Source organism: Carassius auratus, chromosome 25 (genome assembly GCF_003368295.1).
Source record: "Carassius auratus strain Wakin chromosome 25, ASM336829v1, whole genome shotgun sequence".
In the NCBI taxonomy this organism is placed as follows: domain Eukaryota; kingdom Metazoa; phylum Chordata; class Actinopteri; order Cypriniformes; family Cyprinidae; genus Carassius; species Carassius auratus.
The window spans coordinates 2,388,428-2,493,496 of record NC_039267.1 but is presented as its reverse complement, the minus strand read 5'-3'; the positions used below and the strand labels follow the sequence as shown (position 1 = coordinate 2,493,496).

Below are 105,069 nucleotides of genomic sequence, written 5' to 3'. Positions count from 1 at the left end.
CAGCTTGACACAACACATCATTACACTTCAGGAGTCTGAGAGAAACGAGAGATTTAATGAGAAAACTGGGAGCTGGATGGAGGAATTAATTGGATGGTGAAAAAAAAATGGTAAAACATGACATTGAAAATGTGTAAAATCTTGGATGAGCTGCCAGTGATGTCAAAACTGATTTCATGTTGACTACAGCTATCATCATCCATCTCTCATCAGGAAGACGTCTGGACTTCACACAGGCAAAGCAGGGTTATTATAGGGTTAACTAAAACTATTTGGGGTCAAACAATATATATATATACAAGATGCCAAGGCACCATTTCTCATTTTTATTTGGTCTAAAGTACTAAAATTAACTAAAACTCAACTGACAATCAATAATAAAAACTATATATATATATATATATATATATATATATATATATACTCTATACCACTAAAATCTACCTTTTTTAACTTACATTTGTTAATTTTTAATTAAAATTTAATTTTTATTTTTACTATTACTTAAATGTAGAATCCTGAAAATTTAAAAACAAATCTGTAAATAACATTTCAGGGTTTCCTTTTCCACATTTTCACATTTAATTCATCGTGTTACTTGCATTTTGTAATGATTTAGTGAAGTTTAACCGCAGTTTGTATGTTCTTCTTTCTACAGCATTATTTCCCAGCATACTCATTGTGTTGAGGTCTAACTCTGACTGATGAAGAATTCCTCAGCTCTTCCTCAGTTGAGCTGTAGTTTGTGATTCCTCTGGAGGACAGATGTGATCTTCTATAAGAGCTGCTCATCTATAACACAGTGTTATGTAACGCATACCCCTCCAAACCTCATTTACCTGTGTGTCTGGGGCTTCGTCTGACCCTCCGTGTGTTTAATCCACGCAGAGCACTTTAACATCTTCACGTCTGGATGCGTTTGTCCTCTGGGAGGAGAGCATCAGATGCTGAGAGAGCATCCTCACACACAGCTGCTGTGGGGGCCGTTGCCATGGAAACCCCTCTGTTTGATGATGCGGATGTCAAAGGACACTCACGAGACATTAGATTTAAGACTTTTACTGGAGAAGAAGAAGAAACAGGAAGTCAAGCCACTCAAGAAATAGACCATAACGAATAAACAGTGCATTTACGAAAGATGCTCCTAAAAGATGGATGCTGCGCAGGGCACGCCAAATTAACCTCTCACTCAGAAACCACATCTGGTGACTACATGTTTAAAATACTGGCCAACATCTATCAAACATATACAATGTCATAGATTAGACTTAAATATATTAATTATGAAATCAGTTGATCATGCCATAAAATATCATTATTTATGTTTTATATTATGTATATATTACTTACTTAAATTAATTGTAGTAATGTATTGAACATAAATCATTTGTATTTTTTTAAAGTTGCTAAACATTAATTAATACATACACACACACACACACACACACACACACACAGATACTGTATATATATTTCAATAAATAATAATAAAAAAAAAAAATTTGCTTTTTGTCAAGTGTTTCCCAACTGTATGTAGTTTGTGTTAAGTGCTGTTTTTTGTATGGAATGTTTAAACACACAATTGTACACACAATTGAAAGCAGAATAAAGAGTTGAACTGGTCTGTCCTGTGTGAAGGTTACTGGATGAGTGATGCTGGTGGAGTGTGTCTACTCTTCATTTGGTCTCTGTTCTGGTGACACAGTGATACTGATGAACCAGTTCCTGGTGAAAGGGTTTCTGGGAGAGTTTCAGCTCGATGCGTTCAGCAGACTCCAGCGTCGAGCTGCTTTGTTCCCCATCAGCCCTTGCTAACGAGAGCATGAGAGACTATAATTCATCTCAGACGAGGTTAAAGTCCAAGAGCTCTCGGAGAAACAGTCACAGTCCAGCAGACGAGATTCAACGCTACAAATAACCCAGACGCTACAGCACAAAGTCATGAAGACTCTACAAACACTGACTGACTCTGCCCATTTATTTGATGCTTTCTGCATTGCTGGACTGCTACACCAAGGTCACGGGTTCAATTCCCAAGCAATGCATGAACTAATCACACGTGCAGCTTGAATGCTCTGGATAAAAGCATCTGTCAAATGCATGAATGTAAATGTGTTCATGCTGTGAGCCGCTGATCATGATGAATACACTGTATTATGGCCCTGCTTAAACACCAAAGATTAAACATTAAAAAGGAATTAGGCTTTTAAAAGGTTTTTGTGCACTTTACAGCTAAATAAACCAGTTTAACTCCAGCTGATATGTGTAAAGTCAAAACTTTAAACAAATGATGATCGCTGAACTTCCTCACCGACACCGGTGTTTCATAAAAAAAAAAAAAATAATCAAAAATTATTTTCATTAATTGAAATAAAATTTAACTAAAATGAAAAAAGATGAAAACCTTTAAAAACTAAAAAAAAAGTGAATTAGAAATGTTGCCTGGAATGTACTAAAATACTTAATGTAATAAAAAATTGAAAAAAAAACACCATTTAAAGCGCAAGGTTGTGGGGTCGATTCCCCGGGAACACATGATAGGTAAAAATGCACTGTAAGTCGCTTTGATAAAAGCGTCTGCTAAATGCATAAATAATAATAATTACAAAACCCATGAAAATGACTTAATGTAAAATTTTAAACTATATAAAAATTTGAAAAATTATGAAATATCATAAAATGACTAAAACTTAACATGAAACTTATCTAATATTTCGATTTTATTTCAGCTTTATTTCAATCACAGAAAATAATTTTAAAAGTTATTTTCTAAGTCTTATATAAAGTAAAATAAGTTTGATGAAGTACTAAAATTTCTAACACTAAAACAGATAAAGATAAAAATGAAACACACACACACACACTTACACGCACGCGCACGCGCACACACACACACACACACACACACACACACATGGTAAAGCGCTCCTCTTCTCGGTCGTGTCTGGCTGCTCTAGATTTAGTGCTGCTGGTTTTGTCAGTTAATTGCGGGTGCGGAGCGGCCGGGGTCAGAGGTCACGCTCGCAGCGGCGGGGTCTCTGTGAAACACAGCTAATCGCTCATAAAATGTGTCAGCATCCAGATATAGCGCTCGCCGGCGATACGGAGGTCACCTCTGCAGCCGGACACAGGGCTGATGGGAAATCACACACGGTCTGTTTACAGCCTGCTATCACACTGAGAAACACTCCTGTCACAGATCACACACACGCACACACACACACAAACACGCACGCACACACACTCACACTCTCACAGACACACTCTATCTCACACACACACACACGCACATACACATGCACATGCACACACACACACACACACATGCACGCACGCACGCACATGCACATGCACATGCACATGCACATGCACACGCACACACACACACACACACACACTCACACAAGCACACACACTAGAGGTGGGCGATACTGCAAAATTTGGTATCGATCAGATACCAAATACATATAGGGTCAGTATTGCCGATACCGATACCAATATGATACTTTTTACTTAAAAAAATAAAATAAAATACTTTTGTAGGGGAGTGTAGTAGGTCTGTCATTATTTCTGAGGTGGATGAATGATCAATTATTTAGGCAATATTTTTTATTCATGTATTGAAGTCCACAAAATTATTAGTTATTAGGCACTGTAGAATTAATTCTTTACATCCATCAGTAGAAGTAGTAGCAAAGTGGGCCAGGATGTGAAAGCAGCGTTTGCTCAGGATTGTAGAGGTAGAAGACACGAGCAAAGTATAATGAACGTAGATGAGATTTAAATTAAAATATCGATACAATTGTAGCGATCCGATACAAATACCAGTGTTGGCATCGATACTATCGATATTTAGATCGATCCGCCCACCCCTAACACACACACACACAGCTCTGAGTTCAAGCAGGATCATCCTGAAACTCAAAGGATAGCCTTGTGTTCCTACACATTATTATTATCTTGTGCTCTTGATTTAGTGTTTCTCTAAAGCAGCACATCATTTTTTTTTATTATTATTTATTTATAAAGGTACAATGCACAATTTTTAACATAAAATTCACATTTCATGCATTGCACCGGATTTAGCCAAAAGGCTCATTTTCATCTGTAGTCCCCGGGCAGGTCAACACTTACAAAGCACAGAAAATACCCATATGTTAACATACAATAAATACATAGACACATACTGTCAGGGCCATAAATGGCTGTAAAATAAATAAATCAGTGAGTTTATCTACAACAGTATTAGTGGTTACATAGTTGGTTTGATTTTAAAAAAGATTTTAACTTAAATGTAAAAAGACCATGAATTTTACACCCTTTTATGTCCTCTGGTAGGGCATTCCACTGATTCGTGGCTTTGACTGTAAAAGATTACAGCCCAAATGCAGAACGACGAAGGGGAACTACACAATTACTCATATGAGATAGTCTGGTTGATCTCAATACAGAAGGAGGCAGACCGTTTACAATTTAGTGAACAATACACATGCTTGAATAAAGTCTAAAATTGTCAACGTTTAAAAAATTAATTATATGTCTCTATGATCCTACACAGGGGCGGATCTAGAAAAATATTGATGGGGTGGCGAGAAGGGGGCAGGAATTTCTGAGGGGTGGCAACATATGGCAGACGTATATATACTGAATTTAGTCACAGTTATCACAGTTTGATGATAAATATATGTGCACACTACAAAAGGACACAGCTATCATTTACAAACTTAATCTCATGCAATCAATGTCTTGCATTTGAAACAGTTCATATAAGGAATAAGTGACCATACCCCATAAGCCCCTCACACTCACTAATGCATACAGTATGCATCCACATGTCATTAAGAGCATTATAAAAGATTCAGTCTTATCAATATGTCAATTTATTATAAGAAACACAAGATTTTAACAGCCATTTCCAGCTGGGGAGACTCAACTGATTTTCTACACTTTAGTGTTAATCATCATCTAACTCAACCAGTCAAGAGCTACATTTAGCCTTAGATGTTATATGAATATGATCCTGAAGCATAGCTTTTATTAGCTGACAATAATAATAAATGAATAAACATTATAGGCACACATATACAAATGTACTTTTAGAAATTGTTTCTGAAAAATATGGTGTTATTGTTTTGGCAAGTTTCAAATAAAACATCTGTGAAAACTTGTGTGATATTCCTTTAAAATAATGTTTTAGTAGATCTTTTGTTAAGTATATTTTACTAAGCAATTTCTTACATAATTTCTTTGAGTTAGACCAAACTTTTACTTTGGTGGGTTATAACCAGAGTTTCTGTGTTTTTTAATTCACTATTATTATTAGCTAATAGGCCTACTTGAAGTATAGCATACTCTACTGTGCAATAGTACTATATTTCTATTTGAGTTTCTTCAAGTTATACCGAAATTTATTTTGACAGGTTGTCATAAAGACATTGCCGTTTCTGTCAGTTTGTGTATACGATACGAATGAATGACGATAGTTTTATCAAATGAAATGGTGAAATCCTCTCATAGCGCGCTGACGTGCACATGTGTAGCATACATCATGTGTTAATATAGTGAAGAGCTGAAAACACCACGCGTGCTTCAGTGTGTGTGTGTGTGTGTGTGTGTGTGTGTGTGTGTGTGTGTAGAGCACACATTCCCAGAGACGTGTAACAACACCTTCAGGGCCGCTGCTGTCCAAATGTGTGTCCTGAGCAGGAGTGTACTGTTGTGCCCCCCTTCCTCAAATATGATTATGGAAAAAAAAAAAAAACGACTATAGTGGTGAAAAAAATAACTTTAATCAAATGATGTAAATGTAAATGAAATAAATGAATAAATTGTATTTTTACAAATCACAATTGTAGCTCTCGACATTTACCTGTGGCTATAACTTTATTATGACTCTAATTTATTTTATAGTCTCAAGCATTCAGAAATCATGCAAAAGGAAACTAAGCAGTTTTACTATGATAAAACCATGGTTTATTTTTGTAAGGGTTGTGATATGCATGTTTTTGTTGTTTAAGAAATTATAAAGCCTGTGTCATCTATAGCAAAAAGGTGTCCAAAAATGAAAGATTTAGTGAATATTTGAATGCAATGTTTGGTCAGTATCCTAAACAAGGATTTGATTGTCCTGTAAGTGTAACAGCAGCAATCACATGACATTTGTAATAACATGTACATCATTTGTTTATTTTGTATTTGCCTACATTATGTATTTTAACAGTGTTATTATTAACCAATCATTATTGCCTCATTTTTTTATATAATGCATTTTAAGTCATTTTAAAGGCTATTGATGGCTTAAGCCTTTCTTTATAGCAACAACAACAAAAATATTACAGTATATTAATACTTTGTAAATTATTAGAATTTGGGGATCGCAAATCATTTGAGTCAGTTCGGGAGTTCAAAGCTATCACGAATCATTTGAGTAAGTTTGGAGATTGCGAATCATTTGAATCAGTTCGGAAGTTCGTAGCGGGATCGTGAATCATTTGAGTCAGTTTGGGAGTTCGGAGCGGGATCGCGAATCATTTGAGTCAGTTCGGGAGTTCAAAGTGGTTTCGCGAATCATTTGAGTCAGTTTGGGGATGCAAACCATTTGAGTCAGTTCGGGAGTTCAAAGCGGGTTCGCGAATCATTTGAGTCAGTTTGGGGATCGCGAATCATTTGAATCAGTTCGGGAGTTCAAAGCGATCGCAAATCATTTCAGTAAGTTTGGGGATTGCGAATCATTTGAATCCGTTCGGGAGTTCGTAGCGGGTGCGCGAATCATTTGAGTCAGTTTGGAGATCGCGAATCATTTGAATCAGTTCGGGAGTTCGTAGCGGGATCGCGAATCATTTGAGTCAGTTATGGGGATCGCGAATCATTTGAGTCAGTTTGTGAGTTCGGAGCGGGATCGCGAATCATTTGAATCAGTTCGAGAGTTCGGAGCGGCTTCGCGGATCATTTGAATCAGTTCGGGAGTTCAGAGCGGGATCACGAATCACAAAAGAAAGATTCGCGCTCGTAAATTTTCAAATTGGCCATAACCTTTAATTTGTTTTTGCCAAGTGGTGTGGCAGTAGGGGTGGCAAGGCTTTCTTTTAGGGTGGCGTCTGCGATTTCAAGGGTTCACCAGCATTACAGTCATTTACTATGTTTTCCAGTTTAAAAATGCTTCAAACAAGATGCATTTAAAAAAATAATATATATATATATATATATATATATATATATATATATATATATATATATAGCAAAATTGATATATATTTTTTCTTATGTCATCAACTAGTTTCTTTCATATTTCAAGCAAAATATTTTTTTAATGGGTTTCCAGTTAAAGAAAATTAAAATTAAAACAAGATGCATTTATTTATTTTGCTACATTCATTTATATATTTTATCCTGATTCCATCATCAAATTGTTTCAAGCATAAACCTTGCAAAAACTGTATATTATTTTCCAGTTAATAAATGCTTCAAATAAGATGCATTTATGAATTTACTGCAAAAGTTGTTATATATGTCATTGGCAAATTGTTTCTGTCTATAAATCTGGTTTTCCTGTTAAAAACTAAAGCCACACAAGGTGCATTTGTTTTAAATAATAAAATTAATTGTACATATTTTTCTTATGCCATTGGCCTTACAAAATAGTAAAATCTTGTTTTCAGGTTTATAAAAAAAAAAACAAAAAAAACTAGATTTGCATTTATTTTAAATTCATTGCAAAATTTATTTATTGTACATTTTCTTATTATTAACCTTGCAAAATAGTTGTATTTAAATCTAGTTTTCTATCTAAAAAAATGAAAGATATTTAAAGAATTTTATTACTTTTTTGTATTTATTAATTTTGATGTCTTTTTTTTTGCCATTGTCAAACTGTTCCTTTCTTGTTTCAAGCATAAACCTTGAAAAATCGTTTTTATTTAATTTTAATTTAATAAAAAGATGTTTAAAACAAGACACATCTAGTTGAAAGTTATTGCAAAATCAATTATATATATATATATATATATATATATATATATATATATATATATATATATATATATATATATATATATATATATATATCTTTCTTGTTTCATGCATAATCCTTGAATATTTGTGTTGGATTTGTGCTCAAACACTAATTATGTTCACTCAATCTATTTTTCTGTTCTGTAATGTAAGAATGGAGTCGTATTAGCCATCTCTTGACCTGTGACCCCTTCCTTCATCATCTGCTGGGCTCTGAAGGACCTGAGCACCATTGCTGTGTGTTTCTAGAAGCACGCAGGTATCTGTGGTCTCTCCTGGAGCATTACACAGGTTACCCATGAGCATCCATAACCAAACTGGGCTGTAATTGTGTTCCAGGGGTCAGGCAGGGGTTGACCGCCTCATTTCTCACTCGCTGTCTCCTAAAGAGTGAAAAACTCAATCCCAGGGTTCAGTGCTTCTGCGGTGCCCTCTGAAAGCAGAGGAGAAACCCCAAACTAAGGCCAGGAGACACACTAATGAGCGCGGTCAGATCTTCAACATCCGCTATCAGTCGCTCTCGGCCCAACAAATGAGTCTGATATGAGTCTGATGGCTCCAGAACATCCTGAACACACATATATCATCACGCGTGGATGGGAAACTCAAATAAACAGACACTGTATGAACCTTAAAGAGAGAAGATCAGTCAGCGTGAGGAAGCTCATCAGAAACAAGAGACAGACAACAAACTGATAAATACATACGATATGGGGTTTCTGTTTATTATATCAAGTGCTGAAAAGTGTCAACGGAAGCTACTGAATATTTACTTTACTCATTATTATGTTTACAATATTTTAGAATTTTTATTAAATATGTGATTAATGTTTTTTGGCCTGAAGCATGCATCTGACGAAATGAGTCTGAGAAATTCATAACCTTTTCACAAAATGTGAATATTAAAAAGACACTTACCATATATTTGTGTGTAATTAGGACTGAATAATGAGTTTAAAAGAGAGAAGAAAATGCTTAATCAATGACTGAATTAATCACAAATAATAAATAAATAAATACAAATACAAAATAAAACGGAGAAATAACAGACACAAATGTTTCTGTATTGAAAAACATCAACAGAACCTGCTAAATATTTTATAATAATATGTTTTTATATAATATATTTATAAAATATTATTAATATTTTCCAATTTCTTACATAATGAAGATTTTGTACATTTGAAGATTGAACACTTCAGTTATATTTATAATAAAAATGACTATAATGGATATCTTATTAACTGAAGCATGTGTGTGGTTTGCTGCGTCTGTATTTGATCACTTCTCTCAGTCTCGGCTCAGACAGCACACAGTCTGAATAAACCTGGTCTATGAGTCTGTTAGTTATGAGTCTTTATGAGTTTGTGGATGAAACACACGTACATGAGTCGAAGCAGAGCAGAGTATCTACAGCAGACTCAGTGTGATCCAGACTCTGAGAGAACAGCATGTGTTTGTGACTGCACACATGTAAATGTGCTGTTCTATTTCCAGAATGATTATCACACGAGCACAGATAACACTCAGAAACGTTTACTTAAACACACCTTTCTAGCATTTATAAAACTGCATTTTTCCATCTCAAAATAAATCTAAATCACAGCCAATGCCCCCAATGTCAAATGAAACAATGTGTATTTTGACCATTTGTACATTTTAAAACACAATAAAAACTCATTTTAAACATAAATATTGGGTTGAGTATTTAGCCTGTGTCAGTTTTAGCTTTATATCTCTCTCACACACACAAACACACACACACACACACACACACTCTCTCTCTCTCTCACACGCTCTCTCACACACACACACACATGTTTGTTTTTGTGTAAAGTGTGTTCATCCCATAGGTGTAATGGTTTTTATACTGTAGAAACTGTATATTCTATCGTCCTTCACCAACCCTACACCTAACCCTAACCCTCACAGGAAACTTTCTGCATTTTTACTTTCTCAAAAAAACTCATTCTGTATGATTTATAAGTGTTTTGAAAAATGGGGACATGGGTTATGTCCTCATAAGTCACCCTCTCCTTGTAATACCTGTGTTATACCCATGTTATTATACACACATACACACACACACACACACACACACATACACACATACACACACTCTCTCTCACACACACACACACACACACACACACACACACACACACTCTCTCTCTCTCTCTCTCACACACACACACACACACTCAGCGGTGTTCACTGGTCAGTCACTGTGGCGGTGCAGGATGTAATTGGTTATTTCACAGATGTAAGGACTGGTCTAAGGGACACACAACAAACCTGTCATCAGCTACCGGCCGTCATCAATCAATTACTATCAGCCCACCTCATCACACACTACTGTGTGTGTGTGTGTGTGAGAGAGAGAGAGAACAGAGGAAACACTAGAGTGCTGTAAACTGTAGACAGACTGCAGACTCCTGCTACAGGAATCATGTGAGGACACTTTCCTGCTAGGACTACAAAACAACGGGACACTTACATTTATAACACGGAGAAGAAAACACATCACAGCATCATCTCATCTGTCAGCTGATAGAACATGATCATCAAACACCTTCAACTAAACTAAAAGAGCTATTTCAAATTAGGGGAAATGTAAATTGTTTATAAATAATACTACAAATCATTATAATTATTCATATTTTTATATAAAATATTACAATGACAAAAACCACACACTGTACGGTTACATTAAAATTAAAAGTCAAGATAAAAAGTAATGATATACACTGTATGATCATACCTTGGCTTAAATACATAAATGTAATGTAATATGCACTGATAGTGTTTGGTGATGTTATCAGAATATTCATAAAACTAGATATGTTGGCTATGGGAGATGCAAAATTACTAAAGATATAAAGCCTTATTTTATGTCAAATGCATCAACAAGATAATTCTTCTGACAAAAGTGGCAGATATTTTATTTATTAAAGAATAAATAGGTAAAAATATAAATTAATATTATTAATGAAAGGATCTTTTCATCATAAACTCCTAATTTTGATCAATTTTAGCATCTCATGTAAATGTTTCCTGGTTTAGCAGTGTTTAGATATCTGCGCTGGAAAACCAGAAGAATACGGAGTAAGAACATTACTTTTCATCAATATCAACTACATGGAAACATCAGAACTACTAAAGCTGAAGTGTGTGTGTGTGTGTGTGTGTGTGTGTGTGTGTGTGGTGTTACTGTGTGCTGCTGCAGTTTGTTCTAAGAAAAAAAACAAGAAGTTATAGTTATAATGAGTCTTAGCAAGCAAACGTTGTGCTTTCTGACTGCAGGAAAACAATGTGAAATCACACAGTGACACACACACACACACACTCGTCAGACGGGCTCGAGTGTGTCCTGTCGTCTGCATGCACGGATTCCTGCCAATTAACACAGAGCTGAGGAACACACAGCTCTCCATCAGTCAGATTCAACTCATCTCTGAGATCCACCGCCAGAGACACAGCTATTATACACTTCAGCTCACACTCACACACACACTTAAACACACACTTACATCATGATCACACACACACACACACACAGCTAGGTAGTTACATTTAACCAGTGGTGGACGAAGTAAACAAATCAAGTACTTGAGTAAAAGTACAGATACGTATAGTAAAATATTACTCCAGTAAAAGTAAAAGTACTCCTTTTTCAATTTTACTCAAGTGAAAGTACAAAAGTACTCAATTTGTTATGTACTTAAGTAAAAAAGTACTGAAATATAGATGTTCAAAATACCTGGGATTTTTTCCAAAATAACCACTATATGGAGTCAAGATATATTTTTGTTGTTGATATGGACTACACTGATGAGAGTAATGTTCACTGTGAAGCTTACACTGTGATGTACCTGAGAGAAAACAGAGATGACCATCTGATCTTCTCCAGTAAGAACAAAGTATTTTAAAGTTTGTTGTTTTACAGAACATCACAGTTATATATGACATGATAATAAGGCCTGAAGATTTTAAGGAAAATATAATTATATTTTCATAATGATGTTTTCCTTCTCAAACCTTGTCTGTGGTGTAAAAACACCCCTGGCCAAACGGGGTGCATCTCTTCCCCTCTTTGATAATTACTGTAGTTACCATGTTCTGAACATCACATCCATTCTTTTGTCCCCATGTAATCTATATAAATATATATATATAGGTGGTTGAATAAAAATATTTGGACATTATTTATAAAAATTACCTCAAGTTAGCACCAGCAAGCTTGTTAGCTAGACAGTTAGCATCAGCTAACAATATTTACTTATTTTCAGTATGGTTATGAATAACGTCCTTAATAACAATGGACGAAAAGTTTAGATCCCTACTGATGATTAAGTCTAGAGTGTGTCCACCTTTGTGTGTGGGTCCATGTACATGCTGAATCGACAGGTAAAAAAAAGCCTCAAGTCCAAATATTCATTTATCACCAATTAACTGTTTGACAAACACTTCCTGCTCAGATGTCCTGATCTGAATTAAAAAAAAAATCTCAAACATGCTCCGCTGTCCCGATCTGAATCAACCGAGTCGCGAACAGGCTCCGAAGTGCCGATCTGAATCAACCGAGTCGCGAACAGGCTCCGAAGTGCCGATCTGAATCAATGGAGTCGCGAACAGGCTCCGAAGTGCCGATCTGAATCAACCGAGTCGCGAACAGGCTCCGAAGTGCCGATCTGAATCAATGGAGTCGCAAACAGGATCCGAAGTCCCGATCTGAATCAACCGAGTCGCGAACAGGCTCCGAAGTGCCGATCTGAATCAATGGAGTCGCAAACAGGATCCGAAGTGCCGATCTGAATCAACCGAGTCGCGAACAGGCTCCGAAGTCCCGATCTGAATCAACCGAGTCGCGAACAGGCTCCGAAGTGCCGATCTGAATCAATGGAGTCGCAAACAGGATCCGAAGTGCCGATCTGAATCAATGGAGTCGCGAACAGGCTCCGAAGTGCCGATCTGAAAACTTCGACCAAAGAATGTGAAAAATAACTCCATTTCTCTAATAACTAAAGACTAATAACCCTAAAAATCTATGAAAGACTCAGATCACGTATCTAAAAATAAATCGCTATAGTAAAAGAGAAATAATAAGAGGAGTGAAGTTTCCTTCCGTTCTGCTGTGTTTGGTCCTCAGGCGCGTCTGACGCTCCGCGGCGCGTCTCCGCCCCTCACACGCGCGTTTACAGCGCTAAATTAATCATCTTTGCTAATTATTATACATTTACTTCATTGTCAGCTTCAGGTACTTCATTTATTATTGTTCAATGAACTGTTTGAAATAAAAAAAAGGTTGTATTTCAGTAATAATTCAAAATTATCAAAATAAAATATATAAAATAATGATTTCTATTTTAATATCCTTTAAAATATAATCTATTTCTGTGATGTGCAGCTGTATTTTCACCATCATTCCTCCAGTCTTCAGTATCACATGATCTTTAGAAATCATGAAAATATGATGATTTATTATTAGAACTATTAATAGTTGTGCTACCAAATATTATTTTGGAATCTGTGATACTTTTTTCAGGATTCTTTGATGAATAAAAAGTTAAAATTAAATAAATAAACGTGAGTAAAAGTACAGATACGTATAGTAAAATATTACTCCAGTAAAAGTAAAAGTACTCCTTTTTCAATTTTACTCAAATGAAAGTACAAAAGTACTCAATTTGTTATGTACTTAAGTAAAAAAAGTACTGAAATATAGATGTTTGCTATTTTATATAGGCTAATTAAATTTTATATTAGCACTATTTTTTTTTTATAATCCTACTGCTCAAAATACCTGGGATTTTTTCCAAAATAACCACTATATGGAGTCAAGATATATTTTTGTTGTTGATATGGACTGTTGTTTTAAAGTGTTTTAAAGTTTGTGGTTTTACAGAACATCACAGTTATATATGACATGATAATAAGGCCTGAAGTTAGGAAGAACATTTTAAGGAAAATATAATTATATTTTCATAATGATGTTTTCCTTCTCAAACCTTGTCTGTGGTGTAAAACACCCCTGGCCAAACGGGGTGCATGTCTTCCCCTCTTTGATAATTACTGTAGTTACCATGTTCTGAACATCACATCCGTTCTTTTGTCCCCATGTAATCTATATAAATATATATATATATATATAGGTGGTTGAATAAAAATATTTGGACATTATTTATAAAAAATTACCTCAAGTTAGCACCAGCAAGTTTGTTAGCTAGACATTTAGCATCAGCTAACAATATTTACTTATTCTCAGTATGGTTATGAATAAACATTCATGTCTGTCTAACGTTACTCGTCCAGTTAATCCAAACAATATGTATAACGTTACTGTTAATACACAATATAAAAACAGTCATGGTAGCATTTTAGTAAAACTGTTAATATTACGGCAGCGGGGAATTTGGACATGCATGAGTCATTTTATTTAATCTGTGTTAGTTTAAGGTTATTTTATTTTATTTTTTAACCTAAAACCCAGAGACGCTGATTGATGTGTCTGAATCGTCTGCACTCGAGCATTTCAGTGGGCTTAAACAGATCACTCTTTACAGCGGATTTAGTTCCCAAAACAACTGACAATTTTGACCTAAATATGATTTTCAGTTACAATAATTAATCCTAAATTTCGACATTAATAACTTACTTTTAGCAACATCAGACGCACGCGCGCTCACAAGATCTGCCGGTTCTTACTGACTCGCACTAAACGGTTCATTTGAATCAGTGAGTGGTCGACTCCAGAACAGCTGCAATCGGATCATTCTAATTCGTAAACGAATCGTTTGGTGTGATTTGCGATCCAGTCCCTCCAGAAAAACGCGATTATGCGATCGCTTGATTTAATGCATAATCAGCCAAAGGCCGTATATTTATGCGGGGTCGCATTTTTTCAAATACGCCGCTCTTTTGCCGCATAAATTACCGATTTCAGAAAGCAAAGAAAATGTGCCGCAAAATCAAGGATTTTTGCCTGCAACAATCACAAAAAAAAATTCTGGAGGGACTGGCGATCCGATTAAAGTTTATTTTAAAAAGACGTTCATGATGAATCAGACACCGCTTCTGCGTGTCGGAGCACGTGATATAGGGAGTAACGATATGTTTTATGAAATGTAGTGAAGTTAAAAGAACGATCTTATGCTTTGGAATGTAGTGAAGTAAAAGTTGCTCAAAATAAAACTACTCCAGTAAAGTACAGATACTTGAAAAATGTACTTAAGTACAGTAACGAAGTAAAGCTACTCCGTTACTGTCCACCACTGCATTTAAATAAAAGGCAAACATCCATCTAAGATTAATGTTCTATGTAGAAGGTATAAATGTTGTTGTGCTAACATCTTGATAATGTAATTAACCCCAGATGAGTGACCAGACGCTCTGGTACTGCTGCTGGTGGAACCACTGTTAGCTGGGCAGATATTCAGGTCCGACCCTCAAGGTGACACCAGAAACAGACATAAATGCCTCAAATGGTACATGCAACATTAATGAAGAGCGCAGACCTTTCCTCTGAACCCTGGACGCATGCAGCGGATGAATGAGACGAGAGAGAGTGTGTGTGTGTGTGTGTGTGTGTGAGAGAGAGACCTCGGCCCTCAGTGCGCTCGTCTCATGGCCTGAAGCTAATCTGCTCTTAATTGCAAACGTAGCTCATTTAACATCTGAAGTGGTGCCAGAGAGCCATGCATCACTATTGGATTCACATCAATCTCACACAGGAACCTTTCCAGGAGTTTATTGCGTGTCGATGGATTGTTTGGGGTCAGTTAATTCAAGCTGCAACACCGGACAATAGAAACAGCCTCTAAATGTCAGAGTATCTTCCAGGAAGATGATGGACCGAGCCAATGACTAAAAGCAGAGTTAAATGAGTCCGTGTGGAGACATTAACATCGATCAGTCCACAGGAGCTTCATCCATCACACGCCACGCATTTGAGTTCATCAGTGAAACAGTCCTGCTGACGCCACACATCTGCTTTACATCGCACTACATATATACATATATACATCATATCTAAGGGTTTTTACAGAAACATATCAAAACACTTATGAATTCAAAACACTTTCAGATCAGAAAGACAGGAGAGAGCCCATGGGTCCAAACAAACACAACACACAGAAGACTGTGACAATAACGTTCCCAGGAGCCCAAATTCAGACCCAGAACAATAAAACCCACAGAAGAGGTGGGAGTTCAAAGGAGGAATCTTTATATTACCAAACTGCAGGGAGAGGAAGAGTAGATATAAGTCATGATCTGCAAGATTAACCACAATCTGATGTGATCTGACCACCTCAGATTAAACCAGTGTTGAGCTGCTGCAGGAGCTTTAGAAGCACAGCAGCTGTGGTCAGAGAGTTCTCGTGTGTTCTGATTGGTGGATGATGATGATGATGAGTGGATAAAGACTAGAGCAATCAAACAGTTAGAGAGTGATCTGCTCACCTGGTTATGTTCGTGGATGTTTCGACGTGGAAATATTGATATTTTATCTGTTAACAACATACTTTTCTTACCTTAATTTCAGTAAATGTTATGAAATTGGAGAACTAATATTCGACTCAGTTCAGGAGTTGGGAGCGTGAATCATTTGAGTCAGTTTGGGAGTTCGGAGTGGGATCGCGAATCATTTCAATCAGTTCGGGAGTTCGGAGTGGGATCGCGAATCATTTGAGTCAGTTTGGGAGTTCGGAGTGGGATAGCGAATCATTTGAGTCAGTTTGGGAGTTCAAAGCGGGTTCGCGAATCATTTGAGTCAGTTTGGGGTTCGGGAATCATAGCTGTATATGGATAGGCATTTTTAACAAATTTAGGAGCTAGTTCTAATTATGTTTTCCACCCGTGTTTAGGTGTGAAATGTGATCTCGTATTTTTTGTTTTAATGATGTGCCTTTTAACAGTATCAAGTATATTAAAAAACTAAACAAATCGTGCCTAAAAAGTGCAGCATCTAGACTAATGTAAAGTTACATGAAGTCATACTAGTGCGTGTGCATTTTGAGTGCGTTCTTTCACTGCATTATTCGGTGTATTCAAATGCATTTATGAATGCATGTTCAAGATATGGGAGTTTGAAAATATTTCAATATTTTTTTTATTTCATTTTATGTAGTTAATCAATATCACAAAAAGAGTGCCATTTCAGTTTTTCTCTAAAAATCAGCATGATTAAAATGTGATATTAAGTTACCAATAATTTAATTACATATACAAAATGTTGCAGAATAATGTAATTTATGAATGAATAAGAGCCTAAAGAACCTTTGTGTTCTTTCTTGTTATTATGGAACCTTTTTAGCATAAAGGTTGAGTAAAGAGTTTTAATTACTGCTTTCCTGCAAAATATATACACATTCTTAAATCAGCATATTTACTAGACAAGCAAAATTACATAAGATATTAATCTTATAATAATAATAATAATAATAATAATAATAATAATAATGATAATAATATGAGGGGATTTTACATTTACAGAAAAACAAGAAGAACAAATGCACTAGCACTGGAGGAAGTGTTATTATGGACATAAATGCTATTCTTGCCAGAAGCACAGTTTGAAGTTAAAATCATCTTAATGCTGGATGTGTTTCAGGTTTTGTCTTCTCCAGATGTTCACTGATGGACTGGAGTGCTGTGGATTATTGGGATGTTTTTATCAGACTCTCATTCTGACGGCACCCATTCACTTCCATTGGTGATCAAGTGATGCAATGCTACATTTCTCCAAACCTGAAACAGAGAAACACACTCATCCTAATGTTGGATGGCCTGAGCACATTTCTTGCTGAGCTGCTCCCGTGCTGTGGACCGTGTGAGATCTGGGTTCCTCTCGTGGAGTTGACACGCTCACATTACTCTGAGCAGTAATGACTGTGGTGTTTGAGTGTGTGTGAGCTGCTCTAATGAGTGTTCATCTCCTCAGCACTTACAGAGCTCACTTACTCTCCACATAATGTGTGAGGACCTTCATGAAGGTTGAGCAGCTCTTAACTGCAGGTACTTCATCAAACCCGCTTCTGAAGAGTCAGATATGAGTTCATGAGTTCAGTTTAACAGCACAGACGCTGAACAAAGAGCCGAATCACTGCAACGTTCACACACTGATACAAGACCAGAATCTGTCTTATTCATGATGGGTTTCATTCAGCTTACACTCAATTATAAAGCATATATCTACTCTATATCTTCATTTAGCTGTATTTTGTACAACATACCAAATGATTCTCACAAAACTCCCACTAAAGTAATTAAAACATGAATGTTGAACAAAGCATATAAGCATTATGTGTATAGAATTCTTAATATAATTCACATGATTCCTCATCTAATTATGTGAAGAAAATTAAGCATTTGTTTTATTGACAATAAAGCACATTCTCATTTCCATGCATTTTATTTTATGGCAATCAATTATTCACAAAGGTGATTCTATTTATTACTGTAACAAATCAACTGTAATACAATCATTTTATTACTTTTATAGTAATAAAAATATTTACCTATATATATATATATATATATATATATATATATATATATATATGTATATATATATATATACAAAAGTTGTTAAAAACATGTATACGTAAATATGTATTATGTATATTTATTTATATGCAGTAGATAGTGGTCTTAAAAATGTGCTTTATATTCCTAATAAATATTTTAAAGGCATTTATTCATAAATATTTTTTTTAATTTAACTTCATTTATTTATTTAGCTAAATTTATCCTCAAATTTGCATGACCATAATTAATTGATTGATTCAATTATCCCCATCATTAATATGTATAGGGATGTAATTTCCTCCGCAGAATTACCATAAAACATTTGATCTATTTCTTTAGCTCATTATTCACAATGGTGATTCTATTTATTAAAAGTCACTAATTACAGTAATTTTATGTTTTACGGCAATAAGAATATTTCCTTATAAAAGTAAGGCAACAATGCAATCAGAATGTTTGATAAAACTGGCTTTTTAAAATAAATATGTCCAATATTGAATAGTAATTAATTATCTGAGAGTGTTGTGTGTTTGTTTGATCAGTATGGTGTGGCAGTAGGTCATCAGCTCATCTTTTCTCATGTTTTCAGCCTCCTCGTCTATCTTCTGTCAGACTGTGTGAGATGACGCTCAGTCTCCTGACTCACACACAGCATCGCTCATGTTCACCAGAGTTTAACAGTGCCATCAGATCAAGATCAGCCTGGGTAATAGCCATGTCAACTACCAATCCTATTAACCCCTGACTGACTAATAGAACTAGTCAAGGCCTGGAAGGAGAACAGGGAGCAACATGATAAATGAGATCAAGCATCATGACCCCTGTGACCTGCTGGACACATCTGGGATCCCTGGTCACATGACACGCAGCTAAACACAGAAAATAATGTACTGTGTCACTAAACCATTGATTTGCTTTCTTTTAATTCTGAACTGTACATTAACATGTATGCATTTATCCAAAGCAAATTACAAGAGCCAACAATATGAGTAATATATAATGCAGATTTATTTGACAACTATATAGCAAAAAAAGCCAGAGAAGAGCGGAATGTGAATAATAATACATATATTTTATTACTAGTATTTCAATTTGACATTCACACCAATTATATAAAATTATATATTTATAAAAAAAATATTATATTAGTTTATGTATTTTAAATTGACATTATAATCTATGTAATATTATATAATTATTTTTAAATAAAATATATTAACAGTAATACACAATAAAGCACTATATAAATGGCTAATTAATTCAGTCATTGTATCATAATATTTATATATGTTATTATTTATTCATTTTAATTTATCATTTATTCTTACACAAAAAACAAATGTATGTTTAAAATGTAAAAATAATTATAAAATTGTTATATTAAAGGTATTTATTAATTTATATTTTAATTATATTATAATCTATTTTAATTAACATTTCAATCAGGCATTTATTCATTGTATTGTATCACACTTTATATTATTATATTAATGCACATATTATATCATTGTATTAATGATTATCTTCTGAACAGGAGTATCTAAGCACCTGCTATTTAACATGGGAGACGTGTTTCTGTTCATGTATTGTCTATGTGAACAGCATACACCATGTGATATGTGTGTCAGCTACAGATGAATATATTTCAGGAGTTGGTTCGGGGTCCAACAGGGATCCAGCACAAACACAGAGCTCACAGATCGAGTCTGTCTCTCTCATCAGAACAAGCGTCCAGCAGGAGCGGTGTTAAACACTCCTTCATCACCTGGCTCTGTGAATGCACGCTCAGTGTTTTCTGATTCAAGCGGCCCGTAAACGCTGCTCAGATGAGAGCGATTAGCTGGATTAAACAGGACGCCTGTGACTCGTGGAAACTGAAACATGCACGAGATCATCTGCGTAATGCACACTGACAGAAGAAAGAATAAACCTGCCCTCCATCATGAAGCAAACACCCTCCAGCGTCACAAAGCACACACACACACACACGAGAGTAAAACACACACACAGTCAGATCTGATCCTGCTGAACGCTACAAACACATCAGCATTTAGAGCATTTTCACACACTGTTTTCTTCTGCACAGACTGTGTTCAGTGCACTACACACTAATAAAAGCATTTACACAATGAAACATAAGTATCAGCTGTATACAAAGTGATCTACAGTCATAAGAGTCTTTTTTCTTTTTATACGGAGATTTCTACATCACCTGAAGCTGAATAAATGATCTCTCCAGTGATGTGTGGTTTGTTCGGAGGACAATATCTGTCTGAGATACAACTATTATAAATCTGGAATCTGAGGGAGCAAAACAATCTAAATATTGAGAAAATCATCTTTGAAGTTGTTCATATGAAGAGCTTAGCAATGCATATTACTAATCAAACATTAAGTTCTAATATATTTACAGTAGGACATTTACTAAATATCTTCATGAACATGATCTTTACTTTATATCCTAATGATTTCTGGCATGAAATAAAAATGTATAATTTTGACCCACACAATGAATTGTTGTCTATTTCTACAAATACAGTATACCACAGAGACTTTTGAGCTTCAGGGTTATATTTGGTTTTTGACTGTTGAAAATCAGAGAAAGAATTCCACATTTTGCACACATTGAGATCCATGCATCTGTGTGACTGAACCATATGTGTCCTTAAACACTGAAATACTGAATTAAAAAGATTGTCAAGAACCTGGATATAAAATCATAATGATAAAACTTTAATTCTTAGATACTTTAATACTTAAAAACACAAGTTACAGGCATGCAAACACTTTGGCACTAAGACAGGTGTGTTTCGCACTGGTTTGGATGAGGGGGAACAAGATGGATTTCTAGTTTCATCACTATTTATTCTATACTATCTATACCCACGTTTGGACTTTGACCACTGAAAATCAGTGAAAACATGAAGCTGCTCTGACCTCCACGTGTCTGTGGAACTGTAGAATGAAGATACCAAACGCAGACTTGAAGAAGCAGAATCTGAAAGGATATGAAGACATCTTTAACATGTCTTGAGCTAGAGGCATGTGAACTGGAACAGGAGTGTTTTAGGCATCGCTCAGATGTGTTTGATAGAGCGAAACAATAAAGACTTTATTATCAACATTATCTGTTCTTCAGACATTCCTCTCTAAATGCAGTAACTATCAGCCCAGCTGTTTAGTGTCCATGACTGAACTATTTGTATATGGAGCCATGAGATGCCCATATCTCTGGGAATGAGCATTTTGGGGTCTTAAAAATGAAGATATCAAAATAAATATTTGTTAAAACCCATATCCTAAAAGGATATTAAGATATCTTTAATACTTCTTGAGTCACAGGCATGCCAACAATGTGTTAATATTGTGCCACAAATATGTCTAAAATCTACAGATTTTACTAAGAGACCTAGCAATCTCTGTGAAAAGAACATCATGATGCTGCCTTCTTTCTCAAGTCAGTTTAGCCCTATTTAATTGGCTCTGAATCAAGTGAAAATGGTCGTTTTGACCCGTCTCCACAAAATAGTAATTACTTAATTACATGCATGACATTTAATATTTTGGCTTTCTTCTCCATTTCATCAAAACTCAGATTTGTATAATGGGTCTGAGTCAGCAGGGAATGACCCTTGACTCTTTGCAGTCGGATTTAAAAAGCCAATAAAAGACGGAAAAATAAAGATAACATTAATATCACTTCCTGTTTATTCACCATACTTTAAGAAGATAGTCAAATGAAATGCATTGCATTATGGGATACAGTATTTCTTTGCATACTGTACACTGTATACAATACAGACAATTCCCTTTGCAGTAACAGTAAGAGCATGCGCATTCAGAGGAACATCTAGGCTTTTAAATTGAGCTGCTGGGGTGTCAATATTACTCTCACTGACAACAAATAGAATCCTTCACTAAATAATGTGATGCATCATCAAGAGTGAAATATGAACGGCAAAGTGACGGGTTCAGCTCTCTCAGGAAAGACACTAACAGAATAGAAAAGCAATTCACTTTGGATTAAAGCACCTGTCGAATGTAAAACTCTACTTTGATCGAGCTCTGCATGCACAGTATTTGATTCTTCCAGTTGTCTTGGTGAATTATCCGTGGTCTCTGCTGAAACGGCTGTGTGTTCCTCCTTTAGAGAGTTTATGAGCAAATACTATACAGTGAAGCTGAGCTGACCAGCCGTCTCACACACTGCTCATATCAGTGAGATTCAACACTTACAAACATCAAACTCAAAGGAATAGAAAGTTCCACAGAGGTCTTCTTTCTGTTGCATTTGCTGCTGGATTTATGCAAACTAGAACTACTGGAATCAGCAAACACATGGCTAAAGAATTTCTCTTTTCTTTAATCTTACAGTTCATGCTTTTTTCCTCATAGGATTCTGAAAAATTATATATATATATATATATTATTTATTTTTCTATCATTTTTGAGTTTACATCTCATAATTATGACTTTTTGTTTCTGACACAGAATAAAAATTGCAACTCAATTGCAAGGTTATATCACACAATTCTCTGAGTTTATATTTCACAATTTGGAGACCAAAAATCTGAATTGTAAGATATAAACTAATATTCATGTCTGAACTGCAATATTTAAACTTTTTATTAAAAAAATAAATAAATAAATATGAAAACAAGACTAAATATATTTATTCATATTGTGTATCAAAAATAACCCTTAATTTGAGAATCTGAAAAACCAAACAAAAATACTGAGAAAGAAAGAAATCTTTTTTCATAACATTTTTCCTGTGTTTGTGCACAATTGCACTTTAAAATTACGTATCAAAACCCCAAAAAACTGATTCTAGCTTCTTGTTTCTAACACAGACTTAATAAATAGAATATACATTTTAATTAGTTATATCTTTTCTTGCAATTGCAGACTTCTCTTCTAACAGTTTGGTCTTTTCCCCAGAAGTATGTGTATATCTCTAGTTAAAGAGACGATTCTTAGAAACCAGAAACTAAGGTTAGAGGATTGTATGGATCTCCAGCAATAAAGCAATGGATAGCAAACAGAACGAGCATTAATTCAGAAATATTAGACATGAACCATGAATTACACACACAATAAAGCATGACAATATAGTTGTAATATGTTTTCATTGAATCTGGTCAGTCCTGTCATTGAGTTTGTGTCTCTGATTACAGCTGATAAGGAGTCGAATCATTAAATGTCCCCATGATCACAGCGAACAGTAAATCAATGAGAAACGCTGAATTATCACGTCTCTAAACAAGCATGTTCAACACTCACAGCTCGTGTCTCACTCAGTCTTTACATGAACATCAGTCAAACATGTGTGTAACAGTGTGTTTTTATGCAATACAAACATATATTGCATGTATGATATACTGCTTTATTTATCCGAGTGCATAACTTTAAGACTTGTGTTCTCCGCTGCGGTCAGACCTGAACTCTCTCTAGCTCTTGTCACTCCGCTGGAATCACAATCTCCGGCCAGTGTGGTCACCTCCATCATCCTAATGTCAAGACACTGAACAACATTAATAACTCAATCTGGGGATTGTTCAGATCGATCCCTGGTCCATTCTGCAGGAGCTGAAGGGAAGCGATGTGTTTATCTGCTGGACACGAGGACACAGATACGGCTGACGTCCGGAGAGACATAAGACCACAGCATCCGGACTGACCCGGAGCGATGGGCCGATAAGAGCATCATGAGCTGACAGAGGTCACACACACAGTTATCAGCTCCTGAATCAATATCTGTGTTCAACATCTGCCATAAACACCGTGAAAACAGAAGCAGATCAGCACAATTAGACCAGATCAACCACTGAGCTAAAAACCTGCTGAGATGCTGATTACTGCATGATTTAATAAACCAGAAAGACGTCATAACACACCATTACACTCAATGAAAAGATGGATGTGAAGACAGACCGAGTTAAATCCAGATGAGTCAAACTCTTAAAGGTCATTTATATTAATAATGCCTCATATTCTGAAGGAAAGAGTATATGTGTAATAAAGATATAAAGATATCAGCACAATCTTTCAGAACAGACCAAGACTTTCATAAATATATTAGAGTACAAGACATCATCGCTCTGTTTCTGTTTCCAATACAAACTCCTTAATACGATTAAATCAGAATACAGTCAAACAGAATATACAAAGATAAAAAGAGTAGAATGGAGTATATAGAGTAATACTTCCATGTGGTATAGAGGGTAAAAAAGAGAGTAGAATATAGTAAGATGAAGTATATTATAGCATACAAAAATAGAACAGAGTATGAAAAATAAGAGTTAAGTTCAGTAGAATAGAGTATATTAGAGCTGAATAGAGTATAAAAGAGAATAACAGAGAAGAATTAAGTAGAATGGAGTATAAAAGTGAGGTACACAGTAGAATTGGTATATTATATTAGAGCTGAATAGAGTAGAATGGAGTACATTTGACTTGAATATAGTAGGATGGAGTGTAAGTATGTAGAATATAGTAATGTAGAATATACTGGCATAAAAGAGTAGAAAAGTAGAATGGAGTTTACAAACAGAAGATACACTTAGGATTAAATAGAGTAGAATGGAATATATTAGAGTTGAATTTAGTAGAATGGAGTGTAAAAGGGTAGAATAAAGTAGAATAGAGTAAAATGTAGAATATGTAAATGTAAAAGAGTAGAATAGAATGGCAGGTTAAATAGTGTAGAATTTAGTTAAATTGAATAAATTAGATTTGAATATAGTAGAACAGAGTATAAAAGAGAGAAGAATAAAGTATAGTAGAATGAAATAGAATTTAACAGAGTAGAATGTAGTATGAAAGAGAATAACATAAAATAGCATAGAATAGAGTATAAAATGGTAAAATAGAGTAGAACGTAGTATATCAGAGTAGAATATTGAAAATAAGAGTGTATAAGAGTTGAATAGAGTAGAAATTTGTAAAAAAGACAAGATCAGAACAGATAAGGAATAAAAGGATAGAATAGTGTAGAATCTAGCACACAGAATAATACTGAAGAATGGAGCATCGAGTAGATTATAGAAATAAATGAAGTATATTAGAGCTGAATAGAGTAGAAAAGTGTATATACGCAGGTTGAAGAGCAGAATAGAGTGCAGTAGATTAGAGTAGAATAAAGCGCATTAGAGTTAAATATAGTAGAATGCAATATTAATTATACTGGAACAAATGATTTTTTGGTAAGTGGTTGCAATCAATTTATTTTATCTACATTTAAATAAACTAATTTAATTGATTAACTTTCAGCAAAAAATGTTTATTTTAATGTAGCTAAAATAAATTGATTGCAAACAATTACCATAAAAAATAAAATAAAATAAAATAAATTGTAAATTCAATAAATCATTTTTTTGGAGAGAGACCTTTCTCCCTGCTTCTCCAGTACATGGATCTGACTAAATCTGCTGTTGTTTCAGCATCAGAACAGTGATCTGACTCAGTAAACATGACTAAATAAGTTCAGGTTTTAAAGCTGATGTATTACGGTCCACAGTAATGAGCTGTCTCACATAATTCACAGACTCCCGGCTCTAATTGCTAATTAGAAAATGTGGAGGAGCTCTAAATGAGCTCAATCCTAGCGGGCCGTTTGTCACACGCATTCACGTCCTCTGATTAACTTCAATTAGTTAAAGAACACGAGATGAGCAGTGATGCTATCAGTGTCATGAGCTCAGATCTGCATGTGACACAGGAAGTGATGATATCCTGCGTTTCCTGCTTCAGCGAGGACATGAGATCTGATCTCATCGCTCAGAGGATCAGGACGAACACACACACATCTCAACAGGGTCCGGACACTGTCCAGCTCAAGGAGAGAGTAAACTGATCTTAATAACCATACTAAATAAAGAGTCAAACTTCTAAAATACTGCTCTACAAATACACATGCATGTCACAATCAAGTCCCTTAACTTCTTACACAAAACAGGGTTACTATTGATAACTAAAAACATATTACTTCAAATAGAATAAACATTAACTGAAATAAAATGAGAAATAAAAACATTCAACATTTTATTTCAGCTAGCTGCAAAGGCAATATTTCTCAGTTTTGTTTAATTAATTACTAAAATAAATAAAACTAGAACATTATAAAAAAAACAATAAAAATGACAAGCACAACAAAATTCCAACTTTAAAATTCTATTCAAAACAGTAAATATATATATAAAAAAATAACTCAAAATGTGAACAAACACTGTATATCAGTGATTATAAAATAACACTTGTGCAGAAATATTGCTCTCAAGATGTCAACCAAAGATCCTTCAGTAATAAACACATTTCTAGCAGAAAAACCCAGCGTGTGTCTCACAGTCCTGCGTTCGTCCTGGACTCCTCCGAGATAAACCCACAGAAGTGACTCAGTCCCATCCCTGCATCATCTGTACTGAGTCACACAGTATTAGAGGTTTTACTAGAGTAACATCTACCCAGGATCCTGCTCTCTGCTACTTCCTTAAAAGTCCCCTGCACTTCCTGCGGTGGAGGAAACAGAAACAACCTCATTTACTCTCTATAACTTCACATTCTGCAGCACATACAGGGAGACAGACATACACACTTTATAGTTTCAATTTTATTTTGTTTCTGTTTATTTAAAAAAAATGGGCTCATTTATTTTGATTTGATCTCATTCTATTTTTCTTTTTTCTTTTATTTATGTTTTAAATCAAATTTGATTTAGTTTCCATGTCTAATTTATTTACTTTTTATCTAATTTGTTTTTTTTTCTTCTCTTTCTATTTTATGCAGTAATTTTCTAGTGCTTCTTTGATGTCTGAAGTGACTGAAGATGAATATAAATCGTAACGCTTCTTTCTGGGTCATTTACACTTCTAGCTATATTTTATTCAGGAAGCATAATGTGGAGCAGCGGCTGAGTTTTCACGTGTGGAGTGAGCTGAAGGCATTTCTGAACCTCCACATCTGAGAGCAATGAACACTTTCAGTTCCACAGTTTCAAATGCAGTAAATTACACAAATAGAAAATGCAAGTGACACACTAAACTGGGAAATGTTTAAGTAGAAAGACAATGATCTTTTAACAATCATTTATGTTTCCTCATCTTTTAGCTTGCAGCTTTTTCACATAATGTTTGTTTGTGAACAGTAACTGAATGCTTCATTGATGAGGGGCGGAGCCTGACCTTTGACTGGCACCTGAACAGCCAATCAGCAGCCAGTATTACAAACAGCAGCTCATTATGACCTGAAAGGAGTCTTAAAGAGTGTGATGATGGGGCATGAAGTCATAGCTTCTTCATTTATTCTGAACCTCCTCTCATATCAAACTATTCATGAAATCAGGAGGAGCCGTCCAGTCTCACTGTCCTGCCACTGCAGCCCGAAGCAATTACCTCCACGTCTAATGAGCTTCCATCCATCTCACTGTCCTATTGCTATGGCAACCCTTGGCAATGAAACTCATAAGTTAAGCAGATATTTGGTCTGTGACGGGGCTTATGGCACTTATGATTCCAGCGTGACCACAACAAACGGAAATTATGTTGAATTACATTTTCTGAAGCTGGAGTCTCTTGATGCAGAAGAGCACATGAAATATGAAAAATCATTGCACTTTACATTGATTTTATTAAATGGACATTTTAATTCAGTTTAAAGATTAACATTTATACTGTAAAAAAGATGATATGATCAGTAAGTCAAGGAAACTTGGTATTATTTCACATTAGACTGTAGATGAAGTCAGCTCACTGTATTACACTGGGCAAAGGGGCGGAGCTTCTGCTAGATGCTCTAATCTGATTGGTCAGCCAGAGTTTCTGAACATATGATCACATAAATGTTCAACTTAAATATATATTAAATATTATGTATATACTCACAATATGTTATGTATATACTCTCTGTGTCACTGACGTGATTTCTTCAGAAACACTGCTGTACTGTACAGACAATCACACGCCGCTCAGTCAGATCTTCTGTTTTATGGCCGGACCGCCGAGAGATTGATTCGTTTTCTCTGTTAACCTTGATAAGGACGAGCGGCGTCTCTGTACAGTTTATTGGGTATTTCGTCATATTGCTGTTGCTGGCAACTTATGAAATCAATAATGCACTGTTTCGACAGTATGAAGCACTTCACATAATGCAGAAGTCATAAAAACACTCCTCTGTGTGTTTGCTTTATTCTATCAATCAGATTCACCAATAAACCAATACTGAAGCATTCTCTCTTAATTGGGATCGTTCTGTCGTCACATAGCAGGCTTTTCAAGAATTACACCATTATTCTCCATACAGTAGCATTAGACTCTGACTTGCTTACTTGGGTTTACAGACTATTTAAACATTTGAAATAGATTTGATTTAATGCAGAAACATTACCAGAAGATAAAAACAAGAATAAGCTGAACTGATCTGAATAATGGCATTATTATCTCTGTTTGGTTCATAACTGATGAATTTCACACCATTAACTCTTTTATTTTCTGTCTATTTCTGTGAAGCTGCTTTGAGATGACGCTCTATAGAAATAAATGTGTCCTTGTTGATTTATTTTGCACATTGTCAATATTATTGCAGTTATTAAAATGAAAAGAATGCTACTGTATGGTTCGTCTATTGAGGTAAATAGAATTTAACAAAAACATTAAATTAGAATCAGTTCTTCATATTAGTTATTGGACATTTACACATATACAAATAATCAGCATCAGTAATGTCCCAACATGAAGAAATCATAACTAATCATCACATGTTTTCTAAGACAAGATAAGAGTGTTTAGAGTAGGACAAAGTGAGCCTAGCAAACCAAAATAAAAATAACAAAAACGTTACCATTTAGTTGTGCAAATGTTATTTAAATGTTTTAAAAACGTTATTTTTCTTGGTGATGTTCTGCAGTCGTTATGGAAACGTTACATTTGAATATTCCCTAAACGTTCTGGAACAAGGAAAAAAAAAAGCCTCTTAAAAAAGTTTGAGAAATTAACTTTGAATAAATGTTATGATAATTTTTTAATAACAAAAAATAAAACACAGTAAAATTCTATAAAATAATCAAGGTATGTTCATTATTATATATAATATTTTCCATTTACATGCATGCATGCGTTAATAAAACAAGTTCCATCTATTTAATCATTTCACTAACATTTTGGGAATAAACGAGAGTTCTACTGATGTTTGTTCATAACGCTGAGAGAACGTTTCATCTCTGTTGGTGGTGTAATGATTTTTCAGCGATCAAACTGAATAAACGGATCCAGAAAGCATCCGGACCAGCACTAAAGCAAACACTGTACTCTGTGAAGCAGTCTCTGTCCTAATAAAATGTGTTTCAGAAACCTCCTCGCTGAATGTTAGCGCTGGGACTCGAGTCAAGCTCACAATAAAGCCTCACTTTGCATGAAATCGTTCCTTAATAGCTGCAATTAATTCAGTATAGAGTGCTTTACACCGCAACTTCAATCTAATTAGTGACTCTTAAATAACAGCTTCATATGAGAGCGTCACACACAGAGATGCTCGTTCACCACTGCTGCTGCTGAAGAAGACTTTAAAGACAATCACTTTACATTCCAAGCATCTCACTGTTTGTCTAGAGATTATTTGTCAATTTCATATAAACCAAGATTAAAGTATATTTATTTAGCAAATGCATATTCTAACAAACTGATATTTAAGCTGAACAACAATGTAATTTACAAGCAGAGCTTCTGATATATATGCACTGAACAATATTAAAATGCAACACATTAGTTTTTGTCCCCATTCTTCATGAGCTGAACTCAAAGATATAAGACTTTTTCTATGTACACTAAATGCTTATTTCTCTCAAATATTGTTCACAAATGTGTTAGGAACGGTTTGAGTTAAATTCATCTTAATACTGGATGTGTTTCATCTTTTGTCTTCTCCAGATGTTCACTGATGGACTGGAGCGCTGTGGATTATTGGGATGTTTTTATCAGACTCTCATTCTGACGGCACCCATTCACTTCCATTCATTCTCTTGGATGGTCTGAGAGTCACAGATATCTTTGTGGGTGTACGGTTCCTTTCAAACGTCTCAAAGCCCATTGATTCTGGGATCTGATGATTTCACGAGGACAAGCAGCTAAAGGTGAAGCGTTTGTGCTAAAAGCTCTTTCCACAGCCTCCTGTTTTATCTCTGAGAGCAGATGCTAACATGCTAATCTCCCGAGCGCTGCGGTCTTTAAACGGCCGTAAAGCCATGTCTCCAATCTCGCAGCGCAGGCACGGCACATAAAAACTCACCCGGAGAGTAAATCATAAGAGCTATCAATAAATAATTACCTTTAAATGTCTCTTAATGACTGAACTTTGCTGATGCTGCTGTAGTTTATGGATCTGAGGAGGGCTGGCCAGCGCCGTGGTCGTAAAGAGAGGACTAATGACACGCCGGCTTCACCATAAAAGCACAATAACAGCAGAAAATATCACTGCTGCATCTCCATTAGATGGGAAAATAGTGCACTTTAGTCCCATGAAGACAAAACGGGTGTTTTTCAACCGAGGGAGAAGAGAGAGTGCATCAGAAACAAAGAAATAGCTCATTAAAGCAGGAGTCAGGGTTTGCAAGACCTCCTGTTAAAAACAAATCACTTTCCAGGGGTAAAATAGGCCTACATGTTTTCCAGTGTGCTGTGATTGGCCGAATACCTCAAGTGTGTGACGGTGTTTCCCTGCACCATTCCCTCTTTGGGTTAGAGACTTTAGTCTTTGCAACTTTAGGGATCTTCTCTATTCACAAACAGCTTGTAACACTCCAAAGAGAAAGAGAAACTTTAAATCTCATCACATGACTCCTTTAATATCCAGCGATGTCCTGGACGTGGTAACACAGATAGTATTTAAACTGAACTGAGCTGGACGATGACATCACTGAATTCAATGATGAACTGCCTTTAACTGAAAATTGAGTGTTTACTGTTGTCCTTCTGCATTACTGACACACTATTTTACTATTTCATACTGTAAAGCTGCTTTGACACAATCTGTATTGTTAAGAGCACTTTAAAATAAAGGTGACTCGACGCAGTGGTTAGGGTTTAAGGGTGTGGGGTAGATGGGTATTGTATGCATGCTAAAGTCTGTTTCTGCATATAAATACCACACACACACACACACACACACAAGTGCATCATGTTTGTTTAAAGCACAGTGAAAGGTTATAAAAGCTCACGCAGAACTACTATTGCTCATTTCTGCATGCAAGGTAAAAGTGTTGGACAGTTATTGGAGGCACATAAACGAGGGCTAATCGAGCCCGTTACGACCCTATAAACCCATCAGCAGGAGCTGCACTTTTATTAGCAGATCTTTAATACGAGTGTGTGTGGATCCTCTGTGTGTTTCCCGCTGAAACATGTACGATTAATTATTCATGACCGCTTCAGTTTAACGACTGTCAAAACACACTCTCTCTCGAGTCTCTGTGAGAGAAAGACACCCGTGATCCTAAACTCCAGCAGAACCTCCATTCATTTGTTTGTTTATTCATTATCTGAGGTTTCACTTCTTTTTATTCTATTTATTTTATTACTTATTTTTTATTAAATCTATTTATTTATTCACTTAATTTATTTATTCATTACACCTTGATTTAACTTAATTCCATTCAGTTTTTAAAAAAATTATCCACTTCACTTTATTATTTATTTTACTTAGTTATTTTTTAAATTATTTTTAAATCAATACATTACTTATTTTATTAAATATATTTATTCACTTAATTTAATACATTTGTTACTTTATTTATTTTATATTAAAATGATTAATTTTCTTTTAATTGTTGTTTTTCTTTTTACTATTCTGCTTGTTTATGCACGTTATTAATGTATTGATTTTATTTAGTAATTTCATAATTTAATAATTACAATCGCTCATTTATTCACTTCATTATTTGTTTTATTTATTCTTTTCATGATGTGATCATTGTATTTGTCTCTAGCCATACCAATACAGATTATTATTTTCATGTCAAGATGCAACAAACATTCATGTTCCTGCTGTTCTTGTGAATGAGCATGACTCTTAAGAAGGAAAACACACTCACACACACACTTATGAATGTATGATTAATCAAAGTGTTTACAACTCTTGAACTGGATATCAAATGATTTTTCCAATCATTAAAACAGCAATGAGACTAATTTACTAAAACATCTAATTCTGTTCCTTCCTCATCAGATACTATCCAGACCAGATTGTCCCCCTGGACACAATAATGTGCTCAACTTTAAACTTACCCTCACTCAAAGTCCTTCTGTGAACTAAAAACATGTAGAGAGCGGCACACACACACACACACACACACACACACACACACACACACACACGCTGTTTTAGTTCAGACACTGACCTCCAGACTCAGACACATCGGGCGCGTCTTCTCTGTGATGACGTCATCGGCTGCGCGCGCTCTGAGGTCCTGTGACGTCACCACACACACTCTAGAGGTCGCCAATGACGGTAAAGCCCTTTTCATTAGTTATGAGATTTGTGTAACAACACACTAGAGCATATCATAAAATCATCCTCATTATTTAGCTATTTAATTCAAGAGACTGGATCTGCCGATTCTCGAATCGAAGCAGTCTTGAACACAAACACGTGAAATAACCTCCGGAGGGATTCCTTCTGTCTGTGTCTGTGAGTTAACAATCAGCTCTTGTAGAGATTCGGGAGCTTCTCACTTTTCTGTCAGAAGTGAAGTCTGAGGAATGAACTGAATCATATCTGAGAGAAAGAGACACACTGACATCTGCTGCTGAGACTCTAACAGCACAGTCTGAACATTACTCTCGAAGAGAAAGACAAGCTCATTCTCTTGTTTTCTGCAGAACAAACAGTCATACAGGTCTGAAACAACCCCGAGGGTCAGCATCGTCTGAAATATGATCATAGGATATAATATTGCATGAACGAAACGTGTGTGTGTAAAAACAGTCCAGAACTCAACTCAGAGGACTTTTGGTTTTCTAGACACAAGCAGGAGATTTAAGAAAAAATAAAAAAATAAAATTAAAATGATGAGTCTGGTTTAAACCACTCAGAATAAAAATATAGCAAGACAATGAACCAATCAAACCATATAGCAGAACATGGTCACAAAACTACTATTTATCATGAGATTCTAATGATTACATGAAATTAAACACATGATAATTTCCCAATCCTCTGATAATATTTCCCAATCCATGGCAAAATCCCAGTCGTCCCATCTTCTGAAAGTGTAAAACAATTGGTTTGGAATTAATAACCCAGCTTTTGTGATCATGTCCTTGACCCACAATAACAGTTAACTTACAGTCGGTATAAATATTGGACTACAATGATGAGAAACACAGACACTAAACTGCTTTCTGTATGTGCTGAAATCCAGCCAATCAACCATCATGAAAACCCCAGGGTTCCTGCTCTTTCTCAGGGATCATGTTCCAGGACAGTTTTAAACTCCTCGTGAAATCAGAATTGACTTTATATACTTTGTTAGCATGTATTGCTAGTCTAAAGTTGTGTTGTTGTTCAGGTACCAGACTAAACTGATATTTTCTGGCAGGATCTGGTGTTCAGGGCTTGATCTTAATTGTAGCATGAGCTCATTTGCATTTAAAGACACAGGCGCAAAAACCAGCGTGTTTCTGCTTCAACTCAAAATAGGCCTTTTCTAAATGATGTAATGAATGATCTGTGTAGTGTTTTAAGCTGAAACTTCACAGACACATTCTGGGGACACCTCAGACATATATTACATATTGTAAAAAAGTGGCATAATATGTCTTCTTTAAATAAATATGTTATGTACAGCTGTGTAGACTGTCTTCATGTTTTATCAAGCATAAATATATATTAAAATATGATTATAGAGATTTGGCGTAATCTCAGTAAAAAACAGAGAACAGTTGAATGCACTTAAATTAAAATGCTACTTTGAGATGTAATTTTTTTATTTCTAAAAATTCTTGTTAAATTATTTTAATGTATGTAATATTTTCAACAATGCTGTAGCCTATTCACCCAAATAAATTCAGTTTGTCTTGTATTTTTTATGTGATTTTGCTTAATAATTCAATTCATGTTTATTTGTATAGCGCTTTTTACAATACAAATCGTTCCAAAGCAACTTTAAAGAGAATTACGTTTCTACAATATTTAGTAGTAGCTTATAAGTGGTGACTGTCAGTTTGTGCACGAATCAGTTCGGGAGTTCGGAGTGGGATCGCGAATCATTTGAGTCAGTTTGGGGATCGCGAATCATTTGAGTCTTTTCGGGAGTTCGGAGCGGGATCGCGAATCATTTGAGTCAGTTTGGGGATCGCGAATCATTTGAGTCTTTTCGGGAGTTCGGAGCGGGATCGCGAATCATTTGAGTCAGTTCGGGAGTTGGGAGCGTCCCACACAGCAAAAGGATGGCTTGGAGCGAGGTATCGCGGCTTCCGGAACGGGCCCGCGAAACTGACCCGTATCGGCGTCCACGTGCGTGCAATGACAGATCCGAAACGAAGGCAGATCGCGGACCCACCGTTGCTCCTCATCCGCGATTAAAAGCTTACCTCCACGGCGGGTCCGTTTGGGACCCGCAAATTGAAATATATATCCGCCACGGACCCGCAATGGACTAAAAATACTGTCTCATCTGGCCCGGGTCCGTTTATCTCATTTTCAAAATCCCTTCTGTTCTTGCTGTAGGATAATATAGTATAAACTAAATTGTAAGATAAACTATCACTATGTCTAGCCTAGGCTACTACAGCAATATAGACCTAAGCTTAAATCTGCATTGCCTTGTAATTTTAACCAAATATTGTAAATAAGCCTAACAGAAAAGTTCCAATCCAAGACATACATTTACTGTACAAAAGGAATCACTACTCAATGAAAATATAAAATTGACATTTGCATTTATGGAGTTTTAGGTTATAGCCTATTCAGTATTTGTTAAGTAGCCTAGCCTGGCTAGGCTAATCTACATTCATTTTATGGTCAGAACCTAATTTAATGCTTTATACTGTAGGCCTAGGTACATAAAAATATTTGATCTATTAGACCACAACTTCAATGAAATGTTGCACTGCACAGCATCAGAAAATGAATAACTGGTGAAAGACAAGAGGTTCAATAAAAAGATGGTTTATTGTTTAAACATTTCTTTTCCTCTGTTTGTGTGGATGGAGGCGGGACACGTCTCCTCCTTGCCAGATCTGCTGCCAGCAGGGCCGTGCACAGACCTTTTGAGGGGCATGTGCTGAAACTGAAAAAGGGCACCCCCCTCCCTTTTTTTATATCAAGATTATTTAGTAAGTTTTTTTGTCCGTATTATTTGTGGTCCTGTGTTTGTGAATTGCTCTTGTGTACTCCCTCTTTTTTTAAATTGCATTTATAGAGAAAAAAAATACTTGACTCATACATAAACATACAAATTAGCTTATAAAACCAAACAGAAACCAAAATCTTTTTTTATTGAACTTTATGCACTTTTTTTTAATTAACTTTGCAAAGAAAAGAATTACATATATATTGACTTTTTTGGCTATTCTGTATGGTTTTATAAGCTAATTTGTATTATTTGGTTAACATGATTATGAATGACATTGAGATGAGGGGAAGGTGAGCAATGAGTCAAGTATTTTTGACAAACTTTTTTAAAATATAATTTAAGTAATTATGTCCAACTCAATTCCAGATTATAAGAAACTATAGCCATACCGTTACTATAACATATCCAACATGCATCCGCCTACCTGGCAAAAATTTGATACTGTGGTGGACCAGGGATGTTGGTCTCTTGAAGGTCTCTTACTCACTACACTTTCCCTAAAATAAGTCAGCAATGAAAAAATAAATAAAAATGGTGTGAAAAGTACAGTTGCAGTGAAAAGCATTTCTGAAGGATCACGTGACACTGAAGAGTACTGAACTGGAGTAATGATGCTGAAAATTCAGCTTTGATCACAAAAATAAACTACATTTTAAAATATATTAAAATAGAAAACAGTTATTTGAAATTGTAAAAATATTACACAATATAACTGTTTTTGCTGTATTTTGGATCAAATAAATGAAGCCTTGGAATGAATCATGAATTACATTCTGCATGATAAAATATAAAGCTTTCACAGTGATCTTCTGTAAAAAAAGAAAAAAAAAGAAAAAACATTTAGTTACTACTACATTAAAAGTGAGTGAAGTGACATTGAGCCAAGTATGGTGACCCATACTCAGAATTTGTGCTCTGCATTTAACCCATCCGAAATGCACACACACAGAGCAGTGAACACACACACACTGTGAGCACACACCCGGAGCAGTGGGCAGCCATTTATGCTGCGGCGCCCGGGGAGCAGTTGGGGGTTCGATGCCTTGCTCAAGGGCACCTAAGTCGTGGTATTGAAGGTGGAGAGAGAACTGTACATGCACTCCCCCCACCCACAATTCCGTCCGGCCCGAGACTAGAACTCACAACCCTTCGATTGGGAGTCCAACCCTCTAACCATTAGGCCACGACTTCCCATTACTATGGTAAAACCATGTTTTACTACATTTTATACATGTGAGGATGAGCGGAGAGTATACAATAACATGATTAGCCTGAATGTAAATAAATTAAGTGTATCAGCAATCATAAATCAAAGAAGAAATTTCTTAGAAATTTATGTTATCTAGGTGACGAGGATCACTCATCGCTTTGTGTAAGTTCCAGCACGAAACAGCGAGGGGGCGCACCTGTTATGATTTTCCGATGGTAAAAACAAATTATATGTTGTTGTATTACTTATCAATATATAGTTTTTGTCCGTCATTAGAACGGCGACGGCGCCTGCTACTGTATGCACAGGCTATTTAAGTGTTGGCTATTGGCGATGACTAGATGGCAAATGCTAGCCCTCTCTCTCAGGCGACGTCCCACATTTTTCAGTGAGTCAGTCAGACATCCAATTAATAAAATATGAGCCTTTATAGACATAGTGTTTAGTAGTACTTATTCAGACAACAAGATATTTATTTACCCTTCGCAAAACTTTGTTCAGCTCAGCTGGTGTCTACTGTGCGGCTGATGTGGAACTTTAGTTGATTCAATGAATATAGAGGGGGCGGAGTTATCAGCTTACTGACAGCTTGAGGATCCAATAAGATTTACACAAGCTCGTTTTAAGAACTTTCATTTGGTAAATATTTGTAAAACAGACAGACAGACGTAAAGGGTGACCAATAGCATTGATTTAAAAAAAACACCGCCAAAAAAAGGGCACTTCGGAGTGTAAGGGCAAAAAGGGCATGTGCTCTGCACAGGTTGAGCCCTACCTGTGCACGTGCCTGGCTGCCAGGTTGAACACCTGATTGTGTGCTTGGAGACCTCTGCATCCGTGGCTGACCGGGTCAGTGTTTTTCCTCACAGCACCTGGAATCTAACACACAGATATGTTTATGATATGGAGCGTCCAAAGCCAAGGATGCTTACACAATACAATATTTGAGATAGGTATGAAGGAGATTCAATTAAAAAGAAACGTGACTTACAAAGTTATATACAGGGTTGTGTAGGTTAAAATAAAGAGGTGGGTAAACTATGAATTCCTGATCAGGGTAAGGTGTGCCGAGCCTTTCACTATCGATCATTAAAAAAGATCCAAAATGTTCAAACAATATCAGTGGTATTAAATGGTCCCTTGATCAGAGCACATATTGTATGTGGATAAATCAATCTGGTTTTGTAATATTTTAAGTTTGTTAAGGTCCTATAACAATCTATTTGGAGGTAAACTCTTAACATTACATTACATAAACCGGTGGATAAACTATTTTTGACATTTGAGCAGTGGGTAAACTCCATTTACTTGCATTTAGTCCTGGTTTACATTACATTACGTCATTTAGCTGATGCTTTTAATCAAATCCACTTAACATTCAAGCAGAGTACAGAGTACAAGTACATCATTTATGAAACGCAAAGTCACGTTTAGTAAAAGATTATTTAATCAATTGTCTAAAATAAAAGGCTACACGGTCATATTGGTGAGATGGTTGCCCTAACATTTACAAACTATTGACTTTGAATGCAGTTAATATTACTTTGAATGATATATTTACTGAAAAGCAAGGTCTTGGTTGCCATCCTACTGAAGGGCTTTTTGTTATTAACCCCTTCAGTTGATCTGATGACACACCTCATCTGTGAAGAGCCGGCCCAGAATGCACCGGGTCACCCTCTTCACATCCTGGTCCTCCAGTGGTGCCCAAAGAAGAAATCTAAAAGACAAAGACATCTTTTAACAATTTGTATTGTAAAAAAATAAAATAAAAGCGTACTCTGTCCATGCACACAATTAGAGGGGGAACAGGTTAATGTGTATAAGTGTGAACTCCTGAAATTTTCTGAACTATAAGGCGCACTTAAAAGCCTTTCAATTTATCAAAAAATGACTTCAAATCCGGAGCGCCTTATATATGGATCGAGGCGCTCTGTCAAAATGTTGACGTTCCCTTTAGCACAGCTCCATCTAGTGGATGCATAACCAGTCAAACGTTTACTGCAGTATCTTCTGTTCTATGTGCTTTATAATCCAGTGCGCCCTATAGAGCGGAAAATACGGTACTTGGATCACACCCTCATGGACCTGTGCCACCTTTTCAATAATAATGATGGACAATCAATGAACCTAATGGCACCATCCAGTAAGAGAACTCACCAATCTCTGTGGAGTTGGGCCTTTGACGGTTCCTTTAGAAACATCTCAGATGCCTCCACTTCCTCCAGTTGTTCCAGGGGAAACTGGATGTTTTCAGGCATCTCAACATCTGTTCCCTGACGTGCTGTTCAGCTGCTGACGTACTTCACCTCTGACACAAGCTGCTCTTGATGCTGTTTAATGGTTTCCAGCAGACTAAAGATGTGGACCTCAGCCGCTGCTGACAAACATCAAATATAGCTCAAATGTAGAGTATTAAATATATCAGGTGTTTCAGTGTTTATCCTCATTACTCATCATACTCACATTAGTTAATGACAAAAGTTATTGTCAAAGTTTGAAGAAAATGTGATGGTTGTGGGTAGTGCTGCAACGACACGTGTGTGTGAAATACGTTGACACTGTTTACATCTCGTGTAATGGCATGGAGAAAGTTGCATTCTATCACAAAAACAGAGACCACTGTTATCAAAAGTATGGGAATACTTTAAACAGAGGCCATTTGTTCCCTTTGAAAAACAGGTATGGTGTACCCCGTCAGCACAACTGTGATGCACGAGCACCTCAGAGGAACACATCCTGGCGCTCTCCGGTGTTACGGTTTAACTGGTTACCGTGTGATCTGGTGACCAACTTCCTGCTTCAGGTCTCCGCTGCAGATGTGATGAACGACTGCAGCAGATTCGGCGATTCTAAAAGAACTGATGTGATATTAAGTGTCTAATAAATGAGACTTGCTCATTGCATGATTCTGATATTCTTGTAAAGATTACAAGTTATTGGTATGATCACCTGTAGCGGCTGAAGTGAGGATGAAATAAAAAATAGAGTAAGTCTGTGTTGGCGCGGGTTTCGAACACGCTTTAGGGGTTTCTCCTTCTTTCCACCCTGACTACATTCTATGGTTTGTGATGGTAAAGAACATTTCATGACGTCTCAGACAGCTGTACATTTGTGGCTACTGTGGTTTAATTATAAATATTATTATTATTATTAATTATAATATCTTTGCCTCTTGATTATTTTATACTGTAAAAACTTCAACCACATTGGTTGAAAATGAATAATGGTTGAAATATTATATTAGAAGATGTACTTATCTCTCTCTCTCTCTCTCTCTCTCTCTCTCTCTCTCTCTCTCTCTCTCTCTCTCTCTCTCTCTCTCTCTCTCTCTCTCTCTCACACACACTGCACTGGCTACCTATTAAGTTCCGTATCAGTTACAAATTATCATTACTTCCCTATAAGGCCCTAAATGGTTTAGCTCCTGCGTACCTAACTAGCCTTCTACCACGTTACAACCCATCACGCACCCTAAGGTCACAAAACACTGGACTTTTGGTCGTTCCTAGGATAGCAAAGTCCACTAAAGGAGGTACAGCTTTCTCACATTTGGCTCCCAAACTCTGGAATAGCCTTCCTGATAATGTTCAGGGTTCAGACACACTCTCTCTGTTTAAATCTAGATTAAAAACACATCTCTTTCACCAAGCATTCAAATAATGCATCTCTTAAATTGTGAGTGTAGTTTCATCTGATCAAATGTGCATTCTTATTCTTTAGCTTGGGTTAAAATAATTAATTTAACTCTGTTGGATCAGCAGCTATGCTAATGATGTCTCTATGTGTTTCTCTGTTTCTGCTGGATCTTCATCCCGTGGTAACTAGGATTTACACAAGCTCCAGTCTGGATCCAGAACACCTGAGAAGAGATGATGCTGACCCTCAGAGGACCCCAGATGATGCTAACCCTGAATCAACAACAGAACTAACAAATATTGCTACAAGTGTGACTGCATCATATAATAATTATTAATTAATAATATTAATAATGTTCATCGTCTGGCTGACTACGTCTTAATTTTCTATAATTCTGTCAAACGTGCACAAACTGACAGTCACCACCATAAGCTACTACTAAATATTGTAGAAACATAATTTTCTGTAAAGTTGCTTTGTAACGATTTGTATAGTAAAAAGCGCTATACAAATAAACTAGAATTGAATTGAATTTTAATTGCATTTTCATTTGAACTTTAATTAGAATGAGTAATTTTTACATATGTATGGAATACATTTACTTTGGTTGAATTTTGTTTTATGATGGTTTAGTAGTTTTGTGGCGTTTTCTCATTTTTTTGTCATTTTTGTTTTTTAAGTTTATATAGGTTTTATTATTATTATTATTATTATTTTTATTATTATTATTAAGTAGATCAAGTAAAACTGACTGAAACTGAGAAATTTTTTTTTTTTTAAACTAGCTGAAATAAAATGTGATTTTGAACACTTTATTTCGGTTCAACTTTGGTTTTTATTTTTTATTAACCGTCCTGGAAACTAGCTGAAATAAATATAGAAATATAATATACACAGGTGCTGGTCATATAATTATAATATCATTAAAAAGTTGATTTATTTCACTAATTCCATTCAAAAAGTGAAACTTGTATATAATATTAATTTATTACACACAGACTGATATATTTCAAATGTTTATTTCTTTAAATATTGATGATTATTACTGACAACTAAGGAAAATCACAAATTCAGTATCTCAGAAAATTAGAATATTGTGAAAAGGTTCAGTATTGAAGACACCTGGAGCCACACTCTAATCAGCTAATTAACTCAAAACACCTGCAAAGTCTTTAAATGGTCTCTCAGTCTAGTTCTGTAGGACACACAATCATGGAGAAGACTGCTGACCTGACAGTTGTCCAAAACATGTGTGTGTGTGTGTGTGTGTGTGTGTGTGTGTAGATTTTAGGATAAAATGTACATGGTTGCGTATAAGAAATTCCAATTTTATTTTTAATTTTAATGAAAAACATTTATACAATGTAAAAATATTCTTCCTTTTTTGTTTTAAACGTTTTATTATTATAATAATAATAATATAATATAAGGTTAATATTTTTATATTTATATAACACTGAGATGCAAGAGATGCAGGATATAATATTTTCATATTTCTTTATCATTTTATTAGATCAAAGTAACAATAGTCCGGTTAACCCTTGAGTGAATTAAACTGAAACATGATCAAATATATTAAATGCACTGAAATGTTAACATGACTATTATTACTTACATCTAATAAAATGATTTTAAAATGTATACTCTTACAAATGATGTTAGTCATCAAATTATTAAATATTTTTTAACTATTCTGGCCTGTATCTATTGCATCTCAATGCAAACACTTTATCTTTTAACTTTACAAATATTTTAAAGAGAAAGTGAAAGTATTGAAATGTAATATACACCGGCCATCATGTCTTCAATATTTTATAATATTTTCTTTAACTCCTCCGTGTCCATTAAAGACAGTCTCAGATGGGATAACTATCAGCTGAGCCGAAATATCCATCTGGTGTTAACAGGTTCACAGATGCAGAGCTGAAATACACACACTTCAGGAGAAAAGCATGTGTATGGTGTGTGTCCTCATGCGTGTGTATCCCGGAGGACTGTACCTTGAAGAGTCTGTGTCGGATGCGGGTCATGTTCATGAGCATGACTCCTGAGTTGACGCCGGTCTGGCCGTAGTACGGGTGTCGAGCGAAGCGGTTGTACCAGCCGATGCGTGGCTCCTCGTGCTCCGGGGACATGGCTGCCACCTGACTGCTGTTGAACCGGGACAGAAAGCTCCAGACGTCCTCCAGCGGCCGCAGGAACAGCACATCTGTGTCCACGTACAGCACAGAGTCCACCTGCTTCAGAAGCAGCTGACACACCAGCACTCCGTCACTGACACCACCCGCCTCCTCAAACACCACCAAACACTGCACTCCATTCTGTGCTACACAGAGCTGCACCGTTCACTTGATTCATTACTGGAGGAATCAGTGTGTAACTCACTGCGGTTTCACTTCTGTAAAGTGAGATATTTCCAACAGAAAAGATACTCACGGGGAGGAAGAGTCTCTGAGAAGCGCAGGGTTTGAACAGTCTCTTCCACTCTCTGGCGTTCTCACTGGGGAAGACTATGGGATAAACGCTGTAGCTGAACGTCGAGCGAAACCTCTGCGGCCACGACTCCAGCTGCACGACACACACAGGATTTCAGGAAGATCAGTGTGTGCTGCTTCTCTCAGATTTAACATCAAGCTGTAATATATCCACCATATATCTCCATCTACCCAGACCACACACACATGCTAATGTTTGCTTTAAATTATTAAACCTTTACTATTGTGTTTCTCTGAACATTCTAATCTCGGTTATTTGAACGTTTCATTTGATCATTTTTCAAACATGTGAATGTTACTCTTGAGTGTTCTCTGAAGTGCAACATTTAAAAACATCAAACAAATAGAACTATTTTATTAAATCTGTTCCATGAATGTAGACATTCCATGTTCTGATCTAACATTTTGAGAAAACTATTAAAAGATCAGTAAACCCTGAACAAACATTATATGTTACTGTTTTGTTCATAACTCTTCCAGAACGATCTGAGATGTTTTAGTGCAAGAAGTAAAACAGAGTAAAGGTTTAATCATGTAAGAAGTACAGCCTCTTTAATCATTTTTATTTACACGCATCAGTAAAATAGCAATATTTACCTGCTCACATTGATCCTAAAACATCTGAATCCATTTCAAAAGCCTCTCTGTGAACATTCTTGACTCCGAGGTCTTAAACCTAACAGTTTACTCTAAAATACTTCAAATCTGAACAACTATGAATACATCTCTGTTGTTTCTTTGTTATTATTATTATTATTATAATATTGTCTGGTTTCCTGCATTTACAGTCTTGTATCATGTTTGTCACGTCTGTATTTTACATCGGGTCTGAGAAATCCTCTAAAAGTGTTGTTTAATTCAGTTTTACCCTAACACCACCGTGTATAAACAGTGAATACTCCTCATATGCGTGCTCACCTCCTGTCTGAATCCGGCGTGGAGGTGGTCTTCTGAGAAGATGTGAAAGCACAAGTGTCTGTGGCTGAAGAGGACAGCAGATTTCAGCATGACGAGTGTTTCCTCCAGTCTGGAGCCACAGGCCACCACGGCCAGCTGGACCGGGTCCTGAGGAGCAGACCTGCACCAGACACACACACAGATCAGTGTCATCAGCAGAACACACTCAACACTAGAGCCGTGTCACACACACGAACAGTGAACGCTCACAGACAGACCCATCTAGATCTAGAGCCGACGGTCTGTACCTAGGAGCCGAGTCCGTAACGCAGTGGTTTGGGCAAACATCACGGCTGATTCTCCAGTACGGCTCCCAGTGAGTGACAGAGTCTGAACCACACCTGACAGGAGACACACACACACACACACACACCAGCACGTCTCAGTCACACACACTCTCAGCTGTGCAGAACAACCAGCCTTCTCATCCAGATACAAACCTGTTTACTAAAGAGTTGGGACAAGGCCATGTTTACCACTGTGTGACATCTCCTCTTCTCTTTATAACAGTCTGCAAACGTCTGGGGACTGAGGAGACAAGCGTCTCAAGTTTAGGAAGAGGAATGTTGTCCCATTCTTGTCTAATACAGGCTTCTAGTTGCTCAACTGTCTTAGGTCTTCTGTGTCACATCTTCCTCTTTATGATGCGGCAAATGTTTTCTATGGGTGAAAGATCTGGACTGCAGGCTGGTCATTTCAGTCCCTGGATCCTTCTTCTACACAGCCATGATGTTGTAATTGATGCAGTGTGTGGTCTGGCATTGTCATGATGGAAAATGTAAGGTCTTCCCTGAAAGAGACGAGGTCTGGATGGGAGCATATGTTGTTCTAGAACTTGGATATATCTTTCAGCATTGATGGAGCTCATCTTTCCAGATGTGCAAGCTGCTCACGCCACACACACTCATGAAACCTCATACCATCAGAGATGCAGCTTCTGAACTGAGCGCTGATAACAACTTGGGTTGTGCTTGTCCTCTTTAGTCCGGATGACATGGTGTCCCAGTTTTAGAGTTTACTGACGACCGAACAGTGAGCCTTGTCCCAGAGAAAACACCTGCGCTTCTGGATCATGTTTAGATATGGCTTCTTTTTTGACCTATAGAGTTTTAGCCGGTAACAGTGAATGGCACGGTGGATTGTGTTCACTGACAATGTTTTCTGGAAGTATTCCTGAGCCCATGTTGTGATCTCCATTACAGTATCATTCCTGTATGTGATGCAGTGCCGTCTAAGAGCTGAAGATCACGGGCTCACTTTCAACATTTGATATGTTATCTATATTCTATTGTGAATAAAATAAAAAAGTTTATGAGATTTGTAAATGAATCCATTCCTTTTTTACTCACAATTTGTAGTGTACTAACTTTTTTGGAGTCGGGTTTGTAAATAAATATATTATAGATATATAAAAATATGTAATAATGCATTAATTTAGAGAAAAACTGTCAATGTAAAAAAAAAAAAGTTTTTACTTATTTTATTTTTTTTATACAAATATTAAATTAATATAAAAATAACAGTAATAATACAATTATATCCAACTAAATAAAGAAAATTATATTTTCAATGTGTACAGTATTTACAGTGGGGAAATGGGTCCTTATACATGCTTTTTTAAAATCATATTTAGTGGTTCCTGAAATCTAAAGTATTGAGTATTAATATTGACTGTACGAACAAGAAAAAGTCAAAAGTCAATCGGTGAATACAATAAAAACGCATAATAACAATAATAAAACTAATAATAAAACAATAAAATGCAAACCATTCATTTGCAAAATTGAACTCGAGATGACCTGACTCATGGATATTAATTATGTAACATAACGTAAGCCCAGTAGGAGTCGCTGATTGGCTGAAAGCCTGGCCGAAGACTAACAGCGTGCAGACGAACAAAACTCCAAGATATCGCCGCATTTTCTGACTGAAAGAGCAGCCATGAAGATCAATCACGCTCTGGCGGAAGCGCGCTCATGAATATTAATCAGCTGCGACGAAGCTTCCTGGAGACGCAAGGTCACGTGACCGCATAGCCCGCCTTTCGGCCGAACGTCACGTTATCAGTCATTTTATAATATTTTCATTTGGGAAAACATACCAGTAATTTCAAATGAGTTTAAAACGGTTTGTGAAAAGGACCTTAGTGTAACTGAACTAACTAACGCAAAGGCAAATCCCCTGGCTCAGATGGCCTAACCATTGAGTTTTATTCACACTTTTGGGAAACTATCAAGATGCCACTGCTTAGAATGTATAAAGATTGTATTATTAATGAAGACTTAAGTACTTCTATGAAACAAGGGCTCATCACCCTAATACCAAAACCAGATAAAGATCTTCTCTCACTTGACAATTGGAGGCCAATCACATTACTACATTTAGATTATAAAATTATGTCATTAGTTTTTGCCAGAAGACTAAAAACTGGTTTGTCTGAAATAATTAATGAAACATAAACAGGTTTTATGCCTAAAGGACATATAAGCTGTAATATAAGACTAATTTTAGATCTCATAGATTATTCACATCATATTAATTCGCATTGCAATCATACTATTTCTAGACTTCTACAAAGCGTTCGACACTATTGAACATACATTTCTTTTCTTGACATTAGAGTTGTTTGGCTTTGGAGATAACTTTATCAAATTTGTTAAAATGATATATAAGGACATCAATAGCTCGGTTCTTTTACAATTTGATACTTCTAATAGATTTCCTGTTAGTAGGGGAGTGAGGCAAGGTTGTGGAATCTCTCCTTTTTTGTTTGTGTTGGTTGTGGAACTACTCTCTCTGAGTATTCGCAATAATCCTGATATTAAAGGGGTGTCCATTTTTGGCCGTGAGATAAAATTTTCACAACTTGCGGATGATACAACCCTGTTTTTAGAGGATACAAATCAGGTTGGTAAGGCTCTTGAAACAATTAATGCATTTTCAGAGGCTTCTGGTCTAACTTTAAATATTCCTAAATGCGAAATTCTTTGTTTATCTGACTCTCTTGAAACTTCTGTGAATAATATACCCATTAAAGATAATGTTACATTTCTTGGTATTCATATCTCAAAAAAAATATTTCTTAGACAAGATTTGAATTTTCTTCCTAAAATTAAAAAAGCTAAAACAATATTTAACAATTGGCTTCAAAGAGATTTATCTTTTCTTGGTAGTGTTCTTGGTAAATTTCTCTCCTTCTAAGCTCCCTATAAAACTTTCTAAATTCCACGAACAGGCGCTGTTGGCATGGAAACTTTGCTTCGTCCACAATTTTTCCCCACATAAAGTAAAGCTATGGAATAATGAAACTATTCTTGCAAAGAACAAGTCAATATTTTTTAATAATTGGCATGAAAAGGGAATTGATTATCTTTGTGATTTGTTAGACCCACAAGGGAATTTTTATTCTTATAATGATTTCATGTCTAAACATAATTTCCCTGTCATTCATAAAGAAATTTCTTACAATGGTAAAAGCTATACCAAATGGTCTTGTTCATCTAATGAAATGTCATTTATCATTTGAAGAGATTGTAAAGAGTGAACAGAAATTTCTGATTGAAGACAAGAGTATTTACGACCCAAAATGTAGTAATAAAATTATAAGAAATGTGTTTCAGTCAAGAAAACGAATTACCCCGAGGGGGACATTTTTTTGGAATTCTCTGATAGAAAATATTAATTGGAAAAAGCATGGCTCTTGCCTTACAAATTTTGTAATTTGGGAAAAATGTTTTCGAGTGAAAAAAAATAGAACTACAAAACATTTAGAAATGTAACGTTACATATTTAGGCCTATTTCTGTCCTCTTTGTTCTCTCTAGTTTTGAGGTTAATGATGTTACGGTAAATATAAATCAGAAAAATGGATGGGAAAAAAAAACTTTAAATCAATCTACAGACATCAAATAACAAGGAAAGGTGAAAAAAACTAAATAAAAAAGGGCTGATAAATGTGCATATGTGATCTCATAAATGTTAGCAAAAGATGTATTTTCACTATATAAAAGTTATGTCCAATATTTGCATATTAGGTTACAGAGACACAGTAAAAATAAAAATAAAACCCTGCAGTAAGTTGCTTTGGATAAAAAAACATCTGTTAATTTAATAAATAGTATTACTAATAAAATGTGTGGCTTTTTAAATGGACCATGGGATGAAATGGATGGAGGGATGCATGGATAGATAGATATTCCAGTCAGCAACCCTGCTGATGAATTTGGTGATTAAAAATCAGTTTTATTGATTGATAATATAATGAAAACACAACACACATCAATTGTTGGCAGGTACAAACTTAAAGTATTTGTAGTTTTTGTACAGTGTAATAACACTAAGCACATGGGAGAATTTCTGGGCATTCTGTTGTTATACGGCTCAGAAGATAAGAGTGTAAACGTCTCACTGAACAAATATACAGCATATTTCTCATAGCAGCATGTTGTCACACTGAATGTGGTGAATATAAACTATTAAACAATAATGAAGCACAAAACTAAAATAAACAAAGCAATGTTTTGACCAACATTCTATAAACCATATATAATCACATGTACAGTAAAACATGTGAGAACACAGAAGCTACCCTAAAAACATTGTTTAACCGTGATATAATGCAAATAGTGATAGAAGCTCTTTACACCAGAGAAATATCCTGACTGCAAGTAAAAATAGATTATATTTAAACTCTGTAAAAAATAGCAGCATTTTCTTTGCAAAGAGTAAATGGTAGTTAGTTGCTGTATATAGCTTATTGCAAATTGTGGCAGATATTTGCACCTCATTATTGTAGTAAAACTGTATGCTATAATAACATACTGAGCGTAAATTACCAATTTTGTTACAATTATTAATGAATGCTTTTCGTACAGGCGAGCAGTTGATTGTGACTGTTTATATTTGTGTTATGAACTATTTTACTCTAAGAGGCTGAAATCAGAATAGAATGTATGACAGTGTATTTTATGCTAGTAAATGATATTACACTCATGAGTGTATGGATTTATATGAGATTGAACTGAACTACAGAATCAGACATAATGTGTTGGGTTCTGGCTCAGTCTGCTGCATTTCAGCTAATCTGTCCATTGATGCAGTCCTGGGTATTCCTTTATCTTCAGCTTCAGGTGGAGGTGGACCTGTGAGAAATAATGTGAAACAACAACAAAAGATCTGTCAGTGAGATCCTGAATAGTCCGTCTGTACCTTTAACATTAATTGTATGAAGGATCAATAGTCTAAAATGTTTTACACGTTCACATTAGTAGTTGTTTCATATCCTTTGTGTCAGACTGATCATTTATGGCCTGAATTATGAGTCCTGTCAGCGTTGATTGACAGTTTGTCATATGTCAAATGTGTATCTGGTCAGATTTATGAGCTGATTTATGGCTATATGGCCTGTCTGTCACAATGGATGTCATGTCACCGGGATCCTGTCACCCCTGACTGACATGACAGAGGTGTGTGCAAATCAAAAGATCAAACAGATGTCAGATTTGGATTTATTATGTATTTATTACTGGATTTATGATGGTTGTATCTCTAACCTGAGCAGCAGGGGTTTCTGTGGAGGTCCTTCCTGAACGGTTACTCACTTCCAGTCAGGAGGTGTTTGGGCTCTTCCTGGAAAAATAAAAATGGCTGAGCAAAAGTGAGTGTACACAGTAAAAAACGTTGGGTTGTTTTTTTAACCCAACCGTTGGGTTACACATATTGGGTCAATGTGTTGGGTTATCTTAAAATTTGTTGGGTAATTTTTTTTCGTCGTTGGGTTAGGTTGGGTTAGGTCACTTCGATGCTGCGATGACGTCACCGGTATGGGAAACACCTTCGGTGTGATGAATGTCTGAAGCCCTACACCATCTCGCCATTCCTATTACCCAAATAGTGCTTGGCACCACCCTTACCCATGCGCACACATCATATACCTGGGTGCCGCGCCATTTCGCTCAGATTTCATTCCTTCAGGGAAGCGAATCATTTGTGCCCTAGGAATCATCTCGCGTTCTCAGAGTTTTTTTCTACGAGCGGTGCCAACTCCTCTTCGCGGACGCGATGAATTTTTCGGAAGTGCAAAGAACCGTGTACCAGGTTCATCACAAAGGGAGACTCACATGACAGGTGCGTAGTATGTCTGGGTTTACATCACGCACAGGCGGCGCTTAGCGGCCTTTCTTCCTGTCCCCATTGTGATGGCCTGCGGTTCAGAGTACTGCGCTCGAGGGAGGTTGAGAAGGCCGAGGCCCAACCTTCATCTAAGCTGGACGACCGTTTTCTAACCAGTCGTACACCTGTACAGCCCCGAAGGCACTTGCCCTTTTTCCTGGACCTCCACCAGGAGGTTTCGAGGTCCTGGAAACAGCCGTACTTGGCACGTATTACCAACACTGCAGCTGCGGATTTTGCCACAATTTCGGATATGGCGAACCAGGGCTATGCGCCGATGCCTCCTTTGGAAGAGACTCTCGCCGAACACCTTGTGCCTAATTAGGCCGCGGCATGGAAGTCTCGCCCCCTTCTTCCCTCTAAGGCGTGTTGAGTCACGTCCAGCCTCGTGGGGAAATCCTACATGGCCGCTGGCCAGGCGGCTGCTTCGCTCCACTCTATGGTGGTCCTTCAGGCCTGCCAAGTGGAGCTCTTAAAGGAGCTTGATGAAGGGAAGGGTATCACACCCGAAGGCGACAGGTCAGGGGTCTGGCAAAAACGACCCGTTTATGACAGCTCACACAGCCGCTGCTTTTTCGCTGGTGACAGAGCCCGATGTTCATCCTGTTGGACTAATTCCTGCCGTGGACACGTTTTAGGATTATACACAAAAAAATGCAACGATGTCTGCGCATGTACTCCCCCTGTGCACGAACGCCACAAGCTATTCGTGCCAGGACATTTTAACGCATGTGATAGCGTTGCAAGATGCAGAAATCTTGAAACCGCTAATGTTGTGTCGGGCCGCGTGGGAACGCTTGCCCAATATTTCTCAATGGGTGTTACGCACAATTTGTCACGGATACACCATTCAGTTTCGAAAAGGCCCACCTCTTTTCCACGGAACTCTTCCCACGGTCGTGAAACCGATGGAAATAGCGGTGCTGCGACAGGAAGTGTCAACTCTGCTGAGCAAAGGGGCTATAGAAGAAGTACACCCCTCTCAGATGGAGTCAGGGTTTTACAGCCGTTATTTTGTGATACCCAAAAAAGACAGCGGGTTGCGGCCTATTCTGGATTTACGCCGTTTGAATCTTGCACTCAGGCCGAGCAAATTCAAGATGTTAACGGTAAAGTCTATTTTGTCTCAGATTCAACCAAACGACTGGTTTGTCACGATCGATCTGAAGGATGCATATTTTCATATTCAGATCATCAAGAGACACATGAAATTCCTCAGATTTGCTTTGGAGGGCAAAGCGTATCAGTACCGCGTTCTTCACTTTGGCTTAACTCTAGCTCCCCGTACTTATTCAAAATGCATGGACGCCGCTCTGGCCCCGTTGCGGCTCCAGGGCATTCGCGTTTTGAATTACTTGGACGATTGGCTGGTGTTAGCACAATCGCAGACTCAAGCACACTCTCACCGGGATCTTGTGCTGAATCATTTAAAAAGCCTGGGCTTGTGTACAAACTTCCAGAAAAGCATTTTTAATTCCCTCTCAATGGATAACCTTTCTGGGAATAGACTCGCACGATGACAGCGAAGCTTTCTCTCCCACGTTCTCAGTCAATTGCGTCATCCGCTTCAAAGCGGGTCGCACAGTGACAGTGGGCTTGTGCCTCAGACTTTTAGGTCTAATGGCAGCGGCATTCCCTGTAATCCATCTGGGATTACTTCACATGCGCCCTTTTCAGTGGTGGACGAAAAGACAGAACATTTCACCCCGTTGTCCTCTGCATCGGACAATTTCGGTGACACAGAGGTTCAGACTGGGGATTTGTGCTTTCCAAGAGACCGTCACGACGGATGCGTCTTTGACCGGTTGGGGAGCTGTTTGTCAAGGGCGACCAGCCCACGGAGTGTGGACAGCGGCACAACGCAGTTGGCACATAAACGGGAGTACCGGGGGGTACTCCCGAGACTGCGCTCTACTACCCCCCCCCCCTTCCCTCCGGGGGAGACCGCTCACGGGGACCTGCGGGAACCTGGGGGTAGGACAGACGAGGCGAGAGAAAAGGAGATGGAAGGAGGAGCGACAGGGACGAGAGAGGGGAGAGAAAAAAAAAAAAAAAAAAAAATCCGGTTCCCAGACGCACTGCTGCTCGGCCCTCCACCGGCTGGGTGATCTCCTCCGCGGTGCCCGCGGTGGCACTGGACGGCCCTCGGCGGACGGCGCCGACTCCTCCGCTCCCTCACGGATGGCAGCCACCCCTCCTTGTCGTGGGCGGTCGGCAGCGAGCTCGCCCGTCCCCGGCAACTCGCTCCAGCCCACCGCCTCGAGCGTCCATGGCGGCACATACCTCGCCAGCTCGAGGGCACCGCGGATTCACCACAGCGGCGAGGGATCTTCAGCAGCGCGTCCCTCCTTCTCCCGGGCTTCGGCACCACTGTAACGATTCAAACTTCCTAATCATCGGGAAGAAGGAGGCGGGAACCAGCGCACAATCAAAACATAATTTTAATAATCAGAAATAAACACAAACGGCGCGTCAGCCCCTCACGGCGACTGACGCGCACAAATAAAAGCCAAAACATAAAATAATATCCCAGGCCTGGTCCTCTCTCGTCCTTCACGGTCGTCACTCCAGTTTTATATCCTTCCATCTCCTACGTGGGACTCGATACTAGCGGTGGGGCTCAGGTGTAGCTCATCTCCAATCACTACACCTGGCCTCACTCCTCGTTCCCACGCCTCTCGGCCCCGCCCCACTCGCCACACTCTTATGGCAGATTTTTGGAGAAGCGAGAGTGGACTTACAGTATTCGTGTCGAGCATGACTACGCATTACCCACTATGGTTCTGCCTATGCCCTCCATCGCCCCTGGGCTTGGCCGCGTTAGCTCACAGTTGGCCCAAGACCAGTTTGTATGCTTTTCCCCAATTCATCTGATCCCAGCGGTATTATCCAGAATACGGCTGGACAGAGTGGAACAGCTGCTGCTGGACTTGATCGGTCTGTTAGAGGACTCTCCATGGGAGATTCCCCTCAGACAGGATTTATTATCGCAAGCACAGGGACTGATTTGGCACCCAAGGCCAGATCTATGGAGACTGTGGGCATGGCCTTTGAGCGGAGTGAGTTAATATGTCCTGGTCTTTCTGTCGAAACCACCGAGGCTATACTGAATTCTAGAGCTGCTTCCACGAGACGCTTATATGCTTTCAAGTGGAAACTGTTTATGACATGGTTTGGAGTTTGTAATATGGATCCAGTTTACTGCCCAGTGGCTTCAGTGCTGGAGTTCCTTCATGACCGTTTTTCTGATGGAGTGACACCAGCCACTCTAAAAGTTTACATGGCAGCTATTTCAGCTTACCACGAATATATAGACGGTACCTCAGTGGGCCGTCATCCACTAGTTTCTCGTTTCATACAGGGTGCGTGAAGGCTAAGGCCTTTCCGCCCCGTGCGAGTTCCTTCATGGGATTTATCCATTGTGTTGCAGGGTTTATCAGGGCATCCGTTTGAGCCCTTGGAAACTATACCGGATAAAATCCTGACACTGAAGACACTTCTTATGTTTTTATCCTCCCTCAAGAGAGTTGGGGATTTACAGGCACTTTCTGTTTCACCCTCGTGCATGGAATTTGCACCGGGATCTGTGAAAGTGTTGTTGCGACCAAGGCCTAATTATGTCCCTAAGGTCACATCTAATCCCTTTCGCTTTCAGCAAATAGTCCTGGAGGCTTTATCCCCTGCTTTGGCAGGGTCAGGAGATCTAAGCCTTTGCCCTGTCAGAGCTTTGGAGGCTTATGTGGATCGTACAGCCCCATGGCGTGAGTCTAACCAGCTGTTTATCTGTTTTGGACATAAGAATAAAGGCCATGCTATTACAAAACAACGCATGTCCCATTGGCTGGTGGAAGCAATATCTTTAGCCTATGAGGCGCGCGGACTCGCTTCGTCCTTAGGAGTTAAAGCTCATTCCACTCGAACTGTGGCTTCTTCTCAAGCTTTTCTCAGTGGACCTTCTATGGATGATATCTGTGCTGCGGCAGGATGGTCCTCACCGAGCACTTTTATCAAGTCTTACAGTCTGGATGTGAGGATGGCTCCTAGCTCCCAGGTTCTCTCCGCTTGAGCAGATGCTTCCTTGGATCCCAGCTATCAGGTATGTCAGGCGTTATGGTATAGCGTTCCCATAGCCGGTGATGTCACCGCAGCATCAAAGTGACCTATGATAGGGAACATCTCGGTTACGTATGTAACCATGGTTCCCTGAATAGGGAAAGAGATGCTGCGGTCCTGGCCGTTCCATACCTTGATAGGTATATGATGCATGTGCATGGGTAAGGGTGGTGCCAAGTGCTATTTGGCCAATAGGATTGGCGAGATGGTATAGGGCTTCAGACATTCATCACACCGAAGGTGTTTCCCATACCGGTGACGTCACCGTTCCCATCTCGTTACATACGTAACCGAGATGTTCCTGCTTCACTCTGGTTCAAATTTTAACGGTCCAGTCAGACACTCAGCGCGGACATCAGCGGCAGCCTGCATAATTACGAGGTAAGTAACTTTTAATATAATCGTATGATGTATATAACTCTTATAACATTAAGTAATGTGTCTGATACATTAATTATAATTTTTTTATACGTTAAATTCCCTTTAGTCCGTTTGTTTACCCCAGAGAATCAGATCGATTGTAAATGAATGCTATTCCTGTTTGTTCGTGAGCATTAATACATTAAAAGATTAGCTGCAAAACTTTTCAGACAAGTATTACTTAAAGTTAATAAAAATGTCTGTTGAAATTTGAAAGTTTGACGAAATCATTAGAATTAAGCTATAAAAGCCGCACTGACCATTTAACGGATCGGACCAGTGAATGCGCTGCTCTAGCCAGCTGAGCTCACACACATCAGTCATGCCACAGACAACAGACTCCGTGAGAATCGTTTGAATTAACCTGCAATTTTCTGTTATAAAAGTTCAAAACCCAGACGAAAGAAAAGCGTACAGTCGTGAGGCAATCCGCTCTTTCAGCGGAAATGTATATCAGTGCCCCAAATTTACATAACGTTACTCCTACAACCAACCTTTAAGAGGGGAGCGTAAAACAGAAGCCATATTCGTCTTCCCAGCTAACATTATGTAAAAGTTATGTAAATGTTAGAAAAAAACGTTCCTGACATAATGTTTCTGGAACAGTCTTTTAATGTTTTCATAGTTAAAATACATTGTCGTAACGTTGAGGGAAAACGTTTTTATAACAACGTTCTTGTAACGTCTTTATGATGTTATTTTTAATTGACTGATGTTCTCATAATGTTGAGTGAAAACGTTCCCATAACAATGTTCTTGTTACGTCTTTATGGTGTTTTTTTGTACTTGACTGATGTTCTCATAACAACGTTCTTGTAACGTATTTATGGTGTTATTTCATAATGTTGAACAAATACATTCTTAAAACACCATTATTGGAATGGCTTCATTTTCGAAGTGATGGCAACATAAATTATTTTCCTATTTGTTCCCCATATTGTCCTAATGACAAATGTGGTTACAATTGGTTTATATTATAATATACCTTTGCAAAAAATCATCATGTCTTTGAAGAACAAAATGTATTTTTTTAGAACAGAATATGACAAAACATATAGCTTTTTTTTCACATATTTTATTACAAACTTTTCCTGAACAAGGTCTACATTTGTGAATGGATCTTCAGGTTTTGTACACCACAGGCTTTATTTTATTTTATTTTTTGCGCTGAAGTGGACAGGACAGAAAAGTCTTGGGTGGAGAGAGTGGAACAGGAATAGCATAGAGTCAGGATTGGAACACTGGTCGGCTACCTAACCAGGAACAATTAGGCAACTGCATCCAGAGTACCGCAAGAGAATCGATCTTGCGAAAAAAAACAGAGTTGCCAAGAATTGGGCTACTTTAACACTGCTCCGCGGGTTGTTTTTCATGTCCGCTGGTTTAAGCGAAACTAATAACGTGATATTTAACTCTAAAATGCTCTAAAAACTATGGAAGTTCTAAGCGGCCATGCATTATAATATTTTTTCTTCTTGTTTTCTCGTTATAACGACTTAATTTTCTCGTTATCTCGACATAACGAAGTTCGTTTTCTCGTTATAACGACTTCATTTTCTCATTTTCTCGACATAACGAAGTTCGTTTTCTCGTTATAACGACTTAATTTTCTCGAAGAAGTAACAAAACTGCGCCAGCAGGTGGCACTATAGACCTGAATATAACTTAAGGGGTGTTGTACACTATCCACTTTACTGTACGCGGACCTTCCTCGTGATCGCTATAATTTGTGCAGTCTTCATTACTGAAATTTAATTGATTCATAAATGTTAAATGCTTGAATCAATATGAATATTTTGTGTATTAAGTTCCTGCTAGATGCATGAGTTTCACCAATGCGTTCTGTGTCATAAAATAATTGCTTATCAAAACCAAGGTTGACATCACTGTATTCTGTTTATCTACAGTAGGACGGGATTTAACGATGTAGGCTGATGTGCTTCTTTTCCTTATTACTAATCTTTATTGTTAACTATATTGATGAGAAATGTGATGTATATGTAAAATCCATAGGCTAATTTAATTCAGTTTTGTTCTATAATGTTGTAATCGTTTTTTTCTACACACACACACACACACACACACACACACACATGAAAAGTGAATTTAATCCAAGCAGCTCTAATTTCACGGTGTTGCCATTTAAACATGTTAATTACAAAAACAAAACGTTCGTTGTACTGTCTCTGGAAAAATCAACAGTGATTGATCAGCCTTTATTTATATACAGTATTGTAGACGTTATTACCTAGGCGAAGCTAAATTTGCTGAAATATAGGCTACAGGAAGAGCGCCTGCATGTTTGTCAATCAGATGCCTGTCAAAGTTAAGTTTGTTACTATAGCAACAGTAGAACTGTCATGTCATTATAACGAGAAAACAAACTTTCGTTATGTCGAGATAACGAGAAAAATAAGTCGTTATAACGAGAAAATGACTTTCGTTATGTCGAGACAACGAGAAAATTAAGTCGTTATAACGAGAAAACAAAAAGGAAAAAAATTTATAATGCATAGCCACTTAGAACTTCCGTAAAAAATCCTCACCAAAAACGTGTATTTTACCTCACCGGAATGCGATTTTAATGGGGGATCCCTAGAAACATGAGTGGACTGGTGTTGTGAAAATCTGGCAACCCTGAAACAAGCCGTCTTTCAGGTTCTGACGTATGCTCAATGCAGCGCTGTTTACAAACGAATGGAATTCAAAATCTGCAGCTCACCTTTATATATGTCTACCTCTGAGGCCAGATCGCAGCCATTCTAGGTGAGTCGATTACACATTAGGTTGTGTTTTTTTTTCTTTAATGTGCAAATTTGTATGACCGGGTAGCTAAATAGTTTAGAAGCTTTCAGTTATTTATTCGGGAGACAGTTATTTATGCGGGAGACAATTAACTAATAGGCTAACGTTATATGAAGTGACTCGATGGCGCCGCACATGGCTGCTTCAGTGCTTGGCTCTCCAGTGCTTGTGCTGTTTTTGTTCATTTTTAAGCCATATGCTCCGAAGTGCCGATCTGAATCAACCGAGTCGCGAACAGGCTCCGAAGTGCCGATCTGAATCAACCGAGTCGCGAACAGGCTCCGAAGTGCCGATCTGAATCAACTTAGTCGCGAACATGCTCCGAAGTGCCGATCTGAATCAACTATGTAAAAAAACTGAATACCTTTCTTACCAAATTCATTCAACACATTATTAATCATAATTAGTTTTTAAACACTGACAGGAACTTTCAGAGCTGATTTCAAAGTCCCATAATGCTGCACATCTTATTGAGTTCCTCAATGAAATTGATCCAGCCCGTGAAGGTATAAAGGGATCAGCTATGTAACTGTGTGGGACAATGTCAGGTTCCACCACAAAGAGGTAGTTCAAGCATGGTTTCAGGCCCATCCCCGATTCATTACCCTCTACCTGCCTCCATATTCTCCCTTCCTCAACTCTATTGAGGAATTTTTTTCAGCATGGAGGTGGAAGGTCTATGATCGCCAACCCCTTGAGCCTGCTACCCTCCTTCAGGTCATGGATGATGCATGTGATGATATCAGTGTAGATCAATGTCAAGCATGGATTCGCCATGCCAAAAGGTGTTTTCCAAGGTGCTTGAACAATGATAACATTCATTGTGATGTGGATGAGAATCTATGGCCAAATGCTCAAGACAGGCTTGATCCAAATTACAGTAATGTGTGTACTAAATGTTATGTTTTCTTCTCATTTAGTTAAATTTCATTATAGAAAATATACCTGTTACAATTATATCTGAAAAATAAAAAATAATTTGCCCAAATTATTGTAGAGGATGTCTTCAATGATCCTTCACTTGATTACACATAGGATGGATATTTTGGAAATTATAGATTATGTAAAAGTTGGGTAATGTATTCTAAGGCCGATTTGAAACCAGTATCTTGCATTGTTTGCTGTTGGATGAACTGAATGTTAAAAGTACTAAACTGAAAGAAGATCATACTGTTGTGTTTCAGTGATTAAACCAAATGTTCTCATTACATATTACAATAATCTTGTGTTTGAAACAATGATTATATGGAATGAAAACATGCAACTGAATTAAAGCATGAGATCAGGTTTTGAAAGAATGACTAGCTGTGTTACAAGTGTGATCAGTTTGGATTTTTGTACTAAGAGTTTTGAAAATCTACACCATATTTGTGAAAATAGTACCAAAGCAAATAAAAAAACTGTAACTATTAATTAATAATATTGATAGTTGATCGTCTAGCTGACTACGTCTTGTATAATTTTTTTCTAAAAATCCTGTCAAACATGTACAAACTGACAGTCAACACCATAATCTACTACTAAATATTGTAGAAACATATATAAATAAACTTGAATTGAATTGAATTGAAAAGGAACAAAATTAATGAAATATGGAAAGTGGACACAAATTAATAAATTACCAATTAACAAGTTGTAGGAATGAGTAGCCTTTTTTTTCCCATGTCCAGCAGCCCTGCAGAGCGGCAAGCCCGATATGAAACGGTTTTCTGCGGGAAAATGACTTAGTTACTACATTTCTATTGCTTTCCATGTTGAAGAACTTTGTGTTGTTTCTATTTTAATGTACTTTTAAAGTTTAAACCACATTAAAAGCTTAACTTGTACATTATGAATGAATGATGATGCATTTATATATACCGTCGCCGTCACTCACAGCCGCTCGCACGTGTTTTGCGCATGAGCTGCACACAGCCCAAAATGAAATGGTTTAATCGACCATCGATAGCTTTAATAGATTGCATCTCTTATCGACAATTAATCGATTGTTGATTAATGGTTGACATCCCTACTTCACATCCATATCTACATTACGTTTGCACTACACGCGAGCTGCACACTGCAGTATAAGACTTTAGCACACATTTCGGGCAGTAGACAAAATTGTCACATACATTTAAACATTCCAGAAGTTTAAACAATTCTGTACCCCTGTTCTCTCTGACACACATACACAGAAACATGTAGTATTTACATAGCAACAAACACATAACATATTCACATAACCACCGGCAGTTTTGTCTTGCAGACAGGGGAATGCTTGTACCAAGGCAGATGCTAGACCCTTTTTTGTGTCCGAGCTTGGTCGGACACAAAAAATGAGAAAGAACCAAATTTCCTACCACAGCTATGCTGATGATACCCAGATTTACCTAGCCTTATCTCCAAATGACTACAGCCCCATTGACTCCCTCTGCAAATGCATTGATGAAATTAATAGTTGGATGTGCCAGAACTTTCTTCAGTTAAACAAGGAAAAAACTGAAGTCATTGCATTTGGAAACAAAGATGAAGTTTTCAAGGTGAATGCATACCTTGACTCTAGGGGTCAAACAACTAAAAATCAAGTCAGGAATCTTGGTGTGATTCTGCAGATAGACCTTAGTTTCAGTAGTCATGTCAAAGCAGTAACTAAATCAGCATACTATCATTTAAAAAACATTGCAAGAATTAGATGTTTTGTTTCCAGTCAAGACTTTTAGAAACTAGTTCATGCCTTTATCACCAGCAGGGTGGACTATTGTAATGGGCTCCTCACTGGCCTTCCCAAAAAGACCATTAGACAGCTGCAGCTCATCCAGAACACCGCTGCCAGGATTCTGACTAGAACCAGAAAATCTGAGCATATCACACCAGTCCTCAGGTCCTTACACTGGCTTCCAGTTACATTTAGGATTGATTTTAAAGTACTTTTACTCGTATATAAGTCACTAAATGACCTAGGACAGAAATATATTGCAGATATGCTCACTGAATATAAACCTAACAGAACACTCAGATCATTAGGATCGAGTCAGTTAGAAATACCAAGGGTTCACACAAAACAAGGGGAATCTGCTTTTAGTTACTATATCGCTCGCAGCTGGAATCAGCTTCCAGAAGAGATCAGATGTGCTAAAACACTAGTCACATTTAAATCTAGACTCATCTGTTTAGCTGTGCATTTATTGAATGAGCACTGTGCTATATGTCCGAACTGATTGCACTGTATTTTTACTGTTTTTTTTAATGTAAAATAATTTTGTAACTGTTTTTAAATTGATTTTAAGTAAATGTTTTAATCATTTTAAAAGTTTTAAAATTGCTTGTTTTATTTTTGTTATTTTTCTTCATGATTATTTTACTTTCTTTGATGTAAAGCACTTTGAATTACCATTGTGTACGAAATGTGCTATATAAATAAACTTGCCTGCCTTGCCTTCCCTTGGTCTATGAATAAGAAAAGACAAAAATAGTGAATAATCAAAACAAACAATTGTCCAATCAGAATATCTAAATTAGTTCTACTTACGTTTCACAACACAAAAATTCTGATTATGCACCGTCTCTGTTTTATGGTGACAATATTGTCCTTATCAAGACTCTCAACAATCAGCCTGCTTCATATGAGTTGGTGATGATTGTGCGGACATCCTAAATTCAAATGCCTAGAATAATTATGTAGAAAGTTGCATTAGTAATAAAAAATATGTTAATTTTTTATTTTGTGATGTGGGACTTACAAAAAATGGGATGACATGCAAAACAATAGGTGTATCCGGATCCAGCATTGTTGCATCATCTTCTCTTTGGCAAGGAGGTGCGGGAGTTGGTGGCTCATTTGGGCTTGTAATTGGGGAAGTGGAGGGCACAACATTTTCTTTCTAAGCAAGAAGATATTAGACACACACACACACACACACACTTCTAGAAAACTTAAAGGGATAATTCACCCAAAACCCAAAATGATGTCATTAATAACTCACCCTCATGTTGTTCCAAACCCGTAAGACCTCTGTTCATCTTCAGAACACAGTTTAAGATATTTTAGATTTCGTCCGAGAGCTCTCAGTCCCTCCATTGAAGCTGTGTGTACGGTCTACTGTCCATGTCCAGAAAGGTAAGAAAAACATCATCAAAGTAGTCCATGTGACATCAGAGGGTCCGTTAGAATATTTTGAAGCATCAAAAATACATTTTGGTCCAAAAATAGCAAAAACTATGACTTTATTCAGCATCGTCTTCTCTTCCGTGTCTTTTGTGAGAGAGTTCAAAACAAAGCAGTTTGTGATATCCGGTTCACGAACGAATCATTCAGTTCACCAAATCAAACTGAATCATTTTAAACGGTTCTCGTCCCCAATATGCATTAATCCACAAATTACTTAAGCTGTTAACTTTTTTAATGTGGCTGACACTCCCTCTGAGTTCACACAACCCAATATCCCGGAGTAATTCATCTGAGGCCTTCGGAAAGGGGAAGGGCTAAGGGGTAGAATTGGGATTGGGCCTAAATGCAGCTTCTAAGGGCTCTACATGATCTCAGCTCAAAAAAAAAAAAAAAAAAAAAAAAAAAAGTTGCATTAGTATATAAATTTTATATATATATATATATATATATATATATATATATATATATATATATATATATATATATATATATAAAATTTATATACTTTTTAACCGCAAATGCTATTAAAAAGATAATAAATGTAAAATATAAAAATAAATGTAAATGTTAATATATTTAGAAAATGACGGATCATTTCACTAGACAAGACACTAGACAAGACTCTTATTCTTTAGCTGGGATCATGTAGTGCCCTTTGAAGCTGCATTTTGAACCTGCAATCTGTTATGCAGAAGTCTGTATGTATGGAGAAAAACCTGGAATATTTCCCTTAAAGGTGCCATATGCAAAAATTGAGGTAAAAATATCCATAACATGACCTACACGCATCAAAAGAATGAGAAGAAATAAGGGCGATGATGTCATTAAAAAAATGTCAAGTAGCTGCGTTTGATAATTAGCTAGCTATAACTTAACGTTACCCATTTTATTATATCATAACTTACCTGCTCTGTCTAGTCTGTTGGTCTCCGTGTCCTCTTTGCTTCGTGGTTTTTCTGTGCGTGAAAAAATTGATGTGTGGGGTGAAAGCGTGTGGATTGCGTGTCTCACGGTGAATGCTTGAGAGTTGGCACATTAGTTCCCAAGCAGAATAAAGGACAGGTTGATTATTGCTGTTTAGTGTTTGTATTAATCTATGATGTGTCCCTGTTTGCGAACAGGGACATAAAAATTAATTAAAAGTGATACCTGGACCAAGGTGTCTGAGATTGTTTATTTTGTTAAAGTAAAGGATCCTAATATTTCGTCCACAACAATATTTAATGAGGTTAATTTATAACTCCTTGTGGTTATTCTGCACGGGATCAACAAGCTTGTTTGCTTTGCGGCCGCTTTAAATACAAAATAAGCATTCGATCTACGTTAGAGCGTCTGAGCGCTCACAAATCTTTCTGCAGCGTGTAGCAGTCGATTCTGTTCCCCTCGGAATGTCTGTTTCCCCTCGGGGTGCCAGGTCCGTGTAATAAACCAAATAGTTAATCAAACATTTTCCCAACGTAGCCTAAATTCCGTGGATTTGGCAACATTCCCACATGCAAATACACCAAACACACCTGGATGTAAGGAAAGCAAAAAGGGACAAATTTCTTGCTACACTGCAGCATAGTAAAATGATTCTCACACTCCCGTTTATGTTCTTTTTTTTATTATTAATCTTGCAGTTGTTCCGTTATTTTCGTCTTATGCTTTTACATTTCAAGTTGAAAAACCTCTCGTCCTAAATTTATTTTCAAGTTTAAGATTTAGGACGGTATTTTGAACTATTTGACTTGACGTACATCCAGTCACGCTTCTTGCACACGCTAGTTCTGATCGTACGTATGGTAACTTGGCAACTACGCAAGAATTGTAGTATGTCTGCGTAAATGGGAACAGACATTCCGAGGGGAACAGAATCGACAGCTACACAAATTTTTGACGCTCTCGACTCCGGCGGTGTGAACGCACAGTTAGGCTTCGGCTATGGCTGTAGTGTTGTTGTGAAAGTAGGGGCGGAGCATAGAGACTATGCCGTTTCTCGTTTGTTACTCTAGAGTAGACTAATTCACTTTATTGAGGCATGCTACCCCCATCTGGTATGGAATGTGGAGTAGAGTCCTGCACGGGTTCGGGTACCCGACGGGTGACCCGCAAATTTGGCTGAAACGGGTGAAAAATATCCAACTGTGTCGGATACGGGTGCGGGTCGGGTCGGACACAGGGAAACACGGGTTCAAAACAGTTGAACAGTTCCGAACGGCTGGAAGACAGCCCTCCACAAGGCCGTGGCGTTGGTATTAGCCGTCTGATCTGAGGTAGGAACAGCCCAAGCGTACTTCGTGAATAAATCAGTGACCACAAGAATGTTTGGTAACGGTCCATGGGTCGGCCCAGCGTCAAGAAGTCCACAGCTACAATGTGGAGAGGGGCTTTTGGGTTTATGGGGACCATCGGTGCTCTGGCCTCTTGCCTTGATTTAAATAGAGTACATCGGGGACAGGCCTGGATAAAAGCACGCACTGATGCCTCTAATCCTGGCCAGTAGAAGTGTCGGCGCAGAAGGGACACCGTTTTCTCCTGTCCTAGATGCCCCAGTTGGTCGTGGTAAGCCGCTAACAAAGCCTGTACCTGCTTTTCTGTTACCACAATCTGGCAGATCTCCTCATCCAGCCCCGGATCTCTGATGATTCTGCATAATACTCCATCTCTCAACTTGAGCTTCGTCCACTGCCCCAGCAACTTCCGTCCTATCACATCTTGGGCTTGCCTTTCCGCCGGTGTTGGCCTTCGGCCCTGTTCCACCCATTGACTCAGGGTCTTCACCTCTCTGTCTCCCTGTTGCCTCTCCCTCCATCGACGGGGGTCCCATCCCCAACTTACGGGCACCGCCTCTCGTTCACCTCCAGGCGCTTCTACCACGCCGACCATGTACCTCTCTTCTTCTTGGTCTGATATTTTTTATTATTATTATTATTATTTTATTATTTTTATTTTATATTTTTATCTACTGACTCTGGTGACTGTGTTATCCTTGTGCTTTTAGATCTAACTGCTGCATTTGACACAGTGGATCATGAAATATTGATTTCACGTTTAAGGCAGTGGGTGGGCATCAGTGGCATAGCACTGGAGTGGTTTAGGTCATACTTAGCGGATCGGACTTTTTGTGTTAGCTTAGGTGACTCTGTATCCTCCTCTAGTCCTCTCTTGTGTGGGGTCCCACAGGGCTCAGTCCTCGGCCCTCTACTTTTCTCTCTGTATTTGCTTCCACTTGGTTCCATACTTAGAAAGTATGGCATTTCATTCCACTGTTATGCAGATGACAGTCAGATTTATGTACCTCTAAAAAAGAAAAATTATAACTCTGCTGGACAACTACTCAATTGTCTCGACGACATAAAGGCCTGGATGGCTCTGAACTTTTTAAATTTTAATGATAAAAAAAACAGAAGTGATGGTTTTCGGAGGCACCACTGGGACCCCGCCTGTAGATCTGGGCTCCTTAGCACCCTATATTAAACCTATTATCACAAACCTAGGAGTTAAAGTGGACCCTGAGCTTAAATTTGACAGTCAGATCAAAGCTGTTGTCAAATCAAGCTTCTTTCATTTAAGGCAGCTGGCCAAAATAAAACCAATGCTGTCAAGACAACATTTCGAAACCGTTATCCACGCCTTTGTAACTACACGGCTGGACTACTGTAACTCACTATATGTGGGGGTTAGTGGGTCCTCCATCAACCGTCTCCAGTTGATACAAAATGCAGCAGCACGTCTTTTAACGGGCACACGTAAACATGAGCACATTTCCCCTATTTTATCTTCATTACACTGGCTGCCTATTCAATTTAGGATCCATTTTAAAATTCTGTTATTTGCTTTTAAATCACTAAATGGTCTTGCTCCGCCATACCTCTCTGAGCTTCTACACTCTTATAAACCCGTCCGCTCTCTCAGATCAGATGATCAGCTGCTCCTGACTGTGCCTAAAACTAAGCGTAAGCTCAGAGGGGACCGTGCCTTTGCTGTGTCTGCCCCTAAACTGTGGAATGATCTGCCTTTGCATGTTAAGCAGGCCTCTTCTTTATCTGTTTTTAAAACCCTTCTTAAAACCCATCTTTTCTCTTTGGCTTTTGACACCTAGTAAGAGGTCGACTTTATTTACTTGTTTCAATTTGTTACTTTGAATGCTTTTATTCTGTGGTTATAAATGGTACATATGTTTATTTTATCTATTTTATTTTTATTTAGTTTTCTGTACAGCACTTTGGTCTACTGTGGTTGTTGTAAAGTGCTTAACAAATAAAGTTGGTATGGTATGGTATGGTATGATACCGTTTCTGATGGACTCCTCAAATTCCCCACCGCCGGGAGTCTGGATAGGACGTCGGCGTTGGTGTGTTCTCGCCCAGGCCGATACTGGAGCTGGTAATCATAGTTCCCCATAGTCCCCAGTTTGGCTGTCTGTAGGTGCACAAGCGGGTTGTTATCGGTGATCACTGTCACCTGAGCGCCCCAGAGGTAGTCTTTAAATTTCTCGCTGAGTGCCCACTTCAACGCCAACAATTCCAGTTTAAAGGAACTATAATTGGTATCGTTCCTCTCAGCGGGATGAAGACTCCGACTAGCATACGCAATGACCCGTTCCACTCCCTCCTGCCGTTGGGCTAGCACAGCCCCCAAGCCGAGGTTGCTGGCATCTGTGTAAAGAACGAAGGGTTTAGTGAAGTCCGCGTAGGCTAAAATGGGAGCCTGCAACAGCTCCTGCTTCAGCTGTTGAAAAGCAGCCTCATACTCAGGACTCCAGGTAATAGCAGGGGACCCGCGGCCTCGAGGGCGTCCCGTCCCGGACAGCAGCTGATTCAAGGGCTTTGCGATCTTAGAAAAATCTTTAATAAACCGTTGATAATATCCTACAAAACCCAAGAATGATCTCACTTGCCTCACTGTCTTTGGGGGACTCCATCCTTGTACTGCTGATACCTTTCCCGGGTCCACAGAAACCCCCGCGGCACTCACACAGTGGCCCAAAAACTTGACCTCTCTCCGCAGCAGGTGGCACTTGTCTGGTTGGAGCTTCAACCCATACCTCTCCATTGCCTGAAAGACCCGCTCCAGATGTTGCAGATGGGATTCAAAGTCTGGGGAATAGACAATCACATCATCAAGATATACAAGTGTGGACTCCATCAACTGACCTGCCAAACACCGTTGCATGAGCCTCTGGAACGTGGCTGGGGCGTTACAAAGGCCGAAGGGCATCCGGTCCCATTCAAAAAGACCAAACGGGGTCGTGAAAGCTGTCTTCTCCCGGTCTGCCTCGTCCACCTGTACCAGCCAATATCCACTGGCCAAATCCAACGTGGAATACCAAGCTGATTTTGTCAAGCTGGCAAGTGAGTCTTCAATTTTGGGTAATGGAAAGGCATCCTTCTTAGTCACTTGGTTCAGTTTCCGGTAGTCGACACAAAACCTCCAAGCCCCTGTCTTCTTCTGCACCAGTACAATAGGAGCCGCCCACAGGCTGCTGCTTTCTTGAACGATCCCCTGGTCGAGCATACCTTGCAGCAGAGTCCGAACCTCAGTATATAAAGTAGGTGGTATCGGGCGATATCTCTCGCGACTGGGACCAGCTTCCCCCGTGGGGATCCAATGTTTCACTATATTCGTACATCCATAATCCTCATCATAGGCAGAGAAGACGTGCTGCCACTTCCCTAGAAGTTCCTGTAGCTTACGTGTCTGAGTCTGCTCCAATTCCTCTCCTCGTAGGGATTCACCCGATAGATAGCCGGGCACCTCTTCCCCATCCCTCCTGGAGGGCGAGTCTGTTTGAGTCAGGCCCACTTAAACCACTGTAGGGCATACCTGGCGGAAGCTCACGTCCCTTTCTTCTCGCACTTGATGGGGCTCCACCATTGTTACTCTTACCAAACTTTGGTGTTTGTGTAGATGTATGGCACAGGGCTTCTAGTTTCGTACCTTGACCGGAACTCGTCCTCGTCGGATCACCGCCAGTCCTCGGGCCACTTCCACACTTTGACAATCCAAATGGGGCTCTACCAGTACCCAGCCTTCTGGCCCATGTTCCTGTTGGGGGACCCTTACCCATACTATGGCCTCACTCCGGGCCGGTACGGACAGTGCGTAGCGACAAGCTACTCGACCAGTCTCTTCCCGGCCCCTCCGGACCCTGGTCATCTGTATCTGGCGACAATCAGCCACAACACGTTCCCATTCTTGTCGTTCTGCAGGCGGTATTCTCTGAACGGGCTTAACCCGAAATATTTCCTCCCAACACTCCGAGAGGACATTCATACCTAGGAGGGCTCTATGGGTTCCCAAGCAGCGGTCTTGGATGATGATCACTTCTTTCTGGGGCACAACAATTCTGTGAATTTCCAAATCCGCTAATCTGTAGCCAATATAGGGGATGTCTAACCCATTTGCCCCCTTCAGGGTAAGCCAGGGGGCCTCTGTGCCTTGCACATTCTGTTTCCCAAACAGCTCTTGTGACAGACTCTCCGAAAATAGGGTGACTTGCGATCCAGTGTCAACGAGACATTGCACCTTGATGCCACACACTTGGACCTCCACTACAGGGCTATGCCCAATCATCTTGTCCTTCGAGCCAGCTTCTATAGATGGGTCAACTAAGGGGGTCCGGACCACACGACCCACTGTGGCCGGTCGACCTAAAAACCCCCCTCCGAGCCTCTTCGGGGACCACACTGTCGACTGTAGTGCCCAGGTTTTCCGCAACGGTTACAAATCGGTCGCCCCTGTTCATCCCACTCAAATCGAGGGCGGTCAGGTCGGCTAGACCGCCTTCCTAGGTCTTGGCCACCCTCTGAATACACACGGCCTTGGGGGGTCGGCCCTTCCTCTTGCCTCGAAGTGCCGAGTCGCAGTTCCTCCAAAAGGGTTTTAGATAACTCTGTTATTTGTTCACGGACATCCTTAAGGAGCTCCGTTTTCAGGGCCTGTTTCCAGTCGGCTGCTGCTGGAACAGCCGTTGCAGTACCACTTACGGCCGCACACACAGGGGGATCTTTTACTTCGGCCTGATCGATCTCCAGGGCCACCGCCTCCTTCTTCAGGTCCTCGAATGTAAGCTCCGGGTCTCTTCGGAACTGCACTCGCAGGCTCTGACGTACTGGGCCTTCTCTCAACCCCAGCAGAAATTGGTCTCTCAGCAAGGTCTCTCCATCCCCGAGACCATGATCTTGGCGTCCTTGTAGCCTCGTGAACTGCTCTCGTAGTCGCAGTGCAAAAGCTCTGATAGGTTGTCGGGGGCCTTGTTTACAGTTAAAGAACTGGGATCTAAGGACAGCTGCTGGGGTGGTATCACCATATTGTTCCATCAAGAACTGGGAGACAGTTTGAGCGGTGGCTCGGACGGCCTCTGGGGCGGCCTGGACTTCCCGCCGTGCTTCCCCCTCTAGAGAATTTAGAACAAACTGCAGCTGCTGTGCCGCACTCAACCCTTGGATCCTGGCCAAGTATTCAATCTGAGCTTTCCATTCATCTAATCGTACCTCAGACTCAGTTCCGCCATACTTCTGGATCCAGGGGTTCCCCATGAACACTGGCACGACTCGGGGGAGGGCCTCCGGCAACTCGTGGTCGGCCATTGGGGGACCTTGGTCGCTCAACCCGAGGTGGAACCCTGCCGGCTACGCCAAAAATCTGTCACAGGTCGGAGCGGACCACAGGTGTTGTGGGTCACGCCCCTTCCTTGTTTCCACCTCGAGGAGGTCCCAAGAACACCCCAATGACCAGACACACAAGGAAACCAGTAATTAAATATTAAAACCACTTTATTAAATTACAAAAAAAGGTTATTGTGGAAGGGGGAAGGGAAGCTAAAATCCAATTCTCCGATTGGGGAACAACAGTCTCGGGTCTCTCAAGCTCCGTCACGGGAGATCTCAGGTGAGCCTTTCACTCCTTTTTCCTTTGGGCGATATCAACAATCAGCTTATTCACCAGTGTCTTATTCTGGCTTACAGGGCGAATGTCCAGGGCCCCCTCCTTTCCTGGACGTGACAAACACAAATGGTAAGTATTTGAAATTTGAATGCACGGTGGATACCTGCTGCTCGCGGCAACTCCGAGTCGGCCCAGCGGATTTGAACTCCCGGTCGTCCCGATGAAAGTGGAGCGTACAATGGCTAACGGCATCCGACTGACACCGTACTGGGAAGCGTACGGGGAAGCTCCGCGGTTTCTATATCCTGAGTGGCGGGTCAACGTGTGAGTAGATGCTTCAAAGGGCCCCACTAGTTCTGCACAAGAACATACAGGTAGAGATAACAGGACTTGGGCACAGACTGTGGACAAAGGGGCCGCTGGAAACGGCTGGAATAAAAAGACCTCTCTCTGCAGTTTCTGAGGCCCTCTTTATCCTCCTCCTGCTCTTCATACTGCCCAATCCGCGATCGCGCCGCTCATCTAACCACCTGCGAACGATAAACCCCTGATTTCTTTTCCCGGGTTTCCCGGAAGCATCTGGTGTTTGAGGATTACGGTCCGGGCGGAACCAATCTCCATCGTTTTTTCGTTCCGCCCTTACAAAGTCACCCCGTGACACAGTGACGTGCAAAGTAAAAATAGGCCTACGTTCCACTTTTAAAAAAATCACCACGGCGCGAACGGCTGCATGAGTCATTAGTTAACACGTTAAGATCAGTTAAAATCAGCGAGCTGTTTTTTTTCGTTGTTTCTGTTTTCCGTTCATATATATATATATATATATATATATATATATATATATATATATATACAGAATCTGAATTAAAATGTGTTTGATTTAAGCCTATTTCAAAATTTGTGTCATAAAATTATATTGCGCATACAGCTCAACTAATGCGATCGTTATAAAGGTGTTTAAACAACAATACACTTCCACTTGCATGTATTTGACAATCGGAATATCAGATATTTCATTCCATAGATAAGACACATTTGTGAATATGGGCCTAATTTTAATTAATTTAATTTTCATTTAATACCAATATATTGAAACGTCTGTTTATATACTCAATTAATAAAGGAGTCCAGACATTGGAAAAATATCAGTCCACATGCGTTTTATATTTAATATGAGGGAAATAGACATGCATGCATGCGTGAAACAAAAACTATTTAACTTTTAGGTAGCAAAATATTTTTTAGTAATTCTGTCAATTACACTAAGGTTATTACATTGTCTGCTATATATTTGCTTCCTATTTATTAAATACGGGCAATTGATAGATAAAACATTGATCAAAATTGAGATAAAATGTATAAAAAACGAATATCTTTTAAAAAGAGTTTTCCATAAATAACTTCTGTATGACCTGGCAATAAAATTCGAAAAAAGTGTGTCTAATGTGATTTGCTTAACTGATTTGATTTCTGGTGCTGGTCGGGTGTCGGTTCTATTTTAGGCAGGTCGGGTCAGGTGCGGATTTTAATTAGTGCTGCTGTCGGAAAACGGATGCGGTTTTAACCACTGCGGGTACGGGCGGGTGCGGATTTACAAAATCGGACCCGTGCAGCTCTCTGATGTGGAGTATGACTTGATTTTTTTTTGCCAAACATTACAGATGGCACCTTTAAACTTAATTTCTTTTTGACTGAAGAAAGAAAGACATGAACATCTTACATTACATGGGGGTGAGTAAATCATTGGGAAATTTTTATTCTAGAACTAATCCAATTGGCAAATTGGCAAAGAAACACCCACGCAAAGTAGATTGCATTCGAATTGTTAAATGGACAGCTACCTGTGTCTATAAATAACTTGCATCTGTGCAGCATTATTCTTTTTTTTAGAAAATGCTGTGCATTTAATTACTTCAACTTACTTACAGTAGTATAGTGATTTTATTAACACAAGTCATGGGGCAGTGCTGATAATTTTCTGAATGATTGTATGTGTGTTTACAGGGGGATGTCAGATCTCTATGTGCAAATGACGTATGTGTGTTTCAGTGAAACATTATTTATATACAACTGTTAATAAACTGAGATTGAACTACCTGTGCATTAAACAGATTTATGTCACAACTTGCAGCTAATCAGAATTAAGTATTCAGACAGAGTCTGGTATAATTTAATTTATGAATAATGTTTGGCCTGTAAGCCTTTATTGGATAGTGAAAGGACAGGACAAATAGGACATAACATATATATTAACTATTAACCATGTTAAATGATTATTAGTATTTCCTTTTTTCTTTTATTTAACAGACTGTCAACACATTCAGAACAATTACAAAAGAAACAAAAACATTCAAAATATCAAATAGGAAGCAACATAAACAATATTATAGGAATACATAAAAAAAGTGCACAAGCATGCATAACTCAAATAGCTTTTTGTTTCTTTGAGGACAATATGGACTCAATAAAATGTTTCACTTAATTTTTAAATGCTATAAAACTAATTTTCATTAAATATATACTTGTAAATATGAAATTTAGCCATTAAAATGACAAATTCCATAAGAACAAAAGTGTGGATCTGTTCATCAGTTTTCAATAATGCCAAAAAAAAAAAAAAAAACCAACAACATCTTTCCACTGTAAAGTAACATTTTCATCAACATTGAGACTTTTTCCCCCAATCAACATCACTCCCAAATTGATTCCAGTATGCAATTAAATTTGGTTTCGAAGCAGCATCCTTCAGGAAAAGGGCTCTTATTGATCTGTTACAATTATTACAATGATAGGAGAAACATATTTTACATATAGAGGAGTGATTGGGTGAGAGTTGTGGAAATTGCTGATAATTTTATATTTTTTGCTGTTTAGACAACATACATATTTTAGGACAGACTGCGCCTACAAATTATATTTCGCAGAATTGCTCTAATATCTAATAATAATAATAAAAAAAAATATATAATTTTTTTTATATAAAATGTCCTTATTATTCCAAATAAAGTAACGGAGTGGTGAAAAATTACGCTTGTAAATCAAATATACGCTATAAAAGACAATGAAATGCTGAAAGTTTGTTAATATAAAAATAGCAAAAAATAGGAAAATATTTATGCCACTCAGACTAGATCAAATATGGAGGGTAATCATATTTCAAATAGAGGTTGGGAACCTGACAAGTCTAATCTATTTGATATTTAAACTATTGTTTAGTAGATAGAGAAGACCAGATAATAATGTTTGGTCGTCGTGATGTCATTACTTGGCGTGGCCCTCCTTTACTGCTACTCGGACTACTGCGCAGTGTTTAGACATACTCCCTCTCATCCGGGTGTCTTAATTTGATTAATTAAAAATCTATTTCAACCATGGTAAACCGCTGCTGTATTGTGGGGTGTAACAGCACAACATATAATCACCATGGTGAAAATAAAATGAGAATGGGTTAACTTTACACCGCTTTCCTGCTTGGAGGCGCGACTACGGAGACCATAACATCTGAATATTCATTTATATAGCTTAAGTCAACATTCAACATTGAAAATTAGGGAAATTTCCCAGGTTACTCATCCAAAATACGGGTAATTTCAACATTCATCTTTCTGTTGCTATCCCTCTGCTGACTGCAATAATTTGTACTATAAAACTGCTGCATAAACTAACGTTTTTGTGAAGCTAGGATTTGTGAAACTAGGTCTAACGTGACTTTAGTTACAGATTGGGGTGAAATCGTGCTCTCACAACAACCACGCTATCTTAAAAAGCCCAACATCACGCTAAGCTTGCTTTCAAGTAAGAAAAACGATGCTTTGAAAACATCTGTTTCGCTGGAAGGACAAGGAGTAGCAACAGGACAACAACACAGAGACTTGACAGGTCTGATGGAGGGGCTAACGGGATATTTTACAGGAAAATACTAAAACGGGAAGACAGCGGGAAAAGAGCTCAAATACGTGAGAACCCTGGAAAAAAACGGGAGGGTGGACAGCTTCTAACTACACTTTTGAAACACATTGTTAGAGTCCATGTGTGAATGGTTGTTAGCACTAACAGTTACTAAACTAGCAGCTAGGTAGAGCGCAGCTTACGTTTGTCTGGATTACTGTATACTGTATTTGTTTTATTATCAAATTTTTACCCACAGTATGAATGTATTGATGTGGAGTATTGAACTGAAAAGCACTGAACCTCAAAACACATCACTGCTGGAGAGGATTCTTATTCATTAGAGTCAAGTTTTCCATAGACTGAGTCCTGGATATTTCCTTTTCTTCATCATCATCTTTATATCCAAGATGAGGGTATATTGAAATAATATCATCTGTAATGGTTTTGAAATGAAGGGTCGGTTAGTTTAAGACTGTAATAAAACTATAATAACTTCAAATAGTAATGCATACCTGAGCTCAAAGATTCAAATTTTCGCTTCCTACCACAGCGAAATGTATGTGGTCTAACTGTTGAAGAAAAACAGCCTGGGGAACAGCAAACACCAGTGAATCAGCTTTACATGGATACATTCAGTTTTCCTCATTAAGAATGACCTCAGAATGATGATTTTAAAACTGTTCCCATTATTTTATTCAGACATAACCCTGCTTTACAATCATTACATTACAGTCCAACCTATAATGTTTTTTAAATTAAGAGTAGGTTATTTTAATACTTTAATAAGACTATAATAAATTCAAATATTATGTAATACATACCCAGATGATCTTTCTGCCATGGTGGGGCAATTTCAGACTCGTCTGTTGAAGAAACACAACATGAGGAACAGCAAACACTGCTCAGACTTTACAGACAGATAAAGTTTCCTCAGTAAGACTGGCTTCAGAATGATGATTCTTCTTCTCAAATGCTTTAGTCTCAGGCTGAATACATTCAAATGCAGATTGTCTTCATGTTAATACAGCATGTGATAAGATATTGATGTTTTTGAAATGAATTACAGACACACAACACTGAATGAAGCGCTCGACTTACAAGATTTGTCACCATCTTTGTCTTCGGGAACGAGTTTTCTTTCTGTCTCTTCAGCTGTGCTGTTCTTGGACACTTCCTCATCTTTGGGGATGAGTTTTCTTTCTTCTTCATCTTCAGGAATGAGTTTTATTTCTTCTTCATCTTCAGAAACGAGTTTTCTTTCTTCATCTTCAGGAATGAGTTTTATTTCTTCTTCATCTTCAGGAACGAGTTTTCTTTCTGTCTCTTCAGTGCTGCTCTTGAACTCTTCTTCTGCTGTTGACAAAGATTCTTTTATTTCTGTGTCAGGTTTTAAATCTGTAGAATTGACCTGAAAACTCATTTTGAATGACTTCGATACTTTCCCAATTGAATATAGAATGAAAAGTGAACGGATCTGATTCACGAGTGTAACGCTGAGGTTAGTTTCACTTTTGTGTCACAAGCTTGAACAATAATGCTCTACCCAGCAGTCACCGCCCAGTTCTGAGGAGAAAAGCTGAGCTTTGAAAAAAACTATCAATGTCCTATAATTTACAACTGTTGCAGTTACTTGCACCCTGTCACTGTCAATTAACCCTGCTAATCAACTTATCTCAGATAATATCCACATCTCATGTAATTTAACTTCCGACTGTATAGGAGAGAAATCTGCCAGCTGCGGGTTTGTGTGTGTGTGTGTGTGTGCATGTGTGTGTTTGTACATATAATACGCATTTTCAGTGTTTGGGAATTATTTTATTCAGATCCTGGGTCAGATGTATAAGGGACACCAAATCTCCGGTCCAAAGATATCGGCACAAGTTTTTTTTCCAAGGCAAGTTTTTCACTTCACCACATCCATTCCACATTGAATAGCTTGTCATCCTTACATGGCTGTTAAAGGTAACTTACATTTTCATAAACCTCAATGTGTGCTCTAAAACTAACATATTGCATGTCTTTGTGTCATGCAAGGTCATCGTTAAATCTAGAGAAATGTTGAGACATGATGTATAATCCCATCGCGGAACATACGGTTTAGTTGCACTGTGTTATTATGTTTATTAGGTTTTTGTTTATCTGTTTTATTATTGCTGTCAGCAATTGTTTTTTACTGCTACTCAACTTTTCAACTGTTACTATAAAATGATGAACTGAAATTAAATATTTTATTGCCGTTTGTCATTAATGTACAATGTTTTAAAAATGAACTACTTTTAACTAAACATATCATCAAATAAAATACTGAATTTAAATAAAAACTGTTGAATTCTATTTTTTAAGGTATTTTACATTTGCAATGACTTGGTTCAGCAGCTTTACAGCATTATGGATGGGTGTCTCAACTGTACCCATCACACTAAAAGCTTTTTGAGTTAATTGTGGGAAATATGACCACTTCTGGATGTTAATAATTATTAATATATTAGTAGACAAGTAAAGGAACTGTCATATTAAAAATCACTTATTTTCTATCCCTGGTTTTGGTGTGGTAAAGGAAAAAGCAAAAAGTTTACCAACTGTACCCAGTCTACTGTGTGTGTTTCCCCCAAAAATGAAACTTCTTTCATAGTCTACCCAGGTTGTTCTAAACCTGCATTAAGATCTTTCTTCTGTTGAACACATCGGCAGGTTTTGGAGTCAGTCACGTCATCTCTCAGCTACGAGTGAAATGTGAGGCCAAGGTCTAGAGTTCACAGTATGGAGTACCGACCTGTCCAAAAATAAGGCTACTGATTTGTCGCGGGAATTCACCGTACAGTTGCCAGTAGCCTCTGAGTTTACTACTGACAGGCCGGCGGTGCATCAGTATACACACTCACCTCACGCAGCGAACCGACTCACTTTCCTCAAGCAGCGAACGACTCATTTTCCTCAGCGAACGGATCACTTTCCTCAATAAACGACTCACGCAGCTAACCGACTCACTTTCCTCAGCGTACTCACTTTCCTCAGTGAACGACTCACTTTCCTCAATAAACGACTCACGCAGCGAACGACTCACTTTCCTCAGCGAACGACTCATTTTCCTCAGCGAACGGATCACTTTCCTCACGCATCGAACGACTTACGCAGCTAACCGACTCACTTTCCTCAGCGTACTCACTTTCCTCAGGGAACGACTCACTTTCCTCACGGAGCTAACCGACTCACTTTCCTCAGCGAATGACTCCCGCAGCCGGAGACCCACTTTCCACACGCAGCAGACAAATGACTCTCTCTTCATGTAGGGACCGAATATTATAATTAAAGTGACTTCAGCCGGGACGGGATCAGCCGTTTTGAACGAAAAGTTTGATTTGAATGATTCAATAAATACTTAAACCATGGATTTGCTGTCCCCTACTGGCGGTTTTATTGTCATCATTATTTATTAAGGTGCCAGCACTAGCCTACTACCAGCACAAAATCACATTTAGCAAAATATTTACCAAAATTAATCAGTTTCATTTAATAAGGCAAAATTTCAATAAAACGTTTTTAAAAAATTATGATTTTGTAATTTGTAATCATTATGTAAAATTAACTACAGGACGAAGAAAAGAAAAAGAATATCCCCCCTAAAACAATTTTAAAATTTGACCACTGCATAAATAAATTTGAATATATAATATTAATATACATATAAATATAACTTAAATTACAGTAAAGATTAAAAGCTTAATAATTTATTTTTTAAGTAACGTTTCCTGGGGTCCACAGTTTATAAAAACGTAGTACTGGGGTTTTAGCTTTTTTCTTTACACCTCAATCTAACCTGTGCCTTTTTATTTTTTTTATTGCTTAGCTCTCAATATATATTATAATAGTTTATATCATATTTTTTTTAAACATTATATATTTATTAGCCTACTTATTTATGAAATTGTATGAAAATACAGATGTTTAGAGTATAGTTCAGGTTTGCGGAAAGTGAGTCACTGGCTGCGTGAGGAAAGTGAGTCGTTCGCTGTGTGAGTCGTTTATTGAGGAAAGTGAGTTCGCTGAGGAAAGTGAGTCGGTTAGCTGCGTGAGGAAAGTGATCCGTTCGCTGAGGAAAGTGATCCGTTCGCTGAGGAAAGTGAGTCGGTTCGCTGTGTGAGGTGAGTGTGTATACTGATGCACCGCCGGCCTGTCAGTAGTAAACTACTGGCAACTGTACGGTGAATTCCCGCGATAAATCAGTAGCCTTATTTTTGGACCGGTCGGCACGCCATACACAGTTCCCCCGAGGAACAGCAGCCCTTGTGTAAATGTACTCCATGGCGCCGCGCATGGCTGCTTCAGTACTTGGCTCGAACGCCGTTGCCTAGCATCCATCTGGCAAATCTCCGCTCTCTACCCAACAAAACAGACGAACTCCTTCTGCTTTCTCGGACAAATAAGGATTTCTCTCACTCTGCTGCTCTGTGTTTCACGGAAACCTGGCTGAATGACGCCATACCGGACAGCGCACTCCATCTGCCGGGCTTTCAGCTGTTTAGAGCGGATCGCGAATCAGAATCCACTGGGAAATCGCGCGGCGGCGGGACATGCTTTTACATCAATAAACGGTGATGTACAGATGTAACTGTGTTAAAGAAGATGTGCTGTCCTGATCTAGAAATGCAGTTTTGTCAACTGCAATTCGTTCTATTCGCCGCGGGAGTTTCACTCGTTCATTCTGGTGAGTGTTTACATCCCTCCGCAAGCGCATGTGAGCTCAGCTTTACAGAAACTCGCTGATCAGATCACAGACACAGAACAACAACACCCGGACTCTGTTTTAATCATTCTTGGGGACTTTAACAAAGCCAATCTCTCCCGTGAACTGCCAAAATACAGACAGCATGTTACATGTCCCACCAGAGACAGTAATATATTGGATCACTGTTACACCACAATAAAGGATGCATATCACTCTGTTCCACGAGCAGCTTTGGGAAATTCTGATCACTGTCTGATTCATCTTATACCATCCTACAAACAGAAACTTAAATCTGCTAAACCTGTAGTAAGGACTGTGAAGAGATGGACCAGCGAAACGGAGCAGGATTTACAATCTTGTTTTGACATCACTGATTGGAGTGTTTTTGAAGCTGCTGCCACCGATCTGGACGAACTCACAGAGACTGTAACATCCTATATTAGTTTCTGTGAGGATGTTTGCATTCCTACCAGGACTTATTTAACATTCAACAACGATAAGCCATGGTTTACAGTAAAACTCAGACATCTTCGTCAGGCCAAAGAGGATGCCTACAGAAATGGGGACAGGGTCTTGTACAATCAGGCCAGGAACACACTGAACAAAGAGATCAGAGCGGCTAAAAAGACCTACGCTAAAAAGTTGGAAGACCAGTTTACTTCCAACGACTCAACTTCAGTGTGGAGAGGTCTAAGAACCATCACAAACTACAAGACACCATCCCCTTGCACTGAGGCTAATCAACGACTTGCTAACGTCCTGAATGATTTTTATTGCAGATTTGAAACCCCCAACACCCATTCTGACCATCTCCCTGCACAACCATTAACACCTCCTGCAATCCCACCCTCCACACCTCCTGCTCTTCAAATCTGTGAAGATGATGTGCGCCAGGTCTTCAAGAAGAACAAAAGAAGAAAAGCACCAGGCCCAGATGCTGTTACACCAGCCTGTCTGAAAACCTGTGCTGACCAGCTGGCCCCCATCTTTCACAGATCTTCAACAGATCCCTGGAGTTGTGTGAAGTGCCTTCCTGCTTCAAACGCTCCACCATCATCTCCATCCCAAAGAAACCCAAGATAACAGGACTTAACGACTACAGACCTGTGGCTCTAACGTCTGTCGTCATGAAGTCGTTTGAAAAACTGGTTCTGGCTTATCTGAAGGACATCACTGGACCCTTACTGGACCCCCTGCAGTTTGCTTACCGAGCAAACAGGTCCGTGGATGATGCAATCAACATGGGATTGCACTTCATCCTGCAACATCTGGACAAAACAGGGACTTATGTGAGGATCCTGTTTGTGGACTTTAGTTCGGCATTCAACACCATCATCCCAACAGCCCTTCAGACCAAACTGACCCAGCTCTCTGTTCCTAGCTCTATCTGTCAGTGGATCACCAGCTTTCTGACAGATAGGCAACAGTTAGTGAGACTGGGGAAATACACATCAAACAGCTGCTCCACCAACACTGGTGCCCCTCAGGGATGTGTTCTCTCCCCACTGCTCTTCTCCCTGTACACCAACGACTGCACCTCTAAAGACCCCTCTGTCAAGCTCCTAAAGTTTGCAGACGACACTACAGTCATCGGCCTCATCCAGGACGGTGATGAGTCTGCTTACAGACAAGAGGTTGAGCAGCTGGCTGTCTGGTGCAGTCTTAACAACCTGGAGCTGAACACCCTCAAAACAGTGGAGATGATCGTGGACTTCAGGAGAAAAACCCCTGCACTCCCCCCACTCACCATCATGAACAGCACTGTGACTGCAGTAGAGTAGTTCAGATTCCTGGGAACCACCATCTCTCAGGACCTGAAGTGGGACAATCACATTGACTCCATTGTGAAAAAGGCCCAACAAAGGTTGTATTTCCTTCTCCAGCTGAGGAAGTTTAACCTGCCACAGATGCTGCTGAAACAGTTCTACTCAGCCGTCATTGAGTCTGTACTGTGTACTTCAATAACTGTCTGGTTTGGCTCAGCAACAAAATCGGACATCAGAAGACTACAGAGAACTGTTCGGACTGCTGAAAGGATTATTGGTGCTCCCCTGCCCACCCTTCAAGAACTGTATACATCCAGAGTGAGGAAAAGGGCTCAGAAAATCACTCTGGATCCCTCACATCCAAGTCACGCCATCTTTGAACTTTTGCCATCTGGCCGGCGTCTCAGAGCCGCAAACACCAGAACAGAAAGGCACAAGAACAGTTTCTTCCCCCAGGCAATCTACCTCATGAACAGTTAAATGTTCCCTGCTTAAATCTCTCTCTCTTTTTTTGTCTGTGTGTTGTTGTCTCTGTGTACTGGAAGCTTATGTCACTAAAACAAATTCCTTGTATGCGTAAGTCTACTTGGCAATAAAGCTCTTTCTGATTCTGATTCTGATTCTGATTTGTTGTTGTGTGCGATTTACCTTGAAGGCCTTTGTTAAATTGAACTCCTATTTGTGTGCAGACAGGCTTTGCCGCTTTATATTTGATAAGTTACTGAATCTTACACGTTTCATAACATTCAGTTTTAACGCAAAATACATATTAATTAACATTAGCCGCGTTTCCACTGTAGGGCCAACAGCAAGTGCATCACTACACGAGTCAGAAATATATTAATACGCCATGCTAAAGGATATACTTGCTTAAAGGCCATTAATGTCTTACAAAAAAAAATGTTATGCCTGTAAATGTCATAATCACTCAACTGAATAAAATCAGGTTATTGTAATTGCTATACTTTTCTGTGACTGTTAGTTGCACATGTAGGCTAATTAGACAATTAATCAGCTATCAGGGTTTTTCCTACATTGAAAATTTTTTGGCGGCCGCCAAAACAATTTTTTGTCCCGCCAAAGCCTTATTTGATCTGTAATTGGGTTTTGAGAGTGAAGCAGGCTACTGACAGAGTAGCCGTGTTTCCACTATCGAGCTAGGACCGGGCGTGCTAGTGCGTGCCAGGGCCAGTCGTGTTTCCTCTGTTACTTCCGGGGCTTGATCGTGCCTCGCCGGGGCTTCCTCGGGGCCAACGGCCTGGTTTTTTCGGCCCGAAGAAATCCTTGGGCCAAAGCGGGCCAGCTGGGGCTAGAGGAGGAGTTATGAACAAAGGCGGGTTTTCTCTGCGTCTAGAGAGCGTCAGCGCGGATCATTTCAGCAAGATAACAGCTTTAACACCAGCATTAATTAAAGACGTTTTAAAATAAGTTGAGCTCAAAACTCACTCTTAGTTAGCAGCAAGTGTTTGAAATAACTTGATACTATGTGGATTATAATCATTAAACAAGGCAGAAATATTTATAAGCGATGTAAAAGACTATGCACGCTAAACATTAACATTACCATAGTAAACATGCTAAATATGACCACTTGGAGAAATCAGACGTCAGCATCTTATTCTCTATCACAATTGTATATTTATTAAGTAACATTTTATCTGTCGTCTTGTTTCGTGAGTTTAGCTCCACGTTGCATATCATCAAAATATAATAATGATTTTTGTTCGGGAGCTTTTATAAAAATAGCGAGTCTGCGCTGAGGATCATTTCAGAAAGAAAACAGCTTTAACACCAACATTAAACACTTTTTTAAATAAGTCGAGCTCAAAACTCTCTTTCAGTCAGCAGTGAGTGTGTGAAATAACTTGATCTGATGTGGATTATAATCACTAAACAAGGCAGAAATATTTATAAGCGATGAAAAAGATATGCACGCTAAACATGTTACCATAGTAAACATAGTAAATATGACCGCTTGGAGAAATCAGATGTCAGCTTCTTATTCTCTATCACAATCGTGTATTTATTAAGTAACTTAATATTATCTGTCACAAGCCTCATCTCGAGAGTTTATCTCACGTTGCCTATCATAAAAGAATATAGCCTAATAATGTTTTTGTTCGGGAGCTTTTATAAAAATAGAGATCATTCATTCTAAATGTGACGGCTACTGTGGCTAATAAACAGAAACAGACTAGACTGAATAAGCAGGCTATTTTCATGAGCATTAAAAATAAATAAATAAAATAGAAATAAGTGTATTTATGTGTGAATCATTTTGAGTCCTGATAAATTAAAACAATATGATCAATGTATCACTTATTCTATAGTTAAAACATCAATGCTTTTGAATGTGAATATATAACAAAGCATGCAAACAAACGGCCGCTTTTATCATCTTCGTTTTGTGATCGCACATGTTCCAGTGACTTATTTCTTAGTTTTCTGATAACTTCTCTTTGATGGTGAAATGATGAGGTTGCATGATGTTGTTCTGAGAGGCGTATAAAGGGCGTGTTTTAGTGACGTGCAGCGGTGCTTCAAGCTCCACTGTGGAAACCCTGCGCTATTCTGGCCTCGGTGCTACTGGCCCGGGGCTATGAGCCCCGCCCGACCCACTTTAAGCCCTGGCTCGCACTGACCCGACAGTGGAAATGCGGCTAGTGAGAAGAATTGTGCATGTGCTCCGCGCAAACCCGCGCCTCAGAACGCGCGCAAATATTAAGATCTCTCTGAAGTAGCTATTGCGTTTAAATGGACAAATTCACACAAAAAAATGTCAAAATGCCCGTCTTGGTAAGTATCCTACAGCAGACATAGCCGGCTGAACGTATCAGTCTCATAAACTATCAGTTTATTAAACGTATCAGTACTAATAAAAATAAATACTTTTTGGAGTTATGAAGGATGCAGTACTACTCTATAGGTACTCAAGATTAACAGGATATTGAGTGAAAACAAGGATTTCACCCCCCCCCCCTTAAAAAAACTTGCCGTTCTCAACATGTACAAAACATTCCGAAATAACGTTTTCATAACTTAAGGGAAATGTTAGTAAAACGTTCTGACAACTCATTTTTGTTAGCTGGGTTAGCACTAATTAATTTTACAGTAATAGTGTATTAATTGTCATGATTCTGCCCTTGTGTCCTTGATTTTTCCTAGTCTTGAGGCAGGATCATGACAGACCCATGTTTTGTGTACAAGCGCATGGCCTTGTCTTTGGGCCATGTGCTTGTGTTGTCTCGTTCCCTTGCCCCGCCCCCCTTGTTAACCTAGTCGTGTCTTGATTGTCCTATCTGTAACACCTGTCGTGTCTTGATTAGTACCCCTATTTAGATCTCCTAGTGTGCTCTGGCTTGCGTCGGTTCATTGTCATTGTGATTGTACCTGTGATTGTTCCACTCTGTGATTGTTCCTTAAGAAGTGTTTGTATTACCGTGAGTGTTTGTTTATAGCTAGTATTTAGAGTCCTTGTTTATCTTGCTAGTCCAGTCCTGTTTTAGTTATTTAGTCTTTACCTTGCTCCGTGTTTTCCCCCTCGTGGGTTTTGTTTTCCCCTTTTTGTAATAAACCCTTTGTTTGAGAATCCCTGTCTGCACCTGAGTTCCTCCCTTACCAAGATCCTGACAATTAATGGTTTATTTATATTGAATATTGTTATGCATCTATCAGAATACCCTATAATTACAGCAATTTATCTTATGAAGCTAGATTGATTGACATGTTTTTAAATGTGTTGTATTAAATGTGTTTATACTTATGTTTTAGACAATGGACTTTTTCGTGAAGGAAAAATTGCAACAATAGAATTTCTGCCTGTTAACTGAAACATTTCAAGGTAAGTAACCTATTTAAATTAATGGTACATAAGTTTTAAATTCTACTTAGACCTATGACTTCCAAAAATTATGAAAAAAGTGTATTGTCACATAATAGGGGCCAGTCAGGGTCAAGATTTGCGGGGAACTCGCCATAATAAAGAACTAAATAAAAAACAACTGTGCTTATCATGATGCCTGATAAAGAGCACTGTAGGCCCATTTCTTTTTATTTATTTATATTATGTTACTTTTGATGTATGATTTTTTTTTCACCCACTATAGCAGTGACTCAAGGGGGCCCTCTGCTGGCCACGGGGCCCTTTGCAATTTCAAGGGTCGCTTAGTGGCTTGGCCGGCTCTGGTCACATTCCGTCCAACAAAGCTTCCTTTCATTTACAGTGTACTTTTGTTCCTCCCTACAAGTCTAAATCAATTAAAGGGTGGTAAAAATGTATTATCATTATCCGCAAATATTGCCACAAACTTGCTGGAGGGAGTGAAAACTGGTTTAGTCTGTCTCTTAGTGCAAATGATATTAGATCCCCACAAAGACTGTAAAAATGTAAACTGTGAGCTTGTTTTTTTTTTTTTTTACTTGTGCTTTCTCTGTACTTTTGTAATTTAAAGGCCTTTGTACAGAAATTGTCTTTAAAACCCTTCCTGCCATCTGCACCATACCACACAAATGGAAAATTGGTGTGCACATCATACACGGAAATGAAGCGGTCCTTCATTGACATTCAACCTGTAAGTAGAAGCAAAACTTAAAATTACAGTGCCCTGTGTAATCAAGTCACCTGTATTTATTTAGTATAAGACACACCTTGTACAATACAAATCGTTCCAAGAAGATATTTAGAAAAAAAAATATGACAGAATTTTAATTTTTGGGTGAATTATCACTTTAACTAATTTAAATTCGCTATAGCTTTTAACTCATTTAAATTCACAAATTTGTAAAGTGAGTGTATTAATGAAATATCATCACAATGCATGTTAACTGAAAATTCTAAAATACTTTTAAGGTTGGCACTAACTACTGCTGTACTTGAATCATGAGACAAGCCAGAATCCACATGTCTTGGTGCTTGGTGACAAGGAAAACTCCTCCCAAGTCTTTATTATTTTAAACAGGGAGGTGATGGAACAGAAGACGATACTACAAGCAGTTGATCTGTGTTTTAAACTTTTCTTTTTATATGACATCTACTACCCAAAGTCCTCTGCTCCCATTTGAGAGTTTTTGTAACACACAGTCTTTAATAGTTTCTTCTGCATGCTGTCTCCTCCTTAAAAACTTTGTATTTAGTAATCAATAAAAAACTTTTTGATTTTATTGATCATTAGTAGGTCCAGCAGCTAGTATATTGATTTTATGATTATTTTTTGTTTTATTATTATATGTTATGTTCATTTTATTTGAAAGTCGTAACATTTGCCAAGTGTGGTAACCCATACTTAGAATTGGTGCTCTGCATTTAGCCCATCCAAGTGCACACACACAGCAGTGAGAAGTGAACACACACACGGAGCAGTGGGCAGCTATAGATCCAGAGTCTGGAGAGCAACTGGGGGTTCAGTGCCTTGCTCAAGGGCACTTCAGCCATGGCTATTGAGGGAGGAAGAGAGCTCTGTTCATTCACTTCCTCCACCTACATCTCCTGCCAGCACCGAGACTCAAACCTGCGACTTTCGGGTTACAGGTCCAACTCTCTAACCATTAGGTGACAGCTATGAACTGTATTTGCACATTTGTGTGTTTTGATATGAATATGAATTGACACATTTATACATCTTGAAAATGTCAGTTATATTTTTACACATTCTTGTACATTTAAATAAAATATTTTAAAATATATTTGTTATTTGCATATTAAAATAAAATCTGTAATTTACAAAAAAAAAATAGTTTCAAAATATGGTTGTATTAAGTAATTTTTAATAAAAATACTGATGTTAATTAATATAAATGATTAACTCAACTGCTGGGTAACTTTTAACCCAACAGGATTTTAACCCAATGGGTTGGGTTGAAATATCCAGTAGATGGGAAAGTGCTATACCAACCCATAGTTGGGTTATTTTTAACCCAACATTTTTTAGTGTGTATTGACACCTTGACAGGATCAATGTTGTTACCGGTGATGTGGTTTGTTTGGGGTTGGAGGATATCCAGACATGTGTCCATCTCAAACACTAAATCCTTCAGTTCTGCTTGATCTATATGCTCAATATTGATAGCTATATCAGATAGTTTTGATTGTTTGAAACAATACTGGAACGCTTTGTTCTGCAGCTTTGCATCCGAAAACTGAAACATAGAATTCAAGAATTCCCCAAGAGGTGAATTATGAGGAGTAAGTTTATCTATTCAACCTACAGATCAGGTTGTTCTGATCCTACAGAGGTGTTAGTGTACACACATCCAGATGAGGTAGAAAGAACATGCCCAAACATAACACCTTTTCAAAAGCATACAGAAATATGGTCTTGTTGAATTCTTTAATTCTATGTTTCAGTTTTCGGATGCAAAGCTGCAGAACAAAGCGTTCCAGTATTGGTCGGTAGCCACACTGTTGGTGTATTGGTATCAACATCTACTGTATTGATCAGACAAACTTTGATCCTGTCAATGTGTCAATACTCTCACTTTTGCTCAGCCATTTTTATTTTTCCAGGAAGAGCCCAAACACCTCCTGACTGGAAGTGAGTAACCGTTCAGGAAGGACCTCCACAGAAACCCCTGCTGCTCAGGTTAGAGATACAACCATCATAAATCCAGTAATAAATACATAATAAATCCAAATCTGACATCTGTTTGATCTTTTGATTTGCACACACCTCTGTCATGTCAGTCAGGGGTGACAGGATCCCGGTGACATGACATCCATTGTGACAGACAGGCCATATAGCCATAAATCAGCTCATAAATCTGACCAGATACACATTTGACATATGACAAACTGTCAATCAACGCTGACAGGAATAATACAATACAGATATCATTTTACATATATAATTTTAGTTGAAGAGTATAACTGACTGAAGTGTGCTGAATATAAAAGCTCTGCTACAGGAAACAAGCTTCTGTTTTGAGTGACAGCATGAAGGGTCAGGTCTAAGACGATAACCTCAGACTTTATATCATTTCAAACGCTCATTACATACCTCCACCACCTCGTAGATGAAGACATGCATATATAGTAGATCCAGTTATTATGTTATAAGAACCAAGTGTCTGATCATCTTCCAGTTGTCTGCCGTTGTAGATTAATATCTGCACCGCTGTGAAAAATAACATCAGCAGCTGCATAAGAAACAGCAGTCATTCAAGTCTCGACCTCATGGAGAGCTGAAGATATGTCACGACGGGTTTACTGTAATTAGCATAACATTTCTACAAATACCATAGTTCAAATATGGTCACTCACGGTAGTAAAATACTTCTCGTAGTTCAGAGGCTTTCAATTGATAGAAGCAGATCAATCGAAATACAAACAATAAGAAAAACTGCAAACGTTTAGATCATTTGTCTGACTTACTGTTTTCTTTGGGAAATGATCTTCTTCTGAGCTCTTCAACAGTCATGTTCTTCAGTTCCTCCTTTGAATCCACACATACTGTTCTTGTCTGTCCTCTCTCGTTTCTAATAAAAACTTCGAACCTCATTTTCTATCTGCAAATTTAATGTAGTATTTAAAATGAGCAATGCGCTGTGTTCAGTTTCACTTTCTCTGCTGTATGTAACACTGATTCTGGAGAGATTGTCTCCGCCCACTTTCACCAGCCCTCTTCCGGAAGTGTTCTTCTGTGTAATAGTTATGTTTGCAATGCAGTTTACTGAAGAAATCATTGCATATTTACGGAAGTTCTAAGCGGCCATGCATTATTGTTTTTTTCCTTCTTGTTTTCTCATTATAATGACTTGATTTTCTCGTGATCTGGACATAACAAAGATGTTCTCGGTACTGTGGTCGTGGTGATTCTGCCAAGACATGTTCCTGGATCAACATTATTGTCCAAAAAAAATAGACTTAACCCAATCCCTACCCCTAAACCTAACCTTATCCAAACTTTATTCCTAAAAGCACTGGGAAATGATAGCCGATTAACAAGGCTGTAAAAGCACCTAACCCTGATTGCAAGCCTAAAACAGATATCCTGAAAAGTGCCGGAAAAGTTCTATTCTGATTCTGGTTGATTGGAATGTTGACACACACACACACACACACACACACACACACAAACACACACATACACGCACACACACACACACATACACGCACACACACACACACACTCATACACTGACACAGACACACACACACACACACACGCACGCACACACGCACGCACACACGCACGCACACACGCACACGCACACACACACACACACACACACACACCCGCACGCACACGCACACACACACACACACACACTTACACACACACACACACACTTACACACACACACATACACGTACACACACACACATACACGTACACACACACACACACACACACTTACACTTACACGCACACACACACGCACACACACACACACATACACACTTACACACACACTTAAACTTACACACACACACACACACACACATACACGCACACACACACACACACACACACACACACACACACACATGAATGCTCTTTTCAAACAGATGCTTGTAACCTGTATTACAGTGTATGATGTAGCTGTCCATCAGTGTAAACAATGTGCAAAGTAATTAAACCAAAGAGTACACGATTTATAAAGTTATTGGCTTCTAAAGTAAGGAGTCGACTCTGAATCGCTGAAACGAGTCGTTATAGATTTCAAATCTTTTGCCCATCTCTATGTACGTCACTAGGAACACTTTGCATAATAATCTCTGCCCACCGTCTTGGGAGAAACTGACCTCTGACCTGCCCCCCCCCACACACAGACGCTCTGGTTGGTGTGAGAGCATCATGTCGGGGAGACAGTGTGTTTTTAATTGTAAAGGCAAGTTTGTTTTATTTTCACTGCCAAAAAGAATGAAGATCAGAAGAACCAATGGCTAAAATTCATTTTCACCACAATACCAGAGCAGTACAACAAATCCTTATTGTGTTCACAACATTTCGCTGATGACTGCTTTTCTAATCTCGGTGAGTACAGCGGGATTTTTTTTTTAGATCTTTATTTAGACCAACGAGCATCTCCGAATTACAACGCGAAATATGATTATGAAGTTATGTGTCTGTTTTCTCCCGAGCGTCTTATCAGTATGTGTGCTGTCTGCAGCCTGTCTGCACTGATCGTCATGTACAAACACGTCATTAAAATGAAGTGTAACTCCGTGAATACTCAACGAAGAGACATGAGAGATATATCTATAGAAAACTTGACATGTCTACTTTAAAACTAAACAAGTTGCCGAAAACAGATATTCTGTGATAAAGTAATCCATATGAAAACAACGCGATGTCTGTTTTTCACGTCTCCCTTCATTATATCTAATGTGACCACGCCCCCGCGCTGAACGCTATTCAGATTCAAACTGAAGCGCGCGGCTTGAATACACACACACTGAAGAAAAAGCAGCGACTGTTCAAGTTTTTTATTTTACTGTTTGCTTCGCGGTGAGAGGAATAAGACATAATTCACCCCAAACAGATGCTAACGCATAGTTTAGCGTGGAGGTGTGTGCGGAACAACCAATCAAAACTGACTATGTTAGTTGACCAATCAGAACACAGTATGCTACCGAAAGGTGGGGTTTAAGGAAACTGAATCTTTTGAACAGCTTCGCGCGAACCGTTTGGGGATCTCTGAGAATTTAGGTAATTTTAAAATGATATTTTGACAAAATGACAATGTTTTTTTAACCTTGGATGGATTTAAACCTATTGTACATGACTTATAAACAGTGATAGGAAGCTTAGAATTTTCATCTTACTGGCTCTTTAATTACAAAAACAAAAAGGTTAGTGTACTGTCTCTGGAAAATTCTGTCTAGGCAAAGCAAAATGTGCTGAAATATCCACAACATAGGCTACAGTAAGAGCACACAGTTTATCTGTCCATCAGATGCATGTCAAATTGAGTTTGTTACTATAGCAACAATAGATCACACAATCATTGGATAAAATTCTTTTTTTTTTACACTTTATGTCGAGATCACGAGAAATTTCAGTTGTGATGAGAAAACAACTTCCGTATTTATTAGCACTAACAGTATAAATAACTTGTTAGATCTTCAGAAACAGGTTAAAATAATTCAATCAATATTAAAAATGAAAAAAAATTTAATAAAATATTTTCTGAATACCATTGGTCATGCTGTTGTGTTTTGACAGAGCATTGTTGTTCATGAGAGAAAGTTGCCAGAACATTCCCTGTTACTTGGGTACTGTATTTAAAATTACGATGATATATCTGAACCATGGTTTGTCTGCCTGTGTGCTTTTATTGTGTGGATTCATTCTGTGATGCAAAGCTGCATTTTCTGGTTTAAAAGTCTAAAGTTCTACATTTCCATTTTAAATAAATGCAGAGCGTCTGTAACACAGTTTGCTTGAGAGATCTTAATATTTATTTTGCTCTGTTGCATCTGTAAAAACACTAAATAATGATGTCAGTTATTTAATGTGAGATCAGGCTGGTAAAACTAACCTTGAATTCATGACTGTTTATTTTTTTTAGTAGAGCAAAACCATCATTATCCACAGTAAAGCTAGAAATAGTCATTTAAATGTACATCATCATTATTGTGATAAAATAAAAAAACACAATTTTTGTTTTGTTTGTGCACAGAAAGTATTCTGGTTTTTGGTTTTCCGGTTTAGTTTCTGGACTTTGAGTTGTGTCAGTTGTGTTTCTGTCTATGAAGGGTCAGAAAGTTCTCAGATTTCATCAAAAATATCTTAATTTGTGTTTGAAGATAAATGAAGGTCTTACGGTTTTGGAAGCACATGATAGTGAGTTATTAATGACAGAACTGACATATTTGGGTGAACAATCCTTTTAACCCATTGCAGCAGTTTAAAGGTATAGAGCAATTCTGCAGGAAAACACAGGACATGGCAACCCTGGCTGAACGCACAAACCAGAGTTGGGTGCTACCAATTTGTGCAATGAAGGGGAACTTTTGTACTTTGTTCTGATTTATTATGACAAGTTATCCTTCGATTTAGACCAAAACATACCAATAAAATAAAAATCATGAATATTCAAAGGGTTGTAACTGTAATTTTAAATATAACGTCCACAAACTTCACCCCTTCTTATAGACCTTAAAACACATTTTCACAACTCCAAACTTTTTAAAACAGTTTTATGAAGGTTTGTAGGAGTTTTATTCAGAAAGAGACTTTGTTAGCAGAAGAATCGGTGTGTCAGAATTTTTTGTCTTCATAATCTTTCATCATAAAGTCATAATAATCATCTCAAAGATATTATTTGTTGAGTAGTCTATATTCTCTACAGACGTCATGGATCTCCAGTAATTCAGCTCACTGATGATCATTTAGCTCAACATTAATCTGTTGGTACGAGAGACTTGTTCATTTTGGACACACTGATCAAATTTCACTCAGAAATCACTACATTTCTCAAACAATTACAATGAACTGCCAAAGAACAATGTAATATAAAACTAAAAAGTCATTAATACATCAGCATGCTGTGTGAGTCGGATCATTTACATATTGAGAGTTCATTTCTCCATAGATTCTGTCCTGGATATGAATTCACCTTCACGTTCATCTTTAGATGAGAGACTTTCTGTGAAACAGAACAAGAGGAGATGTGTTGCCATAAATCTGTCTTTCTGTACCTTTAATTGCTGGAAGGAATGATAATTAAAGATATAAATATGTGTGTTCACATTTCCACAATTACTGCTCGTGCGAAAACAAATGCTGTCGTTCTGGATATGAGATAAACTACAACATTTAGAACAAGACAAGTATGAAGCACAACACTTAACAAACAATTAATATGTAAACAAACCAGTGTTCAGAATAATTATAATTAATAAAAAATTGTGTAAAACTTTTCGTTTTTAATTTTAACTAGTTAAAAGTGATGCTAACTATTATAACTAGTTGCTTTTTAGCATGCATATTATTAGCATTAGCTATATATTCATGGCTATACACCTGCATTAGTGTACATTCGATTCACAACCAGATAATAAGATCTTAAAGTGACCTCCTCTGTTATGATCTAAGATGAAGAGTCAGCTTTAGGAAGAAAACAGATGATTTCAGTCCATAAATACTTCCGTGGAAGCATCGGTGGAGCAATCATAATAACATCACTGTGTTTAATGCCATGAGAGCCAAGTGTCCGATCATGAAACAGACGCTCACCATTGCAGTAAAGCTCACAGACTTTATCTGTGGAAGCAAACAGTGATAACATGAGGAACAGCAAACACCAGGCTATCAACTTTAGAAGAAACACAACTCTAAAGTGCTTGACTTACATCTGCTGTCTGCAGAAAAGAGTTTTCTTTTCAATTCTTCAACTGTGGTGTTCTTGAATTCCTCCTCAGAGTTCGCCACAGAAACGTTTATTGTAGTCCCCTTTCGTCTATCTAAAATCCAGACCTGGAAACTCATTTCAGATGTACTCTGATCTTTCCAGATGGAATTAAAATGAACTCTGCAGACAAGTGTGTGAAAATGACTGCTGTAACTTCACTCTTAGTGTACTATGACACAAATTATTAACCGTACGGACAGAAACCAAAGTCTACAACAACATTTTCTGTGTCCTTAAAGGGATAGTTCACACAAAATGGACACTTGATGAAAATGTGTTCATCCTCAGGTCATCAGAGATCAGGATGAGTTTGTTTCTTCATCGGGTTTGTAGAAATGTAGCTCTGCATCAGTGTCTCTGCAGTGAATGGGTGCCGTCAGAATGAGAGTCTGAACAGTAATAATAATCCACAGCACTCCATCAGTCCACATGAAGTCAAACACAGATACAGTTCAAATCAACAGTGGGGTAATGTAACAAAGTAAACATTATTTGTTACAGTACTTAGGTGTTTTTTGGGAGTATCTGTACTTTACTGGAGTTTTTATATTTTAGCCAACTTTTACTTTTACTCCACTACATTTCCTAATTAAAATGTATACTTTTACTCTGAAATGATTATTTTTATTTTTTATTGATGAGTCTGATCCTGTTCTACCATTTCTGTTTCTTATTTTTATTTTTAAGTCTGACCATGTTTACTCCTGTTTACGGCTGCTCTTAGATTCGCTGCATCTGCGCTGTGTAGTGATGCATGGTGTTATTGTTTTAATCTTGTAGTTCTGTAAAGCACTTTGGTCAGTCTGTGGCTGCTAGAAAATGTGCTATATGAATAAAATGAACCTGAACTTGATACATTCTCCCTAAATATATGAATTACTTACTACAAAACAGTCAGAAGAACACAGACTGCAGGAAAGCAGGTTTAACGAATCAGTCGTCTGGCGTATGCACGTTAGATTCATGCTGGTGTGCAAACAAGTGTATACACAACCACAGATGATTCATTTCCCACTCAAGTCGAGTTTGGGGTGTGAGATACCCTTCCAAACCCCCTCAGCTGATCACCTCCATGTCACGCAGAACTGAGGCAGTAATTAAAGCAAAACGAGCCCCTACAAAGTATTGAGTACATGTACAGTAAATTAACATACTTTAAAATGTTGTTCTCTGAATGAGTAATTTGCTGTTAAATTATGTTCATTTAAATTTTTTTACAGATCTGTAGAACAAGTAGGTTACGGAATGAAATGAAATATGCAAACACTAGCCATGAAGAACACTAGATCTAGAACACAATTTAAGATATTTTGGATGAAATCCTGGAGGCCTGTGACTGTCCCATACAATGCCAAATAAACAACAGTGTCAAGGTCCATAAAATTTCACCAAGAACAGTTCACATGGCAGGAGTGATTTCTGACATCCATGTAAGAAGCTGTTTTGTGACAAGTGCTGTTGACTGACACTCTTTCTTTAGCATAACATCTCTCAACAAGATGGTGGAGATGGCTCAATCAGCTTGAGGGAGGTTAGGTACTCCTCTTAATAAAACATAGTGACTCAAGCATTTGGTGGAGCAGGCTGTGTTAAGTATTTTGATTTGCATTTTAATTGGATGCATGTGAATGTTCGTCTTGAACTTTCCATATAGGACCTTCTGGTTAGTTTCATTATTGGACACTTAGAAATAGTTCAAAGTTGTTATTTAAAGATATTTATCTATTTTGGAATTACAAATTACAATCACTGTCTAATTTTATAAACTAAACTTCCCTTCTCCAGACATTCTCTTCATTCATCTCACTTTGCAATAATAATAAAAAAAAACATGTCATCAAGCAGATAATTCAATTGTGTTTATTATAGTGTTTAGATGCTGATCTTATATATATATATATAAATGTATGCTATATCAGGCCCAGATTGGCTAATCGGGAGCACCGAGAGGATTCCAGGTGAATGAATCTGGAACTGCCAGTTTTAACAGCAACCATCTCTTCAACTGATACCATTGTTGTCAGGTTCAGCATACAGTAAAGAGGTGGAGATACTCACAGCCTGGTGCACAACTTGGCCCTCATTACTAAAAGACTTCAGGAGGGTGAGCCAACATCACCATCTCCCGCTAACCATAAACAGCTCCGAGGTCTGACTACCAGAGAAAACACATCAGCCGTCATCAAGAAGGCCCAACAACACCTTCACTGTCTTTGCAGGCTGAAGAAGTGGAGCTTCTCATCCCAGCCATGACCCTGTTTTACAGAGGGACAGTCGAGAGCCTGCTGACCTGTTGTATCTCGTCCTGGTTCAGCAGCTGTACAGTGGAGGAGAGAAACAATCTCAGCCAGATTGTGAAAACAGCAAAGAAACGTATTGCTGATGATTGCCACAGCTACAGGACATCTGCACAGAGCACTGTTCAGAGAGCTGGTGGCATGCTGAAGGACTGCACACAGGATCATGTGTGTTTTTATTCTGACCAACAGCGCCGTCTGTCGGTCATTCAAGAGTTCAACATCATGGGTGAAAAAAAAAACTGAAAAAGTCGTGACATTTGCCAAGTAAATTCCATACTCTGAATTGGTGCTGTGCATTTAACCCATCCAAGTACTCAAACACACAGCAGTGAGAAGTGAACACACCGTGAACACACACCCGGAGCGAGTAGGGGGAGGCTGCAGACCTGGAGCCGGCAGATATACGCCCCAAGCAGTTTTACGCCCCTGTTGTTCCTCATGCGTCCAGTAGGGGGAGGCTGTATATTAGTATATGAGCCCAGTCATCAAAACAGCAGACCATATCTGTATGATAGCAGCAGACATTTTTTGAAGAGATACGAATTGAAATAAGTTATTGTTGTTGATTGTATTGTAATGATGCAACATTTATTATATATAAACGATTGATGCGATATCAATTCAAAAGATGGGTCAATAATTTATTTCGAGAGGCAAAAGTAGTTGATTGAGTCTGTCTGACTCAAACTTAGCTAACCACGTGTAGGTTAATCTGCCCCTAGTCTTCTCTTTACCTGCTCTGTCTCACTCACTTTTAAAATTAATTACATTTTTATTTTTGTCTTGTTGTCTGTCTTTAGCTTGGGTGACATGGCTTCTTCTGGTAAGACCCTGTTTACTCCTTGCATTTAAACATACTCCTCATGGTTTCTGGAGCACATTAGAGTGGATCATCACAAATGTGGGGTTTTTTATTTTATTTTTTACAGTCTATGATGTGAACACACAAAATACACATTTATATAGGCATGTATGTATGTATGCAAATCTCTAAGTCTCTGCACAAGTTGAACTGCACACTCACTCAAGTATTTTGTCAAGTAATACAAACATATGTCATGCATGATAAAACCTACATTAAAAACTTTGGTCTCATATGGTTTAAATGTAGATTTTGATTTGAGTTGTTTCTTATAAATGAAATGATCTAATTCTCTAATGTATATCTTAATATACAGTTTTCTTAAAATAGCTTACTTATCTGGACAAATGTATGTGCATTTAATGTGTGTTTTATCATACTCTGTCTTTAGTTCTTTAACTTGTATCTCATAAAGGTGTGTGTTTGCTTTAGCTACTTAAGAAAATTAAAATCTCTCTTTCTAAACAAGTATAAACTAAAAACACCCATCTCTTTCTCTCTTCAGGGGAAGAAATAATATCTGTACAGAGAGGCTACAACTTACCTGCGCTTAACAGATGCACCTCCTGCTGTTCCCTGTTTCACTGTCCTTTCTGTAATTCTGATTTTTTTCAAGCCCTCAAAGAAAAGTAAAGTACAAACTCATCTTAAGCTTCACTTTTCTAGGGCAGTCGTCCATGAAGGTAGCATCATTTATGATTGATTTTTATTTTATTTTTTTCTAAAAATGTAATGAATGTTAATGTTGAATGGATGCATGATTGATGTTTTAGTTTACTCAAATTTACTCATGTCAGCATTGTCAGGGCACATTGCATAAGAGTCTACAGGAGTCATGCTGTTAAGAAATAAAAGTCATGGTGTTAATAAATATTTTTGTGAATAACAATATTGTCTCTTTCTTTTAAATGACCCTTGGAATTTTAGAAAAGGGTTAAATTGTGTTTGTCTTCATAAAATGCTATGCAGGACATGTTTTGTTGCTGTATGACGAGCAATTGTGAATTGTACAGCAGATATTTCATTTAGGATCCATATGATTACACAGTACTGTATGTCTAATGGCCTAAATATGGTTAATATCTAAATATAGCTTAATATAAATTCACAACATCATATATCCGTCAGTCTCCTGTATATAAAAACAGTTTATAAATAAATATAAATAATACATTTTACAGTAGGTCATAGGTCTACTCTGCAGCCTCCCCATATAGTGTTATTCGCAGTATTTCCTTCTCCCCCTACTGGACGCATGAGGAACAACAGGGGTGTAAAACTGCTTGGGGCGTATATCTACGGGCTCCAGGTCTGCAGCCTCCCCATATAGCCCGGAGCAGTTATATATCCAGCGCCCAGGGAGCAACTGGGGGTTTAGTGTCTTACTCAAGGGCATTCAGTCATGGGTACTGAGGGAGGAAGAGAGCGCCGTCCCTCCTACAACAACTCCTGCCACCACCGAGACTCGAACCGACAACCTTTGGGTAACTAGTCCGGCTCGCTAACTATTAGGCCACAGCTGCCCCTACAGGGCCGGATATCACTAGACTATTATGATGTTTTTCGATGTAACAATCTTGATGACATAAGTGGACCCGATAGAACAGTAACAAAATAAATAAATAAATAAAAAACACACGGCAGTTCATGACGGCTTTACATGTTACAGGAATGCTAAGGGTTAAACAACAGGTCATAGGTAGAAAGGGGTTAACAAGTCACAAAAGCAGATATGGATATGTGCTCACCTGAAGACCTCCAGAGGAGCAGCAGATCAGAAATGTGTGGATATGTAGTCTCAACCAGAGAAAGTTCAAGATGCCGTCTTCTTTTATGACAGAGTAGAAAATTAATTTTTTAAATTTCTAATTTAGGCCTAAATGGGGCCATAAACGAGATGCTCTCCAGTTGAGCGTCCAGAGCCAAAACTATGCTCTTTAGTTTGAGCGATGCTGGATATAAGTCCTTGGTAGCATGTTAATTCTGCTTGATTTATAAGAATAAATCAATCTTAACACTATTTGTCTGATAAAGATGCATCTTGGACAAAGACCTGCTGTTTAATGAATCGAAGCAGTCAGTGCTGCTGCAGTCTTGAACACAAACATTAACACCTCCACAGTGCCAGCAAACAGAGGGATTGTCTGTCTGCGGGGCTAAAATCAGCTTTGGTAGAGATGTTTTCTCTTTTCTGACAGAATCTCTGAGAGAACAGCAGCCCGGGTGAACTCCAGCAGCTGTCAGACGTGAAGTCTGAGGAATGAACTGAATCATATCTGAGAGAAAGAGACACACTGACATCTGCTGCTGAGACTCACACACCACAGTCTGAACATTACTCTCCAAGACAAATGAAACTGTCATCATTCAACTTCATGTTAATCTGAAGCTGTAGGAGATTCTTCTTCTGAAATACAGAACTGCTCTTAAACACATGACAGACAGCAGCTCTCCAGCTCCAGCAACACTTTAGATCGAGCAGACTGAACATTTCTACAAGACAAAAAACTCTGACATTATGAACCCAAGTTTGTGATTCTCCATTGTCACATTACTTTGAATTAGATGATATAGTATAGTTGAGATATTGATTAGTTTATAGTTGAAGTATAGATATAAATGTGTTTATTCTGTGCTATCACAGTAAAGTGTGTTTGTGACTGTTTTCCTGAGCAATGGCTCCTTCTGCTGGTCATTCAAGAGTTCATCAGGACAGTAAAATATCTTCATGTGCTTCTGCACACACACTCTCTAAACCATTGGTTCCCAAACTTTTTCAGCTCGCGACCCACACAACCAAACACGTATGTTAGCGCGGCCCAGTGCAAAAAAATGTACTGACCCCGCTATTGTTGGGTTAATAACTTACTCAGAAGCTAGATTGTTAACTGTATTTATTGAATGAACTAGGGGCAATTTCTTTGATCAATTTGGATTTTAATCACAATTTTGACACACAAATATGCTTTTACAGTCATAAATGTATTCAGGATGAATTTGAAACATATTTCCCAAAGAAGGCCAATTATAGCTTTATCAAAAAGTAGTGAGGTCTCTAGAACAGACATAAGTCAAAATTATCACTATAGTAAAGTTGTAACAAACTTTATAGACTTACGTGCTTGCTCAGATACACGCTGTTCTGTGTCCTATGCACTCACAACTCTCTCTATGCTCATGTGTTAGATATTAATTATTTTCGCATGTTTTTATTTCTAGCCTTTTACCGTGCAGTGTGAACGCTCTGATCCGTTGACATGGGCTCAGAAAAAAGGCGCATCACAGACAGAGTGTGAACCTGGAGTTAGGCATATGCCCAGTCTCTTCTGTTCTCGTGCTAGGAGCGCTGCATTCTGATTGGATCGGATAGTATACTGCAGGAGGTCAGGGCTGCGGAAAATCATGCTATACAGCTATTTAGAAATCCCGCACGCTCAAATCGTGAATTTATGACGATTTTGATTAATCACACAGCCCTAGAATGAAGTGACAATGAACAGAACATATCTCGGACTGGCACTGCTCAGAAAAACTGAAAAACCAGATCCAGCTCAGCAGCTGGTAGACAGTCAGCGGAGCACCAGACGCTGACTTAGACATGTTTACATATATTAACAATATTATTATTTCTTATAATAGTAATTGGCGGCCCACCTGCAATACCACCGCGACCCACAGGTTGAAAACCACTGCTCTTAACAAATGTATATTTATATTTTTGGCCACATTCATACACACTACAGACCTACAACACTAATAAACAATGATGCATTTAGTAAAGTGTTCAAATTAAAAACACTTTCCCTTATGTGTTCTCACTTAGAAAGCCACTACATTGACATGTTTCTATCATATAACATCCATAACATTATTCTATCAAATTGTTTAACTTCATGATATTAGACAAATGGATATGGTGATATGTTTTTTTTATTTTTAACTAACGTAAGAAAAAAGGCAAAATTTTCATTATATCCAAAATATACACAGACAAATAAATATATTAACCAACATATCTGCATTAAACTATTTACATGACAAACTACAAGTTAAACTGACTTCAGCTGAAGAATTTACTTTATTATTGTCCTCTTTCTGTCACTGCTTAGCAAAATATTAAATGTTGTTTGCATAGAAACTTTTTATATTTAACACGAAAAAGCTGCTTTGACACAATCTTATATTGTATAAAGTTCTATATAAATAATGCTTTAAAAAATAAGATACATTTTTTTATTAGATCTTAAGGTCTAAGGGCATATGATTTTATTTATTTATTTTTTGACACCAGCTGTAAATGGTTCTCAATATGGATGTTAACAGCAGTTGCTGATGTTTTAACCTACCATTAGAAATATTATAATTTGGGTAACAGTACTAGAGACTAGTATAACTGTGTTCAAAAGAATCAATTTATTATTTTAATCACTTCTAAATCATTTAGAAAATCACATTTCGTAGACACGTCTTTGCACTTGCCAAATTCGGTCGTGTAAATTAGCAAATCTGTCATTGCACGAGCGCAACTGGCTCTTAAAGGGAACGGAAGATGAGACTCTGATTGGTTTATTGCATGTTATGACCAAGAAACACCCATTACTCATTAAGAGAATAGGGACAACCTGTTTAGACCGTTTTTCTGTTTGTTTAAATAGCAAAAGTGGATTTGGACAAGCCCTGAGTTCTCCTGCTGTATGGAAAAGCTAGTATTGATACTGCAGCAAGATTAGGAAAAATGACAGCATTAGTCAAAAAAAAAAAAAAATTATTCCTTTTAAACCCAACAACTTGTATTAACAGTTATTGAGCTGGTATTATGGTAAAAGTCATCATACCTCCTCCACATAATTTAAAGCTGCAGTAGGGAACTTTTGTAAATATATATTTTTTACATATTTGTTAAACCTGTCATTATGTCCTGACAGTAGAATATGAGACAGATAATCTGTGTATAAATCAAGCTCCTCTGGCTCCTCCCAGTGTCCTATTGCCATTTGCAGAAATCCATCGCTCCCGGTAAGAAACAACCAATCAGAGCTGCGCTCCGTAACTTTGTGTTCAAAATGTAGAAAAATGAACATAATAAATGAGTACACCATGAATCCATTTTCCAAACCGTGTTTTTAGCTTGTCCTGAATCACTAGGGTGCACCTATAATAAGTGTTTATATTCGGACTATTTTAGATTGCTTCGGGGGTACCGCGGCGGAGTAACCCAGTACCTTTGTGATTCTTCATAGACATAAACAGAGAGAAGTAGTTCCGGCTACGATGTTCTTCCGCAAGACGCAAGCAGTTCTGTTTATTAACCGCTAGAGCCTCAAAAGTTCCCTACCACAGCTTTAAGGATCTTTTTGCACTGAAAAACAAGACAGAAATACTGAGGAGCAGCAACAGTGTGAGTAATTTTTGTTGTTTTGCTTGCAAGGCTGTTTCCTTGATCCTAATGAAGAGATGCCATTACACTGTTGAAGAGCCAAGAATATCCCTGAGGACCGTCACACTCAGGACAAACCTGTTCAGTCTGCTACAGATCTTTAAGAACAGGACAGTTTCCCCCTGCTGCTGTTAGGACGTCAGACTCACTCATGCACTGAGCTCAATGCAAAGCTCAATGTTACAACACTTCTCTGGCCACTTTACTCTACTGCAGTCACTTAATTCTCTCCAGTCTCTTTCTCTGTCTATACTGTTGTTTTTACAATATGCAGAATATCAGTATGATCAGCTGGTCACTTTATCAGGAATATAACAAATGCACTGAATGTGATCCTGGAACAATTTTTTTAAACGGAGATTTATACATTATCATAAAACTGAATAAATGATCTCTCCAGTGATGTGTGGTTTGTTCGGAGGACAATATTTGTCTGAGATACAACTATCTGAAAATCTGGAATCTGAGGGAGCAAAAACATCTAAATATTGAAAAAATCATCTTCAAAGTTGTTCAAATTAAGCTCTTAGCAATGAATATTACTAATCAAACATTAAGTTTTGATATATTTACAGTAAGAAATGTACAAAATATCTTCATGGAACATGATCTTTACTTAATATCCTAATGCTTTTTGGCATAAAAGAAAAATCATGTATTGTTGAGTTATGGCTACAAATAAACCTGTGCTACTGATGACTGCTCCAGGGACACAAATGTGGCATGTCAAGGTACAATATATATCTTCTCACTAATCACTGCTGACACTTATTCCATTTCACTCTACTTTCTGTTCCTGTCTGATATCAGAGCTCTGTCAAAGCCTGGACTCAGATTGAACAGTGTGCAATATTATAACTGTAGTTGTTGTATACTTTTATAATTGTACTGTAGAGTCCAGTCCTATTTATTGTCTGTGGTTATGAGCAGTGCTCCTCATTTTGTTGGAAACAGAAAAATACAAAATGCAATGACAATAAAGGCCTTCAATCTATTTGAATTCAGTATCTGTGGCTGTGTTTTCTCCAGCAGACACTGGGTGGCGCTGTTCTCACACTCACTGTAATGATTTATGGAGATAGCAAGACCTTTAACTTTTCATATTTAAAACAGACCAGTATCTATATTCATGCTACCAGAACTTATTGTTTTTAGACACTAAAATCTGTTTGATTAGCTACTAGTGCTTGTTCTTTAGTATCCTTTTTGAAGATACTAGCACTTATTCTTTAGATTCTACATTCTTGTGAATTAGATACCAGTACTTCTGCAGAATAACTTCCTTAGGGTGAACGGATCTAAAACCGTTTGGTACAGTGGTGGCTTCTCAAAAGGCACATCAGATAAGTTTTCATTGTTGAATCCAGCATGGCATTTCCCACTTCATGATAACATTAGATGCACATGTAAAACATATTCTAAAAACGCTTCCTATCATCTTAGGAACATTGCTCAACGCGGACCTCTTCTCACTTTTGCTGCTGCAGAAAAGCTTGTACATGCCTTTGTTATGACTAGGCTGGATTATTGCCCCGGTCTCCGGCTTTGCAGATAAATCTCTGTGTAAATAAATCTTCTATTCAACTGATGGTAATTGATCTCATAATAGCGGGTGAAGTAAGAACATTATGCAAAATGCTAATTGCTTCAGTTGTAGCTCGATCCCTGTCCATGATTGCAAATGCGGTACATAGACAGGTTACTTCTGCTCTTAAACAACTTCCATTTGCACAGTAAAAAAAATCATGCACATCCACATATGAAATCACTTGCATATATATGTATGTACACAACTAAAACATAAGTCTTTCTTACCTGAACTGAACACGTTAGTAAAAAAAAAAAAATGTTTTATATTCATGCGTGAGTGTTTTATGGATGTATATGCACGCATTGAGTTTATATGTATACGCAAGTTATTCACAAATGTATATGCATTCATTGCTAATATAAAATTTTTATTATATTACTACCAGAATTGTTCCTTTTGATCCCAAATCATTGAATATTTTCCTTTTTAATAGTTCATCAAACTTGCTGAGAAAACAACAAGAGCAGTGGATGCAGATAAAGATCTTGAAAACCTGAACAACATATTTCATTTCATTTCATTTTCATTTTATTTATTTATAAAGCACAATAAAACAAGTGAAGTAGTGAAGTATAGTGAAGTTTGACTGATATGACCTCTGCAAATACAGAGAAAGTAATTGCTTTAACTTACACATTTGTTGAATCTCTTTTCTGCCTGAGCTTGTTGACAAAATATTTTGTATGCTACCATTGACTTACATTGGGCATTATTTTACAATAACAACTACAAATTCAGTTTAAAGGTCCCGTTCTTCGTGATCCCATGTTTTAAACTTTAGTTAGTGTGTAATGTTGTTGTTAGAGTATAAATAATATCTGTAAAATTCTAAAGCTCAAAGTTCAATGCCAAGCGAGATATTTGATTTAACAGAATTCGCCTAAAAAAAATGACCCGTTTGGACTACATCCCTCTAGTTCCTGCAGTAATGACTTCACTAAAACAGTTTTTTGACTAACCTCCGGCCTCATGAATAAACAAACAGGGGGCGTGGCCTTGTTGCGCTCAGACGGAGAAGAAGGAAGAGCTGCGTTTGTGTTCGACATGTCGTTGAAACGCTGTTATTTTCATCTCAGAGTCCAATCATCTTTGTTTGGGCTTCCCAGGGACGATGTACTTGGAGATTAATGGTTAATATTTATGTTTAACTCGGTTCCCGAAAATTATAATCCACATGTAACACTATGTGCAGCACATTTTGCTGAGGACAACTTCCTCAATCTCAATCAGTCTAATGCTGGATTTGCACAAAGATTATTCTTGAAAGATGGAGCAGTTCCCTCTTTGTCTGGAGAAGGTGTTGTTTATGGACCACATAAGTGTAAGTGTATCTTATTATTTAAGTTGGTGCGTTTAACAGTTTCTGTAATTTATTACACAAAGGGCAACGCTATTTAGCTTTGTTAACTAGATGTTGAGGGCTGTGGCGAATGCGATTTTCATGGGCATCTCGTCAGTAAAAATGCTCCTGTGATTGTAAGTGCATCTCCAGCACATACTCCTGCACACTTGCCTCTCAAAACTAGTCCAATCACGTTTCCAGGAGGGCAGCGTGCACTCAGCTGCTGTCGAATCACAACACAGGAACCACTGGCCCAATCAGAACCCGTTACGTATTTCTGAAGGAGACGCTTCATAGAACAAGGAAGTCATCAGCCTGTTTTTATGACAGTGAAAACAGCGGCATACAGAGAGGTGAATTGTGTGAAAAATACACGCGAAACATGAACACATGTTATATTGCACACTGTAAACACAATCAAAGCTTCAAAAAGCAAGAAAAATGGTACCTTTAATATATATATATTTTAATATGTGGCAAGTAGTTTAGTAAATGGACTGCATTTATATAGCGCTTTCAACAGACCACATGGCCATCCAAAGCACTTTACAATTTGCCTCACATTCACCCATTCACTCACTGACTGCGGTCATCCAGCTCGTCGGGAGCAGCTGGGGTTAGGTCTCTTGCTCAAGGACACCTTGACACTTGGTCAGGTGGAGCCGGGGATTGAACCACCAACCTTCCGGTTTGTAGACAACCTACATGAACCACTGAGCCACTGCCGTTTCCATCTATTTTTGTTCTGGAGATGTATGAATGTTTTGGACTTTCTGTAGGTGCACTGCAGCACCGTATACATGACTCTGCATTGTGTAGAGCAAGTGTCAAGCTCCAGCACACTTCTGCCAGTTTTCATAAAGTCTTTCAGAATGATAGATGCCACTTTATAATGGTTTGTGGCATTTTCAAGCTACTTTACAATGATATGAAACGCAAATGTCAACAACATTACTGAGTATATGGTGGCCTAGAGAGCTAAAAAAAAAAAAGGCTAATTAAGAAAACATCAATTTGGCAACATGTGTGCTGCAAATACTCAAAACACAACCAAAAACAGAAACGTAGCACAGACCACAACAAAATGAATT

General features: G+C 38.1%; 2 protein-coding genes and 3 long non-coding RNA genes across 8 annotated transcripts; all 5 read right to left on the bottom strand.

Annotated features, from left to right (window-relative positions):
• Positions 1 to 613: 613 nt before the first annotated feature.
• LOC113043856 (uncharacterized) lies at positions 614 to 33,141 on the bottom strand. Its single transcript, XR_003275808.1, has 3 exons — positions 32,921 to 33,141; positions 840 to 1,061; positions 614 to 754 (listed from the first exon to the last, which is right to left on the bottom strand). It is a non-coding gene; the product is annotated as an uncharacterized LOC113043856 (long non-coding RNA).
• A 9,361-nt stretch (positions 33,142 to 42,502) lies between these two features.
• Positions 42,503 to 44,649, bottom strand: LOC113042800 (glucoside xylosyltransferase 1-like). The gene is made up of 5 exons (XM_026201801.1): positions 44,628 to 44,649; positions 44,428 to 44,560; positions 44,141 to 44,300; positions 43,164 to 43,295; positions 42,503 to 42,979 (listed from the first exon to the last, which is right to left on the bottom strand). Exons 1-5 carry the CDS (start codon positions 44,647 to 44,649, stop codon positions 42,584 to 42,586), a joined length of 843 nt encoding a protein of 280 aa, XP_026057586.1. The 3' UTR covers positions 42,503 to 42,583.
• Positions 44,650 to 49,051: 4,402 nt separating this feature from the next.
• LOC113042983 (uncharacterized) lies at positions 49,052 to 61,708 on the bottom strand. 3 transcript variants are annotated; one of them, XR_003275647.1, is made up of 5 exons: positions 61,653 to 61,708; positions 61,410 to 61,550; positions 61,199 to 61,334; positions 49,731 to 49,806; positions 49,052 to 49,319 (listed from the first exon to the last, which is right to left on the bottom strand). It is a non-coding gene; the product is annotated as an uncharacterized LOC113042983 (long non-coding RNA). The 3 variants fall into 3 exon arrangements; XR_003275646.1 differs by lacking the exon at positions 61,653 to 61,708 and having other exon boundaries at positions 61,410 to 61,635; XR_003275648.1 differs by lacking the exon at positions 61,653 to 61,708 and having other exon boundaries at positions 61,199 to 61,320; positions 61,410 to 61,635.
• An 11,970-nt stretch (positions 61,709 to 73,678) lies between these two features.
• LOC113042982 (polyubiquitin-like) lies at positions 73,679 to 87,679 on the bottom strand. 2 transcript variants are annotated; one of them, XM_026202036.1, is made up of 6 exons: positions 87,459 to 87,679; positions 87,085 to 87,201; positions 74,699 to 74,953; positions 74,422 to 74,463; positions 74,113 to 74,187; positions 73,679 to 74,033 (listed from the first exon to the last, which is right to left on the bottom strand). In XM_026202036.1, exons 1-6 carry the CDS (start codon positions 87,583 to 87,585, stop codon positions 73,912 to 73,914), a joined length of 738 nt encoding a protein of 245 aa, XP_026057821.1. In that variant the 5' UTR covers positions 87,586 to 87,679; the 3' UTR covers positions 73,679 to 73,911. The 2 variants fall into 2 exon arrangements, with proteins under 2 accessions (XP_026057821.1, XP_026057822.1); XM_026202037.1 differs by having other exon boundaries at positions 74,699 to 74,950.
• Positions 87,680 to 90,984: 3,305 nt separating this feature from the next.
• Positions 90,985 to 92,746, bottom strand: LOC113043855 (uncharacterized). Its single transcript, XR_003275807.1, has 3 exons — positions 92,388 to 92,746; positions 91,734 to 92,298; positions 90,985 to 91,681 (listed from the first exon to the last, which is right to left on the bottom strand). It is a non-coding gene; the product is annotated as an uncharacterized LOC113043855 (long non-coding RNA).
• Positions 92,747 to 105,069: the final 12,323 nt, after the last annotated feature.

Coding starts and splice junctions, on each gene's coding strand:
- LOC113042800 (XM_026201801.1), bottom strand. CDS start 44,649: ATGGCCTTGTCCCAACTCTTTA. Junction 43,296..44,140: donor ACGCCGGATTCAGACAGGAG/GTGAGCACGCAT, acceptor TGTGTCGTGCAG/CTGGAGTCGTGGCCGCAGAG. Junction 42,980..43,163: donor CTCAGAGACTCTTCCTCCCC/GTGAGTATCTTT, acceptor CTGGTGTGTCAG/CTGCTTCTGAAGCAGGTGGA.
- LOC113042982 (XM_026202036.1), bottom strand. CDS start 87,585: ATGAGGTTCGAAGTTTTTATTAGAAACGAGAGAGGACAGACAAGAACA. Junction 74,188..74,421: donor ATGGCAGAAAGATCATCTGG/GTATGTATTACA, acceptor GCTGTTCCCCAG/GCTGTTTTTCTTCAACAGTT. Junction 74,034..74,112: donor ATTTGAATCTTTGAGCTCAG/GTATGCATTACT, acceptor AAACCATTACAG/ATGATATTATTTCAATATAC.